Below are 142,584 nucleotides of genomic sequence, written 5' to 3'. Positions count from 1 at the left end.
ACGCCGTACGCCGGCGCAGACGCCACCTGGCCGCCCACACGTCGCGCCCCAGCTCCAAACCGCTCCCGCGCCCCTGGTATTGCCCCAACCCACCTTCCTGGCGCCACAAGAGCTCGCCACGCGCCCCCACCCTTCCTGTGCTCGCCACGGCGACCACCATGGCCGGCCGAGCTGCCACGGCCGTGCGCGCCTCCCCCAGCACCGTTCCCCCTGGCAAATTCGCCCCCAGCTCGACCTCCCCCTCCTCCCTTGCCTATAAAAGGCCAACACGACCCTCCTCGCGCGCAGAAACCGCCGCCGCTCCGTTCAGTAACTCCGGCGAGCCGCAGCTCACCGTGGAGCTCCTTACTCTGGCCATCCACGCCCCGAACCAACCCTTGAAATGGAACCCCATCGCCCTCCTGAAGCTCTCCAACCCATCCTCTCCCTCATTCCCTCACCGGAGCATGGACGCCGGCGAGCAGAGCCACCGCCGGCCGCCCCTCACCGCGGACCCGCCTCCTCAGACCCTCCCCCGACGAGCCACGGACACCCTAAGGTGCGCCTCGGTCTCCTCTCTCTTATCCCCCACAAACCCCTCGCCGCCGGCCATCCCCTCGCCGGAAATCCCAGCGCCGCCGCTGCTCTGTTCTGAGCCTTTCCGCCAGGGACCTCCCTGGAGAAGAAACAAAAGTTCCAGGGGTCCAAATGAAAAGTTACAAATGAACTCAAAACAGCAAACTTTCAAAATTCCTAGAAAATCGTATAAAAATCAAAAAAAATGCAAACTAAAATGTTCTGGAATCCTTGAAACAAGAACTACAACTTTTGTTACATTAACATGTTCATATTTTGCTTTTATTTTAATCTGAGAAAAAGAATAAGAAAATCACCTTATGCATGTTCAGGAAGTTCTACTCAGCAAATGACCTTGATTTTTGGACATGTTATCACTAATGGAATATTAAGATCACAGTAAAAAGATGACACCCAACTAAAATAGTTATCATGTTAGAACAATCAAGATTCTCTAATCTGTTGCTAGCTTTCTTGATTTAATACTGGAAAATATGCACATGAACTTGCTCTGGAATTTTTACTGAATACATGTGTAACTGAAATCTTGTGAATCCATAAATTTCAGATTTATTAGAATTCATTTGCTATATACCATGATTTATGCTTGTTTAATCAACTTAATTCTTCACATATAGTTCTTATTCTCAGAAAAATCTATATTTATTTCTGAAGTCTCTTTTTAGCTCTGTGTTCCTGTCTAAAAATTTTGAGCTGCATTTACTGAGTTTTTCTTTGGTGAATAATCATGCTTAGTATCTTAGTGCTAGATTTACTATTTGTGTTCTGAATAATCTACACCATAACTGATCTTGATCTTTGGACATGATCTTGTTTAGAGTATTTTATATCTGTAATAAAAATTTCATATGCATTACTAGTTAAATGCACCTTGAGAAATTTATGCTAAATCATGTTAAGTTAAATGCATAACTAAATTATCTTGTGGTTATAAAGCTCGATAATTTTTCTGGAGTATGTTTAGCTCATGAATAGGCTCTGGTAAAAATTTGAGAATCATATCCCTAGCATAACTCTCTAGAGAATTAATCTTAGTTAATGGCTTGTTGTTTTTGTTCTTTTTATTACCTCAGCTGTATAAGTGAATAAAATCTGGAAAAATTACAGTACTGAGTAGATGCCTGGTAGATGCTCCCATAAAATTTGTATCACCATAACCCATGTCAAACTTGCTGTGCAAAAAGGTGAAGCAACTAGAGTAATCTACTTACATGCTTTGTTATGGTTAATTGCTTTATGGTTAGATGCTGAAAACTATACCATAGATGCTAAAGTACCTGATCTGAGTTACTTTAGTTTTTCATCACTAGCTCATGAGTAAATTGGTTGCTATGAAATAGTGAAAGTCTGCTATGTTTTAATGATAAGAATGAAAATTAAAACACACAGCTCTTTTATGAAGTAAAGTGAATTTAAGAACTACTCCATAAACGATTGCCCAGAAAATAAAGTTAACTAAGACCACCACAACACACATGCTATACTGGACTACAACTTTATAGTGAAGGAAAGAAATATGTTTATATCATGTTGTAACAATATCATTTCTGCATGCATATAGAAACGATAAATCTACTCGACGGTGATTACGAGTTGGTGCCCGCGAATACTACCACTCCGGAGAGTGTCTCTCTTATTTGTACTGACTTGAATCAAGACCCGAACCAATGTTCGGAAGAGCCCAAGGCTACCTTTGAACAGTGCCCAAGAAGGCAAGCCCCGGTGCATAATCCCATTATTTTACGCATTATCTTCATCTCACTATTTGTATATGTTGTAATAATTTTATTGTGCATTTACGTTTTCTAGGAGTTGATCGAAAACCTTAGGTGCATGATCCCTAGGTACCTATGTTTGATACCCGGATCTTTTTATCGACTAGTTGCCCCGCTAACTAGGTACGGTAAAAGTCGAGAGGTTTCCTGCCTTTCGCGAGATTATAGGAGTTGACTGACTTTAATTCCTGCTGAAATATAAGGACAACGGGCGGGGTTGTGTAGTTGTGATACCCCGCTGGTGTAGTCAAAAATGGCTAAGGTCGCGGTGTGTGGCTCATTTCGTTAAGCGTTTGAAAGTACTAGCCACATGCCGAGAAATATGGTAATCGGTAAGCTGAAGTACCTGATTGGACCAGCGAGTGGAACGATCTCGCACCCTCTTGGTAGAAGTAGGTTTTATTTTTTTTTTGTCCGGACGTACGGGTGCAGAGACGTCGGGCTCTGTAGTCGGGGAGGGTGTTCCGGATCCACGGACTGGAAAGAAAGGGGAAATGTTGTGTGGGTGACTTGGTTCCCATACGTGTGGTCTAGGTTCCCCTGGCCAGGTTGAAATCCGATTCAGAATCGTCCGCCTCTCACGGCATGAGACTGCTTAATGATTTCGGTCACATAGAGTAACAAGTGGAACATGATGATGATAATACTGCTGGTTGATTAAATGGTTGCTCTACCATGTTTGAGTAGAGTTAGATGCAAACTTAGAATGGTTAATCCAACTGGAAGATGGCTAAATAAAAGCTGAAAATAAGGATCAACATTTAGTGGCGTTTTTGGCAAAACGAACTCCACCAACCAAAAAGCCTTGCATGTCTAGTTATCGGACTATGTTATATCCGGTGACGGGTCAGTCTTGCTGAGTATTAGTATACTCAGCCTTGCTTGTGGCACTATTTTTTTTCAGGTACTAACTTTGAAGATCTGTTTGCAAGTCTTACTTGGCCTTGTACCTTGCCTCCGGGTTGGTCTATTGAGTGGGATGGCCCTTCAGCTGGTGCTAATCGCCCTCCCGCTGAGTGACGCATTCGTACGGGCTCTATCGATGCGTCACTATATCTCGCTAGTTATCTTTTACTGCTTCCGCTGAACATGAGACTTGAATAATTGAGTAGTTGGAACTCCGTAGTACTTTACTACTTTGAACATGGTTTGTAATAAATTCTTTTCCGCTGCAATCACTCTGAGATGTATGAAATGTTCTGTGTTGTAATCTCTGGGCTCACCTTCATGTGAGTGTTGTCTGCTGATCCTGGAAGAGCGTGGCTTTTATCGAGGCTTCACTCGAGGAACTACCGGTGAGTGCCAAATTGGGTCAGAGTTGCTTAGCAACAAAGATCAGTGCACCCGGGCCTAGTAGTTTTGGGTGGTTCCGCCACAGCAATATTCCTAAGATTGGGGTATGGATTCAAGGAAAAGAGAATTTTGAAAAGATCAAAATGAGGGTGAATCCCAAGAAACGGCTCACATAGCTGGATAAAAATAGCTATATGCAGGACTGAGTCAGTGGTTAAGTGATGAAGCTGAACTCCCCAGAAGAAAAGAAGACCACGCAAAAAGTCGCAAGCAGGAATGGCAAGGCCACGCTCAACAAAGGCTTTGAAGAGAACAATTTTAGAAGTTTTCTCAAATGGCCTCCCATGACCCTCGGCCGACTGCCACTGAATCAAAGCTCTAGATTGCAAAAGATGGTGACTAACAAGAGATGAGATCGCAGCTTCAGACAACTTACTCTTCTTCCACCCATCAGCCATCGTCGCCTCCTTCTCGGACATTTGGCGCTTAGATCTCTTCGGCGCCATCCAGAAGGTCACGAGCCTCTTCTCACGCATAAGCTCGGGGGCTAAGAAATTAAAGGAAGATAGAAGATGAAGCGTAACACAGAACGTTAAAGAAATGGCCGCAGGCAAGAGAAGATGAAAACTCAGATCGGATCTCCGCCATTAAATAAACAGGACAATGGCATTTCTGGGAATACCAAGAAAACCAAAGGTTACAAAGAATGCCTCGGTTTGGGAACCTTAACCCTAAATCGAGGGATTTCAAGTCAAGGCTCAGGGGCTGCGAGACAAGTGTCATAAATGGCGAACTTTTTTCAAAAACAGACCCGAAGACAGAAATGACCCTCAGCCTGATCTATCGGTTCAACCTAAGGCTCGGGGGCTACTCCATATGGAGCGCGAGTACATCGCGCACCATATTAGAAGAAGAAATTTGAGGCTAGAGCACCTCATAGCCTCGATGCAGCCAGGGAAGTACTCGGAAGACTACTTGAAGAGCTCGAAAGATTCCAAGCCTGAGCAGCGGAATCAAGAGGCATCCGAAAGCACTCGACGATTGTCATCAGAAGCACTCGACGCCTGCAGGACTCGACTACGAAGAGCTCGGGGACTTGTCAGACCCGAGGCAGGAAGACTGCTCACGAGCATGGAATATTCTAGAGTAGGGAGTACTGCATGGGTACGCTCTACCTCTACTGTAACTACTCGTACAACAGTAGAACTAGCCTAAGTACAAGGAAACTACCCGACCCACTCGGAGTAGGACTCTAACCGTACTCGGCTAGGATATTCCAAGTAACCCTGTTCCCCCAGACTATATAAGGGCGAACAGGGACCCCTCCAAAACATCGAACAATACCAGAGGGAATATAAACCACCACACAGGATGTAGGGTATTACGCTCCGGCGGCCTGAACCTATCTAAATCCTTGTGTTCCTTGCAACATCGTGTTCTGATCTCGGTGAGTCCCTACTCATAACCACTGTCCTTGGGATACCCCTCGGAGAACCCGACGGTAAAATACTGACATAGGCTCATGAGAAAACTAGACTGAGTCATTCATATGCAAAAGAAAAGCCTAATCAATGGACTAGGGAGACCGCATCCAGATGAATAGAAGGAACCTGAACATCCGACGGCTTTATGTACCACCTACCCCTCTATCCGAATGTGGAGGATTACTAGGGCTCGAACAGGGCTATCACCCCCTGCCGGCTACCTCTACAAACCATGGGATAGAGTTGCATTCAAATGTGGTCATCAACTTAGGCACCACGCCTGCGCTAACGAGCACCACTCTAGCCTTGCGCAAGGACACTCTTGTCTATCCGGGGCCTTAGTTCTAGAGCGCCCAATTAAGGAAGATGAAACAAATCCATGATACACGAACTAGCCTATGCATATGAATCACTCAAAGCAATCATGACTCACAAGAAGGATCACATACACAACAAGAGCATATAAACCAAAGTAATGAATAAATAAATAAGCATCTAGTACAAACTCAGAGAAATACATAAAGAGATAGTAAAAGACATACCGGATTCTCCATGAAGACTCTAAGACCTCGAACCATGACTCGAACCCGAACTCCTCTAGTCCTAGACCTCTACAAGTGGAGATGAACTACATCTTGAAGGATTTTCTAGTGTAGCTTGCAAGGATGAGAGAGATCTTCCATCTCTTCCATGTTTTGAAATGGAGCCCCTCCCCTCATATATATATATATATATATATAGGGGAGCCACCCTCTTCACGGGCAAGAACAGAGCATATTCTTCCTTGAACCGACATAAGGAGCCAATAGGGAGCTGCCACATCAAGGGGGAAAGTCAGTGGGGCCCATGGGCCGTTGGCCGACCAAGGTGGTCAGCTGGCCATGGGCTGGCCCCAATAGTCTCCCCCTTTGGCCCACTGGCTGCCCTGTGGGCCCTCTTGCTTCTAGGTACTGTCTTGGCTTGATTTATGTTGATTTGCTGGTCTAGTGGGCCATCCGATCCATGTTATGTACGTGTGGCGGTGTTTGATCAGACTGTGTCTTGCTCCTTAGCTAAAAAGGGTATGATTGCCCTTCATTTCTTGCTAAAACCTGCACTCATAGAAATCTAGAGGGACATGTGGAATTCAGTGATTTATTAGTGGCATGAGTGTAAGAAATGCAAGTTCATCCATTTATTGTGGCAATATTGATGCTCAGAAATGGTCGTTAGTGAGCGTCAACACGGACGGACATGCTAGAATGTACTCCTGAAGTCTCTCCCAAGCTTCAGGAATTGACTCATTTGATGCCTGGTGGAAGTTCGAAATCCGTCAACAAAGAACATTGGTTTTGCCCGTCGGGAAGAACTTCACGATAAACGCCTTGGCACATTTTTCCCAAGTGTCCACAACAGTCTTGTTAGCATAAAACCATTGCTTCACTTTCCCCAAAAGAGAGAACAGAAATAGACGGAGTCGAATTGCATCTTGCGATACACCCTTGATAGCAAAAGTTCTGCAGATCTCCAGGAAATGCTGGAGAAGAGCGCTGGCATCCTCATTGGCCTTGCCACAGAAAGGGCTGGCCTGCACCATCGTAATTAGACCCGTCTTGATCTCAAAATTTTCCCCTCCGATATTAACCTCGGGCCCCGTGAGGACCTGGTTAGCAGACGGAGCAGAGTAATCACGGAGTGTCTTCTGGGCCATAGCTTGAGAAGCTGACGACGATACGATGACTGGTTTGGCTGTCGAGAGTGGTCTCCGAGGTGATAGGAGACGAGCTCGCGTCCTCCTCAAAAGTGACTCTGGCCCCACTAGTCTCCCCCTTTGGCCCACTAGCTGCCCTGTGGGCCCTCTTGCTTTAGGGTACTGTCTTGGCTTGATTTTTGTTGATTTGCTAGTCTGGTGGGCCATCCGATCCATGTTATGTACGTGTGGCGGTATTTGATCGGACTGTGTCTTGCTCCTTAGCTAAAAAGGGTATGATCGCCCTTCATTTCTTGCTAAAACCTGCACTCATAGAAATCTAGAGGGACATGTGAAATTCAGTGATTTATTAGTGGCATGAGTGTAAGAAATGCAAGTTCATCCATTTATTGTGGCAATATTGACACTCAGAAATGGTCATTACTGAGCGTCAACAAGACCCCCCCTAGCTAAACTTTGCTCGTCCCTGAGCAAAGCTAGACTTTAGGTTGTTGATCAGGTGTTGCTGCAATGTATCATTTTTTCATCATGCACAAGTTACAATAAAACATTCTACCTTGAATTGAATAAGTTGGTCAAAATTTACTCACCCATTTTACCTTAATCTCCATGGGGCTTTTGGCTTTCTCCTTGTCTTGGGAGGTTGAGAGATAGAACGATTCATAAAGCACCACTTACCCATTCCTTGCACAAGATTACATCTGGAGGTTTTCAAAAAGTTTTCAAAAATAAAAACAAGTTCCTCGAATGACACTCTCATTCGCTCAAAGTGTTTGTATCCTCACCAAGGCCTTTTGTGTGCCTTCTTTCTCCTACTTCTAAAGGCTTTTGTGGAGCTCAAGGTAAGGAGAAAAACTAAGGCATACTTGTTTCAAATATTTTGCAAAGTCAAAGATCGGACCCAAAGAGTAAGCAAGTCATGCAACCATGATCGAGAAGTGCATGTGTGTGGACATGTGGTGGATGATGTGGAAAGCAAGAGAATAAGGTGCTCCAAGATTTAGTCTCTCCCTTCTAATATTTTGGGCATGGCTAACTTCCTTATTTTTGCATGGACCTTCATGTGTCCATTTTTTTTCATGGGCCTTCATGTGCCCTCTCTCTTTTTTTCAATACATAGCTCATGCCTTTATTTGAAGAGAATTTTGGGAGAGACTTTATGGAGTATGGAACATAAAGGGGACATGAATGAGTGGATGATATGGAAATGCTATCCTTCCGGTGTGGAAGTTCTAGCATATGGATGTGGTGTGTACATGATTCTCGATCATGAGAGTATGAAAAGAAACCCACAAAGGTCACAAAATTTGACAAAGCTCAAAATGATACAAGCAGCATGTAACAAGGTTGTTTCTTTGTAGGCTTCATGCATATGGCTCTGGTAGGTATATTTCATCACCGAGGAACTTTTTGTTTTGTGGTTTTCAAAGATAAAAGTTCCAGATGTAAAATTTTGCTCAGAACAAGTTTGTAGCAACTTTAATACATCATATCATATTTCTCAATAGCTTAGACTAAGATCATGCACTCGTAACCCACAAAATTTCAGGTTCAGGATAAACTTTTTGAGACCAACGAACTCAGTTCTCGAAGAATATAAGTTGTAAACCATGCATGACAAGGAAATTAAAACAGAGCAACTGTTCATCATTTCAACGGGAGAACTTAGGCATTCTTACCGCTCATGAGAAAACAAAGCAAATGACACTTAAATGAAATAAAGACAAACAACTCTTTTTTTAGCATGCAATGCAAGATGTTGGAAAGGGAAATATGCAAATGTAGGATACATGTTACCTTCGGGGACTCCTCCCCCCCCCCAAGCTGGCTTACTGACTGGATGTTGGGTGACACCCATAGTACCGGTAGAAAGCTTGAGCTTCTTCATGCTACTTTCGAAGCATCTCCATGGTGGCTTCGTGGTTTGTTTGTTGCTGCGCGTGATATTGTACGGTGTCTTGAACATGTTGGATGAGGGCTCCGTGGGTCTGCTGCATCCTATCATCGATGTCGCTGACTTGGATGTTGAGGTCACTCAACCCATGAGAGAGGTCGCAATAACCTCGGGTTGAAAATGAGCGTCGGGCAGCAAAGAGTGGAGGTGCCCCGCTCGAACTGGAACCATTGGCGTATGCCCAGTTTGTTCGTGCGGGTTGATCCCACTCAGAGCTTCCTGCGCCTTGCCATGATGATCCTCCAGCTTGGGGTTGTGGGACGTATCAGTCCCAACCAGACTGTTGCCCGTATGAGGATCCTGTCGCTCCACCGGCAGGCGCATGCCGTGCATAACCATGAAAAGCTTGTGGTTGTGGTGGCGGTATATCCATCGCAGCATTCTGGATCCTACTTTTGGTCATCCTTCCTGACACACTGCTCCTGCGGGGTGCTTCGATGGGCTGCAATTCAAAAGTGTAACCACGACTTTTGTATAAACAAAGTCCCGGGTTAGGGAGTGGGATCTCGTTTACAAAGCCGGGAAAGAAAAATATGATAGAGCCATCTGGAGCACTTTTCAGAGTGTGACCTTGAACTAAATAAACCAAATCAATCGATGGGCGTGGTGTAGTGATAAAAGAAAATTGAGCCCAATTCAACACACCCAAACTTGTGGCAATTATAGTGATCAAAGAAGTGCACTCAAGTGGTTCGACCATTCAAAAATTTCCAAGCCATTGGCGAACCATTTCTTGCACAGGGGCAATTTTTATTTTGTTCACCATGGCATAAAAAATACGAAGGTCATCAATACGAACGGTCAGGACATCATCTCTGGGGAAACACGTGAGTGCAAGCCATTTATGCATCAAACGTAAAGTCGGATGTTGAATATCATTGCAACGGGGCTGCGTGTACGTGTTTAACCCAAAGCTGGTGTGCCAAAAACTCTCTCGATGGTAACCGCGAGTTGCTTGTTCATTGTCAATACTGCACTTATGGTGAAAACCCAAGACAGTACTCAATTCTTTCCAAGACAATGAAAATTCCTCCCCGAAGAATCGAAATGAAATCCCGGTGTTTGTTTCCACAAGAGTTCAGAGAAATTGAATAGTCAAATCTCGCGAACCCAACTCAGAAACTTTAGCAAACGAAGACCAACCGACTTCTTTCCAAACACTAGCAAATTCGGCATTCATACCTGTCTTTTCCAGCAGGTCCTCATCAAACTCCCAAGTGTGGTCGAAGGTCCGAGCCTTCAGCATGTTGTAGGCTTGGAGTTCTCGCTCCCCTCGGATGTCGAAGTGAGAGTCATCTGGTGCCTGTCAGTGTTTTACCGTCGGGTTCTCCGAGGGGTATCCTGAGGAGAGTGGTTATGAGTAGGGACTCGCCGAGATCAAAACGCGATGGTGCAAGGAACACAAGGATTTAGAAAGGTTCGGGCCGTCGAAGCATAATACCCTACGTCCTGTGTGGTGGTTTGTATTCCCTCTAGTATTGTTCGATGTTTTGGAGGGGTCCCTTCTTGCCCTTATATGATCCGGGGGAGCAGGGTTACATGAAAATCCTATTCGAGTTCTGTTAGGATTCTAGCCCGAGAGGTTCGGCTAGTTCCCGAAACCGTCGACTAGTTCTACTCCAATTTTGGTAGATATAAAAAGAGGTAGGGCATAGCCATGTACTACTCCCTACTCTAGAATGTTCTGTGCCAGTGGGCAGTCCCGTTGTCCCGGGTCCGACAAGCCCCCAAGCTCTTCGTAGTCGAGTCCTGCAGGCATTAAGCACTTCTGAAGATGTTCGTTGGGTACTTCGAGAGCACCTGGACTTTCATCTGCGTAATCGAGCGCTTCGAGTGCTTCTGGAGCAAGTCGTCCATCTTCAGAGTCCATCGATAGTAGTCTTCCGAGTGCTTCTTCGGCTGTATCGAGGCTATGAGGTGCTCAAGCCCCGAATCTGTATATATGGCGTGCGATGTACTCGCGCTCCATATGGAGTAGCCCCCCAGCCTTAGTTTGATTTGATGAATCGGGCTGAGGATCAATTCGGTCTTCTGGGTTCTTTGATCTTCTGTCTGAAGTTTGGAACTTTTTGAAAAAGTTGCCATTTATGACACATATCCCGCAGCCCCCGAGCCTTGAGTTCGAATCCGTGATTTGGGTGTTGGTATTTTGTAACGTCACGAATAAAATCTGCAAGCGCACGGATACCGTTGTAGCTTTCACCCAAGAGTATTCCTGGGTATCGTATCCACTAGGGAACATGAGTACACTACCTACGGGTTCAGGCTGTCCAAGGACACACACACTGGTGTAGGACGATAGGAAAGAGATGACTTTTTAAGATCTAGAATCTATGTTTAGAAGAAGAGATCACGTCGCCATTATACTTCGAGCTAAAGGTATGGACCGGCTTATACAAGCCGATAGTACCAATATATGCTCTATCCAATATCCGAACGTGGAGGATTACTAAAAGGCTCGAACAGAGCTGTCACCACCTGCCGCCTACCTCTACAAACTGTGGGACTATCAGACAACTGAGTGGTATAGTCCAGCCTAGACACCACGTCTACGCCTTTCCCTACTAACTCTAGAGGCGTACAGGGTTATCCTTTTCTATCTGGAGCCCAACTCTAGAGTCAAATATTACTCGCTAGCATACACATCAACTAATATAAGGCAGAGATGATAATTTGCGATCTAAACTCTAATTCTAAATAAGCAAAGAAAGTCTCGAACACTTACAACCGAATAAGCATCCGTCGAGGTACAAGCGAAGAAGAGCGCCGACAAGCCCGGCACATCCCCCGACTATCTCCCTCACTCTCGTAGAGGTACAATTTGGAGAAGAGCGCCGTTGCCGGCGCCCCTCCTGAGTACCTCTACTCCTAAACTCCCTAAGACAACTCCTCACCTCAAGTGAGGAATCAAGAGAAGAGATGATGTGGTGTGTGGTGTGTTGTGTGTGTCTTCATTTGGAGCCCTGTTGACGCTTCTTAAAGCGCCAATTTATGTACCGCAAGCGCACGGATCATGTAGCTTTTCCCTTAGAGTATTCCCCCAAGGTTTATCAATCCACAGAACAAGTGTATTACTATGCTTAACTAAGCACTAATGATGTTGGTGAAAGATCTATATTGAGTGATTGAGTATGAAATAGATCTAATCTAACCAATCTAATCTAATCTAGACTAATGAGCAACGATAGATGTGTTCACAAGATATGAAGAGCATTTGTCCATAGGGTCTAGGATCACTAGAGATGTAATCGCCAAGCAACGAAGAACGGATCTAATCTACCAAAGGTGTGTTCCAAGATCAAAACCTTTCCCTCCCGCATACTGTCACTACACGAGGATAATCAGTAACGAATCATCAAGAACACGATAGTTGATGTAATCTAAGTAAACCATGCAAGAGCAAAGCAAACCCAAAAGCCAAGTCGCAAACTATTAAGCATCAAAGCATCATCAACAAGAATCGTGATAGATCAATCTAATAAAGGATTCGGCAATTACAACTCAAGATCTCCTTACAACCCCATGAACAAACGAGGACTTTACCCCATGAAGCTAAGCGAAGCGTAGTCAATCATGGTGATGAAATCTCCGGCAAAGGATGGATCCCTTGCTGTCCTCCAACTTGCAGCGGCGCCGAGGGACGATGAGGCCTCCGGTGTCGCCTTTCTCTTGTGTCTACTCGAATGGATCTCTGAAACTTGTCTCTACGATCTCTGCCTCCTGGATGACTCCCACGATCCCCCCTCTTTGACGGCGGCTTCGGGGTATTTATAGGAAGATATGGTCGGTGGTTTTGGTAAAACATAGATTAGGGTTGACGCATACTTCGCGCTGAAGAAAATCGAGATCGATTGGACTCCGAAAAGGGCTAGGCCGGCCGGCCCAAGGACTCCAGGCCGGCCGGCCTGGGCCTTTTCTGGCCCCTTTCGGTCCCATATTTTGCGTGTTGAATCTTCCTCTTATTCCTCATCTTAGCCCAGTTGTAACCATGCGTCAAAACATCTCCGAAAATGTTCAATTTCCTGTCAAAATGCAACATGCTCCAAAATCCTGGACAAAATTGAAAACGGTTAAATTCGGGTGCCAAGTGGCGGGTTAGTACATGAATCATCCCGAAGAATTTACCAAAACAACTCCTAATTGTATAATAAAATGGGTACTTAAGGAGCACCAACAAGCCCCTCTCCTTGTATTTATAGGAGGGAGCCACCGCGGGAATGCAGCCAATCCTCCTCAAACCGCCTTCTAGAGTCAATAGGGAAGTGACACGTGGAAACTGTAGGCGAGAGGGCCCAGTGCCAGGTCGGTTGACCTCTTGGTCGGCCGACCTTTGGCCACCGCCTTTCACCCCCAAATTTGTACACATGACTGATGAGTGGGCCCTTAGGTCGGTTCTTGGTGACTTGGCATGAAACTATGTCGGTTGCATGATCTGGTGGGTCCACGGATCTTCTTGCTCGCGTCTGATTGGTCGAGGTGGAATTGCTTCGGATCGATGACGTGTCACGCATGTGGGCTGAGTCTCCCTCTCATGTGCAGCTGCCAAGTGGGCCCTTTTGGCCTTTGGGCTTGCTTGTGCTTGGCCCAGAAATTTATGCCTTGGATAATATGATCGTTACCTGCAGTTTTGGCCCAAATTCATCTGCACACATTCTCAGACAAGCAACAAGATCCCCCACACTTAGTTCTTTGCTAGTCCTCGAGTAAAGGCAAGAACTAAGGCGGACCCTAACTTCATATGATATGACACCTGCATACAAATTATTCTAGGCCTTACCTTTGCTGTGAATTTTGATGTGTCTACCATGAATTGCTTGGGAAGTTGAAGAGTGGAACGGTATTGACTTCAGTCTCCTCCACTTCCCAGCTATATGACTGGGGTTTTAGAAATATTTTTGTAAAGACCAACTGTAGCTTTACTTCTCCATAGGATCTCTCATGTCGCTCATTGAGTATATATCCTTACCAAGGTATTGCCTCTTTTCACCCTACTTCTAAAGATAGCTTATGTGGAGCTCAAGGTAGGGAAATGGAAGCATGCACTTGTGTCACATTTATTGCAAAATCAAACAACGGATCATGAAGATGACAAATCACACAAGCTGATCAAGATCGTGCACATATGTGGAAGGTGGATGATGGAATGAAATACTCCTTTTATGAATCTCTCTATCCTTTATTTGGATAACATGAGGACATGGCTATATATATATTTTTTATTATTATTATATATTTTTTCATGGACATTGATGTGTCCATTTTTTTCTCTTTTTTTTTTGGGTCATGCTTCTTGGGCATGCCTTCTTTTCTCTTTTTTTTTGAATAGCCCATGCCTCGTTTGAAGGATACTAGAGAGAGAGATCATTAAACATGAAGTTTTATTTTGTGGATGGATGGAATGGCATAGCTGACTTCCAGTGTAGAAGTTCAGCTGGTGGAGTGCACATAATCTTTGATCAAGGAAGTATGAAAAGACATCTCACTAGGGTCACAAAGTTTGAAAAAGCTCAATGCAACAGCCAGACACATATGTGTAAGGTTTGTTTCATGAAGGTCAACATATGGCTTTGGTAGGATGAACACATGGAGTTGTAAAGCTATGGAGGTTTTCTTTCTGATAAAATTTTTCCCAGACACATAAGCAGATAAAGCAAGGATTCTTCCATCAAACCATATCGCACTGGTCAACAACTTAACAATTATGGGTTCCCTAAGATATGATTCACAAGCTCAGGCTTAGCAAAGAATAAAAAGTATGCAAGCAAATCCTAGAGAAACACAGAACCAGAGGATACCTTTTGAGTTTAATTTTAAAGATTAAGCAATGACTTTCATTTAAACTCATAGGTTGAGGAGAGTGAGGGTTAGAGTGCACAAACCGTTGCGATGAAGAACGAATGGTGGTAGTTCCGGTTGGCCAAACCTTGCTAGCACCAATTCGTCTTGGCCTTTTGCATGCTGGTTCGTTCGGTGTTGTGCACGTGTTGTGGGAGATCTCGAGTGTATATGCATGAAAGTTCTGAGAGATCTCCCCCACACTTGTTCTTGTACCTGGTGCTTATTCAAAAACAAAAATGTGGAAACAAACTAATAGCTCTACCAGTTTTAAGAACCAGGGAGCTCCTAAAATTTATTTGAAACTAAATTTTAATCTCACCAAGATACTTACTCAAGCAAGGCTGAACTAAGATTACATTAACATGTGTATGGTGTGCAACATTAATCCAAAACCTTGTCTTAACTTTCCATTTGAATTCAGCTCGATGACTCACCCAATTGGATTTGATTTTTCTGTAGGGGTTAGTCCATATATGCAACCAACATCTATACAAGTATTAACTCCAAGAACGTTAATCAATCTAGACATGAGGTCTAGTTGACTAAAGAGGACGTCTTAACCCAAACACCATGCTTGATTTAAAAAGCCTATGAATGTATGTTGCAATCATACATTCAAACTAGAGCATACGAGAATAGATAAAGGGAGCACGAAGCATGATTGAGCATTATTCGAAGAGAGATAGGCATGAGTTTGTACCGGGTGATCCTCGGGTGACCTCCCAGTAGGGCTTTGTTTAATGTCAAAAGCAGGACATTGAGAGTACTTACCACGACATCTTGTTGATGGAGATAATATTGTCACTATGGCAACTCCTCTCATTTTTTTTCTTTTATGGAGCAAGGAGTGAGGACGTACACCAATTCCAAAACAAGATATGAATTGAGAAAAGAGCTTACTTTGGGGTACTCACATACCTCCCCCACACTTGTAGTTTGCAAAACTTCAAGTGTATGGAGTTCAAGTCTTTTTCTGTAGTTGTTCCTTCATCAAGGCATATCGAGGTGTTGTAGTCGGTGTAGCTCACATGTTTATAGGCGTTGTCTATCCATCGTTCTCTTTGATCTTCCCCTAGAATGGTTAGCAACCAAAAATACCCGAAGGAAAACTATATCCTAGAACATGCTCTTGCTTTTTATTGAAAGGGAAATACAGAAGTAAATAAAAGATAGTAGTCCGGGCTATCTCACGACAATGCTTTGTTTCTGGTCATAAGCTCAACCATGATAACTCTTGTAGCCATCATTGGTGATGGGTCATTGTTTCACCACCAATTGTTGAAACTAGCTACAAGGTTAGTGTCACGATGCATGCACGAAATCTGCAATGTTTACGATAAACATATACATCTACAACCAACCTTCTGAAAATTTTGCAAAAGAGGACCTTGAGTTGGTTGTAGTCCTCGTATGTGTACGGTGCACTAAGCATGCCTAACTCTGGAGTTGCATAGAATGAGCATGGTTTACGTGGTATGTCAAAAGGAAAATTCTCATGCTCATTTGAGGAATCCTTTTCATTGGACTCCAGAGTCGGCACCTCACAAAATTCCTTGGCCCATGATTTCTCCATCTCAAGAGATTCATCGTGAAAGATCATAGTTGCACCTCGATCAAGGTCCAGAACAACAGATTCTAGGCCATTGGGAAGAGGCTCAAACTCTTTAAAGGGTGATGATGGACGTTCTTATTCACAAAAGTGAAGGCTATCTTCCGAGTCGTATTCTTCAGAGGATTCTAGAACTCCCAAGAGAACAGGCTTGGATGATATGAACGGAGACGTATGCATCATCTCCTTGAGCGGGTTTCGCTCGGGAAGTGGCTTGGCCAGAAGATTTTCTAGATGAGGAGTAGCAGTGGCCGAGCCGGTTTCCCTAAGCTTTTCATCTAGGCTCCCATGAGATGCCAGAAGTTTTTCTAGCGGGAGGCCTAGGAGAAGATCAAAATCGAGGATATCGTAGATGTAAAAATCTAAATGCACCTCAATTTTGTCTATTGTGATAGGCACGTCCCTTGTAATCCCCCAACATTCAAAGTACAGTCCGGATGGACTTTTAAAGTACTTGTCGGTTGGGGTTAGAGGCTTATTGCCCACGAGAGTGTCCAAAAGGCACCCGGGTAAGATGCAAACCTCAGCAGCAGGGTCATGAAGAGCTTCTATGATTTTTCCCTTGGTAGAACAAGTGATTGTTGCAGAGGTTGGGCTAAGCCGAATCGCTTCGGAAGCACGCTTTGCCTCCTTTGACCAATCAATTGCGGGTGTATGACGGGAAATTATATCGAGGGTCTCATAAAGACACATCGGTTTCATAGGCTCCTCGTGCCTAAGATGATTCGAGGTATTTTTGATATTCCCTGAAGGGTCATCCTCGAATCGGGAAGAGAACTCCGAAGGTTGAATTTCTTCTTCCTTTGGTGTTTGTGGTTTGGGAGAGGGCTCAACAAACGAATATTGGGATGTGGAAGATGAAGGCTCAGATTTGGGTGGTGAGAGACTCTCATGGCTCGACGCGGATTCCTCCCGGCGGGGTTCACTATGGTCGGTAGAAAAGAAAGAGTCTTCTAAAAAACTATCTAGGATGTCTCTTCCTTCTTCCGGAGTTGTGTGCATGAACCATCCTCTGCTGGCGTCGTCGAGCTCTAGGGCAGTTTCCATGTCTAAACCCGAGTAGAAAACTTCCAATGATACTTCATCGGGTATAGACATGTCTGGGATAGATGCCAAAAGGCGTGAGAATCTAGCCCATGCTGCACCTATGGACTCCTTCTCTAATTGCTCAAAATCGAGGATGTCGGTCGGTAGGGAGTCTATGCGTTCGGTGAACGAGAACGAGTAACAAAAGTCATCTCGAAGCTCCTCCCAATCACCACTCATATTTCCTATCGTGCGGGTGTACCATTGCCCTGCCCTCTCTATAAGAGAGAAAGGAAACAATTTCCACCGCAAGGCTTCCTGTGTCATGCCTAGGATTACTAGACCCGAACACAATTCCTCGAATTCTTGCAAATGCTCATAGGGATCTTCATGAATTTCTCCTGAGATGGTGATGGCTCAGAGGACTCTCCCATTGGGGTAGAGAGCAATAGGAAAGGATAGCTGCTCCAAGGGTAGCGGGGGTAAAGGTAGAAGGAAAGAAAAGGAAAAAGATACGAGGATGACTGAGTCCGAAGATAATGTAGCTGCCATTCCCCGGCAACGGTGCCAGAAAGCTTGTTGGTATTTTGTAACGTCACGAATAAAATCCGCAAGCACATGGATACCGTTGTAGCTTTCACCCAAGAGTATTCCAGGTTATCGTATCCACTAGGAAACGTGAGTACACTACCTATGGGTTTAGGCTGTCCAAGGACACACACTGGTGTAGGAGGATAGGAAAGAAAGGACTTTCTAAGATCTAGAATCTATGTTTAGAAGAAGAGATCACGTCACCATTATACTTCGAGCTAAAGGTATCGACTAGCTTATACAAGCCGATAGTTCCAATATGTGCTCTATCCAATATCCGAATGTGGAGGATTACTAAAAGGCTCGAACAAGGCTGTCACCACCTGCCAGCTACCTCTATAAACCGTGGGACTATCAGACAACTGAGTGGTATAGTCCAGCCTAGACACCACGTCTACGCCTTTCCCTACTAACTCTAGAGGCGTACAGGGTTATCCTTTTCTATCAGGAGCCCAACTCTAGAGTCATATGCTACTCGCTAGCATACACATCAACTAATATAAGGCAGAGATGATAACTTGCGATTGCGATCTAAACTCTAATTCTAAATAAGCAAAGAAAGTCTCGAACACTTACAACCGAATAAGCATCCGTCGAGGTACAAGTGGAGAAGAGCGCCGACAAGCCCGGCACATCCCCCGACTATCTCTCTCACTCTCGTAGAGGTACAATTTGGAGAAGAGCGCCGTTGCCAGCGCCCCTCCTGAGTACCTCTACTCCTAAACTCCCTAAGACAACTCCTCACCTCAAGTGAGGACTCAAGAGAAGAGATGATGTGGTGTGTGGTGTGTTGTGTGTGTCTTCATTTGGAGCCCCTCCCCTTGTATTTATAGGAGGCAGCCACAACGGGAATGCAGCCAATCCTCCTCAAACCGCCTTCGAGAGTCAATAGGGAAGTGACACGTGGTGCAGTGCCCAGTGCAAGGTCGATCGACCTCTTGGTCGGCCGACCTCTGGCCACCGCCTTTCACCCCCAAATTTGTACATGTGACTGATGAGTGGGCCCTTAGGTCGGTTCTTGGTGACTCGGCATGAAACTATGTCGGTTGCATGCCCTAGTGGGTCCATGGATCTTCTTGCTCGCGTCTGATTGGTTGAGGTGTAATTGCTTCGGATCGATGATGTGTCACGCATGTGGGCTGAGTCTCCCTCTCATGTGTAGCTACCAAGTGGGCCCTTTTGGCCTTTGGGCTTGCTTGTGCTTGGCCCAGGAATTTGTGCCTTGGATAATATGCTCGTTTCCTGCAGTTTTAGCCCAAATTCACCTGCACACATTCTCAGACCAGCATCTGTGGAATTCGTCAATTAATCATCCTATGCTAACATTTATTCCTTCTAATGATCGACTTTTGCGTGATAGTTGACGGTCAAAATGGTTCGTTAGTGACCGTCAACATTGGGGTTAAGGGTCCAGGAGATAATATCGTGTCCTCTGCAATCTTTCTGAGCTCATCAGTGCTGCAGCGAATCTTCTGAAAAGGTGGCAGTGCGGTGTACTGTTTGCCTGTGGGTTCACGTGGCGAGTACTGCTGTAGAATCTTTTCTGTTTTGCTTGTGAGTCTCCCTGTCCTTGGATGTCACGGGCTGAGCTGCGGCTCTGCTGCTTCTTCTATTTAAGCGGGGTCCGATGCGCTTGAGTCTTCATCCTTGTAGTTGCAGACATGATTTCCAAGTGGAGTTCTTTACTTGAGAGTACTCGACCTCCTGATGAGAGTTCTCGATTTGTCCTTGTAGGTGCTAGAAGAGTGTTTGCGAGAAGCACAGACACTTGTTTTCTCTCAGGCCTCCACCTTTGCTCCTCACATCGCAGCCATCCTGGTTGTTTTTGTGGTGAGCTGGTGGAAGCCGTGTCAAAAGCTTTTTTCGGGTGGGTATTGTGGTTGTCCCCCCCCATGGCTTCTGGAGAGATGGCATTGTTTTTGTTGCAAAACATATCAGGGAGAGGAGCAGGTGCAAGAAGAGGATTTGTGATGTTCTGGATCCATCCATATCTTCTTACAACAAGCCTTTTCCTCCCTGAATGTATCTAGATTACTCCCTTTTGGGAGTAACAAGCTTTGTATCTTTGTATCAGCCCTTGGGCTGTCCCTTTTGTAGTTGGGATCGAGTAGTTTCGAGTGGTGAAACCATTGAGATCTGTGTATTCTCCTTTATTGGAATGTAATTCCTAAATGGAAATCTCTATTTTTTGCTCTTATTCCATTTTTTCCGTGGAGAAGTCTGGGATTCGTTGGTTGAAATAACTCTGAAGCCGGTGCGTGACCTTTGGGCTTCTCGTTATTTTACTGTACTGCCACTGGCTCTGCTTATTTAACTGTTTGAGTAAATCTAGGTTTAGCACTCTTCCTTAGGCTCCTCTTTCTTCGCCGCCGCAAGACTCATCTACTCTCGCTCTCGAGTGCCACGAGAAACTAGCCACCACTAGGCCCTGGGCGTGAGGTGAGAGAGACATTCCAATGGTGCCGAAGAGATCTACTTCGAAGGGGAAGATGGATGATGCTGCCGTTGGTGCGCCGACTCTCATCTTTTGAGTCTGGTTGAGAGCCATCTTCTTCATCCTCGAAAAGTGATCCATTGGCGTGGATCTGTGGGGGAGTCTTTTCCTCATGAGGAGGGAAACAAATCTGTTGTTTTCCTTCCTCATGTTCTTTGGGGCCTCGGTTTTCCCGTTTCTGATTTCTTCCGAGGCCTTCTTCATCATTGGGGGGTTCAAGTACATCACCTGACCCCTAACTCTATTCTTCACATCTCGATCTTTGTCCATCTGTGTGAACCATGCCCCAATTTGATCTTTTCCAATATATTTTTCATCTGAAACCCCAGCCTAGTGAGTCGAAGATAGATGTGGTTGGGGGTGCTGGGTTGCAGTTTCGTCAGGGGAAGAAACCCCAATATATCCCTTATGATTTGAGTGACAAGGTCATCGACTAGAAGTCGATGTGGTTTTATGTTAGGAATCTTTATTCTTCCCTTCCTCTTCGGACTCCTGGCCCCCCTGTGAAGAAGTCGAGTTGGAATTCCAAGGGAAACAGGGGGGATCAGGTTAACTTTCTCCTTGTGGAGATCGAGAGGTTGAAGGCGGATCACCGGATTTGCGGTGCGTCTGTGATTGCGCATTGGTCGATGCGTAGGATCCTGTCACTGCAGCTGCGGGTCAATATGGGCTTTCAGTATACGGGAGAGGCGGATCCCTCCCGTTATACCCGAACCAATATTGCTAAGGATGATCTGAAGGATCGGGTGCTGGAGCTGCAAAAGAACGTGCCAGGGCCGGCCAATATAGCCGGGACTTTCAGCGCTATCAAGCGCCCTCGGTAGGTATTCTTTCGAGTAGTCGGCTAGATTGTAGTTTGAGTACTTTTGTCGATTAGTCGTGTTGATTCGGTATCTTTCGTGCAGATTAATCCCAAAAATTATCAGAGTAGGCCTCCACTGCCTGAAGATGTGCCCTTGGCGCATACTAATTCAAGTGTGCATCTGACTTCTTTTGCCTTATATTCTGATTTGAAATTGCCTTTGGATCCTTGTTTGATCATAGCCAAATCTTGTTTCACAGGTCCTTCGGCGAGTCGGACGGCGTTGGATGTCCAGGAGCAGGCGGCGGATGAGCCGTCCGTCGAGTCTGTGAGGACTCGGAAGCGGTGTGCTGCCTCTGCCAGGAGTAGTGACAGGTGATTACGGCTTGGTACCCTTCTGAGTTTTTGCCTTTTCTTGATGGCTTTTCTGTTTTCTTAGGCCTCCTTCTTCTTCTATGAGGCAGACGGTGGGCTTTGTCGTGAGCCCTGTCGACTCGGCTCCTGCTGCGCCGGCTGAGTCTGGTGGCTCTGCTAAGGGGCAGGGTGCTTCGGGACAAAGCGTGGTCCCGAAGTTTGTTAAGCCAAAGAAATTCGCGCTGAAGCACTCCTCTCAGTATGTGTGTCTGTTTATCGATTGCTTGCATTTGCTTTTTGGATTTTGTGATTGAAGTGTCGAGTACTTCTTCCTTTTGTAGCAATCCTGATGCTCTTGGGATTGATGAGTCGGCGAAGGGGATTTTTGATTCCCTTAAGAACATTGCCTAGCTGCCTCCTAGCTCGCCGAAGGAGGGCGATCAGTTGGATGATTCTGCTGCCGGTATGGCAGGGTGTCCCATGGTCGAGGAAGTGGTTAAGGAACCTCCTGCTGCTGGCACTGGTGAGAGTCTTGATGTGGTCGACTCATTTTTTCATCGAGCTTTTGCTGACTGTTTTTGTATGTTTCAGATAAGCAGACTGAGGATCAGCCGACGAGTCCTTTGGCTGCTGCTACTGTTGATCTGGTCCCGCTGGAGACGCCGCCGCAGGTGGAGAAAGCGGTCGTGGAGTCGGCCGGCGTTGCCCAGTGGATTCTGGGCTGCCATTCCGCTCTTGTCGTGAGTGCTTTTTTGAACTCGGGTACTTTTGTTGAGTTTTCGAGTACTTTGTTGATCATGTTTTGTTGGCAGAATCTGGCCAAACAAGTTGCAGAGCAGGCCGAGTTGACGGCGGACTAGGGAGGATCTCCAGTTGACGGCTGACCAGTCGCTGCAGCTTAAGAAGATGGCTGCTCTTGAGAAGTCTTCTCGGGAGCAGTCAGAGAAGGTCAGACTACTGGAGGCCCGGGTTGAGACTTTGAAGCAGGACAATTCTGCTCTGAAGGAGAAGGCCTCCAAGTTGCAGGAGAAGGTCAAGACTGCTGCTAAGGAGAAGAAAATTATTTTTCTTCTTTCTTCTATGCCCCTTGAGTAGTTTCTTCTGTTCTCATGTTTTCTTTGCTTTGACAGAGCTAAAAAGCTTGTTGTCACGAAAGGATAATGATGTGACTGATCTGACCAATATTATGTATCGTCACGCAGATGCTGTGGAGAAGCTGATGAAGATCAAAGCTGATGCTGACAAACAGGTGCTCAATGATATGAAGCAGATCAGGGAGCTCTCCCAACAGTTGGCTGATCTTGAGGTGGCGGACAAATTAGTCGTTGACATGGTGGAGGACGAGGAGACTGCTGGGAAGAGTCTGCTGGAGCGTCTTCGTGAAGCCCCTCAGAGACTTAGTAGTTTTTTCTCCGATACCTCTAGAGAGTACTTGGCCCATGCTTTAGGATTAGTCAAATCCTTTCTTCCGTCTGCGAACTTGTCCCTTATTGGTGATGAGGTTGCCGTTGGCTGTTCGGAGGAGAAATTCTCTGAATATGTCGCGGAGATGAAGCCCATCGCTGATAAGGTTATCAGTGGCTTGGAGCCGGTGCCAGAGTCTTGAACAGTTGTAATATCCACTTGGCTTTTGTGTGTGAGTGTGTGAGTCCGCTTGAGTACTTTTAACATTCTGATGTATAGTACTTTCTTTTGATTTGACGACTGGTTGGCTGGTTGCCTTTTTATGAAGCTTGTCATTGGCCATCTTGAATTATGTCTTAGAGTACCGTAGTAGTCGATTTGTTTGTCATCTCAAGGACGAGTAGTTCCTTTGTAGGAATAGGGAACATGTCCCGTTCAAAAATCGAGTACCGCAATAGTCGATTAGGTTGTCGTCTCATGGACGAGAAAAATAGGGAGCTGGTCCTGTCCGGAAATCGAGTACCGCAGTAGTCGAATAATTTGTCATCTCGTGGATGAAAAAATAGGGAGCTGGTCCCATCCGAAAATCGAGTACCGCAGTAGTCGATTAGGTCATCTCATGGACGAGAAAATAGACAACTTGTCTCTAGGGCCGAAGGCCCCGACAACTCGATTCGCCGTGCCTTTGACTTTGAGTGAACAAAGAAAGGTTGGTATTCGAGGTAGTCGAAGGAGTTACCACCCCTTGGGAGGGGGAGCTCATGTCTCGTAGGTTTTACTCCTGAGGGTAGAGAGCTCGTCTCTAGGGCCGCAAGGCACGTGTCCCTTAGCCCCAGTTACTCAATTCGCCGTGCCTTTGACTCTGAATGAACAAAGAAAGGTTGGTATTCGAGGTAACTGATGGAGTAAAGACTCCTGAAGAAGTAACCCCTTGGGGGGGGAGCTCATGTCTCTGGCGACGAGATCTTCTCTTTCCTTCAATTTAGCAGCACTTGATTTCTATCTTGGCCTTTATTGGGTGTAAGACCATTCAATGATTTGAATATTTTTCTTCTGCCAACTCAGGTAGTTTGGGGATTGAGTCAAAGCTCGGACGAACCCATCCTAACCTTTATTATGTGTAAGACCGGGGGTAAGCCCAATAGATGACTCAAATCAGAGCTCGGGCGAACCCATCCTAGTCTTTATTGGGTGTAAAACCAGGGGTAAGCCCAATATATGACTCTTCTTTTGGTCTTTTCTTTCTGTTAGCACGAGTGGAGAACTGAGTCAGAGCTCGGGCGAACCCATCCTAGTCATTATTGGGTGTAAGACCGGGGGTAAGCCCAATAGATGACTCGATTGCCAGTGCGAGTAACTTTGGGGTTGAGTCAGAGCTCGGGCAAACCCATCCTAGCCTTTATTGGGTGTAAGACCGGGGGTAAGCCCAATAGATGACTCGAGTCAGAGCTCGGGCGAACCCATCCTAGCCTTTATTGGGTGTAAGACTGGGGGTAAGCCCAATATATGACTCTTTTGAGTAACTGGCATGCTGAATTCCTTGTTGAAAGGGTGTATTGTTCGTGTTGACTTTCTCTTTGTTGTCTTTGTTGGCAGAAGTTGGAGGTGCTCCGAGTGCTTTGCGAAGAGTGCTGCATTGAAAGGTCGAATGCTTTCCTTTTGGGTGCAGGAAGCATTTTGAGTGGATCTTCGCATGAGTAGAATCAGTTGTCGACTGCTTTGGCTGAGAAGGAGGTGCTACCTTGTCGCGATGTCGTTTTCGCGAATTGTACCCGTAGATATTAGGTATCCGGAAATTGGATGTCGAACTGTAGGATTCGACTTCCTCATGATCTTCTCTTTTGTTGATGATGATTGTTCTTGCATTGTGGCCAATGTTGATAACGTAGTGCAAGTCATTGTTCGAGTGGTTGAACGAGTTGACGAGTTGTTGTTGATGTTTTGTCTTGAGAATCATCTTCGGGTTGTTGTCTAGATGGACTGTGATTGTAATTCCTGGAGGGGATTTTTGCAGGTGGCTGCTGCTGTTTTAGTTGTCTCCAGTCTAGAGAGGAATTCATCGTAGTCCAAGTCTTCCAGTGTTGTCGAATTATTTTCTCAGTTTGTAGCATCCGGAAGGAAAGCCAAGAAAATTTCGCGATTGTGGCTGTGAATTTTTGAATTGACGCTACTTTCCTTGGGTGGAAAGCCTTGCTAGAATAGTAGTTCTTCGTCTTCCGAGAGGTGCTGTCTCTCTTTTTGATCTGAGGACTGCAGTTCCATTTTTGTAGTGAATGTCGAAGTCGACTTCTTGTCGGATTCAATCTTCTTGTCCGAATCGGGTTGTAGCACGAGTCTGTTTCCTTTGTGGACTTGGTCCGAATCTGGAGAGAGTCTGAGAGTGTGTCGAAGAAGGTCTTCATCGTATGGGAGGGTGTTTGCTGGGAACCATCCGCCTTCGATTCGGACTGAAAGTTCATTTATGAATTTATCGTATCTCTCCAAATTGTTCCTTTCCTTCGGCGAAAATAGATGCGTTATGCGATGATTTTCTTGCGGAGTGGGGGATTCTGGAGTTTGGATGACACTGCACCAGCGACTCGTGTAGTCTTTGATTGAAACAGAGTCTTCTGCAGGGTGGGATTCAGACAGGTATCGGTCCAGTTGAGTTGATGACTTGTTCTGCGAATCGTCCCATAGTTTCTTCACTTTGGATTGCTCCCAGAGAGCTTCAAGCTTGTCGGGCTTGGTTAAACCTTCCATAAATAAGTTGATGTCGTGTGACCATTCGGCTAGTTCGTCTTCAGAGATTATTTCATCCAATTCTTTGAGATATTTGATGAAAGCTTGATCTTTTTCTAGCTCTGCAGAGTTGAGAGTCTACTGGTTGGAGAATTCTTCGAGAGAAGTATTGATGTTGAACTTGTCTTCAGCTTTCTGGAGGCAGTGCTCGATCTTATCATCGATATCATCAATGTTTGAAAAAGTGATTTTCAACAGCTTCTTTTTGCGGGCAGTTTTCTTGAAGTTGGTCTTTGACTTTTTCTTCTGAAGACTTGGTTCAGAGACGCGGGTGTAATTGGAAGGTGTGGTCTTTTCGTTCGTGGAAGTTCCTTGCTTGGAATCTTCCGGCAGTTTTTCCAAATGCTCTTCCAATTCGAAAAGTGTTTTGGCTTTGATTGGGTCAAATTCGGGTTGAATTCGGGCTTCGTTGTTGAGGTCCGAAACTCCTATTTCTTTGATTTGATAAATGAATTCGTCGAATTTGTGTCGTTTTGCAGCTTCTGAAACTTCTGGAGGATCCCGGTCGATTGAGTAGCTTTCGAAGCCCCCTGATCCGTCGGCGATGAAGATCCAAGAGCTGATGCAAAGGGAAGTGCCTTTTCGAGCACAGGGTTGTCATCGAGAGAAGCCATCGAATTCTTCTGACGATCGTTGGCAAGAGACCCCACGGTGGGCGCCAGCTGTCGGTGTTTTACCGTCAGGTTCTCCGAGGGGTATCCCGAGGAGAGTGGTTATGAGTAGGGACTCACCGAGATTAGAACGCGATGGGGCAAGGAACACAAGGATTTAGACAGGTTCGGGCCACCGGAGCGTAATACCCTACGTCCTGTGTGGTGGTTTGTATTCCCTCTGGTATAGTTCGATGTTTTGGAGGGGTCCCTGCTTGCCCTTATATGATCTGGGGGAGCAAGGTTACATGGAAATCCTAGTCGAGTTCTGTTAGGATTCTAGCCCGAGAGGTTCGGCTAGTTCCCGAGACCGTCGACTAGTTCTACTCCTATTCAGGTAGATACAAAAAGAGGTAGGGCATAGCCATGTACTACTCCCTACTCTAGAATGTTCTGTGCCAGTGGGCAGTCCCGGTGTCCCGGGTTTGACAGCACCTCCACCTCTTTTCGTTGTGCTGGCTGCTCTACCGGCGCCTGAGACTCATCCTGCTCATCATGATGAGTGTAGCTCGTTGTGGGGGTGGACGAGCGATGCGAGCTTGCCCGACTTGAGCTCGACCCGGTCACCTTCTTGAGTGCTCCCGAAACCTTCCTCCCAATGTTCCTGAAAGACATTGCAAACAACAAACCAAACACTCAGAAGGATTATGTGAGAGTTAGTGAAAATCAAAGTCAGCCGTCCGAGAGTTAGTAGTCCTTGTGGGGCATGGTTTCCTCTAAAAAAAAATCGTTCTTGTGGGTGATAACACTCCACAAAATTGTTCTTGTGGGCGATGACGCTCCACAAAACCGTTCTTGCGGGGTAGTGGCACCACCACAAACGCGTTCTTGCAAGAGATGAAGGTAAACACAAGATGCAAATGAAATGCAAATGAGGATGCAAAGGAGGAAATTTTTTTTTATGAACTTGGAGAGAAACAAAAGCAAAGAGAGCCGAGGAGGGAAGATCACGGAGTGAAACTAGTAGAGCTTGGGCAAGGGGAGTGCCATGAGCTCCCTGTGCACCAGCTCTTATAGAGGGGCGTCACCCCTGGCTCGGCCGACCAAGGGGGTCGGCCGGCCATGTGGGTGGCCCAAACTTCGTCCTCTTTTTTCAGTGCTGCTCAAAGACTGCCATAAGGTCCAAAGGTGAGTGAATGGGTGCAGGGGTAGACTGATGCAGGCCTAGGAGTGGCCCCAAGTGCACTTGGACATGAAAATGATCCAAGGTTCATGCATGCACTACGCTCCAAATTTTTGTGGCTGCCATTTTCTTCCAAAATTGCCCCTTGGTCACTTGTCTAAATCCAAGGTTCATGAGGGTTTATGATGCAAAAGATGGGAAATCAAAACATGTAAGGGTGTTCATGCAAAAGAAGCAATGCTCATGCAAGAATCAAATGAAGATGAGGGAAATTCAAACATGCAATGGTTGAAATCAAATATGAGATAACTACCGATTTACCTGTCGGCAAGGGTTCAATATTTAGAGTCTTTTGAATGAGACATTTCATTCCATCAACCTTTATTAGCATGACGTAATAATTCCAAAGTATGACACCGCATCGTAAAGATTATTGGAAAAATTCGTACCTTGATGTGGTGTCTGGGGTGCTCGGGATTATCATTTGGTCCTCTTTTGATAGGGCTGAACTTCTCATGATACATATCATCCCGTGGTACTTCCCCTAAAGTGTTATGTAGAAATTTCTTACTTGGATTGCATCGTACTGTGGTTGCTTCCTCGGTTGATGTCATGTTCATTGTTGTTGGTGATTAGGCAACGACAATAGAGCACTTTGTTCAACGGAGAATTCGAGCCTTTTCCAAGGTTAGACGCAATCATGATCAATTCAATTGCTGAAGTGTTGACTTCTCGAAGTCAAGAGTGCCAAGTCACGCTTGTCTTGAAGTCGACTCGGATTCATCGTGAAATTCATTGGCGAGACTACCCATGTCTTCACACAAATAGAAGACAGCATGGTTGTCCTTCCAGACCACTGGCCACTAACCATAGAGATTCTCCTTAAATAAATTCCTTAACCTGTGCCTTCCACGGCAATGGCACCAAAAATGCTTGTTGACACCTACCAACGTCACCACTGGAATAGCGATGGCGTCCGCAGACATCAATGGGGTGGCAGGTATTTCATGGGCCACGAATAAATCCGCAAGCGCACTTAGTACCGTCGTAGCATTTTACCCGAGAATAACCCGGGGTGTCATTTTTATTTTCACAGGGAAGACGGCGGTGTATAGAATTTAATTAGGTTAGGAGGAACCACTATGGATTAATGTCAATGATCTGAATAGGGGAATAATGTTCATGATAGAAGGGGGGTAGCAAACTCACAAGCCTAACTAGATAACCTGTCTAGGACATCGGAGAGGAAAGAGCAAGATCAAGGGTAACTAGAGCCATAATCTATCGTACGCTCATGAGCAAACTGGACTGAGTCGTTCATATGCAAAATAAAAGCCTAATCAATGGACTAGGGAGACCGCATCCATATGAATAGAAGGAACCTGAACATCCGATGAGTTTATGTACCTCCTACCCCTCTATCCGAACGTGGAGGATTACTAGGGTTCAAACAGGGCTGTCACCACCTGCCGGCTACCTCTACAAACTGTGGGATAGAGTTGCATTCAAATGTGGTCATCAACCTAGGCACCACGCCTACGCTAACGAGAACCACTCTAGCCTAGCGCAAGGACACTCTTGTCTATCCGAGGCCTTAGTTCTAGAGCGCCCAATTAAGGAAGATGAAACAAAGCCATGATACACGAACTAGCCTATGCATATGAATCACTCAAAGCAATCATGACTCACAACAAGGATCACATACACAACAAGAGCATATGAACCAAAGTACTAAATAAATAAATAAGCATCTAGTACAAACTCAGAGAATTACATAAAGAGAAGGTAAAAGACATACCGGACTCTCCATGAAGACTCTAAGACCTCGAACTATGACTCGAACCCAAACTCCTCTAGTCCTAGACCTCTACAAGTGGAGATGAACTACATCTTGAAGGATTTTCTAGTGTAGATTGCAAGGATGAGAGAGATCTTCCATCTCTTCCATGTATTGAAATGGAGCCCCTCCCCTCATATATATAGAGGGGAGCCACCCTCTCCACAGGCACGAATCAAGCATATTCCTCCTTGAACTGACATAAGGAGCCAATAGGGAGCTGCCACGTCAAGGGGGAAAGTCGGTCTGGCCCATGGGCCGTCGGCCGACCAAGGTGGTCCGCCGGCCATGGGCTGGCCCCAATAGTTTCCCCCTTTGGCCCACTGGCTGCCCTGTGGGCCCTCTTGCTTCTGGGTACTGTCTTGGCTTGATTTATGTTGATTTGCTGGTCTGATGGGCCATCCGATCCATGTTATGTACGTGTGGCGGTATTTGATCGGACTGTGTCTTGCACCTTAGCTAAAAAGAGTATGATCGCCCTTCATTTCTTGCTAAAATCTGCACTCATAGAAATCTAGAGGGACATGTGGAATTTAGTGATTTATTAGTGGCATGAGTGTAAGAAATGCAAGTTCATCCATTTATTGTGGTAATATTGACGTTGAGAAATGGTCGTTAGTGAGCGTCAACATGGACGGACACGCCAAAATGTACTCCTGAAGTCTCTCCCAAGCTTCAGGAATCGACTCATTTGATGCCTGGTGGAAGTTCAAAATCCGTCCACGAAGGACATTGGTTTTGCCCGTTGGGAAGAACTTCGCGATGAATGCCTTGGCACATTTGTCCCAAGTGTCCACAACAACCTTATTAGCATAAAACCATTGCTTCGCTTTCCCCAAAAGAGATAACAGAAATATACGGAGTCGGATTGCATCTTGTGATACACCCTTGATAACAAAAGTATTGCAGCTCTCCAGGAACTGCTGGAGATGAGCACTGGCATCCTCATTGGCCTTGCCACAGAAAGGGTTGGCCTGCACCATCGTAATGAGACCCGTCTTGATCTCAAAATTTTCCCCTCCGATGTTAACCTCGGGCCCGGTGGGGACCTGGTTAGCAGACGGAGCAGAGTAATCACGGAGTGTCTTCTGGGCCATAGCTTGAGAAGCTAACGATGATGCGATGACTGGTTCGGCTGCCGAGAGTGGTCTCTGAGGTCCGTTGCATCATCTTCAGGATGACCCTCTGCTACTAGTCATGAAAAGCGGACACGCACCCCAACATCTGAACCTGTGAAGAAAGATGATGCCGCAGGCAGCCCCCCCCCCCCCCCAAAGAAAAAGGGACGAACCAGCCCAAAGAAAAAGGGAAGGGGTAAGGCAGAACCCAATGAACCAGCAAAGAAAGCAACAGAAGCAAAGGGTAAGGCAGCACCCAATGAACCAGCAAAGAGTGTATGGATTTTTTGCTCACTCCATGTTTCAAATAGGCAAGCCAATGATGTCAACGGAGTAGCTGGACAGGGCAGGGGTGAATACCAGGGCACTCCACAAATACTATGTCACCCATGCCATGAACAATAATGATAATCCATCAATCGTGGAACAATAATGAACAATTGGTGGTGAAACAATAACCATGATGGCTACAAGAGCTCTCATGGTCGAGCTTATGATCACAAAAACAATGCACTGTCGGGAGTAGCCCGGATTATCATTTATTTTTTTCCCTTCAATAAAAGCAAGAGCATGCTCTAGGATAAAGCTTTCCTTTGGGTATTTTTGGTTGCTAACCATTTTAGGTGGAGATTGAAAAGAACGATGGATAGGTGATGCCTACTAACATGAGAGCTACACCGACTACAACGCCTCGATGTGTCTTGATAGAGGAATGACTATAGAAGGAGACTTGAACTCCACACACTTGAGTTTTGTTGCCCAGCAATGCAAACTTCAAGTGTGGGGGAGGTATGTGAGTACCCCAGAGTAAGTTCCTTTCATGTCAGTCCATATCTTATTGTTTGGTGTTAGTTCCTACATCTTGCTCTAAAAATAAAATTCAAAACAAAAAAATATATGAGAGGTATTGCCATGGTGGAAATATTGAGTTTCCATCAACAAAACGCCATGGTAAGTACTCTCAATGTCCTGCTTTTGACATTGAACAAAGTCCTGCCGGGAGGTCTCCCGAGGATCACCAAAGTAAGTCTCATGGTGAGATTAATATTTAGTTTGAATAATTCTAGACCTCCGTGGTTCTTAAAACTAGCAGAGCCATTATTTTGTTTCCACTATCTCGTTGAATACAACACCAAGTACAAGTACAAGTGTGGGGGAGATCTCTCGAGATCATCATTGTCATACACATTCGAGATCTCCCATAGATGCATCGCACAACATCGTCTGCACCAACATGACAAGAGAAAAGGCAAGGACACCAAATTCAGCCAGCCACCTAGTGGTTTGGCTGAATCACCATTGCCTTGATCCCCACCTTCTTAAAGAGCGATAGTATTTGCATCCTCTACCTCTCAACTCTCTTTGATTCATGAGTTTGAATGACTTTTAAATCTGACTCACTAAAATCAAACTCAAAATGAATCAGTGTATCCACCTGCTCTACATGTTTCCTATGGTTGGTTTGCATATGTTTTATTCCATGCTTATCACCTTGATGCTTGTGAACAAAAATCCTTAGGAAAGCATACTTATCTAAGTAGTTGTTGTTTGAGATATGGTTTGAATGATATGATCTTCGCTCTTTATTGTTTAAGTGCATGGGAAATTTATTTGAAAATTTAGAAAACCCTTTGCGAAGCTCCTCCTGGATATGCCAAAGTCCTACCAAAAGCCATATGATGATACTTCTTGAAAACCATATACACATATGATGCTTGTTTTTGCATTGAGCTTTGTCAAAATGTTGTGACCCTCGAGAGAAATTTTTGTCATGCTTTCATGATCAAGATTCACGTGCACACCATATACCCTCTTGCTATGCTTCTTTGAGAAGTTAGCGTTGTACCATCCACTCATTCCACAAAATAAATGCTCCACAATATGTGTTGGTCTCTCTCCAGTTTTTGTTAAAAAAAGAGAGGCATGGGCTATCAAGAAAAAAATGTATAGACACATGAAGGTCCAAGTATTAAAAAATAAGAAGAAAAAGAAGAAAAAATGGACACATGAAGGTCCATGAAAAAAAAAGAAACAAAAAGATAGCCATGCCCTCAAAAGGATTTATATGGAGTGAGACCACACAAAAAGGAGTTTCCATTCCATCCACCATAATCCATACACGTGCACATCTTGATCTAATTGTATGACTTGATTTTCTCTTTGGATCCGGTCTTTGACTTTGCAATACATGTGATACAATTATGCCTTATCCTCCACCCTGAGCTCCACATATAGCCATTATTAGAGGTAGGATGAAGGAAAGGCAAGTCAAATGCCTTGTTGAGGACACATACACATTGAGCGATCCGAGAGAATCAAATGAGGAGCTAAGCAGGGTTTGTTTTGAAAACTTATTGAAAAATCTACTTGACATAAGGAGTAGAAGCGATTTGATTCAAGACCTTTCCATACCTCAACCACCCAAGATGGTATGATAGACACTTCAGAGTTCACAAGTACAAGGTATGAGTTGGAATAACTCTTATGCTCACTTCATATCTTTGGAAGTCAGGTTCCACCTTAGTCCTTTCTCCTTTACTCGAGGACAAGCAAAGGCTAAGTGTGGGGGTGTTGTTGACGGCTACTAAGTATCAAATTTAGGCTGTCAACTCCTGCATAAATACATAAAATATGAGCATCATATATATAGCCTAGCGCTACCAAGTCCTAGTCGATTACGGCAAATATTACTTGACTAAAAAGTAAAGACTTCCTAATTTAAACTATACTAAGATATTACAACCGAATCATTAGAATCTTCGTAGAATTCGGACTTCCTTTCCTCTTCTTGATTCATCGGCCACTCTTTCATCGGCCAACTACCAAACTGCGCAGATCAGCATCTTCATAGAATATTCCTTCTGGTCCATCGGTGTCGCTCCATCGGCCGATTCGGATCCTATACATCTTTTGGTTTCTTTCAAATCGGCAACCTTCCCTTCACAAAATCACCTTCCTTGACACGTGTCAAAAAACGGTGTCAACACATAACCCCCAGTTTTGGAGTAATTTATCCGTTGCTCCGAAATTAGTTCTAATCATGATTGCCAACGTTTGAATAAATCTTTGTTCTCAGGGCGGCGCACCAAATTCCCAGTCTGCCCCCCCCCTAGCAAAGGCTATAAATATCTCCGTCTTCCTTTCCGCTGGAACTTTCCCTGTGGCACCTCTCTACTTCCTCCTTCTATCCAAGAACAAACCGGCTCCGCCGCCATCTACGCAACTGAAGCGACTCTCTAGGGTTTGAAGATTCAAGTCCAAGGATCACCCGCTCCAGCAATGGCGTCCATCTCCAAGATCCCAGAGGTACATTCATCATTTTTCCCTTGTGCTTATACTTACAATACTTCCCCCAATTTCTCGTTCGCATCTCTTATTTATGCCTTTCTTCTTCTTTAGAATCTCAGAGGCAACGTAGTCATTCCTTTGGAAAACCAATCGAGTATGGTCTGCTTAGGCCCGATGGGTAACCCAGACCCCACCAACTTAATCAATCTAAAGACTAGCAGGATTCCGCTCAAATAATCCAATATGAATCTAGACTAGTCTCAGGCCTTTAGATCTTGGCCGAGCGTCACCCCTAGATGGAGGAACTGGTTCCGTAGGATAGCTAATGTCCAGAGAACCAACTGGGAGACATATGACATCAGCCAGTGTTTGAATTTATCTTTATCTTAAATGATTAGGAACGAGCCGATAATCATATCGGCTTCTTACTTTTGGTCTGACGCCATCAATGCATTCATGTTCAATCATGGGCCAATGACACCTACCCTGATGGACATCATGATGCTTACTGGCCTGAACATTCAAGCTCCTGATAGATCCTTCCATCTCCTAGAAAAAACCTCCTTTAAGATTGAGACAAAGAACATCGGCGGATGGAAAGGATACATTGGCAAGAACATGAAAACTGGATCAGTATCTGTAAGGGAACACACTGCATTTCTCAACATGTGGCTTGAGAAATTTATTTTCTATGGCAAAACCATTGGCCCAACAAGCAACAATCTTAGGCTGGCAGATATCTTAGCCAATGGAAACTCTACCTCCCTCAGCAAACATCTCTTGGGGTCAATTTATCATCTGCTCCATCAAGTATCAGTCAGACTCAGAAAAAAACCAGCCGATCACCAACCTGGGAAGCCCTTGGTGGTTCATTCATTTGTGGCTACATATGTATATGCATAAAACCATGGTGGTTGAACTGTCAGAGATGGAATTTCCATCAGAGCAATTCTCTAAAGAAGAAGAAACAATTACTCACCGATGTACATCATTCGGCGAAGCAGCCATCATGATTGCTAATGACCCCAAGACTCTTGGCATAACCAACTTCTTCAAGTGCTTCTACAATGGCTTTCCAGAAACTTCCACCATCTGGTTTGCATATCATGATGAGAAGGTCGTTTACGGAAATCCTTTCAAATTCCAGCTTGATTCCTGGAAGACAGATAAAAATGCCACAGAGATTATGAAAGAGATAATCTCCCCAAGAATTCTGCAAGTCAACTTCACAGCTGGCAAAGATATCCCTCGCTTTGAATTCTACAACCCATTAGTGGCAGCCAGGTAGTGAGGACTAGGCCAAGTGCCACCCCTTCCTTTCTTTGCTGGCAAAGTTCAATTCAGAGGAACTCTCAACAGCGCCCTCTCTTATGATCGGCTGAAGAATTTGGAGCCTGACGTCAATATGATAGTTCTGCCGATTGGCAAGTTGTACCTTTTACCACCACTCCTTTTACTCAATGGTGGTCAGAATGGCAGGAGCATATCTTCTGCAAAGCTACTAATCTCTACTGCATCGCCTGAATGAAAACTATCAGGCAGCCGATCATGAGGTACAAAATCAAACCCATTCCTTATGTTGCATCATAACGTTCTCCATTTGTATCTTCTAACAATTATCTGAACAGGATGATGGTACTGATCCCCCAACCATCAGCAGAAGTGGCCAGCCGATTCACTATGCTCCGCTAGCCGATAAGCCAAATATCGGCCATGGTGCTCCATCCCTAACAGATGTGGCCACTGGGAGAAAACGTAAGTTACCTATCAAGGTAACAAGTCGCAAGAAGAAGAAATCTCCAGGCCAATCTTCAGCAGCAGCAACATCTCATATAGATGATTCGGCAAATACCCCCTCTCCTCCTTCGGAAGGTAAAAATCTTGAACCTTCTCATGGTTTTCTTCCATCTAAATAATGAACATATCTTCATTTTTGTGATCAAGACACCCCTGAAGACCAATCTGGAGGAGAAGAAGATTTCCAGAACACACCCCCTCATACACCACCAACCATCCAGGTATCCATTCAGCAAATATTCAAAACTCTTCCAAGACCCTGAATTATGACATCACCTTTCTTCAATTTCTTCAGGTGCAGCATTCACCTCCAACTCCCAAGAAATCCAGGGCAGATTCTCCACTGATACAGGTATAATTTCAGAGCCTGCTTATAAATGTATTCTGCATATTTCTAAAAACTATCCTCCAGCCTACTGATCATGCACTATCTGGATCATCTGGTCAGCCAAATATTGCAACTCTGGCTTCTTCATCGCGGCCCCTGTTCCCGCCGGCTAAAAACTTCGATGAGATATGCTTGAAACAAGTAAGCATCCTCCCTCTTAGCCGATTTCACCATACTTTCTGTCTCCATCAGCCATCTTAACTCTTATTCTCCTTTCAGGCATAAGAATCCCCAGACAACAACCTGTTTTTCTTCCAGATTGGAGCCATCTCCCAAGAAAAAGGAGAGGAAGCGGCATCAGCCGAATTGGCAGCATTATCTGACGAAGTCAAGGCCAAACTTCAGGAAACACTCCAGTTTCTGAGTCAAGATATCGGCCAACTAGTCAAAAATGCCAAGCCGATCCGTGCTATTTTGGAAGAACTGGAAGGCAAGCTCCTAGAAGCGATCGAAGAGGCATTAACTCCTATAGCCTTCATCGAGAGCCATCGCATGCAAGTTCTCAAGGCTCAGAAGCAACTTGTTGATCGCCTTCAGCAGGAGGAAATTTCCAAACAAAGGGACAATTCCAAGGCTTTAGCAGAATCAGCCGTTGATGAAATCAAGTCTCTGAATGACACCCAGGTTGGCATCCTAAGAAACAAAGCTGCATTGGAAGCTGAACATGATCGTCTTCTGCTAGAGCTCAGTAGTAAATCAAGCAATAGATACTGCAGATCATGACCTTTCTCAGATCCCATCGGCCATCACCAGACTCGAAGAAGAGAAATAGAAACATGCTTGCCAGGCATACCAGCTTCATAAGAGTCTACAGCCAATTCCTGGTTCATCAGTAGATGATAATCAAGTAATTGAAAACATTGATCAGATTCGCCTGCGTGCGATAAAAGTGATCCAGGAAGCTTTGGGATCATTGTAAACACTTTCATTATTGTTCACACTGTAACATTTGGAAGTTGCAAACAGTCTGATCTAAATCTGAGAAACATGCTTTCTTTGTATTTTATTGCTCTAAGGGCGACATATATTACGTCGGCCATATCACAACCATTGTACACAACTTACAATCGGCTTTTACACATTTTTGCACTAAAGGCAATACTCCTTGGTATTGGCTATACCTAAAAATTCGGTAGATATCATAATCGGCCATATCCTTCATCGATCAAGACTCGTCTGAAGTATCCCTGGATTTTATCGATGCAACTTCGTAATCGGTCATCTGAAAGAAATCCTTCTCCCACGCTTGACCAGAAAGACAATTCATATGATCATAACTTACTATGTGAGCTTCAGCCGACGCCACACTGAACGACAAATCAGCCGATACTATCTCAACAGCATCATCAACCCACTGAATCAAGCATTGATGCATAGTAGACGGAATGCAACAATTGGCATGCATCCAATCTCGACCCAACAGTAAACTATATGAACCTTTGTCATTAATAACAAAGAAAGTGGTAGGAAGGGTCTTACTGCCAACTGTCATATCAACGCACAATGCCCCCAAAGCAAGAGATACCACTCCTTCGAAATCCTTGAGCATCGTATCAGTCTTCGTCAGATCATCCTGGCTCTTTCAAGCTTACGTAACATCACGTAGGGCATTATGTTTACAGCTGCACCTCCATCGACTAGCATCTTTGTAACTGATTTGCCATCGACAAACCCTTTCAAGAATAATGCTTTAATATGTTGCCTCTTGTCATCTTCTGGCTTTTCAAATGTTGTTGGCAATGGTTCCAAATTCAACTGCGCCATAGCTTCTTCCAATTCTGGCTCGTGACCCTCATCGCAGGGTGCCATAAACTCCTTTGGCATTATGAAAACCATGTTAATCGGTGCAGCCAAGGATCCAGAATCTTGATCATCATCAGCCCTTGGCTTAACACGCCAAACTTGCATCTTGACTCCTTTCCTATTTAGAGTATGTTCTTGTTCTTCTTCTATGATCTCCAACTGGCGTAGTCTCCGAACACATATCTTCTGCGATCTGGTCAAACCTCCTGGACACCATTGAGGTTGACACGTGTGATCTGAATTAGGTTCGCACTCTGGATCTCTCCGCATCGGCTGGTCGTCTTGCACCCGGTCATCGGCCATCTACTCTAGCCGATCGTGTGTGGGCACTCTTCTTCTAGTAGGATCATGTAGCATGGTCCTGCCCCCCACTCGATCATGCACCGATACCTTTTTTCCTAGCCGATCATGCACAAGAACGCATTCGCGTCGATAAGATTCATCAACATGACGTGGTCTTTTATATGATCGGCTACCTTGACCATTGCATTCGGGATAATAATATGCCGATGGCAATGTCAACCCTTCTTCCCAGCAGTAAACAAAGAAAGGACATCTCCAATGTTCTTTCTCACGACGTGCCTCCTCTTCTTTGCGCTGCTGCCTTTCACGGTCACGCTGGAATTTGTTCAACCGCATCTGAGACGTGACACGTCTATGTGGCGCCGAAGAACATTTGGCCTCATCCTGTAGACCCTTCCCTTTGACCTCATCGGTCGCTATCTGTGCCTTGGGATCAACAACCCCAGACTTTCTAGCTGATGATGACATCAGATTCTTGGCTTGAGGAGGATCCTTATCTTTGGCCACATCCACCATGTTCGTAGTGAACGGATACTAGTCAATCTTCATCGTCCTCTTAGGACTTTCAAACCTTAGCTTCCCTTGCTCGAAAGCCAACTGAATTTGCTGCCGGAAGACCTTGCACTCATATGTATCATGCGACGTGGCATTATGCCATTTGCAATACTTCATTTTATTGAGCTCTTCTTCCGACGGGATCTTATGATACGGTTTCAACTTGATCAATCCTTCCGACAACAACAAATCAAAGATCTTGTCGGCTTTGGTGATGTCAAACTCGTATGACTCAGGCTCTTTCTTTCCAAACAGACACGTCACCAGCTTCTTGTTGTTTTGGATCCATTCAGCCGATGCGACCGTTTCTTGCTCCTCTTCAGAATCATCATTAGTAGAATACTCCACGTAATTTATCTTCTTCTGAAAAGGTTTCTTGGACTCATAGGATCGAGTCTCTCCAGTCATCCGACTCGTGATCTGACTGATGCTTTCAAACTCTTTCGATGCATATTTGTCCTTGATGTGTGGCAAGAGTCCATTAAAAGCCGCATCGGCCAACTGCTGATCGGACAGTACCAAGCTGTAGCATCGGTTGTTGACATCTCTGAATCTTTGGATGAAGGAAGCGACCGATTCATCATTTCTCTATCTTAAGCCAGTCAAATCGGTCAATTTTAATTCAGTAACTCTAGAGAAGAAGAACTGATGGAATTGTTTCTCCAGATCGGCCCAATATAATATGGAATTTGCTGGTAAAGTGGTGAACCAAGCAAAGGCCGATCAAGATAAAGACAAGGAGAACAACCGAACTCTGAGCGCATCTTTGTTGCCTGCCTCTCCTAACTGCAGAAGGAACATGTTAACATGTTCCATCATAGAAACTTCTCCCTGCCCTGAGAACTTAGTAAACTCAGGTATCTTGTACTTGTGTGGGAGAGGAATCTGATTATAAGCCGGAGGATAAGGAGTCTTGTACATAACAAATTGCTGCTATGGCCTTAAGCCAAACTGCTCCCTCATCACTTCAGCTATCTTAGTGTTCCAGTCAACCTGCTGATCAACTGCTGGCGTCCTGCGGAGAAACCATGTTTGCTAAATTCATCATCATTGCAAGTTGTGGTGACATAGGCATCATCGGCTGTTCAGCCGACGGCATCTGATGCGCTTGCTGAGTCATCCGATTAGGTGTCTGCTGAGTTGCTTGCTGTTGAATTGATGGACTAGCTGACTGCTGACCAGTAGACCCCATATATGGCATGTTGACATATCGCAACTGCCCAGTTGTCTGATCATGAAAAACCCAATTGACTCCATTTTGGTGCGGAGACTGAAAGTAGAACTTCTGTAGGAGATTTGGGTTGGAGCAGGATTGCGAGACACTGCTGTGGGGTCATCGGCGGTGGCGCCGATGCGTTGGATTGCGCAGCCATCTGCGAACTCTATGTACCTTGTGCATTCAGATGTGCTGCCCATGCATCCTGCTGAGCACCCATCGGTTGAGTGGCCGATGGATTGGGGTCAGGAGTCATCGGCTGAGAAGCCGATGCGTTAAATTGTGCTTTGAATGGTGTAGTAAAGAAATCTAGGGGCATACTATACCCAGTCATTGGATCCCATCCTTTGGAAAATCCAAATGCAGATCCACCTTGCACAGTTGTAGGGATAGACGGAGTATTCATGTAGACAGGAGTTGTTGTAACTGTAGACATTGCAGTAATTGTCCGCAGTGGTTCTTGACTGTTACTCGCTTCTGCCTTGCTATTTTGAGCCGACAGAGCCACTGCCATAGACACTTCCAAAGGAATATACTACATCTGATCTAGCTATATGTAACAAGGACCCATGCAACCTGGAAACGTGCCTTCTGCAAAAGTTTTGACCACTACGTTCTGTACCGTGTTGCTCATGACTATTGCACTCTTGACAAATGCTTGCGCCACAGCTTGGCCAACCGCGTCTATCATCTTGTTTTCACATTACGCTTCTGTCAACGACTGGAAGGATGAAAGATTAAACTTCTTGATCACGTCACCAGATCTGGTGACACTGTACGACTTGAGGCATTCTCATTTAAACTTCTCCACTAGCTCCTCGTACTCCTTTTGATCTTCTTTGAGCTTATCTTCAGGAACAGGAACGTAGTTTTCTTCATTGACTTCAAATGCATCACCAAGTTCCACCATGTTGAAGCTTCCAGTCCCACCGGACGTGCCAAAAGATGTGTTGACGTAAAAATCAACACACTGGAATCCGAGTGCAAGTGTTCGCCAAGCTCCGAAAAGTCAACCAAGCGTGCCAGTCAATTAGACCTGTAAATCACAAGGGATAAAACAAAGTCAAATTCGAGAGCATATCGGCTGGAATTCCGAATATCTCTCACACAGGCGTATCGGCAAGTTCTGCCGATACAGAAAACGACAAAAGGATATTTAATGCAGGCGTGTAGTAAACAAGCGCGTTGGCAGGATCAGCCGATGCGGAAAATAACAAAATCAGCTTAGGATAGCCGATTGTACGTATAAAACAAGATCTAAGCTACGAATGTGTAACTCAGATGATGCAAGCTCAAAAACAGATCTAAATCAGCTTTTAAGATAACAAAGTGTTATTATAAAACGTAGAGCCGATCTACTATGCTTCTTAGTAGATAGTTGAGATAATGGCAAAAAAATATAGGAAAAACCTACTAATCTAGCCGATATCGATAAATTGTGAATAAATCTAGATGAGAAAACAGCAATGCGCCCGAGATCAAAGCCTAGATAAACTCGATAACTTTTGAATAGATTTGAACGAAGCCACAGCGATACGCCCGGTAGCTAAAGCTCAAATATACTCGGTAAAACAAAAACTCACCAGCAAACCAAGACGCTCGAATGTGAGGCGTTCTTGATCAACTTGAAAGAACTCGTTGAAAAGAAAAAGAAAAGGCGAAGTCGCCAAAAAGTGCAAAGGAATTGTAAAGTGTGTGTTGTATTGGATGTGTATCAAGTTTCTCCGGTCCCGTACAACTGATATATATATATATATATAGCCTAGCACTACCAAGTCCTAGCCTATTACGGCAAATATTACTTGACTAAAAAGTAAAGACTTCCTAATTTAAACTATACTAAGATATTACAACCGAATCATCAGAATCTTTGTAGAATTCGGACTTCGTTTCCTCTTCTTGATTCATCGGCAACTCTTTCATCGGCCGACTACCAAACTACGCGGATCAGCGTCTTCATGGAATATTCCTTCTGGTCCATCAGCGTCGCTCCATCGGCCGATTTCGATCATGTACATATTTTGGTTTCTTTCAAATCGGCAATCTTCCCTTCACAAAATCACCTTCCTTGACACGTGTCAAAAAACAGTGTCAACACCTAGACCTCTCCACTTTGTACCCACTGGAGCCTCCAGCCGATTCTAAAGGAACTCGATGCCTTTTAGTACGGGCTGGTGGCTCCAGCCGGTACTAAATGGATGCTAGCCGTTGTGCGCCAGCATCAGTGGCGCACTTTAGTGCCGGCTGGTGGCTCCAGCCGGTTGTAAATGGCTCCTAGGGGCACTGATGCTTAGGCCTGGTACTAAATGTGAGCATTATTAGTACTGGCCAAAACCGAGCCCAGTACTAAGGGCCGCGCACGAATGTGAAGTTTTCTAGCAGTAAAGGTGCCAGTACAGACAAATTGGGCAGTTCCCTGACTTCTCCTCAATCTCTTCCTATTTTCTAAGCACTGCCTAGGCAGCACTAATCCTCTAAGAAGAGACTCAAGATCAAATGAGAATGAAGAGTGATTGTGAAGTATGTCCTCATTCTTACCACCTCCTCTACTATTTATAGCTGGGGATAGGGGGTTTCAGCTGGTGAAGTAGTTTGTGGCGCCCGAAGCAGACTTCTAGAGTTCACCAAAAAGCGCCACGTGGAAGCTGAAGGCGAGGGGGCCAATGGCAGTTCAGCGAACACTATGACCACCAGCACAAAGCTGATTTGGCCACCAGCACAAATCATTTCTGTGATAGTGTAAGGATGTTTGAGTTGACTGATGAAATAAGGTTCCTTTTTACAAAGTTTTATTTTATTGTTTTTAGGCTAGCATATCTTTGAAATGTTATCTAAGTGGTCAATGGGAGTTGATAAAATGGCGTGAGTTGAAACTCGAGCCCTTTCAACAATAGTTTCACTCGGTTTCAACTTGTTTCGTCCATGAAACTGCTCCCATCTCTTTCCTTGTAGAATATGCAATGTCACCAATTAGTTGATGTGACATCTCATTCCACTTCTAGAAAACAACTCACCGATCCACCACAAATATACGGTAAGCATAATGTAAGCTTTAGTACCGGGTCCGATTACCACCGGTATATTTATAGTGGATGTAAGGTCCGGAAGGCCTTTAGTACTGGTTGTTGGTTACTGGTACTAAAAACTTATACATATGTTGTCAGTGTTAGCATCCTGTACTAATTCCTATACCCATATTAGTACCGGTTGGCAGTACCACCTGATACTAATAATGTATAGATTTTATTACCCGTTAGTGTTACCATCCGTTACTAATAAATTGTCTCTACAGGTTAATTCAAAAATAAAGCATCTCTTTTCTCTAGTTAGATGTGTTATAAGGGTGAGATAGCTAGTAATGAATAATGAAGGTACACGTGAGACAAAGGTCCCAGGTTTGAGCCCAACGAACTGCTTGGGCGTGTATTCCGTGCGAAAATTCTCGTAGTTTATAGCTTCGCATATGTGCAGGCCTCCTCAGGGTTTAATTATTAATTTTTTAGAATCTTTTTGGACGTTTTTCCCTTTATTAGTACCGTGTGGTAAGCCTCGGTTGCGAATCTGGTGCTAGAGGGAGCTAAGACCCGATACTAATTAGGAGTTTTCCGGTAGTGTTCAATTGGAATGAAATATCTACGAAGCACCCACTAAGAATGGTCTAATAGGATCATTTGATACTTGCTTTTTTTTCTGATTCCATACTTGCTTGTTTTGCCGTGAACAATACAAGCATGTATGGTCAATTATTCTTACTTATAAAACAGCTGTCGTCAATGTGGAAAAGGCTGTAATTAATTATTGACATCCGTTGGACTGCCAACCATTTTATAGCTGCACAAAGATTTTAATTAATAATAAGATCCGAATTGATACGCTAAACAATCTGTGGAGACTATCTTGATGCACCTGCCTGCATGCCTCTTCGCCATGGAACCCAAGGCGCTCTTGTGTGCTTTGTTCTCCCTGCTGCTGTTGACGCCGGCGGTGGGTGCCAGGTTGGGAGGGTCGCCGGAAGTGGTGGAGAAGAGTCCGACCCCGCAGAATGGCCTTGGCAGGACACCACAGATGGGGTAATGGATCATCTAGCTTTGTTCCCCCACCGTTCATTTTTCAGTTTATTTGCATATGTGGCCTTTGGTGATGAGAGTTCGTTTTTAGGTCCATTTCTTTTGCAATGTTAAGATGTGCATCTCTTGACTGACTGTACGACAATTTTAGGTGGAATAGTTGGAATCATTTCACTTGCAACATAAACGAACAGACGATTCGGCAAGTCGGTAAGGCTGACATTCTTGAGGTCTCAAACTCAAGTCCAGTTGCGGCACAAAATGCTGAGAAAAGTCATGATGTGCTTGTGCAGCTGATGCCATGGTGGATACCGGCCTCGCAAAGCTTGGTTACGAGTATATCAACATAGGTGTCTCTCGATATCCCTGTTCTTTTCTCCCCCTCTCTTTTAATTAAGCTGCTGTTCAGTTGAGGCAAACAGGTCCTGAGTATTTGTGATACTGCAGATGATTGTTGGGCAGCCCACGACAGGGACTCCCAGGTGTGTATTCTTATAGAATTGTGCATGTTGAAGACAGATTTTTTTAAAAAGGAAGTTCAATATTATGCGCAGCAAGGTTAACTGACATTGCAAAACTGGATAAGCTGTTCTATCCTCAAAATTAACATGTTCTGTTCTTTTACAGGGTAATCTAGTACCGAATCCTTCAACATTCCCATCAGGAATGAAGGCCCTCTCGGACTATGTGCATGGAAAAGGGCTCAAGCTCGGAATCTACAGTGATGCAGGGTATGCACAGTTGACAAACTAAAAGATACAAAGTCAGGGGGAAAACATTCTAGAAAATGTGCCTGGCAGAAACACAAACTCAAAATCATGCATTTCAGTTCAATGGATTCTGTGTTTTAAGTTGTGGTTTACCTCTCCATTTCTCCAATCACACGAACCTTTGTCTTTCAGCCCGAGAACTTGCAGCCAACAGATGCCGGGTTCACTTGGACACGAAGAACAGGACGCAAAAACCATCGCATCTTGGGTAACTTTTGTGTCATTTAGATCAGAACTTTTAAACAAGTGTAAATTATGCCTTTCTTAGTTTCATGCTTCTACTGAATTTCCCTTTATTTCAAAATTTCATAGGGAATTGACTACTTGAAGTATGACAATTGCAACGACCAGGGAATGAGCCCACAGCCAAGGTACGTATCGACAATCACTCTCCTTCTTTTCACGCCATTTTTAAGAGACTGCAACCTGGCTTACAACAAAATCCAGTTTTAGCAAAATGAGCAGAGCGCTTCTGAACTCTGGGAGGAATATTTTCTTCTCCATTTGCGAATGGTAACTGTTGCTCTTTCTCTTTTATCATGACCGAATTTTGTGATTGAACATTGAAATGAGTTGTGCTACTTTTTTTTCTAAAAGACATCGTTGTGCAGGGGTATAGATAACCCAGCAACATGGGCAGGTGGTGTAGGAAACAGTTGGAGAACTGCTGGTGACATCAAGGACGAATGGGGAAGGTGAGCTACTGTGCTGACAACTATGCTAGTTTTTTATTGTTCAAAAAAACATACCAGTTTTTTATCTGAAGTTTTCAGGGAACTTTTAGCCACGTCTCTGAGACATCAAGCCAGATTTAGCATTTTACAACCTCAACATGACCTAGTCATTTTGCCTCTTCAGTATGACGAGCAACGCTGACAGCAATGACGTGTGGGCATCATATGCTCGTCCTGGTGGATGGAATGGTTAGTTCTTCAAGCTTGTAGAAACTTTGAGCGTGTATGGGTTTCTCTTGATTGCTAAATGGGGCTTCTAGTTTTCAGACCCAGACATGCTGGAAGTCGGGAATGGGGGAATGACAACAGAAGAATACCGCTCCCATTTCAGCATCTGGGCTTTAGCAAAGGTAATGCGATGCATTCATTTGCAAAGCTGTGTGGGAGATGAAGCATTCCACAAATGTGTACGCTATATTCATCTGTATCTAGCAAGACCATTGTCCCTGGGCTTACTTGATGATGCAGGCACCTCTGTTGGCGAGCTGCGACATCCGCTCGATGAGCAAGGAAACCAAGGAAATCCTCAGCAACCAAAATGTCATTGCAGTCAACCAAGGCTAGTAAAACACAATGAACAATCCTCTGTTTCTCGGAACAAATAATTAGTGATGATACGGTACTAATCTTGAAATGGTTCCTGAGCAGATGCGCTTGGGGTGCAAGGGCACAAAGTGCAAAAAGATGGAAACCAAGAAGTAAGTAAAAGAACAGCAGAACCTATGCTTGGCAGAATGTCATGATCAGAAAATTAAACTGCTACAGTTCGCTATCCATGAATCCTGTCATTAGGTCTGGGCTGGTCCACTAAGTGGAGGAAGAGTTGCAGTTGTTCTATGGAACAGAGGGCCTGTTGAAGCATCCATCACAGCCAGATGGAGCAGTATTGGCCTTGGTGCGTCGACTGTCGTCGATGCTCATGATCTGTGGACAGTAAGCATGCATTTCCTCATGCTTTTTCTACCATAACATAATTATCTCTGAAATGCAAAGTGCATTTTTTTTCTCATGCTCTTGTTGTGTGTGATGTTCTTTTGTTTGCAGGATGCAGTTACATCGTCGGTGCACGGACAGCTGAAGGCGATAGTAGGTACTCATGCTTGCAAGATGTATGTGTTGACCCCAAAGTAGTGTGGATTCTCAGTGTTGCAGGTACTTGTAACAAAATAAAAAAATATACCAAAGGATTATTACAAGAAATTCATAAAAGACTGTTATATGACCGTCACATTGTTTTCTCAACCAAACAAAGTTAGCATATTGTGCCATTAAATTACTTGAAAACTGAAATATATATAACTAATTAAGTTAGATTCCTGATCTTATCAGCTTGGAGCTTTGCCTCAGCACCTCCGCGTAACACGAAAGAAAAAAAAATCAGATAAAACTCCCATGCATCTAGTCCCCCACTTAGGGGTGGTAATGGGCTATAGCTGTAATAATCTCTTCATAGCTCAACATGTCCTTAAATTTTTTAGCTCAAAATTATATATGATTAGACTCTGACCCTTTTAAGGTTCCGCCCTTAAATTCTCTAGGCCAAATTTTAAGGCTGTCCAATATATGCACAGGTCTTCATCTGATCATCTCCACCTGTCAGACATTCCTACATCGACAATACTTGCTCGCTCCATGTTCATGTGCCTCAAAATTTGAAATTTACTCACATGTTGTCTTGCCTAAGCTGCTGCAATGTTCAGGGTTTCTCATGGTGATTGGACACTGAAAAACATTATTTTACTGGCAGCAGGCTTGTTTGTTTTATGGCATGCTTGATTGATTATGTCATGAATTTCATGCTTGGTGTGTGGATACACATAGATATTTTCATGGAACACCTTGTGACGTATAGAGCGTGATGTCAAAAATAAGTTAGCTCTTTGAAATTACTATTGATTTTTCATGATTAATGAAGTAGCTAGCATACCAAGTAACCTTTTGATTTTGTTAACATTCAATACTTCAATCTCCAAGATATGAAGATTTCCAAATGTTAGGTGGCTTTGTCTGCAAGCTGCTTAGCAGCTCTCTTTTCTCACAAGCTTCTTCAAAAGTACTACAATTCATCAGATTACTTTCTTCAACAAGATCAGTTCTTTAGATTGTGATTAGCTGCAGTTATGGCCTTCAAAAATATAATCCAGGAAAGTATGTTGTGGAATATAGAGTTTCCACACTAATTAGCTGCTGATCCCCATAAATCATGTGTCTAGAGTTAGTTTTGGTTGTAGTGGTTTCCTCCATACTGATAAACCATATCAAAACAGCAGCTGAGTCAGAACACATACTTGTTCTTCATCAATTCTGCTGACGAAGGCCAGTGGTACGGTGAATAAAACGGAATTTTTACTTTCTAAAGCCCCACCCTAATTGGAAAGGGAGAGAATTTGCTGCTGCTGCTGCTGCTGCTCTCATGCAACTTTGCTTTGTAACTGCTCAACTGTTGAAAGATAAATTTTAAAAGCAAAAAGTTTTAATCTTGATGTATGGACTATTTCATTTAATCTCAATGTATGAGCTATTTGGTTGAATTCTGCTACTATAATTATATATTATATATACTGTAAAAATGGTGCAATATTGTTATACAAATATTTTTGGTAGGAAAAAAGTCTTCACCCCTGGTTCAAACAATTGGTGATGAGAGCTCATCACCACCTATTTGTGTCTTGAACTGGCGGTGATGAGCCCTCATACCAATGCTTGGCACATTCATCACCGCCGGTTTACGAACCAGCGGTGATGAGCCCTCCCATCACCGCCGGTTCCCTCCTATCACCATCGGCATAAATCCAACGCCTCCCAAAACCAACGGTGATAGCCATTTTGAACCGGTAGTAATAGGGCGCTGGAGTAGTGAATATAGATGAGATTGAGTATCAAACATTAGTGTTCTTGCATGTAGTATTAACAAGTTTCTACACGGGGCTCAGATGGCGAGACAGAGCGATGCACATAGAAATCAACAAACCCTTATCTCTACTTCAACGCCTAGCTGTTGTAAATAAATTAGCGAAGCCTTGATCTCCATTGTAAAACCATCTGATAAACATATATACACCATCCCATCCGTATGGCGAGGCGAAAATCAAGTTGAAGCCTATGACTACTATGCGCAAAATATTTGTATTCTTGAACACCAAGCACAATATATGTAGAAATAAGGAGCCACTGCTCCTGATGTCAGGGGAAATAAAAACATGGTTACACAAGTTTGGTGAAAAATACTCTAGTTTTTTTAGTAAAGGAGTACTCCAATATTTCAGCCTCTACATCACATTATGAAATATTTAACCATTATTTTAAGAAACCATGTATGATTGAACAGAATATGAATTTATTAAACAGCATATAAACATAGCTTATCACTATACCACCATCCACTTTTTTGGGAGGATCTCTATGACAATGAACTCCAAAGCTCGACAAGCTTCTGGTATAGTATTCTTGCCCTCTTCCTTCTGAAGCAGAGCTCAAAATCTTATCCAGTGTGTTGCTCTAAAAAGGATATGCAAACAAGGAACCATAGGAAGATTTTACTTTTAAGGGGAGTTCTAATTTTCACAATGATTTGTTAATTGGAATGACCCTCCTTATATACATTGACCTAACATAAAAGAGTACATTTTTCCCAAGGACCTACATGTCTGCTTGAATCACAAGTTCGACACATGCTATCTTTGTTATCAGCTCATGCCAATTCACAAGATTGTTTACCCTTCGTGCTCTCATTCAGGAAACATCAAGAGGAGCCGAAGACATGACTTTTTTTATTGTATCATGCTTCCTAAGTTCTACTGAGTTGAGGACTCAAATCTTGCTAGAACCACATTGCCAACAACTTAATGAAAAATTGTTTAAATCTTAAAATAAATTCTGAAAAATACAAACACTCACGTCGAGTTGATGATTCAAATCCGGATGAATAAGTTCCACCACGATATGAACCTTACTATGTGAATCCTCATCCTGTTCACAGTACATCTCTTGTACGTTCTGCTTTCTTCATCCTGTTGAATCCTCCCTAGCAGATGCATAGTAAAGAAAACAAGACACTAGTACAAATAAACAGGAAACTAAAATAGTCTGCGCAGGTGCGTCATCGTTTTGAAGTTGTTAGTCCTAGCTAATAAATGTTGCTGGTCTCAGAGAGTTTGGTACGTGCGATTTTGCTGTTACAAATTTATTAAGTTTTTCTTTTAGTACAATTTGTATGAAATCAAACATGGGGGGCGATGCATCTCCATTAGTATTTATGTAGTACCGGGCCTAACAACATTCAAGCACTAAAAGGCGCGATTACCAAAAGGGTTCTCAGGTGTAGAGAGATAGAGACTGGGGAAACACCACACACCCTGATTGGGGGGGTGACATTTTATATATATAGCCGAGACGGCTTGATGTACAAATAAGAGTCTACAAGACTTAGAGTACAAGGCAAGTCAACTATATATATCTCTAATACCCTCCCGCAGTCGAAGCGGGAGGATCCCGAACGCAAAGACTGGACCGAAAATAAGTAAATAACTATACAGGTAAGCCTTTGGTCATGATATCCGCGAACTGATGAGAGGATGGAACATGAAGCACTCGAACCTGTCCCAAAGACACCTTGTCGCGGACAAAGTGGATGTCAATCTCTATATGCTTTGTGCGACGATGATGAACAGGGTTAGCCGTCATATATACAGCACTGACGTTGTCATAGTAGACCGGAGTCGCCGAAGACAAGGGCATATGAAGCTCCTGAAGAAGCTGACGAAGCCAGCAAGACTCAGCCACAGCATGTGCGACTGCTCGATACTCAGCCTCTGCACTCGAGCGGGAGACTGTGGTCTGGCGTTTGGAAGACCAAGACACCAGATTGTCGCCGAGGAAGACAGTAGCTGGAAGTAGACCGTCGGGAATCAGGACAGCCAGCCCAATCCGCATCAGAGTAGGCTGTGAGGCGATCCACTGGTCCAGTGCCAATGTGAAGACCAGTAGACAGTGTGCCCTTCACATAGCGCAAGATCCGCTTGAGCTGTGCATGATGAGGCTCGCGGGGATCATGCATGAACAGACACACCTACTGAACAGCGTAGGCGATGTCGGGTCGAGTCAGCGTGAGGTACTGAAGTGCACCGGCGAGACTCCGGTACTGCGAGGCATCCTCAACAGGGTCACCATCTGTTGCAGACAGCTTGGCTCGAGTGTCAACGGGTGTGGCTGTAGAGTGACACTCGGCCATGCCAGCACGCTGAAGAAGATCCACCGCATATTGTCGCTGAGACAAAAAGAGACCATCAGTAGAACGGGTGACAGAGATCCCGAGGAAGTGATGAAGATCTCCCAAATCTGTCATGGCGAACTCCGAGTGTAGATGCTCAGTGATGCGGTGAAGTAGGGCAGTCGAGGAAGCTGTGAGGATGATGTCATCGACGTAGACCAGCAAGTAAACAATATGACCGCCCTCTTTGTAAACAAAGAGAGAGGTGTCTGAGACCGAAGTAGCGAAACCCAGGGTGCTGATGTAACTGGCGAAGCGCTGGTACCAAGCCCGAGGAGCCTGCTTGAGTCTGTATAAGGACTTTTGCAGGAGATAGACGTGATCTGGAGCAGTCGGATCAACAAATCCAGGCGGCTGCTGGCAGTAGACTGTCTCCTCCAAATAACCATGAAGGAAGTCATTCTTCACTTCGAGCTGATGGATCGGCCAAGAGCGAGATACGACGAGGCTGAGGATGACCCGAATCGTGACCGGTTTGACAATCGGACTGAAAGTCTCGTCGTAGTCGAGTCCATGCTGTTGTGAGCACCCGCGGACGACCCACCGGGCTTTATGGCAAGCGAGGGAGCCATCGGAGTGGTACTTGTGCTTGAAGATCCACTTGCCGGAGACGACATTGGCACGAAGCAGGCGAGGGACAAGCCGCCAGGTGCCGTTGTCAATGAGCGCCCTGTACTCGTCAACCATCGCAGTACGCCAATTGGGGTCGGCGAGGGCGCTGCGATAGTTGGCCGGGAGTGGTGAGGCGTGAGTCGCAGAGAGCGTGAGGCGGTCCGGTGGCGGTGGAAGGGAGCCCGTCTGAGCCCAAGTCACCGGACGGGACGATACCGGCGCACGCGGCACGGAGACCTGCGTCGGCCCAAGGGAGGGCTGGGCGCGAGGTATCGGAGAATGAGCCGGCGCCGCCCTATGCTGAAGAGGAGTCGGCCGCACAGGGCCCTAGACGTGCTCCGGAGGTTGTAGTTGCCGGACGTAGACGCGGAGAGGCCGGTGAGCACCGGCAGGCGGCCGCTGTACGGCCGCAGCGGCCGGCTGGTGGTCGGCTGGAGAGCCGGCCGGGGCAGAGGCCTGCGCAGGCTCTGCAAGCACCGGTGAAGGGCCGGCGGGTGCCAGTAGGGCGTGGCGGATGGGGCCATGCCAAATAATGGCAGGGTCCAGGTCGGCCAGGTCCGACAGATCGATGGAGGACCGCGTTCACTCAACGTCCGAGAACGGAGCTGGCGTGGGAGGACAACCCTGCACAAGGAAGTCAAGTGATTCCGGTGGCGGCTTGGTTACCGCGAACGGAAAGTTAGCTTCATCAAACACAATGTGTCGAGATATGATCACTCTACGAGTGGAGAGATCCAGGCAGCGATAGCCCTTCTGGGAGGAAGGATAACCGATGAAGACGCAGGCTGATGAGCGAGGAGCCAATTTGTGAGATGTCGTGGCACTAAGGTTAGGATAGCACAGACAGCCAAAGACCCGAAGTATGGAGTAATATGGCATCTTGTGATATAGCCGATGATAGGGAATGTCATTGTTGATGGATGTGGAGGGGCGCCGGTTGAGCAAAACTACAGCGGTGGCCAAAGCTTCCGCCCAGTAGGTGGGAGGCATGGATCAGTAGGGTGCGGATGGTATTGTTCAAGGTGCGCAGCATCCGTTCAGCCTTGCCATTCTGAGCGGAGGTGTAAGGGCACAAGGTGCGAAGAAGAACGCCACGTGCAGCGAGGAACGTAGCAGTGGCGTTGTTGACGAACTCGGTTCCGTTATCTGCCTGAAAGCAGCGAATAGGCAAGCTGAATTGAGTGTGAGCGTAAGCAACAAAATTGGCAATATGATTATGAACCTCTGATTTCTGCCTAAGAGGAAACGTCCAACAATAGTGACTGAAATCATCGACTATCACAAGATAATATTTAAAACCAGAAATACTAAGCACTGGTGATGTCCAGAAGTGCTAGATGATGAACTAGTAAATGGCAACCGAAAGTGTTTGCCAAGCTGGCAAGCATGACAGAGACCACGTATGGTATGTTTACATGAAATAGCTGATAACTTATTAAGTGAAGCTATGGCGGCAGGCGCAGGATGACCAAGACGTGAATGCCACAGCAAGGCGGAGGCATCGGCGAGATGACAGGAGGCTGGGGGCGGGGTGGAGGGGATGGTGTAAAGATCCCCATCGCTATAGTAGCGAAGAATCACGATCCTGGTCTTCGGGTCCTTCACAGAAAAGCCAAGGGCGTCAAACTCAATAGAACAGTTATTGTCGCGAGAAAACTGTCGAACAGATAATAAGTTGCGTACAAGTTGAGGAGCGACAAGAACATTATTGAGTTTAAAGGTGTGATCAGCTAGAGACAAGGTAGAAGTGCCACGACTACAAATTGGGATAGAAGAGCCATTGCCGACGGTAATGAAAGACGGCAAATGGGGAAGGCGGGAGAAAAGGATACCGTCATTGGAGGACATGTGCGATGTCGCTCCGGTGTCGAGCACCCATGGATTGGCACCCTGAAGTGCCATCTGGTTCAGGGCGGCAATGAGACCTGCCTGGTCCCAGCCACCTGGCGCAGGGTAGCCGGCGGGCGCCGGCGCAGGAGGCGACACCTGCGAAGGCAGTGTGTGCCTGAGGGAGCGGCGCCATGGGAGGACGCCACTGCTGCTGTGGGCCCCAGGCCCACGTGTTGAAGTAGACCCATGGGCTGTTGGGCGGGGCACCGGGTTGCGTTCAACTCTGGGAACCCTGGCCGCCGTGCTGCTGTTGGTTGCGGCCGCCGCCGCGACCACCACCGCCACCGCTGTTCCCGCCGCCGTTGCCGCCACCCTTGCCCTTGCCACCGCCACGAGGCTGCGAGGACGAGGGCATGGAGCGGCAGGAAGGCGAGGTACAGGCAGCCGTAGTCGAAGTGGCAAGGGCGGAGTTGGAGGCGACCTTGTTGTCGTTGGCGAGGCGGAGTTCCTTCAGACGAAGCATGTTCACCACCGAGGTGAAGGACGGCAGCGGCCTCGTGTTGGCGATGAAATCGGCGGTGTTGGAGAGGCGCGGGTTGAGGCCATTCAGTAGGGTGAGCACCAGCTGACGGTCCTGCACGGGGTGGCCGACGTCGCGAAGAGCGTCGACGTTCTGCTTCAGTTGCGCGGCGTAGGCTTCAATGGGGAGATCACCCTGAGTTGAGGAAGTGAGCTCTTGGTTTAGGATGATAGTGCGCGGCTCCTGGTTTGCCTGGAATAGATCACGGATGGCCGTGTAGAGGTCGCGGGCAGTCTGATCCGGCACCATGGCAAAGTCAAGGACGCCATCGGAGATGGAGTCGTACATCTAGCTGCGCACACAAGCGTTGGGCTGATTCCAGGTGGGATCAGCCAAACGGGTCGCGATGGTGCCGTCGATGTGACCTAGAACGCCGAACTTGCCGCACATGGCGGTGAAGAAGGCATTCCACTTGTTGTAGTTGGGCAGTCGGAGGTCGAGCTCGATGGGGACGTGGGTCTTGACGTTGACGGAGGCGTACGGATTGACGAAGACCGGAACGACGGAGTCGTGCGCGGCGGGGAGGGTGCCCTGGCCAGTGCTAGGGCTGGTGGCCGACGTGGTGGAGGACGCCGACATGGCGCTAGGTCAGGGACCAGCATGGCGGCGGCGCAAGCAGGGGGCTAGCGTGGCCTGGTGGGTGTTGGACGTGTGGGCCGGGCGGCGGCGCACTGGAGTTAGGGTTGCGGAAGTGGTGAGACCAGGAAACTAGGCCCAGACTCTTGATACCATGTAGAGAGATAGAGATTGGGGAAACACCACACACCCTGATTGGGGGGGTGACCTTTCATATATATAGCCGAGACGGCTTGGTGTACATGTAAGAGTCTACAAGACTTAGAGTACAAGGCAAGTCAACTATACATATCTCTAATATCAGGAACAGTTGAAAAGCTATTTCTAGGAGCAGGTGCGGTAGCCGTTCCTGCTTCTCACAGCTAGAAATGTTGTTTGCAGTGTCACCCACCCTTGCAAATCCATTTCTAGAGATGGGTCATCCCCTCACCCGCCTTGGAAAGCGATTTAAAAAACAAAAAAAGGAGCCACGCTGCCTGCGCCCCCACGCGTGGAACCACCACAGGCCCTGCCTCCCCACGCTGGTGGGCCACCGCGCATGCTCAGCCTCCCCACACCAGCAGTGAGTGCGTGCAGGCAGTCAGAAGGGTTGACCTTGAGGAGCATGTAGATGGTGTCCCTACCGTTGACGGCGAGGAGGTAGATGCTGAAGGCGTTGATGGCCATGGAGGCGACGGCGTGGTTAGGGGTCGAAAGAGAGAACCCAGTAGGTGAGCAAGGCTACCGCAGGAGATGGCGTGGATGATGTGGCCCACTTAAGGAGCATGTCGTTGGGGGTGAGATGAGGTAGTAGGCACTACAGAGCATTACCAAACGCCGAGGTCCTGAACGGCACTCCAAGGAAGAGCATCTTAGAGTGTATTAGAATGAGTCGTGTGTAACGTGTTGAGTCCTATAAATGTTGCGTGGTGTGTTCAGGGGGCCGGCGCATGAATCAAAGGGATAAGCCAGAGCTTGCATAGATGTAGGAGTTGTTGTAACAACTCTTCCTTATCCCTTGCATGTCGCATGAGCCCCTGCCTCTTTGTAAACGCCACTCATGGGATTGTTCCGTGATAAAATATACACGAACTCGCCAAGACCCAAGATAGGGCTTAGGCGCTTCCACCAACTTCCGCGACCTCTGATCTTTACATGGTAATCGGAGCCTTTGCATTCTAGAGCAATCGCCATGGCTAGTTCATCATCAGCCCCAGTGAACTCCCCCCTTGGGCAGCCCATCTCCGAGAAGCTCACTAGAAGCAACTACGCGCTATGGCTCGCACAGGTTCGTGTCGCGATCCGCGGCGCGCGCCTCATGGGCTACCTCACCAGTGCGGCCAAGGCACCACCGGTGAAGATCACAAGGAAGGCGTCCGATGGGAAGGAGGAAACGGTGCTGAACCTGGCACTGGAAGATTGGGAGGCCACGGACCAGCAAGTCCTGAGCTATCTCCTATCGTCGATCTCCAAGGAGGTGCTCATGCAAGTGACCATGTGCACAACTGCAGCTGAGGCCTAGGAGATCATCACCGGCATGTGTGCATCACAATCGTGTGCGCGTATGGTGAACACTCAGATTGCCTTAAACACAACCAAGAAAGGCAATCTAAGCGTCTTGAAGTACTTCACCAAGATGAAGGCCCTTGGCGATGATATGACGGCAGCAGGAAGACCGCTAGAAGATGATGAACTGGTGGAGTACATCATCACCGGACTAGGAGAAGATTTTCAGTCCCTAGTCACATCGGTATGTACTAGAACATATCCCATCAGTGTTTCAGATCTGTATTCACAGATGCTTAGCTTTGAGTCGTGGATGGACCTCATCTACGGCGGTGACAACAACACCCAAGGGTCCGTGAACTCTGCTAGCAGAGGGTGCAGGTCCTATCGCGGAGGAAGAAATGGTGCACGCAGTCGTGGAGCTCCTCGTGGGGCCTCTCAGGACGTGGCACATCCCAAGGTCGCGGCAACCCTGCAGGGCATCGTCAACAAAATTCGCGTGGAGGCTCCAACAACTTAAACTCCGATGATGGGAATCGCTGCCAAGTCTGCTTCAAGAAGAATCACACTACAGCTGAGTGCTGGCACAGGTTCGATGAGAATTATGTTCCTGATCAGCATTTGGCTACAGCTGCAGCTGCTGCACACTCCTACACCGTGTACACGAACTGGTACACTAATTCTGGTGCCACGGATCATGTCACTGGTGAATTGGAGAACCTGACCCTCAAGAGCAAGTACAATGGTGGGGATCAGATTCATACTGCCAGCGGCTCAGGTATGGACATTAGCCATATTGGTCATGCAACTGTTCATACCCTTAGTAGAGATATTCATCTGCGCAATGTTCTTTATGTCCCACAAGCCAAGAAAAATCTTGCTTCAGTTCATCGCCTTGCTACGGATAACTCTGCTTTCCTTGAATTTCATCCTTATGTTTTCTTTATTAAGGATCGGGAAACAAAGAATATTCTGCTTAAAGGACAGTGTCGCAATGGCCTCTACCCGCTTCCATCTCCTTCAATAAAGCAAGCCTATGGCACCACCAGATCCTCTGTGTCTCAATGGCACAGTCGACTTGGGCATCCCTCTTCAGTTATTGTTAAGCAAGTTATTAGTAGCAATAATCTCCCATGTCTAGATGAATCTAGTAATAGAACTATTTGTGATGCTTGTCAACAAGGAAAGATCCATCAGCTGCCTTATCCTATTTCATCTAGTGTCTCTAAGTTTCCTTTGGAACTTGTGTTCTCAGATGTCTAGGGTCCAGCACCAGAATCTGTTGGGAGAAAGAAAATTCATGTCAGCTTCATAGATGATTACAGTAAATTTACTTGGATCTATTTGTTGTGTTATAAATCAGAAGTGTTTCAGAAATTTTAGGAGTTTCAAGCTCTTGTTGAGCGACAATTCGATCGGAAAATTCTTGCTATGCAAACCGATTGGGGTGGTGAGTATAGAACTCTCAATTCCTTTTTTGCTAAACTTTGCATTGAGCATCATGTTGCCTGTCCCTATGCACACCAACAAAATGGATCGGCTGAACAAAAACAAAGGCATATTGTTGAGGTTGGCCTTTCCCTTCTTTCCCATGCAAAGATGCCACTAAAATTTTGGGACGAGGCTTTTCTCTCTGCAGCTTATCTCATTAATCGTGTGCCTAGTCGAACCATTGAGAATTCTACACCCCTTGAACGTCTCACTAGCCATAAGCCTGATTATTCAGCTTTGCGCATCTTTGGGTGTGCATGTTGACCAAATCTCCGACCTTATAACTCTCATAAACTTCAGTTTCGGTCGAAACGTTGTGTTTTTCTTGGGTACAACACTTTACATAAAGGGTATAAGTGCCTAGATGTGACTACGTGTCGCATCTACATCTCTAGGGATGTCATTTTTGATGAACAAGTTTTTCCTTTCTCTGAACTCCATGAGAATGCCGGTGCTCGCCTCCAAGCTGAAATTGAATGTCTTTCCCCTTCACTTTTCTATTTCCAAAATGGGGTAGAACACATTGTTGATCAATCTGCTACTTCTCCTTGTGAACTTGCTAATGACCTGGTTGCAGATCCGGAAGAAAACCAGGCTCAAACTGTGTAGGAATCTCCTGTTCCAGCAGTGTCATCGCATGTGCCTCTCCCTGCGGAGCACGAGGCAGATTTGTTCCCTGATCAGGGAGGTGGATCGCCTTCGGGATCTGTGCCGGCGGCTATCGCAGGCAGTCCATCACCAGGCGCCGCGTGAGGCATACCATCGCACGCCACGCAGGAGGCAGCTGGCCGTTCCCGCTAGTCGTGCACGGGGGACGACTCCGGCCCCGACACGCGGCCGTGCCACGGGCGCACGGGGGGGCTCTGTGGAGACCGGATCCCCTACGAGATCTGCGCAGGATCTCTCTGCGCATGATCCTCCTGCAGAATCAGCTGTGGCTCTAGCGACTCCAGCAACACCACTTCGACCCAGAACAAGGCTACAAGATGGGATTCGTAAAGAAAAAGTGTACACAGATGGTACGGTAAAATATGGTTTTTTGACATCTACAGGAGAGCCTAACACTATTGGTGAAGCATTGGGTGACTCAAACTGGAAGTCAGCTATGGAAGCCGAGTATGAAGAACTTATGAAGAACAAGACATGGCACCTTGTCCCACCAAAGAAAGGTCGTAATGTTATAGGGTGTAATTGGGTATATAAAATCAAGAGAAAACAAGATGGAAGTTTGGACAGATACAAAGCTCGTTTGGTGGCCAAAGGATTTAAACAAAGGTATGGAGTTGATTATGAAGATACTTTTAGTCTTGTTGTTAAAGCAGCTACTATTCGAACTGTGTTGTCTTTGGCTGTATCACAAGGATGGAGTCTTAGACAATTAGATGTCCAGAATGCATTCCTTCATGGTTTGCTAGAAGAGGAAGTATATATGCAACAACCACCAGGGTTTGAGGTAAAATCCAAGGCAAATTATGTGTGCAGATTGGATAAAGCTTTGTATGGCTTAAAATAGGCACCAAGAGCTTGGTATTCTCGCCTTAGTACTAAACTTGTTGCTCTTGGATTTCGACCATTAAAAGCTGACACCTCTCTTTTCATATATATATATATAACAAAGGTAGTGTAGTCATGTATGTTCTTGTGTATGTCGATGACATTATTGTTGCAAGCTCTACAGAAAAAGTAACAAGTGCACTATTGCAAGATCTTAAGGAGGAGTTTCCCCTTAAGGATATGGGCGAACTACACTACTTTCTCGGCATTGAGGTGAACAAGGTGCATGATGGGATAGTTCTGAGTCAAGGAAAGTATGCCAATGAGCTACTTCAAAGGGTCGGCATGACTCAGTGTAAACCGGTCAGTACTCCTCTCTCAACTAGCGAGAAGCTCTCTTTATATGATGGGTCACCTCTAGGACCAGAAGATGCTACAAGATATAGGAGTATTGTTGGTGCATTACAATATTTAACATTAGCTCGACCGGATATTGCTTTCTCTGTTAACAAAGTGTGTCAATTCCTTCATGCGCCGACTACTGTTCATTGGACAGCAGTGAAAAGAATTCTCAGGTATGTGAAACAGTGTACACAGTTGGGAATCAAGATACATAAATCTGGCTCGACTCTTGTCAGTGCCTTTTCAGATGCAGATTGGGCAGGCAGTGTGGATGATAGAAAGTCCACTGGAGGCTTTGCGGTATTCTTGGGATCAAATCTCATATCCCGGAGTTTACGCAAGCAAAACACAGTTTCAAGATCGAGTACAGAATCTGAATATAAAGCTGTAGCAAATGCTATTGCAGAATTGATGTGGATGCAAACATTGTTGAAGGAATTAAATGTGAAGGGTCCACGAGCAGCAAGACTTTGGTGTGATGATCTTAGAGCAAAGTACTTGTCAAGTAATCCAGCCTTTCATGCCCGGACCAAACACTTAGAAGTTGACTTTCACTTTGTCAGAGAATGAGTCTTAAAGAGAGAGCTGGAAATTGAATATGTTCCTACAGTAGACTAGATTGCAGATGAGTTCACAAAACCTCTATCAGTTTGGCTCCTAGAAAACTTCAAGGTCAATCTTAACCTAGTATGGTTATGATTGAGGGAGGCTATTAGAATGAGTAGTGTGTAACGTGTTGAGTCTTGTAAATGTTGTGTGGTGTGTTCAGGGGGCCAGCGCATGAATCAAAGGGATAAGCCAGAGCTTGCGTAGATGTAGGAGTTGTTGTAACAACTCTTCCTTATCCCTTGCATGTCGCATGAGCCCGTGCCTCTATGTAAACGCCACTCACAGGGCTGTTCCATGATAAAATCTACACGAACTCGCCAAGACCCAAGATAGGGCTTAGGCGCTTCCACAAACTTCCGCTACCTCTGATTTTTACACGGTGTTGTGGGCATCGATGAGCATGAGCTCACCGGTGTCGAGCAGAAGCAGCGCGGCGACGGGGTTGCGAAGGTGCAGCGTGGACCTATCGGGGCCGGGCTAGGCGGCGGAGGGGCCGAAGAGCATGAGGCCGGTGACAGAGAGGGTGAGGATGACAGACTCGAGGATGGTGGAACCGGCGAAGGTGGCAGTCCAGACTGGGGGTCGTTCACCCTAGAATCCAATGGGTCAGCGGCGGCGAGGACCTTGTCGAGCCTGGCCACCCGCTCCTCCCAGCCTACCACCACGACAGCCTCAGCCCCCCCCCCCCCAGGCCGACTTGTGGTGAGCACTGCCATGGCCTCCTCCTAGAGCTCCTCGCTAGCCCCAAAGATGAAGGCGACCTGATGATAAGGCCGACCACGCTGGAGGAGGCCGGCCGCGCTCGCTGGGCCGGGGCCGACCATGCGCCACCTTCAGCAGATAGAGAGAGAGGGGGGAGAAAGAGCGAACTGAGGATAAGGACCGGATGGAGGACGGGAGATGGGTGAGATAGGATAAGGCAGAGAGAGGTGAGTGCATCCCGCTTGCTGCGTCCAAATTTGTAGGGGGTGGTGGTCCTGTCACCCATCCCTCCAAACCACCTCGGCCCTAAAAATGGGTGTCATTTACAGGGGCGGGTGATGGTGTTATCTGCCTCTAATTAAAAATGCTTTTTTTAGAGGTGGATCAACTGCTACGGTAACATCTCTTCCTTCTAGGACCGGGTTATCTTTTGACACATCCCTGGAAAAAAAATAGAGCGCTTTTACAAATTATTTTTATAGTAGTGAACTGTCCAACAAAACATGTTCTAAGGAAAATTTTTGGACCTCGTAGTGCTTGTGCCAATGCTTTGGAACCAAGTGACGTGTATATAGTTTGCATTGTGTCGTTGGACCTTGATAAGCTTCAAATGAGGAGCAAGTGACGTGTATAGTTTGCATTGTATATAGTTCGCATTGTGTGGAAGATCTAAGAAAGTTGTATAAGGCCAGTCTCAATAGAGAATTTCATAGGCATTAAATTTTATACCACATCAGCAAGATTAGTGACTTGATGAGGTCATTATGAGGAGAGAGATCGAATAGAGTAGTTTCATCAGAAAAGAGAAAAGTTTCATCCTCATACGATCGAGCGGGTAAAGTTATCAAGTTTTAATTTGGGTAACAGTCCAATGAAACTATGCGCCAAGGCTGGCTCTATTATATATTTTTGAAAAAACAAGTCTTCTATCCTCTCACAATGTTATACAGTTTACTTATAGCATGTTAATTCTTGCAATTTACTCTATTCAATTTTACTTTTCTAAAATTTCCACCCTTAATGTTTAGGCACATGTATGAATCTTGCTAAGAGTGTAGATTACTATGCGCAAATTTTGAGAGCGCAATTCACCTCCTAGTTTGGGCATCTTGATTCTTTCAATAAGTTCAGTTTATCAACAATTTTGTTTCTTGCCTGACGCTCACTTGAATTCCAAAACTTAGAGAGGTATCTATTTTTTTTATCTTACTATATATACTCCCGCCATTTTGTTTTGATTGACTTATTTCACCTCGGCACAATATGACCAAGGAGAAAGACCCTACTTATCATCCAATTGATAATGGAAATAATTTTCTATGAGGACTCCTAAATGTTGATGTCATTATAGATAGGGTCATTTTGATCCATGCCACTCCAATTTCTTGAAGTTGGATTTCATGTTCAAAATCATGCCATTGAGTGGCATGATTTTGAACGTGACACCCAATTTCACGGAGTTGTGGTGGCACGAATCGAATTTTCCCTTATAGATATGCACCAATTTTTTTTCTAAACGAGTTACTCTACATGGGAATCGAAACGGCCATCTATATGGACCACAACTCAAATAGGACGATATATCTTCAAATGAGAATCTTTCAATTTTGGAAATATATCCACCAAAAAAGAATGAGGGAGTATGATCATTGTTCTAACCATAGAATATACTCCCTCTATTCCAAATTATAGGTTATTTGACTTTTTTAATCTCAACTTTGACCACTCATCTTATTCAAAAATTTGTACAAAATATCACTTATTTTATTGTGGTATTATGCAAAATTTGACCATGGGAAGAAACTGACGATGATCCATGTATACACACTTTCTGCAGTGAGTCAACCATATACTATCGGTATCCTCTAAACAATGTGTGCAGGATCTATATCCCATGTTCGATTGTCCTGACATGTTACTAAGAGCAGGCCAATCATTGATGGTTACGAACAGCAATGCTCATAGGTTGAAGTCCTCTTGTTTGTATTCATCCCACATTCATACACCTTCTTCATGCCATAGCAATAAGAGTTGTTCAACCAATAGTCTTAAGTACACATCGATGTCATTTCCGGGCTGCTTTGGGCCCGGGATAAGTACTGTCGATGAATTTTCGCTTCATGCATAGCTATGGTGGAAGATTGTATATGCATAGAGTCACAGGCCAAGTGTTGTGCCCACTGCTCATCTCACCGTGACCCATCCGTACTCGAACCGAACCTTATATTTCTCGCATCCAAGGAAAAGTTTGTGTACGCTCTATCTAATTATCTCCAGTGTTACACATCCGTTAGGTGTCTCAACATCGAGTCTTGCTTGTGTTCCTCTTTGTGCCATCGCATCAACTTAGCATTCTCTTTATTTCTAAACTAACGCTACAAATGTGGTATTATAGGCGAGTACCACATGATCTTGGCAGAAACTCTCTTCTTGGGATGCTCCCCCTTGACGTCCTCAAGATCATCTTTTCGAATCTTGTAATGCAATGCACTGCATACGGGACAAGCATCTAAATTCTCATAGTCACCTCGGTAGAGGATGCAATCATTGGGACATGCATGTATCTTCTGTACCTCAAGTCTTAGAGGGCAAACAAGCTGTTTCGCTTCGCATGTTGTGCTAGGCAATTCGTTGTCCTTATGAAGAATTTTTTTTCAAAAGTTTCAATAATTCACCAAATCTCTTATCTGATACACCATGTGTTGCCTTCCATTGCAGTAACTCCAGTGTTGTGCCAAGTTTCTTCAATCCATCTTCGCAGCCTAGGTACAACAACTTGCCATGGTCCTCTAACATCTGTTGGAACTTCATCCTCTCCTTTTCACTATCACAATCTTCCCGCGCACTGCACAATGCCTACCCGAGATCATCGGTGGCCTCATTTTCTACGGCCTCTACTTCAGGCTCTTCCATGATAGTATCATCGTTAAAGACACCGAGTTCAGCATGGCTAGAAAAATTGTCGTCATAACCTTCTTCTTCATTGTCTTTCATCATAACTCTCTTTTCTCCATACTTGGTCCAACAGAAGTATTTGGGCATGAAACCATAAGTGAAAATATGAGCATGAAGGGTTCTCCTAGAGGAGTAATCTTTATTATTCTAGCAGTGTATGTATAGGCAGCATATGAAATCATTTTGCTGGTTTGCCTTGGCCACATTCAAAAAATAATACAAGCCATCAATAAACTCTTGGTGTACATCCATTGCCAGTCAGCATTGTTTGAATAACATGAATAAAAAAATAAAGATCTGAATATCCAATCACACAAATTGAATAATACTATTCTTCATACACCACAATTAATTAAAAGGTCTACATAATCCATCACACAATATGATAATTTAAATGGTCCAAGTTGAAATAATAGTGAAAAAGATACAAGCATGCTAATACAAACTACTCACGAGACCTATTGACCAAGGACTCGTGAACCGCCTCGTGAAGTCTCGGCACATTACGATCAAATTATGCTAGCCCCGACGCTTCACGCCTTGCATTATATCGAGCCATCAATTCACGATCGTCATCTGTACCATGTAGTTCAACATTAAATTTACGCTGAAATTTGCGATTCACTTTTCCAAGTTCAAAGCATTGAAATGCTCTCTTAACCCAACGACAAATACGACCTCTCAGAAGTCCAACACGCTCCTCAGGTCGGAACTCAAGGGAATGTCCGGTGCGCTTCATATTATTGAGTACCGACGTACGACACTACAATGCAGTAATAAGTGGCAAACTCATACTCCCTACACTTATCTTTACAAGAAAATAATGAAAACATAAAAAATACAACTAATTACTCATAATACAAGAAAAAATGAATATAATCTTAAATAGTCGCATTGTAATATATACATACATACACACTCACATTGTAATATATACTCATCTTAAATCTAGTTTTTGTAATAATAATATCAATTGTCTATACAAGAAAATCACACGTATCAACTCTCTATACTCATCTAGATGAACTAAAACAAGTAAATCATATCTATATATGCACAGCAAAAAGTACCACACATTTGAGTTCAAAAGGTGTATAAAAATCAAAAAACTTTCCCAATCTAAAAACCTCCCATTTCTCTATATCTAAACCATAAAAAATGAGCTACCCAAGAAATAAATGATGAGAGGAACAAGCTCCCAACCTTTATAGCTGTTGAATAGACAGAGAATCAAAGAGTCTTCACAAATCATGGAGGAAATAGGCAAGAACTCCACCCACCCGAGCCAAAAACGGCAAGAACACTGACCTGGGTTGGGGCTGTTTTGTCCCGGATTGGTCTCGGTTGGTGGCTCCAACCGGAACAAATATAGCGCCTTCGCTCCCGGTTGGTGGCTCCAACCGGGACAAAAGGCCCTTGTGCCCCCATGTTGTCCGGCTAGCCGTTGGACCGGCCCAAAGGCGGCCGGAACAAATGGCCTGGACCAAAGGTATATTCTGTAGTAGTGTATATACATAAATACACACACAAATGTTAACGTCCGTGTGCTCGCCGCTGGGGTTTATCTATTTTTTTCACAAACGTGCTCAAGCACGTATTTCATTGAGAAGGAAGCAATACTACGTTTTCACTTTAATATATCACTGTTTCATACTTTCTCGTAGGGTCGACGGCTTCATTTTCTTGTGTCTGTGGAATATCTGCTGCAGCCATTTTAGCTACACAATGAACATTAAAAATAACGAGAACTTAGTTTATACGCCACACAATCCGTGGGAACCTAAGCTCGTGAAGAACTCTTGTCCTGTGCTGGGCTGGCCCATCTCTTGCTATATGTATACCTAAGCGACATCGAAACTAGCTAAGAGACATTAAAGACTACAGCACTCTCTTGCAGCAGCTAGCGAGGAACCTACCTGCCCACCTCTTTGTCATGGAAGAGAAGGCACCCTTCCGAGCTCTCCTCCTCCTCTTGCTGTCGACGTGGGTGGTAGCGATCCGGCCAGAGAGGTCGGCGGTGGCGGTGGTGAGGAGAACTGCTCTGGAGAATGGCCTTGGCCAGGCTCCACAGATGGGGTAACGGGTCTTTTAGCCTTAGTTTTATTTGTGGTGTTATTGTCCAAGTTTTATTCTTTAGAAAAGATCCATGGATATGCTTGTGGTCTTTTCGTGATGAGTTCTTTACATTGCACCTGGATTTCCTGGTTTTCTCTTGTTCTTTTTCTTTCTTGCAGCTCTGATACTTCCAAAGGTCTGTTTCTTTTTCAGTGTTGGTTAAAACAGTGTAAGATGTGCATACTTTTTTAATAATATTTTCCGCTTTTTTACTTCACTCGTGTTCTAAATCTTTTTTTATGATCACTGAGGGAGGGAGTTGAATTTTCATTGATAAGGTGTGGCACAATCACAAATTACAGCAGCAATGCAGGCGTATAAAGTTTGAAAGAAGGCACCTCATTTTTAAGGCAGAACATGGCTAAACCTTACACCGCTCGGCTGATTTCAAAGCATTTGTGTACTTTTGTTATATGCCACCTGAAACAGAGTCCTCTCTGCGCTTAAAATCCTAAGTTTCAGCTCCAAGTGCATAAGAACACTCTAAATACCAGTTTTGCCTCAAAAGGCCACTGTGAACATAGGAAGTGCTGGAATTTTATTATGCATTTAGCATCATTTTTTGAGCTCTTTTACAATGATGGTAAAGTACCAATGGGTACTTTCGGATACTTTTACCTTAAATTTTTTTCTAGCAATTAATATATGGACAATATTTATAAAAATTAAATTAAATTAAATTAGTATTCAGTCTCACTTTTGGTACTTGGTCTCACATTTTGGAAGTACCAGGTACTTTATCCTAAGTAGTTCGGAGTACTTCCTACCTTCACCACCGTAGGATTTTATCATAGGGAAAATTCGATTCATGCCACCACAACTCCGTGAAATTGGGTTTCACGTTGAAAATCATGCCACTCAATGGCATGGATTTCAACATGAAATCCAACTTCGTGAAATTGTAGTGACATGGATCCAACTGACCCTTTATCATATGGGTACTTTACCCTTGCATCTCTTAATTAAATATGTTAAAAATTCAGGTGGAATAGTTGGAATCATTTCGCCTGCAATATAAATGAAGACATAATTCGACAAATCGGTAAGGCTTACACTCCTCCAACCTTGAATCGGATGCAATTGCGCTACCAAATGCTGCAAAAATGATTATTTGCAAGTGCAGCTGATGCAATGGTGGATAGCGGCCTTGCAAAGCTGGGTTATTACTATATCAACATAGGTAGTCTCTTGATATTTGTTATCTTGTTCTTTCCCTATTTTCTTTGTTCAATTTCTCAGTTGAAAAAGAAATTTGAGAACTGAATGTTTCTTAAACTGCAGATGATTGTTGGGCAGCCTATGATAGACTCCCAGGTGTGCATTAAGTAGAACTGTAACTGTTCAATAAAGAGTAGAAAAAAATCTACCTGTTTCATTTTTATGCTCAGCAAAGTAAAACTAGACACTGCTGAAATAGGTACACTCTGCTCTATCATAAAATGAACAGCTTTCTTTCTTTCTTTTTACAGGGTAATCTTGTTGCAAATCCATCAACATTTCCATCAGGAATAAAGGTCCTAGCAGACTATGTGCACGGGAAAGGGCTTAAGCTCGGAGTTTATGGTGACGCAGGGTACACTTAATTGAGAACCACGAAGTTGTAGGACAGATAATTATTAGCTAAATAGAACTCCATGACAGAAAGAGTTCCATGCTTCAATTGTGATTTCCCCTCTAAAATTACGTAAACCTTTCTCCTTTCAGGTCGCGAACTTGCAGCAATAAGATGCCTGGTTCGCTTGGATATGAAGAGCAAGACGCAAAAACCTTCGCATCATGGGTTCCTTTTGTGTCATCTTTTTTTACATATTGGATAGAAATCGAGCCTCCATATCCAACCTTTTGTGTCATCTAGATCGAAACATTTTTAACATGTTCGGCTAGCCGGCTACGCGTATCATAGAGGGAACCTGGTCCCTAGCGTCCTGGGACATAGGGGGCTATTGTAGCCTCTGACACCTAAAAGTTTCTAATAAACGTGTGAAAATGAAAACAACACCTTCCTTTCATGCCTCAACTGATGTTTTTCTTTTTTTGTTAAAAATAATCAAAGGGAGTTGACTACTTGAAGTATGACAACTGCAATGTCCAGGGACTGAGTCCACAACCAAGGTGTGCATGAAAGATTATTCGATTTTAATAGGTCCTCCTTATCATGCTATTTTGAGAAACTGAAACTGTCTTGCGACATTATTCAGATATATCAACATGAGCAAAGCACTTCTGAATTCTGGGAGAGACATTTTCTTCTCCCTTTGTGAATGGTAACTGTTGCTATTTTAATCTTTTGAAGCTGATCGAATTTTTTGTTTGAACTTTGAATTCAGTTGTTTAGTTTTGAAAATGTTGTTGTGTAGGGGCATGAATGACCCGGCAACATGGGCAAGTGGTGTAGGAAACAGTTGGAGAACAACCGGTGACATCCAGGACAACTGGGCAAGGTGAACATTATTACACATTTTTTCTTTTGATGAGATCATCGAACATTAGTATATGACAGGGTACAACTTTGACAAAGAAGTATGCAATTTTTGGTGAAGCTCACAAGGAACATGCCCTGCTCATTATTGCCACCAATGTATGATGCATATCTTGCACTCTCATGTTTCAGCATGACGGCCATCGCTGACGCCAACGACAAATGGGCATCATATGCAGGACCTGGTGGATAGAATGGTTTGTCCTTAGGGCTTATGGAAGCTTTGGGCTTGCCATTTCTTGAATGCTGAATGAAATGCTATTTATGCTTTCAGATCCAGACATGCTGGAAGTCGGAAACGGAGGAATGACAACAGAGGAGTACCGCTCCCATTTCAGCATATGGGCTCTGGCGAAGGTAAAGAAATTCATAACCATCAGAACAGTAGAACTGCTCGGTTTCATGACCATGGCAATTAACCGCCGTGATGCAGGCACCTCTTCTGATTGGCTGCGACATCCGCTCTATGAGCAATGATACAAAGGAAATTCTCAGCAATCAGAATGTCATCGCAGTTAACCAAGGTAAAGTAAAATAAAACTGCATCCATTCCTTTGGTTTTTTCCGCTCCTATTATGAAATATGAACTGGTACGATACTGAGCTTCAACGGTTCGTGAGTAGATAAGCTTGGGGTGCAAGGGCACAAAGTGCAACAGGATGGAGACGAAGAGGTAAATATAAGAAGCTTTGCACGATGTCATGAGTGGCAACCTAGCTTACATCGGTGACCGCCTTGTGATCAGGTCTGGGCTGGGCCATTGAGTGGAGGGAGGGTTGCAGTTGTTCGATGGAACAGAGGGTCTGCTGAAGCATCCATCACTGCAAACTGGAGCAGCATTGGTCTTAATGCATCGACCGTCGTTGATGCTCATAATCTGTGGACAGTAAGCATGGATTTTCTCTTGTCATAGACAAGTCATTATTTTTCTTGCAGTTGTCTCAAGCTTTATTCCTTTCTTCTTGATGAATTCTCAAACTTGTTTGTTGTGTGTGATTTTGTTTGGTTGCAGAATGAGGTTACATCATACGTGCAAGGAGAACTGAAGGAGACAGTGGATACTCATGCCTGCAAGATTTATGTGTTGACCCCAAAGTAGCTAGACTGGATTCTCACCTTTGCATGTATGTACCTGTCAGAATCAACAGATTCAATTTTTCAAGCGTCCCAAAGAATTACGGGAAATAGATAAAAGACTATTACTTGTGTGCTTGGTTTCATGTGACCTAGGATCAAACAAAGTTGAGTATATTGTGGCCTTGTATTTTACATGCAAGTAGCTGTAAAATGCAATACGCAATTATACCAGCTTCCTGATCTCCATTGTTAGTTTGTTACAAAGTGAGAATTTGGTCTGCCTTCCTCCTTAGGGTACCTGACGGTCTGTCGTCGGGCTGGTCACCTCCAAACCTCTATTACTGTGATCTACGTCCAAACCTATTACTGTGCAAACGTTGCCTTGGAATGTTGTTAGCTTGCTGCAATATGAATACATTCTTAGATTTATTATTGAAAAAAAAATATTGTTCTGGCTGAATGATCAATATAAAGATTAGGACATCATAAAATTGGTTTAATGCATGAATTCCTTATAATATTCCTTGAATATAATCTCAAAATATATTCAGTTTACTTTTATAAATAATTTCTAGAGTCCAGACTCCAGAAATATGTTTTAGATAATGGAATAATTCAAATCCCAGCCTCAGTGTCTAAGGATGCATGCAGAATAAAGTATTTTAAGATAGTTCCAACCAGTGATTTTATTTCTTTTGGTTGCAGTGCATCAAAATTATTATCAAGAGCCATTCAGATGCGTGGCTTAAGTAATTGTCGTCCTTCCCTATTTAATACAGCACTTTGATGTGGATTTGTGACAAACTAGAATAAAGTTTTCATGCAAAAAATTAAATGAAGTTCTTTTGAAAACATGCTTAAGCTGTTCACTGCAAAAATGTTCCCAGAGCTCCGAACTATTGTAGTGAATGTGCCAATGTTTAAGACACAAAGCTCTAATGGGAACAAAGGAAATTAAATCAAATAATGTATTCCACATAGTGCCAATCCGATACAAATAAATTTCCTATATATAGGCACCTATCGATCCTTGACGATACAACTTGCATCAGCCTATGGATCGGAGTACCCAAAGTATGTTGGCCTCCGCCGGCCATGGTGTCCGGCTCCGTAGGATCCGAAACTCGTGAACAGATTCTTGTCTATGCTGGCCAATTTCCTATATATAACGACCTTACCTGTCGAACACCACAGCACTTGCAGCACCGAGGCACACATGCATTTTTCTCTTGACATGGCGGGGAAGGCACCCTTGTGTGCTTTCTTCCTCCTCTTGCTATCGACGTCAGCCATGGCGATAAGGCCTACAAGGTCAGTGGTGGCGACGACTAGGAGAGCGGCACTGGAGAATGGCCTTGGCCGGACTCCACAGATGGGGTAAACTGCTGGTCTTAGAGTTTGTTGTGAGGTGCTAGTTTTCAGCTTCCAGCCTTTGATCCTTGACGATGAGATTTGGCTTTTCACTAGGTGTCCTGGTTTTCTCACCATTTGCTGTTTTCATGATTCCGTCAAATTTCCACTAATTATTATTGTTTTCTGAAAATTAATCAGTTGGAACCACTTCCACTGCAAAATAAACGAAAAGATAATTCGAGAAATCGGTAAGACTACCACACCTACACTGCTGCCTCAAAATCAGTTCCAGTCGCAATACAAGCTGTTTCAGAGCTCATGATTTACTTGTGCAGCTGATGCTATGGTGGATAAGGGCCTTGCAAAGCTTGGTTATGAGTATATCAACATAGGTAGTTTCTCGAGATTTCTTATTTATTTGTGCAGCTGATACTCAGCTCAGTTGAGACAGATGAGAACTGAACAATGTGAAACTGCAGATGATTGCTGGGCAGCTTATGACAGGGACTCCCAGGTGAATAAATGAGCTAGACTCGTATATGCAGCGAGCAATTAGTAGGAAAAGAAGTATTGAAAAAGTGTTTTTCACCAAAGTAAAACTACCGAAGTAAAGATGAACTAACACTCTACAAGGGGTAATCTAGGCTTCTGTATGTTCCCAGGGCAATCTAGCTGCAAATGCGTCAACATTCCCATCGGGAATACCAGCCTTGGCAGACTATGTGCATGGAAAAGGGCTCAAGCTAGGGATCTATGGTGATGCAGGGTATTCATTCATAACAAAACAACAAACACAGAGTTGAATGGATGCCATGCTTTAAATTGTTTAATCTCACCAGCTTTCTCCTTTCAGGTCACGGACTTGCAGCAAATTGATGCCCGGTTCGCTTGGGTATGAAGACAAAGATGCAAAAATCTACGCATCTTGGGTACCTTATGTCTCACTTAGAACAAAACTTTTAACACATCGTGCAACTTTATTTCCTGCTTCTGAACTGAACTATGATTTTGATCATTGATGATTCAAAGGGAGTCGACTACTTAAAGTATGACAACTGCAACAACCAGGGAGTGAGTCCTCAGCTAAGTTGACCAGGAATCACAAGAACTATTGACAGTTTACCTCTGTTCATCGTATCTTGGGAGGCTGAAATTTTCTCACGATAAAATGCAGATATAACACGATGAACAAAGCACTTCTCAATTCTGGGAGGAATATTTTCTCCCTCTGTGAATGGTAATTGTCACATCTTTTGATTGACTCAAAGGTGATCTGAATTCAATCATTCAGTTTCAAAATGACAATGTTATGTAGGGGGGTGGATGACCCAGCGACTTGGGCAGGTGGTGTAGGAAACAGCTGGAGAACTACGGGTGACATCAAGGACACTTGGGCAAGGTGAAGTTTCAGACCTGACAGGCTCCATCGGCGCTGACTGATTTTAGGCACAGATTACATGGAATTTGACCTGATTGGTCTCCATTGTGTTATCATTGTTCGATGCATCATACTGCCCTGAAACATTTCAGCATGACAGCTATTGCCGACAAGAAGAACAAGTGGGCATCATACGCTGGGCCTGGTGGATGGAATGGTAAGTCCCCCAGGCCTGTAAACATTTCCATCAGCCAGCATGCTTTCTCCTGAATGAGCAGCTGCCTCTGCTTTCAGATCCAGACATGTTAGAAGTTGGAAATGGGGGCATGACAACAGAAGAGTACCGCTCCCATTTCAGCATATGGGCTCTAGTGAAGGTAAGGATATGCCTACATTTGAGCTTAGTATTGCAGTTAACCAAGGTCAAGAACAAAAGTATCAAACAAACCATGTGCACCTTTAAGCAGGCACCCCTCTTGATTGGCTGTGACATCCGCTAAATGAGCAAAGAAACCAAGGAAATCCTCAGCAATCAAAATGTCATTGCAGTTAACCAAGGTCAAGATGCCCTGATCATTCCTTCATTTCTCCAAATTAGAGATGATACGATCCTAAGCTTACATGATTATGAACAGATGAGCTTGGGGTACAAGGGCACAAAGTGCAACAAGATGGAGACCAAGAAGTAAGATAAACTATACAAGCAAAAGCGGTGATATTTAATGTTAGTGTATATGTGAGCCCATGTATAGATGCCCATCTAGAAGCCCGTGTATAGGATCTATATATCCCACCTTTCTAGGATTTGGAGAAATACATCCATTATTTCCCTCCTACATTGTATCATTAGCCAAGGGTTTCCTCTCTCCTCTCTCTTCTACCCCAGCCGCAGCAGCCGCCGCCGGCCGCCGGCGCCGCCCTCTTCCTCCTCCTTCCCTCCCCTTCCCTCCTCCTCTGCATCTGCCTGGGCCGCCGCCGCGACTTGGCCACAAATCAGGCCCGCGGGTGTAGGGGGCCGCGCCATCGCCTGGCCAAGGCCGGCCGCCGCCCTGGTCGCCTCCTCCCTGCCGCCGCCGTGGACCAGCCCCGGCTGGATCCCGTCGCCGCCGCCGCTGGGGTGGGGGGGCGTGGGGGGACCTGCATCAGGCGCTGCAGCTGCAGCCTGGGCCGCAACAGCCCACGGCCGAAGCTGCTGCAGCTGCTGCGGCTGCCGCCCAGAGCGCTGCTGCCCAAGCAGCTGCTGCCGCCATCGACCCGGCCGCCCTGCAGGCCGCGACGAAGTTGCTATAGGCCGCGGGCGCCGATCCGGCCGCCCTGCAGGCCGCGGCACAGCTGCTGTAGAATCCCGCCGCTGCCGCCGCGGCCCACCGCGCCGCTGTCGCAGCGGGCAAGTAGCCCGCTGCCGACGCCGCGCCCAATCCCGCGTGGCTTGGCCTCGGGATGTCACCCGCGGATGCGCCGCCCTCCATGGGCAACAGGCCGACGCCGCTCTCGCCGCGGCCCTCCTCGCCGCCAAGTCGGAGGCTTCGGCGGCCCAGGAGCGGGTCCGCGTGGCAGCCCTCGCCTGGGAGCGCGAGCGCGCCACGGCCGACGCTCTCGCTCTCCGGGTCGCCGACGCGGAGCAGCACTTCCTCCGCGTCTCCTCCGGCCAGCCCGTCGACCCCGAGCCCGACGCCTCTTCCTCCCACCAAGCCCCGCCCGCTGGATTTGGAGCCCGGTACGACCCGATCGACCCCATGGTCGCCCAGCTCCACCTCCAGGCCGCCGGCGTACAAAACATCCGGGCCCTGGTCACCGTCCTCCTCGACCCTACGTCCTCCTCCTACGGACGCTGGCGGGACCAGGTCCTCGCCCTCCGCCGCTGCGCCCTCGACGACCACGTCCTCCTCGACACGCCGATCGAGGCACGGGACGTGGTGTGGCTACGCCTCGACAGCATAGCCATGTCCTGGATCTTCGGGACCATCTCCATCGATCTTCAGGACCTCATCAGGACCCACGGCGGCACCGCGCGACAGGCCTGGGTGGTGCTCGAGGGGCAGTTCCTCGGCAACGCCGAGTTCCGCGCCCTCCAGCTCGACGCCACCTTCCGCACCTTCGTGCAGGGGGGACCTCTCCGTGGGTGAGTTCTGCCGGAGGATGAAGGGCATGGCCGATGCTCTCCACGACCTCGGCTGCCCGGTGTCCGATCGGGTCTTGGTGCTCAATGTCCTGCGGGGCCTGAGCAGCACCTACGACCACCTGAAGACCTGGATCACCCGCTAGAGGCCCTTCCGCTCCTTCCTGCAGGTCCGGGACGTCGCCGGCAGGGGGGAGCGGGGTGGTGGTGGCACTGGTGGCCTTGCTCTTGGGGGTACCGGTACCGGTGGAGGCCGTCGGGGCGCGCCGACTCCGCCGGCTCCGGCTCCGACTCCCGCTTCTGCCCCTGCCCCTACCCGTGGAGGTACGCCCTGGCCATCCTTCAGCAACCCATGGTCACGGCACATTTCGATGTGGCTGTTCCAGGGTCCGGGAGGGGGCCCTCGTCCTCAGCTCCAGCCGGCGGCCATGTTCACCGGTGCTGCTCCCCTCTCCGCGCCATACTGGAGCCCGCCCGCTCAGCCCAGCCAGCAGCCGACCTGGCCTGGGGGGTGGGATCAGGCCGCTCTGGCGTAGTCCTTCAGCACTATGGGACTGACGCCGCCGGTCAACACCGAGTGGATCGCCGACTCGGGTGCCTCCTTCCACACCACTCCTGATTCCGGTATCCTCTCTTCTATCCGACCCCCACACCCCTCGTCCTTCTTCTATCATGGTTGGTGATGGGCCTTGCCTTCCTATCACCGTCGTGGGTTCTGCTCCTCGTCTTCCTAATGTTCTTGTTGCTCCTCAAATGGTTCACAACCTTCTTTTCATTCGCCAGTTTACTGCTGACAACTCCTATTCTATCGAATTTGACTCTTCTGGTCTTACTGTGAAGGATTCGGCTTCCCGACGTCCGCTCCTCCGATGTGATAGCCCGGGGCCCCTTTACACTCTTCGGCTTCCTGCTTCCGCTACTCCGTCTTCGACTTCTTCATCTACTACTTTTGCCGTTACGCCTTCTTCCACCACCTGGCACCGCCGGCTTGGTCACCCCGGCCGCGACGTTTTGGCTCAGCTCAGTTGTAGTACCGATGTTCCATGTACTAGGACTCCTGCTGAGCACCTCTGTCATGCGTGCCAGTTAGATCGTCATGTTAGACTTCCATTTTCTTCTTCGCATGCTGCGCATGCAGCATGCTTTTGATTTTATTCACTGTGACCTGTGGACATCTCCTATACTCAGCATGTCTGGCTATAAATATTATCTGATCATTATTGATGATTTTTCTCATTACTTTTGGACTTTCCTTTTGCGCGCCAAGTCTGAGACCTTCCCCGCTCTCTTCCACTTCTTTGCCTAGGTGTCCACTCAGTTCAGCCTCACCGTTAAGGCCGTCCAGTGTGACAACGGGCGGGAGTTCGATAACTCCACCTCCCGTTCCTTCTTCCTCTCTCGAGGTGTTCAGCTGCGTATGTCTTGTCCGTATACGTCTCCTCAGAACGGCAAGGCTGAGCGGATGATTCGCACGACGAACGACGTCGTGCGCACCCTTATGATCCAGGCCTCTCTGCCCCCGCGCTTCTGGGCTGAGAGCCTCCACACCTCCACCTACCTGCTCAACCGTCTTCCGTCCACTGATTCTCCTGCACCCACTCCACACCACGCTCTCTTCGGTACCCCTCCTCGCTACGACCACCTTCGGGTCTTCGGGTATGTGTGTTACCCTAACACATCCACCACCGCTTCTCACAAGCTGGCACCCCGCTCGACTCGTTGTGTGTTCCTCGGTTACTCCTCTAACCACAAGGGGTACTGATGCTTTGACCTCACCTCTCGCCGCGTCCTGATCTCCCAACACGTCGTCTTTGACGAGTCGGATTTCCCCTACTCCACCTCCTCCACTCCTTCTCCTGACCCCGAGCTGGAGTCTCTGTTTCCGAATAACCCGGTGGTTCAACCACCGTTACCTGTTTGTCCTTTCCCTGCAGGTTTTCCCGGCGCACCGGCACCGCTTCCGGTGATCCCTGCTGCGCCGAGCGCGGCCCCGGTACCCGCGGTCGCGCCACGCGCGGCCCCCGGACCTCCGGTCGTGCTGCGCGCGGACCCGGTGTCTCCCGCTGCGCCACGCGCGGCCCCGGTGCCTTCCCCTGCACCTGCGCGGTACGCTCAGCCGATGCAGGTGTACCGGCGTCGTTCGGCGCCGACACCGGCGCCACAGCGGTATGCTCAGCCGGTGTAGGTGTACCGGCGTCGGACGGCGCCGACACCGGCGCCGCCTCCTGCTCCGGAGGCTCCTGCGACGCCTACACCGGAGCCGTCGCCGCCGCCGCCGCCTCCTCCTCTGGCTCCCTCTCGAGCCGAGCCGGGGGTGTACCACCCGCCAGTCATCCATCGGGATCCTCAGCATATCCATCCCATGGTGACTCGGCGGATGGCGTCTCAAACCGCGACTCTCTCCGCCACCGAGGGAGAGCCGCAGGTCTCTCCGGTACTCTCCTCTGTCAGCGACGCCTTGGCGGATCCTCACTGGCGTCGCGCGATGGAAGAGGAGTATGCGGCTCTTCTTGCCAACCAGACGTGGCACCTCGTACCGCGTCCGTCTGGTTGCAATGTGGTGACTGGCAAGTGGATCTGGACGCATAAGCGTCGGGCTGATGGTACACTGGAGCGCTACAAGGCTCGCTGGGTTCTCCGGGAATTCACTCAGCGACCTGGTGTGGACTATGATGAGACCTTCAGTCCAGTCGTGAAGCCCGCTACGGTGCGCACGGTCCTCTCGCTTGCGCTCTCGCGTTCTTGGCCTGTGCACCAGCTGGAAGTGAAGAATGCGTTTCTTCACGGCACTATGTCAGAGACTGTCTACTGCTCTCAACCAGCAGGATTTTTGGACTCAGAGTTGTCCGGATATGGTCTGCCGGCTCAACAAGTCTCTCTATGGTCTGAAGCAGGCTCTTCGGGCTTGGTACTCTCGGTTCGCCACGTTCTTGCTGACATTGGGGTTCACCGAGGCCAAGTCTGACACGTCTCTCTTCATCTACCGCCGTGGGGATGAGACTGTCTATCTGCTGCTCTATGTCGATGACATTGTACTCACAGCCTCCAGTCAGCGGTTGCTTCAGAGTGTCATCTCTCTGCAGCAGGAGTTTGCTATGAAGGATCTTGGTCAGCTCCACCACTTCTTGGGCGTCACTGTTGAGCCTCGCCCGTCTGGTCTTCTCCTTCACCAGCGACAGTACGCACTTGATATTCTGGAGCGGGCTGGGATGACTGATTGCAAGCCCTGTTCCACTCCTGTCGACACTCAGGCGAAGCTGTCTGCTGATCTGGGTGATCCGGTGGTTGATCCTACTGCCTACCGGAGTCTGGCCGGCGCTTTGCAGTACCTCACATTCACCAGGCCGGACCTCACCTACGCGGTTCAGCAGGTCTGTCTCCACATGCATGATCCCCGGGAGTCACACCTTGCTGCGCTAAAGCGTCTCCTCCGCTACGTCCGTGGCACTGTGGACCTCGGCCTGGTGCTTCACCGCTCGTCCTCTGCTGAGCTGGTTGTCTACACCGACGCTGACTAGGCTGGCTGCCCGGACACTCGTCGCTCCACTTCCGACTACGCCGTCTTCCTGGGCGGCAACCTGATCTCCTGGTCGTCCAAGCGGCAGCCAGTCGTCTCCCGCTCCAGTGCTGAGGCGGAGTACCGGGCTGTCGCTAACGACGTGGCAGAGGCGTCCTGGCTACGACAGCTCTTGGCGGAGCTCCACAGCCCGCTCGCCAAGAGCACGCTCGTCTACTGCGACAACGTCAGCACCGTGTATCTCTCCACCAACCCCGTCCAGCACCAGCGGACGAAGCATGTGGAGATCGATCTGCACTTCGTGCGCGACAAAGTCGCCATCGGCGATGTTCGGGTACTCCATGTCCCGACTACCTCCCAGTTTGCTGACATCTTCACCAAGGGACTACCCTCCTCGACCTTCTCGGAGTTTCGCTCCAGCCTCAACGTAGCAGGTGGCTAGTTGTGGCTGCGGGGGGGGGGGGGTATTTGCCCTTTGTACACTCTTTGTACTCTCTTCTTGTCCAGTCTTGAACACCGCTGCGCCGGTTGCTCAGACTGCGGGGGGTGTTGGCTTTCTTATTGTCCAGTCTTGAACACCGCTGCGCCGGTAGTTCAGACTGCGGGGGGGTGTTGGTGTATATGTGAGCCCATGTATAGAGGCACATCTAGAGGCTCATGTATAGGATCTATATATCCCACCCTTCTAGGGTTTGGAGGAATACATCCATTATTTCCCTCCTACATTTAACACTTATTTATACACCATAATCATGTGCTTAGGTTTGGGCTGGTCCACTTACTGGAGGTAGAATTGCTATGGTTCTATGGAACAGAGGATCAACTGAAGCATCCATCACTGCCAGCTGGAGCAGCATTGGACTTAATGCATCAACTGTCGCTGATGCTCATGATCTCTGGACAGTAAGCATGCATTTTTCTCTATCATAAATCCTACTGTAGTACCATAACAATCCGGCCTTTCATTTTTATAATGCAGAGTCTAAGAAAGATAAATTTGTGCAGTCAAACTATGCCCCTATAAAAATGAACAGAGGGAACACATTAACACATTTTCTATGAATTTCATATTGCAGCTGTTCTTAAACTTCTTCTGTGTGACTTACTTTGTTGGTTTGCAGGATGAGATTATATCATCAGTGCAAGGAGAACTAAAGGAAACAGTGGATTCTCATGCTTGCAAGATGTATGTTGTGACACCAAAATAGAATGGATCTTCAACACAAGTTATATCATAGAACAAGTCAATTCAAAAATATAATTCAAAAATATAAATGTACCACAATGAATTCACAAGGATTCTTACTTGTGTGCCTCAACACCAAAAACACCTAGGATCAAACAAAGTGAGTATATTGTGGCAATTTATTTACCAGTAAATGGTGACCTTTTATTCTTGACATGGTAACAGATAACTATATCTATATAGCATGTGTCCAAAAATTCATTGTAGATATTGACATGACCATGCATGGACACGACACAACAGGCTCATCTACTGAACAAAAAAAAGATCTTCCTATTTCTAACATCTAGCAATTATTTGCAAGTTACAACTTACATTCGCAGTAAAGTTACAACTGCATGCATCATTATGCAAGATCAGCACCAGAATAATTGTACAAAAGCATTGCCACACATACCTACATAAGCTCAGGCATTCCTCGGTGGCTTTTCAGTCTGCCACACCACCAAGACCATATGTACTCTTGACTCTTTTGGCATATAGTATCACTGTAAATTGTAGCACAATCAAAACCCAGTCCATCCAGCTGGTTGGTACCATCCATCTTTCTTTTCTTCAGAATTCTGATTATTGAGGAGCTGAGCAGTACTCCCCATGTTTGATAACTTGGGAAGTCCAGTTCCCGAAGGAGCAACCTTAAAGCTATCTTGACCAAAGGCAAATGGATCGGTGCTAGAACTTACATTCGACTGTCCAAGTGAGCTGGCTTTGTTGCTGTTTGATGCCCGCAGAGTTCGGACTGACCTGGGGTGGGCACCCTTCACAGCTGCTTGAGGTTTTAGCTCTTCAGGAAAAGTTGACCATGGTTTTGGGTCAGGGCTCGGTGTCCCTGGTCTTGATGTAAACAGGCCTTGCCGGAGCTCTGGAGGGGTTCCTTCAATCTTCTCCCTCGGCTGTGAAAGCAAAAATAATAATATATTAGCATTCTGATACATATCAAAATCAAAGATGATATTCAGTCTATACACAATGAATCAATCTAAAAAAATGTCAAATAGGAAAAGTGGCTAAACTATGGTAATTTAAACCTTACATCATTTAGATTTAGGGATATGCACGGTAGGATGAATATTCGGGTGCGGATAGGCTAATCCTAGCCATTGATAGGAAAGAATGGAAGGTTGGGATTAGCCCACTAACTAGCACACACCCTAAATCACTTTAGATTTAACGATAGGGGAGGTAGGATGAATATGGATGGGCTAATCCTAACCATTGGTAGGAAGGAATGGTGGGTCAGGATTAGGGCACCAACTAGCACACACCCTCTATAAGGATTAGGGCATCAACTAACACACACCCTCTATAACTAAATCCAAACACTTTGGAGACATGACCAAGCCAGCCAATTTGAAATCTATCCTAGATTTCAAGTTTTCGCTAGTTAGCTGGACCTAGAACAGGTAATTGGAACATGGAAATGATTAACTAGAGGGGAATTCAGGCACATAGCAGTAGTCATACCGGAGTATCAAGGCTTGTGCTGGGTGGGGAGAGTTCAATCTTCGAATTTTCTCTGAACTGCTTAGCAGGCAGCGTAACAGAAGCAGTAGCTAGGGCTTGCTTAAGCTCTTGTATCTCTCGCCTCTGAGAGGAACAAATGGCAGACAACTTATCAAACTTCAATGAAATTTCTTCCTTCTCCAGGTTTGCTATCTTTAATTGTTCCTTCAGTAAAGTAACTTCTGCTTCCAGTCGACATTCTTTCAACTTGCTAAGCAAGTTTACATTGTCAGCATTGTTTTGTGAGTTCATTTTGATGTTATCAAAGTCTGCCACGAAGGAGTTGAAGGCCGTAGGTTGTATGCTGGCTTTATTTTCTGTTTTTTCTGCTTTGGTTTTCTCTAACCCAGACTCCGAGCCATTTGCAGAAAACCTAATCTCAAAATCTCCAGGAGAACTATCAACTGATGCAGACAAGGATTTCCGAGATGAAATATGAACTGCTGTGCTCTGGTTCTTAGCCTGTGATTGTTTTGAGGTGACTTGGCTAATGGGCTCTTGATCAAAAGCTGGTTCCTTGTCATCAGCAAAAGCTAGCTCCTGAGCATGTTGAGTTGACCAGAATGCACCCATAGGACCCCTGTTCTCCATAGCTTTCGGAGGATCTTGTGGCATCAGGTTGGAAAAATGACTAGGAGAGGTACTCCTCAGGTCTTCTCTTGATGATAAAGCAGCACTCCTTTGAGATGCTTTCCTTGGTGCTGCAACAAATAATTTTAGGTTCAGGCAAAAGAAAAATTGAGAATTAAAAAAAAAAGAAAAGAGTGAGCAATTAACAAATCAGATGGTTTTTGGTTTACATGAAAGTACATTTGAGATTTCATGCTACAGCATTTCTTAAGGTTCCTGATCATTATGTAAAACTCGGCCGGGTGGGGAAAGACCGCCCCACCGCTAAGAAGAAGCCTCGACTTCCCCAACCGAGAAAATCCCCGAACCCCAGCCCCGCCCTGACACTGGGAACCGTAACCCCTGGGAATTGCCTGGGCCATACCGGCGAGAGGATTTTTTTAACCACAGCCTGAAATTCGCTCCCACGGGGATTCGAACTCAGGACCTGTGGAGTGCCGCTCGAGTGTCTTAACCACTAGGCTAAGCACCCTTTGGCTTCCTGATCATTATGTAGATAAATCAATTAAAAAATCAATTGTAGATAAATCAATTAAAAAATAATGGTAATCAAGTAGACCGCAGCTTATTTTCTCCAAAAGGACAACATGCTAGTAAGCAAACCTTCATCAATAGCAGTATGAGACTCAAATGCTGACCCAGATGGGGATCCATCAGGTAAATCCTTTTGCAGCTCCAATGGAAGTAACTCATTAACACGGAACCACACCTATAACAAAACATTAATCAACAACAGAGAAACACAAGACCTCTTACATTTCAGTTTCATCCCTGTATGCACTAATTAATACTAACCTAAATTCATGGAAGTGTATGGCCAATCAAGCAAAGCCCTTGCCTGTGTAATGTCCGGTCTGACATCTGGAGAAGAATTAAGCATGTCTTTGATCAGAGTTGTAATGGAAGAACTGTACTTTGGCAATTCTGGGATACGGTAATTCCCGTTAAGTATCTGAAGCTTTGATTCGCCATCAAATGCTGATTTGAAGTAGCAGATTCTATACAAGAGGCATCCAAGAGCCTGCAAAACACGACAAATACCACCTTAACTAGTCCCAATATTAATAATTAATCAGATAAAAAATAATGGCAATCCAATAATACAATAGATAATATGGGATTACAATTACATAAAACAAGAATGTAATAATAACTGAAGATATGATTTACCCATATATCTACTTTCTCACTGATAACCTCCCTCCTGTACAAGTCCCACATCTGGAGCCAGTAAACAAGCATACAGTAAGTAAATGAGTGGAACAGGCTGAGCAAGGGTTCAAAATACGAATTTTCAATATAAACCTCAGGAGCTCTATATGCAGGAGTGGTGTGCTTCCTAATGTTATCCTCTTCGATGCCCATCTCCTCAGGTTTGTCAAAGCATTTATGATTTGTCGACACACTACCAAAATCACATAGTTTCCAGGCCCCATCAGCACCAAGAAGAACATTTTCAGCCTTTAGGTCCCTGCACATAAATTATGTTTTCTGTAATATATCTGAAATAAAAGTCACCTAGAAGCTTCATACAGGTACGGTGAACTATAGATAGAAAGCTACAACTACTAGTCTTGAATGCCTTAGATGGCAAGCAACCAAACGAATGTATAAAAACTAAATTGGACAGCACAATAATAAAAAGTATAATAAGCCATCACACACAAAAAAAAATACTTCTGGTATTGTTATTATTAGTGTGCAAGCTGGCTATTAAACAAAACAAGTTGATCCAACTGCAGCTCCACACCTTGTTCTACTTCATATACAGTAGAATAATATTGTGACATAATGTTGTGATATGTTCACTGATACAATAGACCAACTGCCATATGACTATTATGCTATTTTCACTTGTCAGATAGTTACATCAATGCTGTTCAACAAGCACATAACTACATGGAAAGACAAGCACAGAAAAAAGAGTCAGCCATGTATGCAAAACAGAGTACTGCTTGCCGAAATATTATATAGAGGAACTCCAATCCAATCCGCATGATGGATAGCGGAATCACCTGTGCGCAAGAGGCGGCGTCTGGCAGTGCATCGCGAAGACAGCATTGCAAACATCTCGGAAGATCAGTGCCACCTTCTCCTCATCAAAGTAGGCTGCCCCCCTGTCATCCAACACAGAAACCAGCGACTTGTCGCAGAACTCCATCACTAGCAGTGCCTCTCTTGCCCGGCCCATATCAAGTATCGCGTGCGCGACCAGCGTGACCACATTGGGGTGCCCCTTGAGCGACCTCATGACCGTGATCTCCTTCTGGACCAGCTCCAGTGACTCCTCGTCCTGCACGATCACGTGCTTGAGCGCGTACTGCTTCGCGGGGTTGACCATGTCCCGGGCGGCGTACACGCACGAAAACCCGCCCTCAGCAATGGCCTCCCGGACGTGCACCTTGACATTGCCGACGTCGATGGTGCGGCCCTCGAGGCCACTAGGCTGTTCCTTGGGGGTGAAATGCTTGAGCCTCCACATGGCTGTTTCTGCAAAATCCTAGAGAAACCTTGCAGGGGCGGAGTGACTGCTGGGCATGGATTGGGGTTTAGCTCAACCCCTCAAATTCCTGAGGAAGAGAGTGAACCTAATTGAATCATGGATAAACGAATCAGATTCGATCGATGGAGGATCCCCCAGAACAAAAGGGAAATCCTAGAACAGTTTGTTCAAGCCAGTCAAGGTCGCTCACCAGCAAACGAAGAGATCGATCCAGGTGCGGCCGGGTGGATCTACTCTCCTCGCCAGACGAACCGTGCCAGTAGAGTAGAGGGCGGCACTGACACGACACCTCCCGGAGAGAGAGAGGGAAACGAAACTCGGGTGGAAGGAGAGTCCTGGTTCGTCGTGCCCCTCGCCGGCCGGCGGTGAGGTCGCCGGCGCCGGTGCGCAGCGGGTGGCGGCGGTGGGAGAGGAAACAGGGGGAACCCTCTGGATTCGGTTGCGGCGGTCAAATTTGTTGCTTTCTGGTTTCCACTGCAGAATGCTTGACAATTTCCCCCCGTGGAAACCAAAACAGTTCTGGGCCAGTCATCGTAATTAGTCAGTATAAGTTATTGAGCGACGTGGTAGGTTAGAGTTTCTGACTAGTGTTTAGTAGATCGGTCAAAGCTCGAAAACGCGTGGAAACAAACACGCGGATAGTAGGGCTCGATATGGCGCAAATTAGTGTCGTTTTAATAAGTATCAACACATTGAAAACATACTATAATTTCTGTATTTATTGTATAAAATAAATATATTTTACGAAACCGTATTCTGAAGAGATCTACCGATTGCAATCAACCACCCGACCTAACTGCCCCGTAGAAGATATGATCGACGAGTCTCCATTTTTCTTAGGAAAAGCTATATCTCACTCGTGTGATCTGTGACTCTTTCTCACTCGAATCTGTGACCATCTGATGCTTCTTGCACACCTCTCCGATCACTCCGGCACTGCTTTTTTCTCCACCTCTGACATGTGGTGCTGGCTGTACTGTTTGTATTTTTGGGCTCCGCGCCGAGATTTTTATCTCCCTGCGTCCTCGCAGCGGCAGCTTGCTTTCCGCTTTCCCCATTTCTTCTCATCGAGGTACGGCGATTCTAGGTGCCATCCCAATCTTTTGTCCCCGCTTAGATTGATTCCTTTGAATCTATTTCGCGGTTCTATTTGCTTGTGCTCGTGGTTGTGCTTCGATTTGGGCGTTTTTCCGTTGATTTGAGACCTAGATTTGTGGTTTCATGAATTGATTTCGGCTTGAAGATGGCGCATGTATGCCGCCCCCTTCTTCTTCGTGGCGAACCGCCGGACTCGTCCCCGGCGACGGAATACACCACCCCCGCCCCGACGGGCTGCGCTTGCGATGTAGGAGCTTGGCGAGCCTCCGAGTGATGACTCCTTGTCCTCTGCTTGTCCTCCGCTGCTTCTCTCTCCATCCCCTCTCTCCCTCTCTCTCTCGACCTTGTCGCCGCACGCACTGCATGCTAGCCGTCTCTCACACTCTCCCTCTCTCACACTCTCCCCCCCTCTCTCGAGCTTGTCGCCACACGCACTGCATGCTAGCCGTCTCTCACACTCTCCCTCTCTCACACTCCCCCCCCCCCTCTCAGCTTGCTGCCGCAAACCGCTGGCTGCCCCCCACCCCCCCTCTGAGTGAGCTCTTGTTATTACCTGCTGCCTTGATGTTCGTTTAGGTATGCCCTTTGCTTCTAGAATTTTTTAATAACCATAATTAAGAACAAGTATTTATAGTTACAGTTGAAACATCTTAAATTTTCAGTGTACTGTGCACTGTCATTTATTTGAGTTCTTGTTGTAATTTCTTTTTTTTTTTGCCTTTTTTTGGTATTTGCCATTTGGCATTTGTGGGGTTTCAAAGGCACCCTCAAACTTCTGTTGTTTGTAATCCATATAAAATTTTTTGAGAGCATTTGTGTATGTTAAAATTTGTGTTTCCCTTTTTCTCCACAGTTGTTTGCTCTATATTTTTATATCTCTAATCCGTACCTTAATTATGAACAAATATTTCAAGTTACAGCTCAAACATATTAAACTTTCAGTGTAGTTTGGACTGTCATTTATGTAAGGTGTTGCTGTAATTTTTTTGTCATTTGTATTTGGCATTTGTGGGGTTTTAGAGCATCCTCAAACTTCTGTTCTTTGTATTCCATAGATAAATTTTGGGTAACTTTGTTTTTTTGTTCATTTGCATATTGTTCGTATGCATTTCTTCTACGTCAGTTTCTGTTTTTCTTTTTATTTTGTCATTTGTTTGCATTTCATTAAGATCTGATGGTTACTATATGTTGTCAGCCTTTTTTCTATAACTGGATTTTGATTTGATGGTTATAAAATTGGAGTGACGGATGTCTTTGTTTCACTCGACTTTTTCACTTTGTTCATTTGTGTGATTTCACTGCTGAAATCACTTGAGTGATTATAAACTCCAAATCACCCAAGTAAGCAATAGACGGGTCCTTTTTCTTTCTACTCATGTCTTCCTTCTTCCGTGGCATCTTCCCTTCTCGCATAAACGCTATCACGGGAGCAGCCCACCCTTGTCTCCCTCCGCTCTCCTCTTCTGTATTTGGTATTTTATTTTTATATGGACACTGCACGGATATATCTAGGTCCGATTGTCAGTACTTTCCTCTATATGATTCCACATCCATATTTGAAATAAATGTGGAAATATTCGACCATATCCGTATTCGCAAAGAAAAAGTACCCAGTGAAACAATGTGAAACGCCTTAAGGATTTGGAAATGATTAATCTCAAATAACCCCAGTTTAAAGCTGGACATCATTTGAGCAAGAGAGCTACACTACAAGTGATAACGAGGTCAAATTTGAGCAAAATTTGGTCAAAAGGAGATTTTGAAAGTTTGAGAAGACAAGTGACAATAAAGAGTGCAAATAAGTGGATAAGATCAAGATAAATCCAACTGGGTAAAATAGATTCAAATCTTATTCAAAAGATTTGAATTTGGACATGTTTATTGAAGTGTGAAATATAAGCGATTAGCCCTTCTGGAGAGCTTCTAATTTGAAATTTGTTTAAACAAGAAAGTTTCGGCCCAAGGCAAAGTCACAGCATGAGTTATGGACTTGGGCATGGTTTAAATAGATAAATTTGGATAAAAATGTTGATTTGGAGATAAAATTGAAAAAAGGCTATATGTTGGTTCTGCAGTGTTATAAGCCAAACTTTGGCTCAGAGTTTAAGCAAACTTTGTGTAGAAAGTCCGGATTCCAAATGCGCCAGAGTGTAAAGGGATGCATAAATAATACGCTAATGCTATTTGAAATCCAGGAAAGTTAGAATAACATATTTAAATTGAGTCACAAAGTATGAATAATGAAAATGGAAAAGTTTCAAACTCTGAACGCGTCAGATTTCAGTGACATGGCCTGATATTCTGACAAATTTCGTGCAAAATCTATTGATCCTTTGAAGATGGGTTGAATACAAGAAATGAAGATGGAGATGTTTGGTAGTTCAAGTGTAAGGGACTGTTGTTTCTGAGTGCATCTATCCAACTAACACTGACGCCATCTAGAAATTACATCAAGATGGAGGGGCACCACCCCCCCTTGAATTTTTTAAAAAAAATATAAATTTTCATTTAAGTTATAAAAATAGAAAAATACATCAGGAAAATGTGAAATTTATTCCCTAAGGCTATTGCGATTTATAGAACTAGAAAAAAATATGGCAAGCATATTTCAGTTTATAAAATATTTTTTATTTTGATTTTTTTAGAGTGTGCATGTGCTTGTGTGTGTGTGAGTGTGAGTGTGTTATTAAGGGGGTGTTTGGGAGAGCTCCACTCCAAGAACTCCAGCAACTCCACCAAAGTGTCATGTCAAACGCGTATAGCTCCAACAACTCCAACTCCAAAAAAACGTGGAGTTGGTGGTGAACTCTAGGTTTTTTCTAGAGCTCCTCAAGAGGTGCTTCAAAAACACATGTTATGAACATCCACGTAGAGTTGAGATAAAATTACCCACCACTGCCACTCTTTACACAACATACTGTTTCATAAGAAAAAAAAAAGAACCGAGCGCCTCCCCCTCCGTGCGGCGTGCGCCTCTCCATCTCCTGTCCTCGCCTCTCTCACAGCTGCCCAAACCCTAGGGGCACGCCCTCCAAGGTTCGACGCCGGCGGCCTCATCTCTCATACGGAATGGATCCCCAAGAAGATGATCTTCCTTTCAGTATAGGTATTGTGCCCTAATTCCTTCAAATCCCCTTCAATTTTTCATCCCCTCACTGCATATCTCCATAACTCCATTACGGAGACCTTGTCTCCTTCATTGGGGTCCGGGCGCCCTTCCTCCTGCCGGCACCGGCCGACCCTAGGGCCGTCGAGGGCACCCAGGTCGCTGGGCGCTCCCGTGGCCACCAAGTAGGGCGCAGTTCTGGACCTAGCGCCGGTCGTGGCCGAGGGGCGCCCTTACCTCCTGGCACGGGCCGATGGGTGCCTGGCATGGCAGGCCACGGCCTTGGCCCTGGTGGCCACAGGAACTGCCCAAAGCACCCAGGGTGCACGAGGAGATGGCCATGGAGTGGCCTCTACAGGTAAAGCTATGCAAGCCAACAAACGTGTTGCAGCTTCTTTTGCTTGGAAGTAGTCCACAAAATTTATTATTCTCATTTTGTATGTGAACGGTTTCAGTGAATGTTGCATTTTCGGCATTGTAGCAAAATACTGTAGCGAGGCAGTGTGGCGCGTGAAAAAAATGAAGGGCAAAAAGGACTATTCCTCATAATTCCTCCTTTTTCTAGAGCTGGAGTCAGCCAATCAACCAAACACGTTGAACAACTCCTTGTTTTCCTGGAGTTGGTGGAGTGGAGCAGCAAAAAATATGGAGTTGGTGGAGTGGAGCTGTTTTTTTGGAGTTGGAGTGCTGCCAAACACGCCCTAAATACAACGACAATAACCTTAAACAAAACTAATTCAAACTAAACAAAATATGCATATACATTTCACTAGTGGTAATCGTAGCTTCGGTAACGAATGAATTTCATCATTTTAAAGGCCATTCATCATGAAGGAAGTTCTGTGACGAATTTCAGTTTGTTATAGAAGCCACGTCAAGTTTGCGCTACAGTGATGAAACATTCAAAAATGTCACCGAACCATTTTTGCTTCTATGACTACTGGCATTTCTTAACGTCATCGCTAGGATTGTTACTCCATAGCAATGGCGCTAGGAAATGCCTATGCCAGTATGTCTTAACGCTTATAGAAGGATTTGTAAGTGCACAGATATATTATGTAGCATTTCACCTGGAGAGTATTCAGGTATCGTTATTTATATTTTCTCAAAGGATGGAATATGATAAAGGTATTTTACTTGGTACAATATCAAAGCATTTCACTTAGCCAACTCTCAAGAATAAAAGAAGAAAAAAGGAATAAAAGAATAACACTATGGTTAGCCAGAGTATAGGCAAAGAACAAGGTCCTAAGGCACCTATTCATGTTAGCAAGGGCTATACACACACGTGGTCAGGGCTATAAGAGCTAGGATAAGAGATTTTGGGGAGAATGTCCTGAGCTAGGTCCAACTAGCAGTGTTACATCTTTCAAAACTCCTACACAATACCCGATGTCGGGGACTTTGCAAGACCTGCCGAAGCATGTCGGATGGACAGGGCTGTCACCACCTGCTGCTTACCCCAGCCACTCCATGGGGCACCTTCATATCTGAAGAACCCACATACCCGAGCACCACGCCCGTGTATGAGGTCACCACCCTAGCTTCTCCAGTTCTCCCACCCTTCGGATGGATAAGTAAAGATCTATAGCAAGCCCAAAAGCACAACAAATTGATATCCTTACCCATATCATCTAGCCAAACCACATGTTTCATATAACTCATGAATAAGAATAGCATGGATTGATAAACTATCAATATAACATAGCAAATATGGATAAACTCTATATTACGAATAGAGTACCGACAAGTTGGATACAAACCCATACCAAAGGCCGTGTCGACTACGCTGTCGCCGAGCCAGTACCGTCCATGCTTCTTCCCTCCTCACACCCTCATGATGGCTTCTCCAGAAAGGGGTGCGGTGGCCGGATCCCATGTGTCGCCGTGGAGCGCCTTTCCTATCTCCGCGTACCAAGTCACGCGGGTGTGGATGTTCGGGTTGCTGTAGGCCTCGGGCAGAGCCGTCGGGTCGAAGGCGACGTCGGACGTCGCCTTGCCCATGTGAGCCATAATGTATGCCACGAACTCGTTGCAAGGCTGCACTTCACGTCGTGCCGACTGAAAGAAAAAACAAGATGATTAGTAAGCATGCAGAATTTAGCGTTAGAAATAATGAAAAAGTGAATTCACGTACCAAAACCTCCTGAAACTCGGGAAGGCTACGGCTGCCTTGATGGTGCGCTGCATCGGGCATCATCAATCGGCGCTCCCGGCATAAGGCGTGCTGCCGGGCCCACTCCTCGCTCATCCACTTATCGACCATCATAGCCCAGCACTCAGCCTTCCCGGCGCACCAGTTCAGGATCACCTACACGTAATCAGGTGTATGTCATATTGGAATCTCAAATTCACAAAAAATGAGTAGAGATGTTCCTGATTTACCCTCGCATATTGATCTGGCTTGAGATAGATTTCCCTTGCGGGTCCTTTCTTGATCGACCTTTTCTCGTAATCGGCAATGTATCGGACATTGGCCTGAACGCGCGCCTCGTAGTGCATGTCCTTCACCAGTTTGTCGCAGGCTTTGTTAGCCACTTGATTTGCCCTGGCCTTATAACCTGGAGCGCACCTGTAGAAATCCTGCATATAGGACCGATACTTGCAGTAAGTATTCCAAGAATTTAAAGTGCATCCGATATATTGACCAATGTAGTGCCACGGTTACTTACCCACAATTCTCCGACCACCCGCCTCGCCTTGGTGCCGAAGTTCCTCCCTTCCCGATCATCTGTATCTGCGACGGCCATGTAGTGGTCCCACGTGTAGGCTGACTCCCTGACCCCGGCATGCTCCACGAGCCCAGGAAAGTGCTCCCTACACAGAGCACCGAGGATGCCATTGGGCTTCTGGTTGTGGGCACCTCTAGACATAATCATCCAGTTCCTACAAAAGTGTTCAAGATAAAGTATTAGTTTGTATTGTGATTTTGAACATATCAAATGAAAAAGAATTGATAACATCTGAAGGTACTTACCGAGGCCCTGCGGGGTCGAATAATCGGCCTTCTCTCTAGAGGTATCGGCCGCGGCGGGAGTGTCGACGGTCCGCGTAACCACACCCGCGGTTCCCCTGCTGTCCCCCTCCTCCTCACCCCCCTCCTCATCGTCCTCCTCCTCACCCCCCTCCTCCTCCTCCTCCTCCTCCCGCTCCTCCTCCTCCTCCTCCTCCTCCTCCGCCTGTACAAGAGAAGGTGTCCTCTCCCGCTTCCTCCTCACCCCCTTTCCTCCTCCCCCACCTCCTCCAGTACCTCTCCTTCTCCCTCCCCCTCCTCCGGTACCTCTCCCTCCTCCACCACGGCTCCCACACGCCTCTGCTACATTGGACCCCTCAGGATGCTCTCCACCTTTCCTCCGATACAACGAGCTCAGGAAAGATATATTGCCACCGTCTGGCATCTCGATTCAATGACCTGCAATCAAGATGAGTGAATGAATCAGCAAAGATAAACATAGTAATAAATAGTGCAGATGATACATAAAAAACAATACAAAATAAACAAGCAAAATTGGAAAAAGGTGCAAATGAACAGAATATTAGTACAAATTAACATAGTATTAAATAATGCGGATCATACATGATTTAGAAATAGTCGTCATGATAGGGAGCCGCTGGATCATAATCCTCATCATCACTATCATCCACATAACTAGCAGTATCTGAAGGAGGAATGTCGTCTTCACTGTCTCTGCCTAAATGCAGTCGCTCAAGTAATTCCAAGTCATGAACATTTTCGACCTCATCTCCGACCTCTGCCTCGTGGACAACCCTTTCATTGTCTAATTCCATTTCGATCACGTCTGTTAAGTCTATCTCGAAACTCCCTTCTAGCCCCTCTTCTTGGAAGAACTCTCTGTCATTGTTGTAGTCTTCATTGCTTGGGACAAGTAGTTTGCTGTGTGGCGATATCTTGTACACAACATCCCAACCCTTAAGTCGTTTGTCGGTTTGGTATGGGTACGAGAGATAATAAACTTGTATGGCTTGTTGAGTCACAATGTAGACATCGTCGCCTGGTAACTTTGAGTCCTGTCGAATTTCGACTAGGCCAACTTTGGGTGTATGCCTCGTTAATTTAGGATCGAACCAGTGGCATTTGAATATGATAGGAGTCAGTGGCACTACTACAGAACAAGCCTTTGTTCCAAGCCATTTGTCCCGGCTGCCTTTGGGCCCGGGACAAAAGGTGGCTTTTGTCCCGGGTCCAACGGCTAGCCAGGCCAGCGGGGGGGGGAGGGGACAGAGGTCTTTTGTCCCGGTTGGAGGCACCAACCGGGACAAAAGGACCCCCTTTTGTCCCAGTTGGTAACACCAACCCAGACTAAAGGGTGACCCTTTTGTCCCGGTTGGTGACACCAACCCGGACTAAAGGACCCTTTTGTTCCGGTTGGTGGCACCAACCCGGACTAAAGGACCCTTTTGTCTCGGTTGGTGTTACCAACCCGGACAAAAGGCCCCTCCACGTGATAGTTCAAAAGAAAGTTATTATTTACTGAGTCACATGTACTACTTAGGTGAGTTGGCAAGGAAGCCATGTGCCAGGCAATAGGTCTTGGGTTCGAATCCCGCAGGACGCAAAAAAAATTTAGCGTGAGGGACATTTTGTCCCGGTTCTACCACCCGGGACAAAAGCCTCCGGAGCTTTTGTCCCGGCAGCCGAATCCCGGTTCCAAAACCGGGACAAATGGCCCTTTGGAACCGGGACAAATGGCTCGATCTGTAGTAGTGTGGTACGGAACCATAAAACTGGAGTTCATATATTTCTAATAATCTTCCATAATAGTCGATCCCATCTTGGCCCGGCGTAAAAACTCCTATATTAGTGGTTCTTCGATTGGGCCGACTCTGCTCGTACCCCATTGTGTGGAAGCGGTATCCATTCACATCATAACCGTTAAATGACTTGACACTATAGCCAAATCCATCGGCAACCTGTCTCAACTCAGCACTCATAGATGAATCGATCTGGCCCTGCAAGCGCAAGTACCATCGTTCGTCATATTATTCGAACCAAGAAATGAAAGCTGGCTCTGCAATTGAGATTACCTTCTGTTTGAACCAATAAATGAAATCAGGCTGTGAATTTCCCGCGCCATTTTTAAGAAGGGCATCCGATTCCTTCGGGGTAGGAGGCCTTGAGCGACTCCAGAATTGATGAAAAAATTCCCTGTATCAAACTGAGGGAGTGGATTATGCACCCTATGCGGCGGGAGGCTGAACAATGAAAACTTGTGATCAGGTTAGACGAGAACTTACCTTATGTATGGCTTCACCTCGGAAAGATTGGTCAACAAATAAAACATGATATGGCGCCACTCTTCATAGTTCAGAGTCTTGTAGCTCGCATCACTTGCACTTCCAAGTTGCCCTCAGAAAATGCTGAGGCTCGATTCATTATTGCCAGCATTGTAACGAGGGGGTGGATTATGCACGCTTGGAAGCTTCTCACCATAGTATTTAGTTGTGAAGTTTGACACCTCCTCGAGAATATATGCCTCTGCAATGAAAGCTTCGATTTTGCATTTATTTTTACATTTCGTTCGAAGAACCTTCTGACGTCTCTCGATTGAATAGCACCAACAATTCTGCACAGCCCCCCCCCCCCTCAATCGTGCCTCATACGGGAGGTGTAGAAGCAAATGCAGCATCGGATTGAAGAAGGCGGGTGGAAATATCTTCTCAACCTTACATAGCAACAAAGGAGCCATTTTTCCATGTCCGCAATTACGGCCCGAGATAACTCCTTAGCACAAAGCTGCCGGAAGAAATTGCTCAACTCTGCCAACACTTGCCAAACATGATCAGGGAGGTATCCTCGAACCATCACCGAAAGAAGCCGCTCAATCCATATGTGGTAGTCATGACTCTTGAGCCCATTGATTCGCATAGTAGTTAGGTTCACTCCCATCCTCAGATTCGCTGCATACCCATCGGGAAATTATAACTTTTGGATCCACTATAGTGCTTCCTTCTTTTGGGCCCTCGTTAGGATGAAGTCGGCACGTGTCTTCTTCCATTGTCTTCTGGGTCCAAGAGTTCTCATTTTGTATCTTGGTCTATCGCACAACATTGCCAGATCCACTCTAGCCTTAACGTTGTCCTTCGTCTTATCTGTGTCCATTACTGTTCCAAAAAGAGACTCACCCCAATTTTTTTATGTGTGCATCACATCAATGTTGTGTGGAAGGAGGAGGTCATCAATATAGGGGAGCCTCCACAAGCCCGACTTCTGAGTCCAAGCATGTTCCTCACCATATCCCACAAAACCACCTTCGGAATTTTCTCGGAGAGCGTCTATCTGAGCATGAACCGCGACACCCGTCATTATCTACGGTGCGAAATCTGTAACTACGACACCTTTTGTGAAGCTCATAATGTCTTGCCTAAACGGATGGTCAGTAGGGAGGAATTGTCGATGTTTGTCGAACGACGAATACTTACCCCCTTTCCTCAACCAAATGAACTTCAGAGCTGCCTTACATGTTGGGCATGGGAACTTTCCATGAGTACACTAGCCACAGAATATTCCATACGCTGGGAGGTCATGCAGGGAGTAGTGGTACCAGACATACATTTTGAAATTTGTCTTTGTCGCTCGGTCGTAGGTCCAAACCCCTTTTTCCCGTGCCTTGACCAAATCATCGATCAAAGGCTCCATGTGTTTGCCGAGTGCTATACCAATTACAATTACCAATTTCAAGGGCACTCGGCAAAGTATTTTCTGTTTTCCAATTACAATTCAGTTCCTTTCAATTCAAAATTTGATTTCACAAATTTATTTAAATATAATTCGAAATTTTATTACCAAATTCAACCAACAATTCTTACTTGAGGCTACAACAAAAAAATCTTCCATTATTTCAATCACTATTAGCTAAATTTCAATTCATATAGGAACTACTTCTATATATTTCCAAAAACAATTAAAAATTTCAAAACGAATCTAAAAAATAATCAAAATTTAACATCAACCAATTTATGCTGTATATTGTGTATACAAAAAATTTAACAGGCTTCAATGAAAAAATTGCATTATTTTATGCACTATTAGTTCAAAATCAATTTACACGGATTTAAATACTGTAGTTGCAAAAAAAATATCAAATGGATTAAAAAACAAAAAATTTAACATTAGACAATCCATCATGAGTATTGTCTATAAAAATATATGAAGTGAAAATCCAATTCCAACATCACTCTGACTCAAAAGCTCAAAGAATCCTTCTCAGTTCTATAAAACTTCTTCGGAGATGCTTCATTTCGTAAGTAACATACCTGACAACTTTTGCAAAACCTTGTAAATTTTTTTTCACAGACTCCCCGTATAATATCATGACATCATGACAAATTTTATGGATTTCTAAACACTTTTCATTTTTTTAGAATTTAAAACCTACTCGGGCACACCTCATTCTGACTCGTTCCTTGATTAACAAGTTCGAATTTTCCTTTCAATTACTTGATAATGTCTCAAATTGGATTAAACAACATGAATATAACTTTTTCATGCATTATACTACATTCTTCGAATCTCTTGCGGCTCCAAATTGAATTATCTAAAATATCATTTTAAGGAACCAAATTAACAACATATACCAAACTTATTGAGAATAATACCAAATTTCAATATGTAGTACATCTTGTATTATAAGTACAGACAAAAAAGTTTGGAGGGCAGAAGAAGAATTTTTTTTTGTACTTTGCCGAGTGCCACTATATAACACTCGGCAAATGAATACTTTGCCGAGTGTCAGAATTCTAACACCCGGCAAATAGAATATTTGCCGAGTGCTCCACAGCAGGCTCACGGCAAAGCTAATCTCCGTTTCGGCATCGAGCACGGTAGGGGTCACATGGGGGACATGTGCCATCTTTGCCGAGTGCCCGGCGGTCAACACTCGGCAAAATACAGTTTTGCCGTGTGCCTTCTGTGGTGCACTCGGCAAATAGGATATTTGGCGAGTGTTTTTATTTTGCCCAGTGTCTTTTTTATTACACACGGTATATTACTTGTTTGCCGAGTGCGCGAGATACTGCACTCGGCAAACCCGTTGACACTCGGCAACAATGTGGTCTCCGGTAGGGAGCGATGCCCAAGAGCAGGAACCCGCCGGCGTACACAGCGCCTGCCATTGGCCAGCTGCCCGCGCAGGCAGCAGCAGGAGAGCGGCGGCCAGCGGGACGGTGGACACGTTGGACACCTGCGCCAGTGCTATCCGGCCCCTGTCGGGGAACCGCCGCGCCGCGAGGTCGCCGGCGAATCCCGCGAGCAGCGAGGCAAGCCCGAGGGAGAGGCTGTTGAGGCTGGTGATCACGGTGGTCTCCCAGTGCGTGAACCCCATGAGCTCCAGCCACATGGCCACGAACGTGAGCGCGGAGCTGGGTACCTGCGCGACTACCCCCTGCGCTACGATGATCCGGAAAGTGGGCACACTCACCACGCCCTTGACTTCCCGGGCGAGCTCCGCAACGGTGGGCACGGCCTTGGTGCTTCCTGCTGGCGCCCTGGTGGAGTCGACCGCAGGGGCGAAGCCAGGATAAAATGCCACCGGGGTCGTCACAAACTTACAAAGTTACAATTCAGATTTGGTAAAATATAATACCAAGCAAAATATTGATGTCGCTAAAATGATATGATAAAGGACATTCACATATTGTGACAAATACAAAGTAAGCATTCAGTCCTATGGCCACCCTCTACGGTTACGGTCCTCCATCGTGTTAAAGCGAACAATTACATCTTCGATTGGAATTGTGGCTAGAAATCCTTGTTCTACAAAGCATATGATACAATGACTCATAAATTCATCACCAATACGATTTCGCAATATTGTCTTCACAATTTTCATTGCTGAAAAGCATCTTTCAACCAATGCATGGCAACAGGAAGAACTAGTATTAACTTGAGAAGCCGATAGACCAAAGAAAAAGCAAGATCCTTTTTTGTCCGCACCATCAGCTTAGCATGTTCAGAAATAGTATCCAAATTGGCAAATCTTTCATCAGCTCGTACATTATCAATGTAAATAGAAAGCTCAAGTCCAAGATCCTTCAGTTGTGTTGAATTAAAATCATCGGGTACATCGCATAACTGAATTAACAATTACAAAAACCCTAGGATCCCTACATGTCTTCAATTCTGCAGCAATTTTTTCGCTCGTTTAATAAAATAGGGAAATTAGATTGCCGATTGACGCTGAGGAGTTGGGTTACCTGGTACCTCCTAGGCTCCAATCACGATGATCGATGAGATGAGAAGAGGATGCACGAGATAGCAAGATGGATGCATGAGAGCGGGTCGCCGCCTCGCCAGGTCGGAGCAAGATGAAAAATGAGAGAGAAGGGGAAGAGTCGATCTATTTTTTCCAAGTTGTGATCCTGTCTTTTGGTCTACCGATTGGAGTATTGGACCCTGATGGCCTGGTGTGGACATGGGCCAAGCAGTGTGCGCCTGTGTGCCTGGCTTGTTGTTGTACGTAGACATTGGCTTCAGGCTTGGGCCCATCTACAATTACAAGCTGTGCCTGTGCTGGGCTGCTGGACCGGGGGTCATCCAATTTTTTTACTGGGGTCCAACGTGGTGAAAAAATACTAGGTACAAGTGCTTCTTCGTGGATTCGTCGGGTCGGCTGACCCCAACGCCAACACGTAGCTTCGCCACTGGTCGACCGCGAGCAGCCACATCGCCACGGCTAGAGCGACGCTGACGAGCGCGAGGGCGTGGAACGCCACGCGCCAGCCAGGGATGCCGAGGAAGCTCGTGGGGGCAACCAAGACCCCCAGCGAGGTCCCGATGCCGCCGCCCACGCCTTGCGCCATGAACACCCACCCGAGCGCGGAGCCGCGCGTGCCGTCGTCGCTGTGGTCGGCGACCAGGGAGAAGACCGCGGGGAGGACGAGCGCCAGGCCGACGCCGTTGAAGCCCATCGCGAACGCCATCTGGGGGGCCGTGGTGGAGGCGCCGGCGAGCGCGGTGGCCGCGACGCGGTGGCCCCAGCGCGGCGCCCACCTCCCTGTACATCGCCGGCAGCAGGCACTCGTTGGCGGTCTCCAGCAGCGCCGCCGCGGTCATCAGCGGCAGCGCCAGCGTCCGCTGCTGCCGCCGGCGCCTGCACGGCGCCCCGCGCCCCAGCATTCCTTCCCGTAAACTGGTGGACCTGCGTCACAAAACAAATGAAGAGGAAAAATGAATAGTAGCAGATAAATGATTGATCAAGGAGTAGTACTGCATCGATCATACTATTCGCTGAGGGCATTGACTCTACTGAGCTGCACATGCATGGTTCACGATGCTTGCTTTGCTGGGGAGCAGCGCACATCTCCGTCGGTTGATTCAAACGTGCGTGATCGCCATGGACAGTTAAATAAATGCATGCATGCATGGGGAGGTGGTAAACCTATACCTATCCATTGATCAAGTAGACAACTACTCCTGCATGCCATGTGCCGTGGTTCACGAATTTGCGACGAGTGATTAATAAGTTGTGAAATTGATGATCATGATCGACCTCAAAGCTTCGGGATTGCGTGAGCATCATGTTTAATTTGCATTTTTACAATATACTCCCTTCTTCCTTGTTTATAAGGCGCACACACGCATATCAACATTCAAATCTTTCTATCTTGACCAATAATTTGACTAATAATTTTTTATTTTTATAAAGCAAATTTTATATGATCGGATTAGTAATAAAATATAGTTTACAATGATTATAAGTTTATAAGTAATATAATATATAATAAATAAATGGTCAAAGTAGTGTTTGGAAGACCGTGTCATGTTCAACTGTGCCTTATAAATGTAGAATCATCATTATGCTTTGAAGCCAAGGTGGTGAGTTGGAAATAGATGGAAACACATATTATCGTCTCCTGAACTGCAGGGTTAATGGACTCAAACATCAAGAATTGAAGACTCTGGAAATCATCCCAGGTGATGTGGAACGACCTGTAACACATTGTAGTACGATCATGCACCAGGACTAGAGAAGTGTCCAATGGAGTGTCATTAAAAAATGTTGCCACATTATAAAAGTGAATTTTGTATTATTAAATCTGAACAAAAGGAACCCAAATAGCAAAACCAGACCAATAGACACCTCAACCCATTTGAAACTGAACAAAAAGAGCCCAAATAGCAAAACTAGACCATTAAAACTTTGTGCACCCCGAACCATTACCAGCTTCAGTTAGATCAACTCCAAAAGACTCTATATGTTTTCTCAGGGGCACACTCTACCATTGAGCTAATAGCCCGTCGCCCGGGCCTCCCTTCGGGAGGCCTGCTACGCCAAAACCGAGAAAAACTCAATTGTCATCGAAAGAATGCTCGGTATACTTGCTTTCGGAAGGAAGCTAATCTGAACACTGAATTCAGAAGAAAGAAGCTTTTCTATTTCTAGAGAAAAAAGAAAAAAAAAGAGAGTCAAATCACACCATCTCTATAATAAGTAAATGCCTTTTTTCCCGGAGGTAGTCGGAATTATTTGCAATAAATTATTGGCTACAATCGAGGAGGTCTTATCAATGAAATTTACATTTATACGAGATCTAGGCATAATTCTCAACCCATTCTCTTCTCACCATCCCCCATAGTGTATGAGACAAATGTATGCATTTCGATTAGGGTCGTATTCTATGGTTATGATTCTACCATATATGTCTTTTTGACTATTTTCATAAAATTCAATTCTTTCAATTCATCGGCAATCGCGCCAAAAAATTAAACTCCTTTTGAATTTCTTTTTTGATCAATGATAACGGCTGCATTATCATCATAGCGTACGAAGTTGGACTGAAACATTGGGCAATTTAATTTATACCTACTATTCCGTCTGGTTTTTGGTTTCTAATCTGATTTTATTAGTAGCCAAGACTGGGGCTACAGTACTGACTATGCATAGGACTACAAAGGGCCAATATTCCTATTCCTACTTTTCGCGAACGTGCCAAAGCACGTGTTTCATTAAGAGGAAAGCAGAACGACCATTACAAACCTTAATAGGCAGAGGCTATTAAGGCGGAAACAAAGCACCACCACGCAAGTGGCACTCGGGGAACACAGGCAAACCCACAAACCTAGATATGACCACCACCAAACCTGCAAAAAGATACTACAAGCATAGGAAGCAAAGGTCGACAACACGACAAGAGGTGGCAAAGCATCCACCCGACCCACCAGACGGCAAAGCATCCGCTTGAACAGTAGCACTAAGACGACGGCAAAGCATCCGCCACGGCCAAACGGCGGCAAAGTATCCGCCAACGAACAGAAGGGTGGCAAAGTATCCACCAGACGACGACCTTTGCAGCTCAGACAATGTAGATGAAATGAGCGAAGGCAGGCAGGCAGACAACCACCACCACCACCGACAGAGCTTCCGAAACGATGCCTCCAGCGAGGGAGCGACGCAATGCGCCGTCATCGTTCGACCAAAAGGTCAAGGTTTTCACCCAGAAAGTACATCGGAGCGGAGGGAACAGGGGTGAAAAATGACGCATTCGACAAGGTAAATGGCACCCGAGGGCATCGCCGTCATTGGTCTGCAAGCAGACCTAGGCTTTTTGCCTCCACCTGAACCCTCCCTGAAGCCGAAGGCCGAGGAACGGCAAAGCGTAGAAGAGCCCGCCGGAGAGCCGGCCGCAGACCCCAAGGCACGAACGTCTAGAATCGCAACCAGCCCTAGGGCGAGCGACAGTGATGACGATGCGTCCATCGGAGGCGCAACACCCGCCCCGGGCCGAACGGTGGCGGCGGCTACCAGGCCACTAGCCGCCCCAGACCAGGGCAGGGCCCCGGGCGCCGGCGGGCGGTGGCGCCCCCGCTACACTGGAGCCAAGGCTCCAGCGGCAAGGGCAGCCCGCCAGCGGGCCAGGCAGGCGCGAGCGGCGGTGCCCCGGACCGGCAGCCGGCCACGTGAGGGCCGGCCGGAGGTGGGTGGTCGCCCGGGCAGGCGGCGGCGGCAGCGGCAGCGCCCCCGCCCCACCGGAGCCGGCCCAAGCGGCAAGGACGGCGTGCCCGCGGGACAGGCACCAAGGCCACGGCGTAGGAGTAAGCCCGGCGGCGTCGAGCCAGGCGGAGAGACCCCAGGCGAGAGCAGATCCGCCTAGGGGCCAGCCAGATCTGGTGACCCCATCGCCGAATCTGGTCCCCGGCGACCGGCGGTGGCCAGCGGCGGCGAGGGAAGAAGGGGTGGGCAACCTGGGCGTGGAGTTCGGTGGAAAGTGAGAGGAGAGGAGAGAGGAGGGGAGGGAAGCGGGCTGGCCGGCTTGGGCGCAGCCGCGGGCCGCCGCCGCTGGCCGGTCGCCGCCGCCGCCGGCCACCAGAGGCGGCGAGCGGCGGACGGTTGGGCGGCGGCAGCAGAATTGCCCCCGTGTCGCCCCTGGGAGGGCGACGCGGGGGGAGGGGGGCGTATTGTTTTTACAGATTTGCGTGGAGTATGTTTTCCTATTCCTACTTGTTTGCTATTCTTCATGTTCTTGTTACCAGACGACCTCGGCTCAATCTGACCCCACACCAAAAGTCGTCAAGCAGTCTTGGGCTCCATCAGTCAGTGAGGAGCGCCTTCATGTCGCCTATCTCTTTAACTCCTGTAGTAAAGACTCAGGCAATGGCTTTCGATTCCCCACCCTAAGCTAGAGTCCAAATGTCCGCTATTTCTTAGGGGGTTCACCGTGCTCTCAGCTTGATCCAAGAGCTGATATCTGTATTTCATCGATTTGCATGCCCTGATATTCTCCACGGTCACCTAAGTCCATGTATGGTTAACTAGACCGTGTTCTCATTCTATCCTCCCGCTCACATCAGTATGAAAAGTTCATAGTGTTAGTTGAGTCCCTGGCTCCCCAATGGATTGACCTGCAATAATATCTACAGCTTCATTCCCCCAATTTGACCAGATCTCCATGAGTGGGACTCTGGTTTTTCCAAGGAAAGCCTTCTTTTCTTTTGAGAACGTAAACATGAACGGAAGTAGTGTAGGACACCTCATTGTTAGAAATACAGATTTTGATAAAAAAAAATACTCTACAACAGCTACTCTGAGTGGCTATCCAAATAAAGCCATCCTCCATTCCACATTTCTCGTTAGCCAAAGATAGATAATGAAAATAACTTTCTAGAGTACCACAAGATATAAAAAAGCTGTTGGAGAGTGAAAGCATATAGAAAGCGATTTTTATACATAAGCCTCTTCAAATGATAATTTAGAGAGTGAAATTTAGAAAAACTCTTGGAGATGCTTTTAGAAGGGTGTTTTCAAGCAAGAATTAAGGCTGAGTAGTTCTAGTTTTTCTACACTTTCCCCCTGGCTTCCAGCCTGTGTAACCTCCTCTTATACATAACCTACTTTTTATGTATTAAAAAATAGGTAGGGGACTTCACAGCATGATTCCCTAAAAAAGAAAGGTAACCAATGTGGAAATGCTCCAATAACACAAACCGTTGCTGATTGAAGAGATAAATTAAAGAGTAAATTGCATTAGAGGTCATCAATTATATATGTGCAAATAGGTTGCCATTCTATGAAATAATTGGACTAATCCATCATAAAATATTTTACGTAGCCTGCACGTCAACCCATCTATTTCACGCTACCATTATTGACAATTCCGGGACCGCCAACTTTTGGTGATTATGCACCCGTCCGGCCGGTAATTAAGGCTTTAAGTAGAACGCAGCCTTTTGTAAGTGCTGCCCACCTCATCCTGTAAGTGCTCCATCGAAAATGCGACAGGCCGGTCCATGCATGTGGCACCAACTTGTGGCTGTCACTCCTCTTTTTTGCCGAGCGCATCTTCTTGCAGGTGCCGGTGCTTAGTGCTCCAACGAACAACAGACTCGTTTTTTTTCTGCTGCGTTTACATAAATGTGCTTAGCCCTAAATTTAGCAAAATACTCCTTCCATCGTAAATTATAAAGCATTTTATTTAGTTTGTCCTAAGTCAAACGATTCAAAGTTTGATCAACTTTACATAGAAATGTAATAATATTTTGAATATTAAATAAGAATAATTAGATTCATTATGAAACATATTTTCAATATTTAGTTATTTGGTGCGTTAGATGTTAATATTATTCTCTATAAATTTCGTCAAATTTAGACTATTTTGACTTAGAATAAATTAAAATGCTTTATATTTCAGGATGGAGGGACTATATTGTTCATGGCCTCCGCAGTATCCATTTGAATAAAATATTCCATGAACTTGTTAAGTTGTGGATAGCATATCCATACATATCTACTTATGCACGTAACACTAACAGGACATGGTAATTGTACATTTCCTAGACCGCCAACATGAATTGTGATGACAATTGACACATTTGCTCCTAGCTTTCTTCTCCACCATGCAATCTCCCTCCTCTTCCTCTTGGATGGCGGATCACTTGTCGATCCCGCCACTTGCTGGGACCACGCCGCTCGGGGTGCCTCCCGCTGTGTTGGCCGGGGCCGCATTAGCGATGGCGCTAGTCTACGCCCTCATGCAGTGGATGCACTAGCGGACGTGGTGGACGGGTTGGACGGTGGCACGGACGGCACCACAACGTGAGTGGGGTTGCGGAGGAGAGATTGATAGTAGAGGAAGATAAATGAGACAGGAGACATGCACTTATATTTGTGGACAGAAAGAATAACCACTACTACATAATAGTACATCGGTGATTGTTTTTAGCGCCGGTTTCAATCAAGCTATGGGTGATAGTCTATCACCGCTGGTTCCATTTTACGAATCGGCGGTGATAGATTCGATGGGCATTACGCCATTACCGCTAGGTTGTAACACAAACTAGCGGTAAATGGGTGGCCATCACCGATGAGTCGTGTTGCCCTCACCACTTATTTATTTCCCACTCCCTCGTCTCATTCTCTCCTAAGTCGTATCCTTCTCTCTCCCATGCCATTCGTCTTTATTCTCCCAGTTTCTTTCCCTCCTCTCCTTCCGCACCTCCCTCCCATCGCTGCTCAGTTCACCGAGCGGCGCGGGGCAAGCGGCGCCCGAGCAGAATGGCGGGGCAAGGGGCGGCCGAACGGGCTGGCGGGGCAAGCGGCGGCCGAGCGGGTGGCAGGGTATGTGGATCCACGATGCAGAGCCTCCCTCCCCCCACGGTGAGCGGGGAGGCGCAGTGCCATGGAGGCGGCGTGGAGCTTCCCCTCCCCCTTAGCCCCTCCCCATGGTGATCGGGGAGGCATGACGCCAGGAGGCGGCGCGGAGCCACGGCAAGCGGGTAGTGGCATAGAGCTTCCCCTCCCCATGTGAGCTATGAGGCACGATGAGCCATGCGGTAAGCCGAGCAACGGAGGCTCGGCCAGCTATGCGGAGGCACGGAAGTGCTTGTGAGCATGGTGGCACAGCTGAAGGGGCATGGTGACAGCCAAAGGGGCGGAGCGATGGTGCGGCGCGTGGCACGGGTGGCGCGACAGGCCAGCGTGGAAGCGGGGCGCATTCGCCATGTTTTTTTTCTTTTTTGTGTTTTGTGGGAAGAGCAGTACCGCCAGTGATGGGCCTTTCATCACTGTGGACTTAAATTCAACGCCCTCCCGAACCGGTGTGATGGCTTTGAAATGACAGTGAGGGGGCGCTGGAGTAGTGAACGGAGATCATCATAAATAAACAGGCTCGGTTTAATTAATAAGTACACATGCCGGTTGTCATTTAAAATGTTTGAACATATTAACATGTATGAGTACTAAAACAAAAGTTTCCAAAAACTCCCCATCTCCAAATATAGCTACTTCTACCATTTAAATTTTGTCTCATAATATAGCTTCCAGAATGTATTTTTTTATATACAAGGTCTAAAATGCTCCTCCTTGAATGCAAATTAATTATGGCAGTTTGATCTGCATACAAGTTAAATAGGAAAGTCATAATTATTCACTTAATTAGTGCATGGTAACTAAAATAGGGTAATATAGATTTTTACTCTCTAATTTTAATCCCTCTAAAAAAGTTTAAAAATGGCTACTCCCTTCGTCCTAAAATAAGTGTGTAGAGAATTTAAGACACATTACTCATCCTAAAAAATGACTTTGTTACCCTAATTACTTCTAACAACTTTGATTAAAAATATTTTTATTTATTTAGTTTTTTTGGATCCTCAATGAATGGAGATGCATTGGAACTAGAAAAGTAATAAAATCTCATCACAAGCTAAAATGACTCTTTGTGCGTCAAAATTTGAATGCTAAAATAATACTTATTTAGAGACGGTGGGAGTATATTATAAGAGCAACTTTAGCAGACCTTCTATCAAGCCTCTATCCCAAATTTGAAATGTGAAGTCAAGAAGAACAACTCCAGCAGTCCTCTACTTGAGTCTCCAAATTAGGGAGACCTCCAAATCTCCCCTTCCACCTCTAGGCATGGGGTGTCTATAGGGAGCCCTCCATCCGTGGGCCTCACTCAATAGTCTCTTGCTAGATGGATGGGACTGAAATATGGAGGCTCTTCCTATTGGATGCATTATTTAGAAGCTGTGAGATGGGGCCAGCCCCGGATGCTATATAATGCTCTAAGATAAAGGGAGTATTCTATATGAGCACGAATCTCCGATCCATAGCTAATTCAAGATGTTTGACTTTTGCACATTATTGTATAGCTTCTCCCACCACTATATAAACAACGGAAGCTAGTGGCCAATATCCGCCAAGAGTTTGTGCATCAATACTAGAGACATAGGAGACAATGAGCCTAGTGGTGAGGAAGTCCTCACCCGTGGTGGTCAGGCCATCGCCGGAGCAGGTGACGATGAGGGGCACCATAAAACTCTCGTCTTTCGACAAGAGTCTGAACAATGTGCCGGAAACATCGTTGCTCATGTTCGAGCATCCAATCCACAACGCTGCCGGGACCATACAGGCTGCCCTGTCCCGAGCACTGGCCCATTACTACCCTATTGCTGGTCGGATCATTGCAGGAGGAGGAAGCGGAGGCGGCGGCGGCGACGACGACGTCTACATCGAGTGCAACAACGAGGGCGTGACATTTGTAGCTGCATCCACCTGTCAAGCCCTGAAGGAAGTTATCTGCTTCGACCGATCGCCGGACGCGAGGAAGCTGCTCGATGAGCTTGTCGTCCACTACCCAGCCACGGCTTGTGGCCCCCGTGACCCTTTGCTGATGATGCAGGTGACCGAATTCTCGTGCGGCGGTCTCGTCCTCGGGGTGACCTGGAACCACGGCATCGCCGACGGCGTCGGGATGGCCCAGTTGTTGCAGGCCGTCGGCGAGCTCGCTGGCGGGTTGCCATCGCCGTCGGTCGCTCCGGTCAGGTGGGACGGTTCGCTCCCGACCCTCCCTCCCTCGGTCCTGGATGCGGAGCACCTGATCCTCGATCCAATGAACGGCGATCTCGCCACTCTGGACATCACCATCCCCCTGAAATCGATTGACCAGATCAGAACTGACTTCAGCGGCAGATTCCATGGCCAGCCGTGCACCACGTTCGAGGCGGTCCTCGCTGTCCTGTGGCGGTGCCGGACGCGAGCAATCAGGCTCGATCCGGAGACCCCAATCCTGCTCATGTTCGTCGCCGATGTGCGCAAGCACGTCGGTGCCAAGGAAGGCTACTACGGCAACTGCATCATCGATCAGCTCGTCGTGGCTACTAGCAGCGCGGTGCCGGACGGGGACGTCAAGGATGTAATCATGGCGATCAAGCACGCCAAGGAGCAGATACCTGGCGGGCTGAGGATGACCACGGGTCAGCACGAGCTGTGCAAGGTGCCTGCGTACCATGCCATGATGGTGTCATCGTGGCGGAATCTTGGCTTCGACCGGGTCGATTTGGGGAGCGGGAGGCCGGCGCGGGTGACGACCTCCGGGAAACATATGCCACCAGCGCCGTCCGCGCAGGGCTTTCTGTCCAGTGGGAGGGATGGGGTCAGTGTGCTGTCGGCCTTAGTCACGGAGGAGCACACGGACGCTTTCCTTGCAGAATTAGCCAAGTTTATGTGAGATCTAGCTTAATTTCGTTCCACAATGCCTTTTCTGGCTCTTGTAATAATTTTATAAGTATGTGTAGTGGACTATGGATTAATTGTGCAAGCGTCTCTATGTTTAATATTTCTCAGGGTCAAACTTTCAACCATTCGGATCCTATAGCCTATCGTCCTTTTGAAATGGGCTTCCTCTTTAGCCTATCGTACTTTCCCGGGACTAAACAGAGGCATTAGTCCCCGGCCGGTATGGATAGCCAAACGGGCACGGCACCGGCACGGCACAAACTAGCATGAAGCCTTAGTCATACCGTGTCGTGCCGGCACTACCCGAAGTTGAATTTTTCTTTTGGAGAAAAAGCGTTTCTACCCCAACTTCAAAGCACAATGGTGACTTTACATCTTCTTTTATGATTTTACCCTTGTCATTTTGAAATGAAGCAGCCGCCATTTGCCCCTAGTATGTGACACATTTGATTTACTAGGATTAAATGGAAGAATAAAATGAGAAAGAAAAAACTCTTAAAGGAAAAGATAGTAATGCCCCTAGCCTTATCTCCTTTCACCCTTCTGGATCTCAAAAAGGTAATGCGAACTCAGCAACTGGTAGGGCGGTAGGGTTTGGAGGGGCTGGTTGACTGGCGGCGACGACCAGTGGCCGCCTTCCCGTCACACTCCCCTGCAGACCCTCCCGAGTGCTCCCCCTTCAGACCCCGTCGGACACTCCCGGGCGATCCCGCGCGGCCCCGTCGCGCATGACCCGCCATTGGCGCGCGCCCTCCAGGCGTGGGGTAGAGCCCTCCAGGCGGGGGGTTATTTGCGAAAGTTGCAATTAGGATGAGATGGGGGGGTTGAGTGCTAAAATAACCCACCTCTGCCCCTAGCACTCGGATGAGAATCCTGTGGCCTTGATTAGAGTTTCCAAAGTTTGCACAAGAGAGTTGGTTTCCATAGAATACAGCGCCATACTTAAGAGTAAAATATTACAAAGGTGTTCCGTGCACTTGTGAATTTATCTGTGCTTATAAGAAATACCAAAAAGCTTTTTTTTGCACTGATGCTAGACAACCCCATTGTTTTCTCTTACTGTGAAAACAAGATAGTTTGTGGCTGATTCATATTTGTCAAAGACTTCACCACAAATCCGAATCGATCTTGAGAAAAGAGTGATCTCACATAATTCTTCCTCAAAAATCTGCAACATTCTTCCTCAACTCTTGGCAATGGAACCGGTCCTAAATGCAACATACATATAGATGATATAATGATACATATCTGGTGAAAACTACAACCTTTGTGAAAATCCGTGCAAACTACGGCAAAAAAGTCATCTAAATTCACCAAAAAAACACACATATAGATGATATAATGATACACAACCTTGTAAAATATCCTGTCCAAACTCGACTTCGTTTGTAAGATATAAAAATAACAAAATTCTAACAAATCATTTGGACAGATATGTTCCCTTTTCAAATTTATTTTCTACCACAATTGTCTCATTACCAGCAGCGTAGGATCAGCCACAATTGTCTCATTACACGATGACTGGACCATCAGCCACATTGTAACATCCTGTAAATTTTACGGAATGTTATATACTCCAAAAATACGAGTTTTCAAAAACTTTTTGTGTGATTGTGTAATTAGTTAGGATAATGTAAGGTTGTCTTCAAAACCTCTCTCAATTCCTAGAAAATAAAAACTAATTAAATATAAGGACACTAATGCTAGAGTGAAATATTTGAATTTTATTTGGAGTTATTGGATCTACCTTGTTTCCATTTGATTTAAATTTCTTTTGTGTTAGATTGTGTGGTATTTTATTTGAAAAGGTCATTCAAATAAAATACAAATGCTAACTTAACCTCCCTAACTACTAACAGGCCAGCTAGCCCAAACCCCACCTAATCTGGCCTGCCAACCCAACCCACCTAGGATCCCTTCTTCCCAGCCGGCCCGTTACCCCGACGCCAGCCCAATCGGCTTGCTATCGCTTCTAGCCCGATCTGCTTCACTCGCCAGCCTGCGTGGCCCATTACGTCGGCCCGCTACCGCCTCGCCAGCCCAGCTCACCACCACCGCGTCGTTTTCCCCACAGCGGCTGATGAACTCGCCCCACTCGTCAGCCACACGCCGCCCTCCCCTGTTCTTCTTCTCCCCCACGTATTTTCCCTCACACGGATGCCACCGCCGCGCCTCCTGCCGCGTCTTGCGCCGACCGTGCCCTGCCCCGCTGACGTCCACGACTGCCCGCTGTCGGCCACCACCCTCACGTGCGAACCCAAATTCGGGGCGGAGAAGCCTCGGATGCGTGCCACATGCATCCGCGCCGCTCCCGTCCCATCAGCGCCGCTCCCTCGGCGTCCGGGCCCGCTGCGAGCTCCAAACCCTAGCCAAGCTCCTATAAAACCCCAATCGGTTGTGGCCCAAACCCTAGAGCCCGGGGATTTTTCCCCTTGCTACCGCCACGAGCAGAACAGAGAGGAAGAGGGCCAAGAAGGGAAGAAGCTGAGGAGGAGGAGCAGAAGGAGAGAAAGGGAGAAGAAGCTAGGAGGAGTGGAAGAGGAGCGGGAAGGCGAAGAGCCTGGCGCCGCCGCCACGCCGATCGAAGGAGGAACCAAGAAGAAGCCAGCACATGGAGGAGGAGCAACACGCCAGCACCACGACACCGCACCACCGCCGGAGCACCTTCCCGCCGGCACCCCCGTACGACCCGGTCGGCGAAGCAGCGCGGCACGACACTGCTCCGACCCGACCGGCCTCACCTCTTCACGGCGCTGAGCACCATCGTCATCAGCCCTACCGGTAGGCCACCATCTGCCGCTCCTCGTCTCCTTCCCTTGCTATCCGGCCACTATGTTTAAGCTGACGAACCCCCGTGGAAGAGCCATAGGTCCCTATCACGCCTTGTCTGCAGGAGCTCGACGCCCCGCCGCGTAGACCCACTGTCTTTTTCTTCCGCCGCGTCGCCGCCGTGGGCCCGGAACACAGGTGCTCCGCGCGCGTGCGTCGCGAGCACGTCGTGGCTCTGGGCTTGCCCAGACCCCGCGCGTGCTCGAGCCCATTCGCCATGCACTGAACCAGGCCACCGCTGCGACCTTTCCATGTTCCGACCTCACCCTTGCCGCCGTCGCGGTCCTGCCATGCTGGGGCTCTCACATGCGTGCCATGTCCACCGCCGGCGCACCGTGGCCTCGCCACGACCGCGTTGAGCGCGAACCCGACTGCCAAGACCTCACCTCGAGTTGCCCTTGGCCCTGCCGCAGCCCCGCTCGCTGCGCGCACCGCGCGCGTTCATGCCGTTGCTAGCGCCGCCTTCTCTGCCTTTCCTTGGCTTGCCACGCGTGGCGGCCACGCGAACGCGCCATGTCCCCGCCGCGTTCGACCTCGCCTGAGCCGCCGTGACCCGCACACAAGCCACACGCCGGTGCCACTACAGCAATTTGCCGAGCACCTCACGCGCACGTGAATCTGTGCACAGCCTCATCACCTTGAGACCGCGCCGGCACCACGAGCACCACGCCCTTTGGCATGCGCCCGCACGCGCGTCGCCGTTCCACCGCGCCACGGCCTCGCCATGGTCGCATCTGGCGCGCGCATGAGACCGCCCTGCACAAGCCGCCTTGGCCTCACCGCTGCCTCTTCATCCTGTCCTCGCCGACCCCGCCCCGTGGTTCTGGCTGTCCAGACCGCCCGCGGACACACACACACCACCAAGTCACCATGTGCTCTAGCCGTTCCGCCCGGTCCACTCTACCCTTCTGCCCAGTTCGCCGCAGCCCGGCCTCGCCGGAGTTCCGTGAGCGCCGTGGCCAAGCCTCGACCTTGGCCTGCCCTGAACCATAGTAGAGCTCGCCGCCTAGCCGCGCGCACACGCCCGCTCTGCTACACCGTTCCGAGACCCTTCCTGGACCCGTCTTGCCACGTCGTGTCGCCCTTGGCTCCGCTCTACTGTAGCCTTGTCCTGCCGCCGCAACCCTGGCTTCCCAGGCGCTCGCGCGCGCGATCCGGAGTTGCCCCAGGGCAACGCCTTGGCCTCACCGTCGACCCTCGTGCCGCCATTGTCGTGGATCGTGCTGTGCCGGGCCTTGCCCTGCGCGCATGCCGTCCAAGCCGCCGCCGCCTTCGCCTTTGCCTGGCCATGGCCACGCCAAACCGAGCCGCTTGTCCTCGACCTAGCCCAGACGTCTTCTTCGCCGGAGCTGGAACCCGCCGTCGCCCCGTCACCGTCGGACCTCATTGTCGCTACCATGGACACCTAGGACACGCACACCACCGGTCACACGAGCCCGAGTTCACCGGATCAGGAAGCCGCCGCAGAAGATCCAGCTGACGCCGACGCATGGGACCAGCCAGGCAGAGGAGAGACATGACCATGCGGACCTGGTTCGTCAGTGAAAGAAGAGGAGGAAAGGAGGGGGAAAAGAAGAAGAGAAGAGGAGGATGGACCAAGCCGTCGGACCAAGAAGCCAAGTCCCGAGCCGTTCTTGTTGGGCCAAGCCGAGCCAACCCAGTCTTTCCTTTCGGCCCGTTAACCTGTTAACCCCTTTTCTTTTTCTTTTTCTTTTTCTTTTTCTTTTAAAACCCTGCACGCGGGGACCACATGTCATTCTCTCCCGTGAGACTGACTGGTGGACCCCGCTGACCTAGCCATGGACCCGATGACTGTTGACTTGGTCAATGTTGACCAGGTCAACGCTGACGTTAGTATCAGCTGACCCGTGCTGACGTCAGCATGACATGTGGCGTGCCCAGAGACTGCCACATGGCTGACTGTATGTTTTTCTTTTTCCGAAAACTTTTTATTAATTCCAAAAATTGTTTTAAGCTTCAGAAATCCATAATAAATCAACCGGAGCTCCGAAAATTATGAAACCAGTTTCATAATTCTTCTAAAATCATAATTTATATGTTAGAGTAGGTTTTGTTGTGAGTTGGATCTTATTTGAGTAGTTTTGTGCATTCTTACACTTGGGCCCCTATAGTAATTCGTAATTATGAATAGGTCCTGCTGCTAAAGAGAAGATCGGCGCCTCGGACACCCAGAAGACCCAGGAGGACGTCTCGGACTACGAGAAGCCCTCCAGGACTCAAGAAGACCACAAAGAGTCACCAGGTTCACGCCCATCTTTGACTTGAATACCTATTAGGCATTGCTTGCTAGAATTGCTATCGCTATACTTTTGTGTGTGTGTGTGTGAGAGAGAGAGAGAGAGAGAGATAAGCCTGCATGGCCTACTTGCTTACCGTATTCCTTGCATCCCTATTATACCTTGATTGATTTTTGAATGCTTTGGCTACTATGAGAGTGATAGGGTATGGGATTCCATGATATGATAGTCTTGGCATGCATGAGACCCACTTGTGAGGAGCCAGAGATAGGGCTTTTAGTGGGGGCAAGCTATTGGCCGGGGTTGTGAGGGGGCACATCCCAAGGAGCACATGCGGCGGGTGCGGTACGAGGAGGGGTGTACCTGTGTGGTTGCCCAAGGAGAGGCAATACCTGTTATGGGTGCCTTTTGCAGACCTTTGCGGAGGACTGCGTGAGAGAAGATACTTGCCCTGGCTCTTATGTACATATGCAGTAACTATGATTTGTGGGACTTTATCGTACGCACCACTTACCCCCGAATGGGTAGGGGTTCCAGCCATTTCTAATTTGTGCGGTATTATGACTGTAGATGTGTTTACGGAGAGTCTAGGCCGTGCACGCCCAAATAGGGGTGCGTCGGGCCCGGTCGAGTGTTTCAACCCTTGTCTCCAGGAGAGGGTAGACCGCGCACGCCCAAGTCGGGGTGCGTCGGGCCCGGTTGAGTTCTTCGACCCTACTCTCCGAGATTCTCGAAGCCAGGCCAAGTTAGAGATCCACAGCCCCGGTAACATTCGTTGCGGCGAATGTATCCCTCCCCAAGAATGCAGGATGGTACTGTCATAGCTAGGGAGTCATGGTTGTGGGCTGTGTCTCAAGATGGTGATGGCCGTCTTTGCAGCCCGAATGGGTACAGGTGTACAACCCCTGCAGCGTGAAAACTATACATATAGCCGCGTACGCAGTCATGTACATTCCTGCTCTTCTGTTACCTCATCTAGAGTAGTTTCCCTGAGATTTCTACCTCCCTATAGTCCACTTCCCCCTGTGGAGTCAGTTGAGGTGCAGGGAGAGGGGGTTCCTGCACCGACCTGGGATGGGTGAGAGATGTGTATGGAGATATATGTATATGCTTGCATAGGAAACCCCAGCCTATCCATTGGCTACTTTTTATACATTTGCATCCACTTAAAAGCTTGCATACGGATGGTGACGTGAACCTATCCCGTCCTTGGCGATAGTTTGACAAGATGCAGGATCCGATCAGGAGTTCGACGTCAACATCGACGGATGGTACGACTGATGCTTAGAAGCCCGTGCTACGCTCAAGTGCTGCTGTGGAGATGAAGTTCGAGATGAAGGATGGACTGAAGATCAGCTACCGCTATCGTTTTCTGTTTGTTCCAGTTTAGCCCAATGGGCTTGTAATAAAAGTTTCGTACTGTAAGTCCTATGGATTTTATAATAATTAAATCCATGTTTGAACCTCTTTTAAGTGAGTATGAACTGATTTACTATCTGAAATGAGTTATGTATATGATAGCTACTGATCCAGGGACTATCACGACAATACAGGGATTCGAATTCTCCTCTCGGAAACCCGGGTCGTTTCACACATAATCGTGATTCAATTAATTCCAATAGTAGAAATCAATCCACTCCTCAAGGTCATGATCGAGACTAAAAACATTTTTGGCGTCGTTCAAGAAGAGCAAGTGACATCACAAGTCCTAGAAACATCACATCAAAGTGAGATTCATTCATTGAATATCAAAATAAGTATTAGAAAAAATTCCATCAAAAGTGAATATTTTTTTATATCACTCAAGATTAAAGCTGATGGATAAATTACTCGCTTGAGCTGCAACACGTTCTATCCGGACCGTCCCTCTCGCATGAAGATGTGTGAAGACTTACCACGTGTATCCGCATGGGAGATGTATTTTGATTTTTTTATTCAAAGGCGGTGAGACAAGGCGGTTCAGCTTCCGGCTGATTTGACTTAAAGCTGCAACTGTATGCCGCTGGGGCCCATACATTGGAAACGGTAACTACTAAAAAAATTATGTGGACAGCCACCTTCGCACAGTACGTAGACAGATGATATGCGGACATGGTTAATTGTTGTAATGTAGATGGACAGTGGCGTACCCAACTTGCAGTCTTGTTCCACCACTACATTGATTAAAATGTTAGTTTACTAGATAAATAATTAAACTATCTAAATGAACATATTTCTTTATACCCTAAGACGGACAGGGACCAGTGTACACGATTTCGTAGATTACAAAATATTCTTTTTTATTACAAAATTTGTTTGTGCACACAGAAAAAAATTACATTTTCCGATCCATAATGGTATACGAGTACATATTTTTGGCGTAAAAAAAGTAGAGATGCACATATATTTGTGTGTGTTCAATGTGAAAAATATCGAGTAGCCAAGGATATACATGTTCTTGCGCATAGCACATATTATATTGCTCAATCTACATGATGCATATATTTTTGTGCGTAGAAAATTGGTTATTTTTCTTCATGCATCATTCTTCTGAATAAGATGCGGATCGTGAGTAGAAATGGCTAAATATTCTTTTCAGGTGCACGTGACAACATTCTCAAAAACTGGTTCAATAATGGTAATGCACACACTTTAGTGCACGTACTCTCCAGGTTGATAAAGAAAAGTCGTTTTAAACATCGACATGGTCTCAAAAATAACTTTCACCGCTATCTTTTTTCTACAAAACATTTATAAAACATAATCAGTATATACTTTTACGAAATTACATTTCAGGATGAATATAATTACATCACTTTCATATTTTCAAATTTAACAAAAAAAAATTTATAGCCAAAGTTTAAAATATTTGACTTAAGATAAACTCAAAAGTACTTCCTTTTTATATACGGAGGGAGTATATACATGAGGTGATGGACTTGTGCACCTATTTACAACTTGAGCTGATGATGCACGATAATATATCTGGTGTTTCAAGCGGGTTAGGCATTATCGTATCCCAAACACGGTAGCACCTAAACCGGTGCATGTAAAATTATAATAAAAATATGAATTGATAGAGGACGCAATTATTTATGTGCATGCAAAAGTTGAGCTTGAATAAAATTTGATGCAAGGAGAAATATGCACTTAAATAGTTGCGGGTTGTAGATCATATATGTGCACCTGAAACTATTTGGTGCTCATTTCTTTTATTAATTTCTTCTTGCACAAATTTTTATATACATAAGGCGATGGACTTGTTCACCTATTTACAACTTGAGCTGATGATGCACGGGAATATATCTGGTGTTACAAGCGGGTTAGGCATTATCGTATCCCAAACACAGTAGCACCTAAACGGGTGCATGTAAAATTATAATAAAAATATGAATTCATTGAGGACGCAATCATTTATGTGCATGCAAAAGTTGAGCTTGAACAAAATTTTATGCAAGGAGAAATATGCACTTAAATAGTTGCGGGTTGTGGATCAGATATGTGCACCCAAAACTATTTAGTGCTCATTTCTTTTATTGATTTCTGCTTGCACAAATTTTTATCCAAGCTATAATTTTGCATACACATAGATGATTGCTTCCTTTAGTATTTTTGTACAGTTTTGATTGATATATTTTCATATACACAATGACCAAGGGCACCAAGTTGGATTATCAATCTAATAAATACAACATATAATTTTTTGTTGGTCTTCCAATATTTTAACTGGAACTCCTTGTTTCCAGTACTACTATTTGTTATCATAGCCCATGCCAATAGCAAATATAGCTATTGTTTTTGAACATTTGAGTTTTTAAAATATATCTATCAAAAGTAGACGGAGGGAGTAACACCTAAACCACTTGAAACACTAGATATGTTCTTGATGATGCACATATTGTTTCTACATGGCACAACATTGATCTCGATCGTTCATATATCCAGCAGATCAGCTCCCAGCAACTCTTTTTATTTTCCTGTATCACGTGAAGGGAACATTAATTTCCCTCAAATTTTATTAGATTCATTCTCACCCACTTCCTCTCTCTTCCTCCAAATCTTGGTGAACCAACAACACTACGACCTGAAATTAGAATATAAAAACTATGCAACCTCTCAGGTACTAGTACATCTATTCTTCTTTTTTTAGAGTGTTGTTCTGCAGAGTTTTTATAACTATGGAAAATAACCTGAGATACAGATCTGGTTTTTCACATTGTTAGAGTGCACAAAAAGACAATTTTATAACCAACATAAGCAACATAGAGCATCATCTTATATGTACACACAAAATATTCATGTACGAGTTCAACATAGAGCATCATCTTATATACACACGAAATGGTCATGTACCAGTTCAACATCAAATACTCGCAAGATCACTACAAGTACACAAAGTACCACAATAAAATGAGCATCAATATTTCGGTGCCGCTTCTACACGAATATGTTGGCAACAACAGCGGGCTCCTGTGCATTGCCTTTACATTTCTGGATTTTATGACCAAACAGGCCGCAACCCGTACATGTTGGTGGCCTCCTCGGCTTTTTTGTTGCTGGATCCCGATCTGGACAACTTTGCTTAGTGTGGCTGTCACTCTTGCAAATGCTGCAAAATCAGGGATGTTTGCTTCCAACTTCATAAGCTGGTTTGTCCCTCTTATTTGTTGGCCTACCACGCTCATTTTTCTTCCTTGGCACTCTTTGTGGGAAATTATCAAATTTCACATTATCTACATCTTCTGTTTCTGCTTCTTGTGCATGACCCAAACCCATTCCATCCTTCACCTTACTTATATAGTGCTGTTATGCCTGACTCAATAATGTCCATAGCCATCTTATAGCTCTCCACATTGTTGTCTCCCATCTCAACAAATTGAAGGACCCTAACCATAAGAGATGAATGACGGTAAGTCAACGATTGTATAGCTGGATTTTCTTTTCTGTATTCAGCAAGGTGTCCTGCTGTATCAAGTCTTGCTTTCTTAGTCCATCTCTTCATCACCAGACTCTCAGGAATTTTTTGCACCCCTGTGCTGATCAGAACCTACATAAAAGAGCTAACAATTAACAACTCAACAACAAACTTATTTTCATACTAAAATATGGATAGATGCTTACCCGTAAGATATGGCTACATGGTAAACCAAAATGTTCAAAGAGTCCACACTCACAATCATATTTACTACCACCAGATGAAATTCTCACTTTGTAAGATCCTTTGCACCAACGCTGTACGCGACAAAGCTCATAATGCTCAGTAACATACTCTTCACCTGGAATTTGTTCTATTGCTTTGTAGAATTCAGACTCCTTCAATTCACAAAATAGATTGAATACATTTGGTGTGTAAATCTGGTGGGCCTCCATCACTAGCGGCCCTCCAGTCTTCTTGCATTTCTTGTTCTGCAATCCATGGCCACTAATCAATTTTATCCATATATAATCTGATTCTTAGAAGAACTACAAAACTGTAATAAAATGAAATCTGGTTCTGAGATTAGCAACACATACCAGTCTTGATTTTTTTCTTAGTAATTCTCTTCTTCATCACGGATGTATTGCAACTTATTATACTGCTGAATAAACTGATGAAGAGGGCAATTAGGCTGAACCAGGTTCTTCAACATGTGATTTGCACTCTCACTACGTTGTGTGCTTGTCATTCTAGCACAAAACACACCTTTGAAGTAACTCTTAACCCACATGTGTCGTGTCTCATACACTTGTTGAAGGAAAGGGTTAGTTGTCAACCCATATTTAATTAACAATTGCTGCCAAGCTTTTTCAAATTCATCAATTGTCAACATTTCATTGAGCATCTTATGAAATTCATCACGGAATTCACGTATCTGTGCATACTTAGGTCCAACACATTCTCTAACTCGTCGCAAGACATGCCACTTGCTCCATCGATGGATAGTGTCTTTCCATTCTTCAGCGATTGCTACCTCCATCGCCCGGCATTGATCTGCATAGTAAATACAGTTACCATTTAGAGAAGCTCCAATATATTTTTTGTACATCATGAACATGCAAAGCTAACTACTAACCTGTTAGCACAGTCGCTGGTGTTTTGCCACCCATAAGATTAACAAACTCTCTGAATACCCACTTGAAACTATCTATTTTCTCATCTGTCATCAGCACCCCACCAAAAAGTACACTCTGGAAATGATTGTTGACTCCTACAAATAGCCCAAATGGCATCCCATACAGATTTGTCTTGTAAGTAGTGTCAAATGTTATTAAATCTCCAAAATGCTCACACTGCATCCTGCTACGACCATTTGTCCATAACAGAGTTTTGATTCTACCATCTTCATCAGGATCAACACTAAACATGAAACCAGGATCAGATTTCCTTAACTCACTAAACAAATCTAATGTCTTCTTTATGTCATCCTCAGCTTACTCACGGTTAATTTTCTGACACAAGTTCTTCAATGATCGTTTTGTTGTTGGCACCTTTTCCATTGAACCAAAGAAATTTCCCAATATACTGTAAAGCTTAGTTATTCCAACATTATTTTCCCTCAACATCCTAACTAGCTCTTTGGTGTACTTGTCCAAGTGGTAATGTGATGGCCATTGCTTTTTTTCTCCGTAAGAGTTTGAGAGGGCATGGTTATGCTCGGAAACATGTGCTACTACAACCCATCCATTGTTACCTGTTCTGCTTAGCCATAGCAATGTCGGGCATTCTGTCTTGCTGGAAGTTGTCTTCAAATTATCTCCTGGCTTTCCCTACAAAAGATTTAACAAATTCTGCTTATTCTCATTTCTCACATATACAAGGTCAATATTTCTGGAGCTTCCAATAGTGGCACTTACCCCGCAACTGCAATTGAATTCTTGACCAAGCTGATATCTTTCATCATCTGGTAGTTTCCTATTTACACGGTTATTAGAGTACCGTTTTCCCCTTTCCGTATGCCAAAACCACACTCCCATGAGTACAGGTTGTAATATTCGTATGCTTTCTGTAGATCATCAAATTCAGTTCCTACTGCGGGATTGATAATGTAATATGTTGTCCTATCTGCAAACTTCATCAACGCCTGCTGCAGTGCGCTCGCTCTACATTTTTATGTTGGTTGCCGGTGGTCAGGTCTGTTGGTTGCCGTGTTTCTGCACATTGTTGGAATGAATGAATATTAAATAATTTAACGAGTAAGTAAACTTATAAATGTCAATAACCACATTTTTATATTTATGTTAGTGTATGCTCAATAATTATCCAAAACCAGAAAACAAGCTGATAGCTACCTTTTTTTTTCAGCCAACAGCAGTACGAGATGGTTCAGGCACTTGTACAATTGATTCACCAACAATACTTAGATCTTCATTGGTCTGATATTCTGGTTCGAAAACCTCCGAGCTTTGAGTAGGCACAATGTTCAGATCAATCACAATATTTTCTTTACAGTTTAATCTGAAAAATAGTAAACCAAATACATGCTTAACTGAATAAATTTTGCTTTAACTGAACAATGAAACATTGTTAACCAACCATGATGAAGTACAACACACACCTTTGAATGGCCCCAGGATTGACATTGTTTCCACCTTGATCCCTCACCTCATACAGTCTTGATTCAGCAATGTCATCATTCATATTTTGATTTGCATTATTGGAACTGTGCAAAACAAAATCCACCCAACAATAACATATGGGCTAAGCCTGCACAACACTATGTGCACCGCAACCAGTTTGGCAGGTAGATTCTTACCTGTTCCAGCTTACAGACACCGCATCTCCATCCAAAAGACCCCCTGTTTTGATTTTTTTTTGCAACACTTTAGTACATAATCCATTTTCCAGTAATGACTCCACAAAAAGTGTTCACTAGGGATTTCCCCTTTTTTTTTCAAGATTACCTGACCAAGCTATTATCATCAAGCAGGCTACCATCATCCACACAGCAGCCAAACCCATTGAATTTTATTGGACGGCTCATACTAATATGCGAACAACCCACATGCCAACGTAACAAACATTGATCAAAGCAAGCTCTATGGAGAGAAAAAAGAAATTATTGATTGCCTAATCAGAAAGAAATAAAAACTCGGCCGGGTGGGGAAAGACCGCCCCACCCTAATCAGAAAGAAATAACCATTTCACCTTGACGAAATGCTCAAACTCCCATCAGCTAGGCATGCACTCCCCATGTCACTGTTCCTGTTTGATGCCGAACACAATGTGGAAAAAGATTCAGAAACTAACAAACCAAAATCAGTACTAGATGAGTACAAAATACATGTTAAAAATGCAGACAAGTATCAAACCTCATGCTTTGCCCACTATCTGCGCAACGATTGAGGTCCATTGATTTCATATTGTTTGGAAATCCGCGGGATCCAACCAAACTGAACAAAAAGTGAGAGAGAAAGGGAATGGGCTCAGAAAATTCTCAAACACATTCAAAATTGTGCGTACGTGCAACTCTGAATGGCAAGAAACACAAACCTAGATGAGCCTGTACTCAAATATTCCACCTCAAGTCAAGGGTAGGAGACACCCCTGGTCCCTGAACGGCTGGTCACCAGCGAAGAACAGAAGCAGTTGTCAAAGTGGATTCAGCATCGCAACGAAGAAGAAGAAGAATTAAACTTTGAAAGCCACTAACCTTGCTTCCACGGCACCCCAAAGTCCTCTGGGGTCATGCGCTTCTGGATCTAGACGTCGGTGCTCTCCACAGCATCGTTTCCTCCGGGGTCACGCGCTTCTGGATACGGATCCGCCATGGAAAGAGCAGCAGACCTCGAGAGAGCATCGTCCCCCAACAGCAATTGTTTTGATTTCAAACGAGTGGTCCAGAATACTCCTATATGTGCTGGGGTGGAGTATGTTTCTTTAATCTGGTTATGCGGAACGGATTCCTATGCACTGTCCAGCTCTTCCCCTCTGAACCGGCTCATTTTATTTTACTCGATGCATCATTCTTTTTTTATTTCTCCCATCTCGAGGTCATGTTCCTCAATGGCCAGGATTGAATGTGCTACGACACTACAGAGTATAGAATTCTCATTCACCGGATAAAAATGTCTCTCTTAACGAACTTTAAATTTTGAGCCCTTGCCGGTAGTTATCCCATATTTTATTCCTTTGAATGCATGTTTGAACTTTCAGATTTTCAATTTGATTTTTTTGCTTGTTCATTGGCATACTTTTCACATAAACCTTGTTTCAAATTTTGCACTTTCATCCCTATCTTTATTTTAATTTGGACTTTAATACAAATTCATCATCGAGCAGAATTTTTAGTCAAACACTTTTGGAAGCTAACGAATGAGTGAATTAGGCTCATAGACTTATCTTGATTCATTGGGGCCGTGCTTAGGTCTGCACCGGCCTATTCCTGCAAGCAATCACGTGTTTTGGCCTTTGCAGCCGACATATTCAAATGCTGGCAGCAAAACCTGTAAAGGTTTGGTGCCATGCAGGGGTCCGCTGACCCCTGGTTGAGCCGAAACACAGGTGAAGCCCTCCTATAAAAGCCGAGGCAGGGCACCTCTTCTCACTACCCCCAATCCGAGCTGCACTTGCTTGCCTTCAAGATTCATCTTCCTCTGCACTTTGTGTTCAAGTTCTTGTTTTAGGGGTCGTGGGGACATTCACGAAGGCACCGGGCTCGAGTTGGAGATGCGCGCCTAATCCGGTGGGAGAGCCTGAAGAAGCATAAAACTAGCAAACCGGGTCCCAAGCACACGCGCAACAAGCTGAATGAATGGAGGAGTACGAGAACTACATCAACATCTAGGGTGAACGTGAAATGCAAGCGTACAACATCACGAAGAATCGCAAGTTTGCCCACACCAAAATCTTCAACCACGAGTTGCTGGAAAAGATTGGTGTGGATGTTGATTTTGCCAATGTTTGGAAAACCCGTGGCTTGGATTGAAGTTTGGAAACATTACCAAAATGGGTTGATCTTGCCATTCAATTTCTTTGCACTTTGGAGGAGGGAGATGAAGTTCTTTTCGGTTCTTTGGAAACAAGCATTCTATTAGTTGGAGAAATTTTAGCATACTCTTGGGTTTCCACCGCCAGTGTTCAGTTGATTTTGAAGCAGCCACCTCCGGTTTTGAATGTTGAAGTTCTGGGAAGCCATTTTAGGCAAAACCGCCATTGGAAAACTATGTTTCAGGTCACTGAACAATGGAGATGAGTAGAGCAGATTGGGATCCGGGAGGAGCAGGTTTTTTCTGCTTCTCACCGTATGTAGAAAAATACGAATTGATTTCACTGGCTCCACAGGAGAAGCTGGCGGTGTTTTTGATGTTGGGCAGCGGAGGGGAGCGGAGGGAGTGCTGCCAAACAGAACCTAATTTCATTAGTTTGATGTTCTGATAAAAACTTATGATAATTACTTTCTCTAGTAGAAGACAAATTTATTGTCTTTCACAACACTCATACTTTAGTTTTACAACTAAAACTAGTTCAAGCCAAGAAACTAGTTTTAAAAGAAATGAAATGTAGCTCAGTTGGCTATACTTCTTAAAGGAGAATCTAGGTTTGAGTAGTATTCGAATTGACTAATTCCATTTTTCATGATTTTTTATAGAAATTAACGGTATTCTTATTTTAATTAGTGGTAAGCGATGTGACCAGTAGTAATGAGACGTCCATAGTGTTCTCGTGAATCTCAAGGTTTTGTCAGTACTCGAGCCTATCCAAAAATGCTCATAGTGCTTCCATACTATGTTTAAAAAATATCAGAAAGAATGCCGGCTGTAATAACAATTCCTTTTTACTGGAGACAACAACAGGCTGAATTGATTCACCAATTCTTGCAAATGACATCCTTCCTAAGAAAAAGCTCTGTACTACGGACTGATAAAAAAGAAGTACACCAACGACTTGCCATGCATGCATTATCTCAAATTAGTACTCTACAAGCTTCTGGCCAGCATCTCCTGGTACCTCCGGTATGACTCCTGCTTCTCCAGCATGAACCTCTCATGACACCTCGCGATGAACCTCTCCGCTAGGTTGTCGATCTCGTGGCAACTATCACCGTCCTCCTTGTCATCATCGTCGTCTTCCATTTGACGCTCTTCGTCATGCCACTCAAGATACCTGGCAATCGGTTGCAGCTGCAGCTCGGCAGGGATCACCGTGTTCCAGGTCGGGTCGTAGTAGGAATAGTAGTGTAGCACAGCCTCATGCGGCTCCGGTACGGCCGTCGTCTCCGGCCACGACGAGGACGACGACGACCATGATGGTGGGAGCAGGTTGAGGTGCACTTCGACACAGCCACCGCAAATGCAGGGCGGATCCTTGTCCCTGCCCCTCCGCTTCCGCTTGACGATCTTCCTCGACAGCTCGACGGCGCCGGCCTTCTTGCTTAGAAGGTCGAGGAGCACCGCCCTCGCGCCATCCATCGCCGCGGCGACACGGCCGACGACGTGCTTGGAGACGAAGGCACGGACGAGGCGCCTGATCCTGAGGATCTTGAGGAGGGCCTTGGTTGGTGGCTGGCGCTGAGCTCTGAGCTTGAGATCGTTGGAGGGAGGGATGTGGAGTAGGTGGTCCGCCATGAGAGTGTTGAGCTTGCCAATGCAAAGCAGCATCCCAATTCTCATGTTGGAAGCTTTCCCCTACATACTGGCCTGGTCATTCATATATAGCGGGACTGGGGCCATGCATGGCATATTGTTATTTTGATCCGGAGAATATCTTTTATGCTATACTTGCATTGTTTTGCATTGAGCGGGCAAATTATTATTTCGTTGTTTCATCTTCCTGCATGTATATTAGTGAATTTGGATTCGGTTTAAAAAAATGAAGTTTTATTTCTAGACAGATAACATGCTAGCTCAAACAATCGGTGTAGTATTCCATCGAGGAAAGCTTTGATGTTCATGCTATCTTGGTGTTGAAACTGCCACGCTCACAAGTTTTTGGTGGGTGACTATGTATACATGTCCTTCACTTCTCTGAATTTTTGTATGGAGTGAGCCACTTTTCCAGTATTCTGATAACTCTATTACTAAAATCAATGATAAAGATATCTGTTTTATCTGTTTGCCAGCAAAATCTAAAATTCCTTTTTTTTTTGTAAAATAGCATCTATTCTCCTTCTCGAACCACTTTTTTCCTTCTCGATCTCTCACACGCACTCAGCAACTGCTTTCGCTTTCTGTTATGTCATACAAAATTAAAAGGGATTCAGTTCTTTAGTTTGAATGAAGCAGCAGGCAGGTTGCTCACTACTTTTTTACTCTCAAAAAGAAAAAGGAAGATCACAATGTGGTCCCCGTGGACAAAAGAGCAATTTCCTCGTACTCCTGGCACAACTAATAACTTGGTCACCAGGACCAATCTTGACGGCAAAACATGTGTTAAAGAAGCCAAATGTATGTTCATGTTATCATGTAACAGATGCTTCTTATTCTCTCTTCATGCAGAAGCTCAGATTTTAAACAACATACGCATTTTGCTTGATTAGTATGTTCCTTATGTCATATACACATAAAAGGACTACTGTAATAGCAGGATTCCTTATGTTTTAGCATAGTCAAGAACAACATTAATTACTGTCATCTGCGTGCCGTAGCCTATATGATCAGACGACAGAAGTAGACACACTTAACCAACTTTTGCTGCATCTCATCTTGTTCCAAGAGAGTCGTCACTTGTGATTGTTACTATAGTGAGTATAGTGACTTACGGTGATCACTTCTGTACACATGCTTAAGAGTCTTTTTGTCTCTCGTTTTCTTTTAAAGAAGTTAGTTGATAATTAAGGACATGGAATATCCTGAAGAAGCTTTAATCACTACAATAATACTACTGGATTCGATCTAACTTTCCAACTCAACATACAGCATTGCAACTAAATATGTCGTTAGATGTACGCAATAAGGGATGCCCGCCCCGATGTATATTAATTAGTTCGATTTCTCTTCATGCTTTATCGTAAAGAATTAAGTATTTCCTTACTGATGAATGCCAGTGCAATGTTAGGTGATATGTGCTATCCAAGTTGTGGAACCATAACAGGCGATCAGAGGGAGATGGATGGGAGCCTTAAAAAAACCTCTCGGAAAAGCACTACTATAGAAAAGGTTTTTAGGGGCGGGTAGAATAGCATTTGCAGGGCGGGCGCGATACCCGCCCCTGTCTCTCGCAGCTACAAATCCAGTTTTCTAGGGGCGGGTAAAGGGCCCGCCCGTGTAATTGAATTTTTAGGGGCAGGTCAAGGCATCAACTGCCCCTGGAAACAGATTTTCAGGGGCGGCTGATTCCTTGAGCCGCCCCTGTAAATGTATTTTCAGGGGGCGACTTGTGGCACAACCCGCCCCCTAGAAATTGGTTCCCGCCCCCTCATTTTTAAAATTTCAAATTTGTTTCCCGTCAATTTTTACCAAATCTGTTTCTCACTTTTGGTTCGCGTGAATTTTCACATTTAGACCCGCCCCTGAAAAAAAGGGCGTTGCTGAAAATCATTTCTGTAGTAGTGAAGCCGACTCCAATTCACTGCCCAAAAGCTCTCTTCTAATCACTAAGATGATCCGAGTCAACTGGTGATACGCTCATCCTAGAAACAATTAGAAAATCTTAAGACACAGCAGAAGCAACACGTAAAATCAAGCAAAGAAAAACTTGCACAAAAAAAAGCAAAGCTATCTCTATGAAACCCTAAATAAGCATGCATAGAGATTAACTTAAAAATGGCAAGAATAAAAACTAATTTACACTAGCCAGTTAAGCATGCAAAGATTATCAATCAGGATGTGACTTCTCACAATCCAGGGTGAGGCCTTGTATAAGCTAGAGATCCACTCATAGCCGTTATTTGCTGTTATGTCAAAAAGGCATAGGGCGTCGGCTAAACCAGTCACCACTGTCTGTTTAACCAGTGACACCTCACAACTCCAACAACTTCAAATGATCGAGGGTGAGGCCTTGTCTAGGCTAGAGATCCACTCATTAGAACAATCATCGATGCATTGCCTCACGACCTCCTCCCTCATACGGTGGGCTTCACCATGAAAGGTCCACCGGGTATAGTCTGGCGTAAATTTATACTTGCAAAGATGTTGGCCCATAACCTTTTTCGTTCTCTGTTTCTTATTTCCACAACTATTGCATGGACACCACAAGATACTCGATCCTTCAGCCTGACTCCATGCGGCTTCCGAAAAATCGTTGGTCTTCCGAATCCATTCATCGGTCATGCTAGCCTGACTTGGACGGCCCGTGTACATCCAATGACGGTCATCCATCCTCTAGACCGGAGTGAGTACAATAAAAATCAAATGCATCTACATGTTGTCCCTACATTCAAATAGGTGAAGGTAGGTCATAATACCACCCGAGGATGCGTAGATACGTTCAGTTTTCATGATCCACTACCATCCGAGACATAATTTCGGCAGCACCTCCCCGCTGTTCTCCAGATACACGTCCCGGAAGGGAGATTGTGTATTCGGAGAACAACGGGGAGGTGATGCTGAGACTCTGTCTCGGATAGGAGTGGACCATGAAAACTAACCATATGTACACATCCTCGGGCTGTCCAAAAAACATGGACAATTCGGAAAAGATACAGTTATAGATATGCAAAGATCTGCATATCTTCAACTGTATCTCTTCCAAACGGGAGACACCAAACTAGGTTACATGACCTAAGAACATTAATTAACATGCATGAGGATGGTGGTGGTGCTTACAGAGGGTCGGCGGTGTAGGCGTGGCCGGCTTGGCGTGGACTCGCGGTTCAAGCTTTTCGCCGAGCACGTCGCAGGCGGACGCCAAGGGCCGGCACGGGCGCATTGGGGCGGGGACAGCCGCGGCGGCCGTCAACAGCAGCCGAGCACCGAGGCATGGCTGTCCGCCGCCGGCCGGGACGCACTCCGGGAGCCGCGCCGGGGGTCGGGGCCGGGGCTTCGGGGTCGGGCGCCGGGAGCCAAGAGCAGGGCCGCGGGCGTAGGCTCCGGGGCAGGGGCGGGCATCGCAGGCAGGGTCGGGGGCACTGGCGGCGCCGGGCTCGGACACGGGCACGGGAGCGAGCTCCGGGGGAGGACGCGGCCGCCGTGAGCTTCCCGGGGACGACACTGCCGAGCTCCGGTGGCAGGTGCGGCTCACGCAGGCGCAGGCTTCGGGGCGAGGGCGGGGAGGCGGCATCGGGGGCGGGCGCGGCCTCCGGGGGCGGGCACGGCCGCCGTTAGCCGCCCCGGGGACGCCGCTGCCGGGCTCCGGTGGCGCGGGTGGGGATGCGGCGCGGGCGACACCGCGGGTGGGGAGGCGGGGTCGGGGTCGGCCGTGGGTGCGGGCTCCACGGGCCCCGGGGACGCCGCTGCCGGGCTCCGGTGGCGGGGGCGGGGAGGCAGCGCGGGCGGCGGCGGGGGTGGGCAGCGTCGAGGAGGCAGCGGGCATGCATGTGTCTGTGTGCGTGTGTGGGTGCCTGCCTTGCTAAGTATTCGTGACTTTGTCGAGTGCCCCGATCTTGCACTCGGCAAAGTCACCTTTTACCGAGTGCCCTGACACCACACTCGGCATAGCCCGGTTTTGCCGAGTGCCGCGGAATAGCACTCGGCAAAGTCACCTTTCTGAATTTGTTTTGAGAAATTTATTTGAATAAAATTCAAAATTTCACAAATTTATTCAAATAATGGAAAATTTCATTACCAAATTCACACAACAATTCTTACTCATGCTTTAACGAAAAATATTCCATTATTTCAATCACTATTAGCTATATTTCAATTTATATGAACTAATTCTTTACATTTGGCAAAAAATTAAAAACTACGAAACAAATCTGAAAAATAACCAAAATTTAATATGAACCAATTTATGAGTCTATTGCATATACAAAAAAGTTAACATGCTTCAACAAAACAAATGTCATTATTTCATGCACTATTAGTTCAAATTCAATTTACATCAATTTAAATATTGTAGTTCGAAAAAATATTTAAAAATTATCAAATGGATTCAAAAATCACCAAAATTTAACATTACACAATTCTTCATGTCTTATGGCTATAAAAAAATAGGAAGTAAAACTCCAATTTGAACGTCACTCTGACTCAAAATCTCAAAGAATACTTTTGAGTTCTCTAAAACTTCTTCGGAGATGCCTCGTTTCGTAAGCCACATACATGACAACTTTTGCAAAACCATTTCAAATTTTTACCATAGACTCCCTATATGATATCATGATGTCATCACAAATTTCATGAATTTCTGATTACTTGGGATTTTTATAAATTAAAAACCAATTTGTCCACAGCGCACTTTGTCCCGTTTTATGACCAATATGTTCGAATTTTCCTTTCAATTGTTTGACAATGTCTCAAATAGGACTAAATAACATAAATATCATTTTTCCATTCATTATACTACATTTATACTACATTTTGCAGTTCAAAATTGAATTATTTCCAAAATATCCTTTTAATGAAATAAATTAACTAAATATAGTAAACATAACAAAAAATGTATCAAATTTTAATATTCAGTGTTTTGTATAGTATAGTTGCTTAGAAAAAAGTTTGGAGTGGATTGGAGAAACTTTTTGTGTTATTTTGCCGAGTGCCAAATGGGACACTCGGCAAACAAACCTGAATCAGGCACTAGCACTCGGCAAACACGATTTTTGTCAAGTGCCCCACTTCTGGCACTCGGCAAATAAAAATAGTCGTGACAGCTCTCCTACGGTAACGGGCGCGTGCGCGGCATGTGACCAATTTTGCCGAGTGCAATAGATTAGGCACTCGGCAAACAATAACAGCCGCCATGGCCCTCCCATGGTAACGGGCTCGTGCACGGCACGTGACCCAGTTTGCCGAGTGCCCTTGTGTAGGCACTCGGCAAAGTAATTAAATACCGAGTGCTCTGTGGTGGCACTCGGCAAAGAATAACGGCCCACCACGGTATCGGGCGCAATGGGCGTGCGTGCGGTGCACGTGACATGCTTTGTCGAGTGCCCTTGTCGAGGCACTCGGCAAAGAGGTAGAGTACTGCCCCGAGGAGGCTCTCGGCAAACAGCGTTGTTCGCCGAGTGTCGTTCGTCCGGCACTCGGCAAAACCATAGCTACTTCTGGGCCGCCTCCGGGCAAAGGGCCCGGCCTGTGTCTTTTGCCACACCGTCCTTCATGTGACTGACCAGTGTCCGATACGGACAGGTTGGTGTATCCAGTTCGATTGCAACTCGTTGTCAAAGTTCGAATCTGAGGAGGATTTGGCAGAGACGGTCTGTCGGGTCATAAGCAACTCATTGTCGGAGTTCGAATCTGAGGAGGATTTGGCAGAGACGGCCTGCTCTGGGCTGTCGATTCATAAATAGCAAACTCCTTTCGCAAGCAGGGGGCATGCCGTGCGAAAGCACATCTCCATCAATTATCTTGTTACATGCGAGCTGGGGCACACACAGGTCCAATGGTTAGCCGGATGAATTTTCCGAGCAAGGTCGAGCGCTACCAGGGAAGGCGCCCGACTGGCCGCATGATGCTGCCGACGACGATGTTGGCCTCCACACAGCCCTGAGCTGTGCATTCCTTGAGGCGCAGAACGTGGCCTCCAGAAGGACCCAAACGTTGGAGTTGAGGGCTTATTATCACCGCCGTGTACTACGCCAGGCAGAGATCTTGTCGACCGTGGTACGAAACGAGAGCGAGATGATGCAGGTGGATGATGCCATGAGGTGGAGGCCTTGGAAGAGCGAAGGAAGAGGATAAGGGAGAGGCATCAGCTGTTGTTTCCGGAGCAGGAAGATCTGCTGGCGCGGGAGGACGACGACCAGGACCTGATGGATCAGGTGGAATCGGAGTACGATGCAGAATCGGAGGACCAGCAGACGACGGCCCTTGTCCTCGCCACGCCAGTCGGTTTCGTTCCAAAGTCTCAGCGAGATACCTTTGCGGAGCTTCAGCCCCTCGAGGAGGAGGAGAAACGGTTCGAGGAGCTGGCAAAGAAGAGGCTGGAGCGTAGGAAGGATGAGACTAGGCGGATGGTTGTGGAACTTATCAGCAGAGAAGAGCTGCATGAGGCTGATAACCCAGACCTCAATGAAGCCAATTCTGATAGCGCAGATGATGACTTCAACGAAGCAGCAGTGGAGTACGAGGCATGGAAGCATTGCGAAATAGCAAGGATCAAGAGGGATCGAGAGGGAAACGAGAATAACATGGCAAGCAGCCGTTTGGCCCATGACACTACCGGAAAATCGAAAGTCGCCGTGTGCCCGATAGTTCGCTGTGTGCTTTTCAATGGCACACGGCGAAGTCAAGCTTCACCGTGTACTTTCTATTTGGCACACGGCGAAGTAATAGTTCGTCGTGTGTTTTTTTTCACACGGCAAAGCAATAATTTTTTTCTCCGTGTATGACGGCCGTTACGAGGGGGCTGCGGCGTTAGGCTTTGCCGTGTGCCATGAAAAGTCACACGGCGAAGGCCTGGCTTCGCCGTGTGCCTTTTCATGGCACACGGCAAAGCGGACAACAAAAAATCATCCCTTGCCGTCCAAATTTTTTCCCCAATCCACAAGCAACATGTTGTAATCCGTGTTAAAATTTGGAACATGTTTGTATTTATTTGCTATATTTAACTAATTAATTACATTTCAAGCAATTTTTTTGAATCAAGTCAAATTTGAACTGCAAGTGGTTCAAATAGTAGATCAAAGTGAGTGAAAAAATGATATTCATGTTATTTAGCCCAATTTAAGGCCATACCCATGAAATCCAAAGAAATTTTGAACAACTTGACCAGGAAAAACGACCACGACCGTGTGTCTGAATGATTTTAAAATTCTAAAAAAATGCAAATCAAGTCTAAAAAATGTGAGATTTGTGAACAACTCATGATATCATATGTGGAGGTTGTGGTAAAAAATTTAGTGAGTTTTGGAATTTTTTCACGTACGATGCTTACAAAGTAAACATCTCCGAAGAAGAATCATAGAGTTTAGAAGGATGCAGTTAGTTTTGGAGTGGAAGTGATGATCAAATTTGGTTTTGACTTCGAACTTTTTTCTAAAGTCAATACACAATATATAGTGCAATTACAAAAAACTTTAGTATTTTTTTGAAACTATTTGATAATTATAATATATTAAGTGCAATTACAGGAATTTCATTGATGTAGAAATGTTTGCCGTGTGTTCTTTTATTGGCGCACGGCAAACAAGTCTCTCTTGACTATGGCCCGTCGATCTCGAGATCGGACGGCCCAGATTCGCCGACTCTTCGAATAAATTCCCCCCCAACCCTTCCAAACCCTACCGCCCCTCCGCCCCACTCGTCCCGCCGTGCCGCACGCCCTCCTCCCGCATCCGCTGCCGTCCTCCTCTCCCTGCCGCCTGCCACTCCTCTCTCAGATCCGCCGCCACCACTCCTCTCCTCTCCCTCCCCTCCCTTTTCTCCCGTGCGATGGCGAGCAGCCAGTGCAACGGCGAGCCGTCCTCCGTCGGCCCTCTCCCTCACCTCACGCGGCACCTCTCCTCCCCCTCTGCTCGCCCCTCACCGGTGATTGACCGGTGAGGAGGGGCGGCGGGGCGAGGAGCGGCGGCCGCGGCCTCCTCCTCATCCTCAGATCCGGTGACAGAGGCGAGCGGCGGCCGGCCTCCTCCTCCCAGCGACGGCGCACGGCGGGTCTGCCTCCTTCTCCCACGACGGCGCACGGCGGGGCTGCTTCCTCCTCCATAGACGGCGCACGGCGGACGGAACTGCGGAGGTGAAGGATCCGGTGCACCTCCAGATCCGTCGCGGGGGCCTCCGGCGCCGGCTTCCTCTCCCTCCATCCAGCGGCGGCTCCCCTGCCTCTCGTCTCTCCGGCGGCGGCACCAGGGGTGCGGCCGGCGGTGGGGGCAGCTGGTTGATTTTTTTTATTTTTTTGAAATTGTTTGCCATGCGTCTGATTTGGCTCACGGCGAAGCCGTCCACCCCGCCGTTCCCTGCCGTTTCTCCGTCGTCGCGCCGTCTCTTCTTTTTTTCGCCGTGTGTCGTCAAAAACGCACGGTGAAGCCTTTGCCGTGTGCCCGATAAAGGGCATACGGCAAAGAGCGTGTTTGCCGTCTGGCCAATCGCCGTCGGGTCTTCGCCGTGGGCGCCCGACGGTGAACCCTTTTGCCGTGTGCTTTGAGCCTTTTGCCGTGTCTTTGGCACACGGCAAAGACTCAGACTCCGGTAGTGGTGAGGAGCACCCACCGGAACATGGTCTGGGAAATCCTAATAATCCACTTGCTCCGCCGAACAAGAACAAAAGGAAGTTCTTCCAGAAATACTACCATAAAGGTTGTTTCTTCCAGAATAATGCTGACGATGCGAGGCAAACCACACGTACATGTAGCACCTTTTGTCGTGATTTCTCTGCTCCAACAGCAGAAGATAATATGAACAAGGCCATCTTGCCGAAGGTCATGCAAGTTAGGAACTTTGGGCGACGAGGAAGAACAAAGGGGACACATCTTGTGAACGAGGACACTACGTATGTATAAACAGAGCCGCTTCAATTGGTTGGGTCAGGCGGTCTCCTACCCAATCTTGTGTGAGGACCTGCTAGGTTGCATTGTTTGTATTAAGCAATCGGAAACCACGTGGCAGGACCAGTAGAAACGCTCAACCCATCCATATTGGTGACCGCATGAGAGCCATGGTTGTAATTCTTGTATCTAGGTCTATACCCGTGTATTGCTATGGGTGACAAAAGAAATTTCAATAAAATACAGTTGAACTAATCCCCCCCTCCCACTCCCCTGCGCACCCCTTGGATGTTGATCCTATGGTTCAAATTAGAAGTTTGCACAGTTGCACAAAAAAGTTGATTTGCACTTGATTAGTTGCCGTTAATATTAGCAACAAAATATTTTAAACTACATTGAGTTTCACCAGCATCATTGGCAGCATCGAGGAAGCTTTGCTGTTCACCTGATGCTAGGTGTTCAAACTACCAAGCTCACAAGTTTTTGGTGGATGAATATGCCTACACTTGTCCACTATTCTGAATTTTTGTATGGAGTGAACCACTCTTCCTTTATTCTGATAACTCTATTACTAAAATCACTGATAAAGATATATGTTTGCCAGTAAAATCTAAAATTCCTTTTTTTCTAAAATAGTATATATTCTCCTTCTCGAACCACTTTTCCCCTTCTCTCTCACATACACTCAGCAACTGCTTTCGCTTTCTGTTATGTCATACAAAATTAAAAGGGATTCAATTCTTTTGTTTGAATGAAGCAGCAGGGAGGTTGCTCACTACTTTTTTACTCTCAAAAAGAAAAAGGAAGATCACAATGTGGTCCCAGTAGACAAGGGAGCAATTTTCTCGTACTTCTGGCCCAACTAACTTGGTCACCAGGACCAATCTTGACGGCAAAACATGTGTTAAAGAAGCCAAATGTATGTTCATGTTATCATTTAACAGATGCTTCTTATTCTCTCTTCATGCAGAAGCTCAGATTTTAAACAACATCAGAATTTTGCTTGATTAGTATGTTCCTTATGTCATATACACATAAAAGGACTACTGTAATTGCAGGATTCCTTATGTTTTAGCATTGTCAAGAACATCATTAATTACTGTCGTCTGCGCGCCGTAACCTATATGAGCAGACGACAGAAGTAGACACTTAACCAACTTTTGCTGCATCTCGTCTTGTTCCAAGAGAGTCGTCACTTGTGATTGTTATTAGTGAGTATAGTGACTTACGGTGATCGCTTTTGTACACATGCTTAGTTTTTTTTGTCTCTCGTTTTCTTTTAAAGAAGTTAGTTGATAATTAAGGACATGGAATATCTTGAAGAAGCTTTAATCACTAATTTACACCAGCTAGTTAAGCATGCAAAGATTATCAAGAACTAGAGAGACAAAAGTAAATTATTACAAATTAAAAAGTAATAATTACATAGCTAGAGATTAAAGACGGAAAGGAAATAAACAAGAGCTAATTGAAAAATGCAAACCAAGCCTTAGGCCATGGTGCAAACAAGGAAATAAACAGGAAATACTTTGTGTTTTCTACAGAGAAATATAGCTAATATTACTGATTCAACATTTCTCTTAATCAAGCTCCACATTTTATATCAACTAGTCCAACATTTGATATGAGAATGTCGAAGTAGTATATTGAAAATGTTGAGTAAGTTCATTCAAAATGTCAAACTCTTAAAAATAGTAAAATATATTCATATTAGATCTTATTATGTTGGATTAATTCTCAACAATACACCAGATAAAACGGATTCAAAAATGAATTCACGGTAAAAACTTGACCTAAAGATGCGTGACCTCAAAATCTAACTGATCCAAAAGAAGTTTGCAAAAAGATCGAATAGAACTCGCGAATCGAAAATCGTATGAAATACTCCAAAAATCAAAAAACAAGAAAAGCGCTCGGGAGCACAAAACTGAACGCGAATTTAATTTTTTGATTACTCTACAAGATCCGATTACAAACCGATCTTGAGCAAAAAAATAAAATGGCAAAAAAATATTAAATCAAAGATCCACTCATTCTCCCTATAACCCTAGCAAATCTATCTCACACACAAAATGAGCGGACCTCCAAATAAGAGATACTAGAGCTACCTTCCATCAACCAGCTAACTCTCTATATATATAGACGCCCCTACCAATGAACAAAACGTCCTCCATTAATCATACAACCCAAATACCCCTCAGGGATAAGCAAGCCTAAATTTTTACTAGACTATTAGACGGACACGACACCTGCCAACTCAAGTTTCGTGATGATGCCACATGTCCTCCACCACCGTCATCCGGCCGCACCGGATGTGCCTCCGGTTTTGAGCCCCAAACCGGTAAACCTCCCCCCCTGTAGTTTTTGCCTCTTGAGCTATCTTGTAGACTTTAATTGAAAGTGCAATATGAGCTACTAGATATTAGGCTTGTTGTAGAACTACTTGTCTAATTATATTTACTGTAAAGAAGAGGGGGAAGAAATTTTTTTGCACAGGGGGGCGTGGCCCCTACTAGCCCCCCGGCTCCGCCGTTGGAAGTAAAGAAGCACCGAGCACGATGAGTTTTCACCGGGCAGGTGATCCGAACAACAAGCCATTATTGACGGCCCCTCTAGTCAAAAGCGCGCAGAAAGCACACATGCACCCTGTTCGTTGTGCTGGTGCTGGAGGCTACTGCTGGAGTGGTGTGAGAGAAAAACACTGCTGGCTGGTTGGTGGTTGGAGGCTGCTGCTGGAGTTGTGTGAGAGGAAAATACTATTGGCTGGTGCTGGAGCAGAACAGCAGAACAGGGTGATGGTCTCTCCCAGGCTCATTCCAGTTCCTCGCTGGCTCCTTCAACATTTCCAAGCGGGCAGTACACTACCACTGCAGGCGAAGCGGGTTCACGCGTGAAGGAGGGATTTCTTCTCCCTAGCCGGGTATGTTTCCTGCAGAACACACGAGCATCCTCCCCGGCTCCGGCCAACCAGCTGCAGCCACTGTGCCATACGTACCCACTCTCCGGCGTGGTGCAGGAACTCTAGGGGAAGAGATGATGAACATAATGGGGAGCTCCGGGACGCTGAGCGGCTTAGAGCTGCGGGTGTCGCAGTTCGTGTGTGCTGCCGGCTCTCAGCTCTCTAGCAGTGATGCTCTCAGGTTTTGGCTTCTCCAACTACAGCGCCTTCTGGTAATGCCGGCCAAACTGCCTCTTTCCTCTGGGTAAAAAAAATGTGAGCTCTCTAATTTTGTCTAGCCGTCGTCTCTTGCGGGTACCTCGAGATAAAGGCACAATGTACTTCTGTTTTTTCTTTCCAGTTTTCTTTTCTTTCTCAAGTTTACTACTGGGTTTGAGGTAACCTATGCACAATCTCAAGCCAGTTCGTTAGAAAAAAAACATTGGGCCTTCACGAGGTTGTTTTTGGATGCATTTACGTTTCATAGTTTTTTTTTCTTTTTTGGCCACTAAAAATTTTCAGCTGAGGATGAGTTCTCTTTTCTTCCCTTTAAATTAAGTTATTTTCCCCTGAATTTCATTTCATATGTTTTTGACATTCGGCTGTTTCACGATTGCATCTGCATCTCAGTATAGCTTGGCATTCTGGCAACTAAGGTGAGCAAGAAACACAGATGGGTGATGCAATCTAGTCTTTAAATTGGGATTTTTAGTTTCAATAGCTGGACAGGACTACTGCACATTGCACAATTAGATACCTGCATCATGAAACAAGAATGTGAAGAATAAGAGTACCATTGTGAGCTATATATCTTGATAATAATAGAAGTATAGTTTCGCTAAGTACAGTACATAGATGAAATAATTGTAGATGGCTTTGATGTATTATTATTGTTCAATATTGCTTCAGCATATGCTTAGTTTAATATATATGCATCCTTGACATCATATATGCCTTCTGAGGATCACTTACCCTGATCTATCATTATTTTATTTTTCAGTTACTTGGTTATTCAAATGATCCTGCTGCTTTTCTGGAGTTTCGTCCTTATTTGCATTGATATATATTCTTTGAAGATTAACTGGGACCTTCACAGCACTGGGAATTTATGGAAGTATGTTATACCAATTAGCAACTGATTGCTTAAGTGAATCCAATGATGTGGGTGTGTTCAGGGGCGGAGCCAGCGTGGGGGTAGGGGGGCTTGAGCCCCCCCCCCCCTACCCCAAGAACTCCATTGGAGCCCCCACAAGCCCCTCTACAAATTTGAGGAGGAAGAAAGAGAGAATGGGAGGCGGGAGGAGGAAAAAGAACAGGAGAGCCCCCCTAGAGCTCAATCCTGCATCCACCAATAGGTGTGCTTGCTACAGATATTGGCGATCAGCTCACTGGCGGTAGCTTCTTATGCTATCGCGGTGTCCATTCTTCTTGCGATATACGTCGATTTTTGCGGCGCATACCCGTATCTCACATGCAGCCGGTTCAATGTTTCTATCATCTTAGCATCCATGACATGGTCATTCATTGCTGCATCTGCTGGTTCCACATTTTGGCTGCTTATTTCACTTTCCGAGTAACTTCTTGTGTTCTATCACATCCTGTTGCAAATCTACTTGAGAAATTTTAAAATTAATTAGAATGGACATGCACTTGTCGCCATGTGTAGATTTATATTATACTCTATCTGAGAGATTTCTCCTAGTCTAATAGTCATTCAAAAAGCAATGGAAGAAGGATTCTGTATATTTGTGGGAGAAGACGAGATGTGAACCATATATTGTGCGAGAAAATCAATTTGTGCCAACCGCCCCTCAATAATAAAAGTATAAAACAGATTCTGAAGATTTAAGGGGGAGGTAGTGAACCAGATTATGCATCAAAGTACAGTCGTTTGAAAAAAAAACTCTAATCGCTATGCAATTGCTTTTGATATGAGAATATATGCATGTTTTCTAGACCAAGCAGATTTTGCAAACATAATATTTTACATATCAACATTTGGTTTTGCATCTTGATCTTTGCTAAACTTGTTGGCCCAAAGGGTAATTTTCTATTTCTCTCAATTAACCACAAAAGAAGGTTTGGGGTACACTTAAGCCAACCATGGGGTGGGTGGCTTAAAAGCTAAGCAAAACATGTAAAGAGAACCTAAAGAGCATCTAATAGATATGGTGCACATAGGCACCGGCAAAGCATAATTGGTGATAAGGTGCACGAAGGCATGAACCACCCACAGACAAAGTGCTCACAAGCACTACAAATACATTAATCTATCACATCAGGACTTGATGGGAATGTGAGGGTACCTGATCTTCCATCAGGAGGAAAACTATCAATTTTTTTCAACAACCCGACACAAACAATCCAGCTTCCGACCAACAAGATTCAAGCCCACAATCGAAGCACCATGTCGTCTTTTGGTTACCAACCATGAGCTATCCGATTGACCTCACCACTAGGCTAATCCTTGCCTGTGAATCGAAGAACATAAGAAAGAACAAGGAAGAACACAACTAAATTTGCAGAATCCTTGGATTAACTCCCTAAGTTGGAGTCTCACAAACCGATGAACAACGACTATTCGATGACAGATTGAATTTAAGCAAAACCTAAAAGCAGATATGGATGAAAACTAAAGTTTATAAAGACCTAGGGTCGGCCAAGGACCCCTGAACACGTCCCTAGTGGACCCCCAACAAGGTACACGGGCAAAAGGCCCAAAATAGGTGGCGCAACACCTGGCAGATTGTGGACATCCACCTGTTTCAATGATTCCCATTCGATGGGACCTGATAATGAGGTGGGACTGGTTCTATCTTATCTCCTTATCTTTCCATACATATGTAGAATGTCAAACTTGGACTCCGTATATAACCTAGGTGTTGATTTTAGTGCACGCTGCTCCTGGACTCTGAGGCAGACTCAAACTTAGCATGTTGTGGGACTCTGGCTTGCCTTGGACTCCCCATCTAATCTTGACCTCCTCCAAGTACCTGCCCTTAGGAGAAAAAAGAAAATGAAGCACGGGATATAATGAGGGTAGGTCAAAAGAGGGCTAGTCTGAACAGTTGGATATATCTTTTTTTTAAGCACACAGGAGCACTGAGGAGTCATGTAAGACTTTTGGATGCTCATGCTGACCGGACTCAATACAGATGAGGCTGCCGAGTAGTCTCGGAACACGCCATACCGAGACTTACGAACACCACACACACAACCTCAGCACCCATGTGCGGGACGGGGTTCGAACCCCCGCCAGCAGCCTCCCATCCTCGGGAGTTGCCACTAGGCCAAAGGCCCATCCGCGCAGTTGGATAGATCTAGATCCAATCCAAACCTCCTAGAATTTGACTACCAATTATACAAGTTTGCTCAAGTATTTATTCCCCACAACATGGTTCATAACATTATTACAAGAAACAAAAGTTAAAAGGAAAGGAAAACACCTAACAAATTCGTAGCCTTAAAAAGACACATTGCAGAAAGTATACCTATCTCAAATAAACTTGGCTAATTCTGCCAGGAACGCGTCAGCGTGCTCCTGCCTCACCAAATCAGATAGCACACTGACCCCACCACCCCTCCCATCGCTCAGGAATCCCACCGCGCCTGGCGACGGCGGCAGATCCTTCCCGGAGGCCGTCACCCTCGCTGGCCTCCCGCTCCCGAAGTCCACGCGGTCGAAGCCAAGGTTCCGCCACGACGTCACGGTCAAGGTATCGTACGCGCGAATCTCGCGCAGCTCGTGCCGGCCCACCACGCCTTCTTCGTCCTCCTTCAGCCGGTCCGGCAGCTGGTCCTTGGCACGCCTGATCGCCATGACCGCGTCCCTGACGTCCCCGGCCGCCACCGCGCCGCTCTTCGCCACGAGTCCACGACCAGCTGCGCGACGATGCAGTTGCCGTAGTACCCTTCCTTCGCGCCGGCGTGCTTTCGCATGTCGGCGAGGAACACGAGCAGGGTCGGGGCCTCCGGGTCCGGCCTGATCGCGCGCGTCCGGCACCGCCACAGGACGGCGAGGGCCGCCTCGAACGTGGTGCACCGCTGGCCGAAGCTGCTGCCGAAGTCAGCTCGGACACGGTTGATTGATTCCATGGGGATCGTGATGTCCAGAATGGCCGAAGTCGTCGCCCACCGGATCGAGGCTCAGCAGGTGCTGCTGCGCCTCGAGGACGGAAGGACGGAGGCTAGGGAGCGAACCGTCCCACCTGACCGGAGCGACGGACGGCGACGGCGACCCGCCGGAGAGCTCGCCGACGGCCCGCAAGAACTGGCCCATCCCGGCGCCGTCGGCGCCCCCGTGGTTCCAGGTCACCCCGAGGACGAAGCCGCCGCATGAGAACTCGGTCACCTGCATCAGCAGCAGAGGGTCACCGGGGCCACAGGACATGCCTGGGTAGTAGACGGCGAGCTGGTCGAGCAGCTTCCTCGCGGCCGGCGACCGGTCGAAGCAGATGACTTCCTTCAGGGCGTGATCGGTGTGCGCAGCTACGAATGCCACGCCCTCGTCGTTGCACTCGATGTAGACATCGCCGCCGCCGCTACTGCCGCCGCCGCCTCCTCCGGCAACAACGATGCGACTGGCAATAGGGTAGTAGTGGGCCAGTGCTCGGGAAAGTGCACCCCGTATGGTCTCGGCAGCGTTGTGGAGGGGATGCTCGAACACGAGCAACGTTGTGGATGGCATATTGTACAGACCCTTGTCGAAAGACGAGAGTTTTATGGTGCCCCTCGTCGTCCCCGTCTCCGGCGATGGCCGGACCACCACCGGTGAGGACTTCCTCACCACTAGGCTCATTTTTCTATGTACTAGTAACTATGTGCCCAAGGCGCATCTTGTCCTCCAGCTTCCATGGCTTATATATTCGCGAGAGTAAAAGGCTCTGCAGAGTCAAACGTCCTGGCATCATTTCAATGCTAAAATATACAACTAATAATTAAGAAACAGCACGTTAGGGAATCGTGCATCCTCATGTATGTCCGAATCTTACCTATTTCTAAAGCATGTATAACTACATAACATTTTCATCCAAATTTTTGGTTTGATCCGTCAAACTCAAGTTCGCGTTTTCTTGACTCGGTGTTCCATTTCTTCTTTGGTCAGCGTGTACCCCTCCATCTCCACCGCACACTTTTCCCTCTATCTGTACCCGTCCACGCCAACACGGTCAACGGGCCTGACGACCTCGCCTAGTCATCTGCATTTTTGCCTCGCAAGCTGCACCGTCTGTCAACTTCTGCAGCTTTTTCTAACAAATAATCACCAAACTTAGCTATAAGACTTGAATCTAATTGGTTACACAAGTTTTGTTGAATTATGATTTTGAAGCGTCCCCTCATAAGAGGAGACTTAAATGTGATACAAACATCAGTCCCAGGAGGCTGATGACATATTTATTACATCAAATGGTTCATCACCGTATAACTCTACGCGGTAATGGGCAGAGGAGCGCCACTATCGCGAGGATTACAACCCACACCCACACAACGATATTAATTATAAAAAGGGGGTCATCAGAGTCTTGCGCCATGCGGTATCTCCTGCGGGTGACCCTAATCCACAGGCAAGGCTGGGTGCAGGACGGTACCCTACTCGACGTCTTCTGGAACAAAGTCTGGATCTTCTTCTGAAAAATTAAGAAATGGGGTGAGTACAAATGTACTCAGCAAGTCCAACCACACCCACGGAGGGGGTATAAACAGAATATAATGCACAGGGTAAATCAAGGATAAGGCTAGGGTTTAATTTGCGGAAAGCAAATTTTTATGCAGGGGTTCACTTGGAAGAAATGATTTTTCAAAGCAAGTTCTCTTTGTACCGAATAACCCATAATGTTGGCCCACACAGGACCCAAATTTTAAGCTGCTACCGGACTCCTCATCCGCCGTAGCACACGGCACAACTGCCGGACTCGATTCCAAAACAACTCACGCCAACCCATCCCAAAGTAAACACTAGTTATGTGACCACACCGTAACTCGCCCAGTACCGTGGGCACGGCTATTCGAATAGATTCTTAACTCTGCAGAGGTGTGCAACTTTACCCACAAGCGGGGTACCGCAACTCGATCACCTTAGTGTCGGTGCAGATCCCAACAAAGCCATTACCCACTTTAGCTAGACCTGACTAGCCATCACGAGATCCGCCAAGGGGTCATTGACCTATCACAGAGGTTTTAACCGGGGCATAAGTCACACAGAGCTAACCCCTTCTCCTTGATCACCCGTTGCTCTCAGCTCTCCTGATGGCTATCAGACTAACTAGTGGGGTTTATGCTAAGCTGTTGCCCATTCAACGGTCGAGTGGTTTGCACGATAGTGGAGTTAGGTAAGATGACACACCAACTCGGTCCTTAGTTGTGACAAGATGGATATCTCCCTTCCTTGCTCTGCCACACAGGCACAAGCACACCAATCGGCAAATCACACAGAAATGCCATCCATCCCGTCTAAACTCATCTTTCGAAATTCCACATTTTTCCCTTCCCACACACGCACACATTTTCTTTATAAAACAAGTTGTATTGTGTTTAAGATCCTAAGCGTTCTAGCAGCGATCAACGTCCAAAAGCATTCAGACATTAATTTAGGTGGTCAAGGAATGGTTATAACAAATCAAGGGGTGGCTATCCAACGATGTTTTCAGTAGGCAAAACATATGCAGTTTTGTAAAACAGGCTAATAGGTTGTGTTTATAAAAACTTAGGACAAAAGCATGCATCAAAGGGCTGGATTGAACTTGCCGTCTTCGAAGCCTTCCGGGAGGTCCTGGTCGAAGTACTGTCCTTCGGGCTCGGGGTCGCGGAACTGGTCCTCGTTCGCTTGCTCGTACAATTGTTCGCCGGCGGGCTCTCCTTCGTTCACACCGTGATCTACGTCGTATACAAACAAGCACACAATCAAGAAAAAGAAATAAAAGTTTTATCGTTGAGCTCGAATCGGAAACAATTAAGATATGGAGATAGAAGTAATATTTTTTGGCGATTTCCTAATGGCATGGCCAAAACTATGTTGTGAGAGGCGTGGTAAGGTTTCAGGTCGATCTGAGATCGTTTGGCGCATGAAATGATAGGTTATATAAAGCTTTAGGGGTTAAATAAGGAGTCAAGGACATGTTTGTAATTATTTACGAGAGTGGAAGGGCTTGATCGTAATTTCTGGAAATATCTGGGACATACTGAAAAGGTGTAGGAGTTTATTTATAAATGTTTTCTCAAGGTGGGAGGGTTGGTTTCGAATAAAAATAAAAGGAAGGGTTTCTTTTGTAAAAGGGCTTGAGAGGTGAGAGGGTTCTTTAAGAAATAACAAGAAAGGCAGGGGCCTAAAGGCAAAAATTCCTTTCTTCTCCCTTTCCCCTCGTTGGGAAACAGGGGAGCGGCGCGGGGTTGCCGGCGGCGGCCCTCACCGGCGGCCGGGAGGAGGGGGAAAAGAGAGAGAGGGACTCAAGGGGTCGATTCCCCCCCTCGATTTTGGGGAAGGAGGCCCACAGGGCGGAGATTCATGGCGGCGGGCGGCGGCCATGGTGGCACCGCGGTGTGGCACGACGGCGGCCAGGGAGAGGAGGGAGAGTGAGAGGGAGGCAAGGAGGTCCTAATGCACCCCTTACCCTGGGCAGAGGCAGTGCGGGGAGGCGACTGCGCAGTGGCCCGCGTGCTCGACGGCTATGGCGGTGGTGGCGGCACTGAGAGCTCGGGGAGGAGGCTAGGGATGGCGGTGGAGGTCGG

The 142,584-nt window shown here is 46.1% G+C and overlaps 9 protein-coding genes, 1 non-coding gene and 2 pseudogenes across 18 annotated transcripts; 7 read left to right on the top strand and 5 right to left on the bottom strand.

Moving 5' to 3' along the window:
* Positions 1-43,676: 43,676 nt before the first annotated feature.
* LOC120695249 (alpha-galactosidase-like) lies at positions 43,677-46,537 on the top strand. Its single transcript, XM_039978541.1, has 15 exons — positions 43,677-43,819; positions 43,968-44,026; positions 44,110-44,166; positions 44,264-44,298; positions 44,444-44,547; positions 44,734-44,794; positions 44,899-44,957; positions 45,034-45,099; positions 45,198-45,281; positions 45,445-45,509; positions 45,588-45,670; positions 45,789-45,879; positions 45,969-46,018; positions 46,113-46,253; positions 46,365-46,537. The coding sequence occupies exons 1-15, from the start codon at positions 43,677-43,679 to the stop codon at positions 46,449-46,451; spliced, it is 1,185 nt and encodes a 394-aa protein (XP_039834475.1). The 3' UTR covers positions 46,452-46,537.
* A 9,304-nt stretch (positions 46,538-55,841) lies between these two features.
* Positions 55,842-55,980, top strand: LOC120696362. Its single transcript, XR_005684138.1, has one exon. It is a non-coding gene; the product is annotated as a small nucleolar RNA Z247 (small nucleolar RNA).
* Positions 55,981-65,204: 9,224 nt separating this feature from the next.
* On the top strand, positions 65,205-69,132 carry LOC120674331 (annotated as a pseudogene).
* Positions 69,133-70,287: 1,155 nt separating this feature from the next.
* LOC120695248 (alpha-galactosidase-like) lies at positions 70,288-78,571 on the top strand. Its single transcript, XM_039978540.1, has 9 exons — positions 70,288-70,307; positions 70,548-70,597; positions 70,685-70,741; positions 70,829-70,863; positions 71,203-71,231; positions 71,880-71,944; positions 72,022-72,104; positions 78,126-78,266; positions 78,485-78,571. The coding sequence occupies exons 1-9, from the start codon at positions 70,288-70,290 to the stop codon at positions 78,569-78,571; spliced, it is 567 nt and encodes a 188-aa protein (XP_039834474.1).
* A 129-nt stretch (positions 78,572-78,700) lies between these two features.
* LOC120674315 (AP2-associated protein kinase 1-like) lies at positions 78,701-83,745 on the bottom strand. Of its 2 annotated transcripts, none has more exons than XM_039955497.1 (8): positions 83,436-83,745; positions 82,758-83,312; positions 82,048-82,213; positions 81,913-81,963; positions 81,581-81,763; positions 81,346-81,451; positions 80,074-80,813; positions 78,701-79,502 (listed from the first exon to the last, which is right to left on the bottom strand). In XM_039955497.1, exons 2-8 carry the CDS (start codon positions 83,222-83,224, stop codon positions 79,116-79,118), a joined length of 2,100 nt encoding a protein of 699 aa, XP_039811431.1. In that variant the 5' UTR covers positions 83,225-83,312; positions 83,436-83,745; the 3' UTR covers positions 78,701-79,115. The 2 variants fall into 2 exon arrangements, with proteins under 2 accessions (XP_039811431.1, XP_039811424.1); XM_039955490.1 differs by having other exon boundaries at positions 82,758-83,330; positions 83,436-83,714.
* A 16,217-nt stretch (positions 83,746-99,962) lies between these two features.
* On the top strand, positions 99,963-100,559 carry LOC120695247 (translation initiation factor IF-2-like). The gene has a single exon (XM_039978539.1). It carries the CDS (start codon positions 99,963-99,965, stop codon positions 100,557-100,559), a length of 597 nt encoding a protein of 198 aa, XP_039834473.1.
* A 4,578-nt stretch (positions 100,560-105,137) lies between these two features.
* Positions 105,138-106,409, top strand: LOC120695246 (acyl transferase 15-like). The gene has a single exon (XM_039978538.1). The coding sequence runs from the start codon at positions 105,138-105,140 to the stop codon at positions 106,407-106,409; it is 1,272 nt and encodes a 423-aa protein (XP_039834472.1).
* Positions 106,410-115,737: 9,328 nt separating this feature from the next.
* LOC120674289 lies at positions 115,738-120,373 on the bottom strand. 8 transcript variants are annotated; one of them, XR_005675045.1, is made up of 13 exons: positions 120,114-120,357; positions 119,954-120,022; positions 119,773-119,853; positions 119,609-119,665; positions 119,365-119,499; positions 119,217-119,259; positions 119,019-119,123; positions 118,753-118,918; positions 118,318-118,614; positions 117,537-118,230; positions 116,998-117,454; positions 116,605-116,889; positions 115,738-116,530 (listed from the first exon to the last, which is right to left on the bottom strand). XR_005675045.1 is itself a non-coding variant. In XM_039955453.1 (8 exons), exons 3-8 carry the CDS (start codon positions 119,820-119,822, stop codon positions 118,762-118,764), a joined length of 546 nt encoding a protein of 181 aa, XP_039811387.1. In that variant the 5' UTR covers positions 119,823-119,853; positions 119,954-120,022; positions 120,114-120,373; the 3' UTR covers positions 118,754-118,761. The 8 variants fall into 8 exon arrangements, 1 of the variants encoding a protein (XP_039811387.1); XR_005675043.1 differs by having other exon boundaries at positions 119,365-119,445; positions 120,114-120,356; XR_005675044.1 differs by having other exon boundaries at positions 119,019-119,259; positions 120,114-120,358.
* A 2,006-nt stretch (positions 120,374-122,379) lies between these two features.
* On the bottom strand, positions 122,380-123,072 carry LOC120695245. The gene has a single exon (XM_039978537.1). It carries the CDS (start codon positions 123,070-123,072, stop codon positions 122,380-122,382), a length of 693 nt encoding a protein of 230 aa, XP_039834471.1.
* Positions 123,073-126,133: 3,061 nt separating this feature from the next.
* On the bottom strand, positions 126,134-126,871 carry LOC120695244 (basic proline-rich protein-like). The gene has a single exon (XM_039978536.1). The coding sequence runs from the start codon at positions 126,869-126,871 to the stop codon at positions 126,134-126,136; it is 738 nt and encodes a 245-aa protein (XP_039834470.1).
* A 1,940-nt stretch (positions 126,872-128,811) lies between these two features.
* Positions 128,812-130,580, top strand: LOC120695243 (annotated as a pseudogene).
* Positions 130,581-138,355: 7,775 nt separating this feature from the next.
* LOC120695242 (acyl transferase 15-like) lies at positions 138,356-139,657 on the bottom strand. The gene is made up of 3 exons (XM_039978535.1): positions 139,068-139,657; positions 138,770-138,916; positions 138,356-138,716 (listed from the first exon to the last, which is right to left on the bottom strand). The coding sequence occupies exons 1-3, from the start codon at positions 139,655-139,657 to the stop codon at positions 138,356-138,358; spliced, it is 1,098 nt and encodes a 365-aa protein (XP_039834469.1).
* Between the last annotated feature and the right edge of the window lie 2,927 nt (positions 139,658-142,584).

The sequence above is a fragment of the Panicum virgatum genome, chromosome 2K, assembly GCF_016808335.1.
Source record: "Panicum virgatum strain AP13 chromosome 2K, P.virgatum_v5, whole genome shotgun sequence".
In the NCBI taxonomy this organism is placed as follows: domain Eukaryota; kingdom Viridiplantae; phylum Streptophyta; class Magnoliopsida; order Poales; family Poaceae; genus Panicum; species Panicum virgatum.
This window is presented reverse-complemented; position numbering and strand designations above follow the sequence as displayed.

Coding starts and splice junctions, on each gene's coding strand:
- LOC120695242 (XM_039978535.1), bottom strand. CDS start 139,657: ATGAGCCTAGTGGTGAGGAAGTCCTCACCGGTGGTGGTCCGGCCATCG. Junction 138,917..139,067: donor CCGTCCGTCGCTCCGGTCAG/GTGGGACGGTTC, acceptor TGACTTCGGCAG/CAGCTTCGGCCAGCGGTGCA. Junction 138,717..138,769: donor CACGCCGGCGCGAAGGAAGG/GTACTACGGCAA, acceptor CGTGGCGAAGAG/CGGCGCGGTGGCGGCCGGGG.
- LOC120695249 (XM_039978541.1), top strand. CDS start 43,677: ATGGAACCCAAGGCGCTCTTGTGTGCTTTGTTCTCCCTGCTGCTGTTG. Junction 44,299..44,443: donor CCCACGACAGGGACTCCCAG/GTGTGTATTCTT, acceptor GTTCTTTTACAG/GGTAATCTAGTACCGAATCC. Junction 45,510..45,587: donor TCGTCCTGGTGGATGGAATG/GTTAGTTCTTCA, acceptor TCTAGTTTTCAG/ACCCAGACATGCTGGAAGTC.
- LOC120695247 (XM_039978539.1), top strand. CDS start 99,963: ATGGCACCCGAGGGCATCGCCGTCATTGGTCTGCAAGCAGACCTAGGC.
- LOC120695245 (XM_039978537.1), bottom strand. CDS start 123,072: ATGAGAATTGGGATGCTGCTTTGCATTGGCAAGCTCAACACTCTCATG.
- LOC120695248 (XM_039978540.1), top strand. CDS start 70,288: ATGGCGATAAGGCCTACAAG. Junction 71,232..71,879: donor TTGCAGCAAATTGATGCCCG/GTTCGCTTGGGT, acceptor GAAACATTTCAG/CATGACAGCTATTGCCGACA. Junction 71,945..72,021: donor TGGGCCTGGTGGATGGAATG/GTAAGTCCCCCA, acceptor CTCTGCTTTCAG/ATCCAGACATGTTAGAAGTT.
- LOC120674315 (XM_039955497.1), bottom strand. CDS start 83,224: ATGTGGAGGCTCAAGCATTTCACCCCCAAGGAACAGCCTAGTGGCCTC. Junction 82,214..82,757: donor ACGCCGCCTCTTGCGCACAG/GTGATTCCGCTA, acceptor ATTTATGTGCAG/GGACCTAAAGGCTGAAAATG. Junction 81,764..81,912: donor GTGAGAAAGTAGATATATGG/GTAAATCATATC, acceptor CGTGTTTTGCAG/GCTCTTGGATGCCTCTTGTA.
- LOC120695246 (XM_039978538.1), top strand. CDS start 105,138: ATGAGCCTAGTGGTGAGGAAGTCCTCACCCGTGGTGGTCAGGCCATCG.
- LOC120695244 (XM_039978536.1), bottom strand. CDS start 126,871: ATGCCCGCTGCCTCCTCGACGCTGCCCACCCCCGCCGCCGCCCGCGCT.
- LOC120674289 (XM_039955453.1), bottom strand. CDS start 119,822: ATGAAATCAATGGACCTCAATCGTTGCGCAGATAGTGGGCAAAGCATG. Junction 119,666..119,772: donor GATAGTGGGCAAAGCATGAG/GTTTGATACTTG, acceptor GGCATCAAACAG/GAACAGTGACATGGGGAGTG. Junction 119,259..119,364: donor GATGATAATAGCTTGGTCAG/GTAATCTTGAAA, acceptor AATCAAAACAGG/GGGTCTTTTGGATGGAGATG.